Here is a 144,179-nt window from a genome sequence, read left to right as displayed (position 1 = left end):
CAGTAAGCGCTTTATCCTGGTCAGGGCCGTGGTGAATCCGGAGCCCATCCCAGGAACACCGGGTGCGAGGTGGGAATACACATTCTCTCGCTCGTTTACACTTAGGGGCTTTATAGAGTCACCAGTCGCCAGAACCGACATGTTTTTGGGAAGTTGGAGGAAACCGGAGAACCCAGTAGAAACCAATGCCAGGAGAACATGTGAAACCGTGAACAGACAGTAACCCGAGCTCAGGATCGAACCGGCGACCCTGGAGCTGTGAGCTCTATTCAACACGGCTTAACATACAGTATTTGTGATTACATTTGACATGGATTCCTTTGCCATGTGATAAGAAAAGTATAAAAGTCTAAAAGCAGTTGTATAATTCTGACAATAAATAATAATGAATAAATTCCCAGAAAAATAATGGGATTTTAAAAACTCCACAGGTCTTAGCATGAGCCAGACATGAGAGAAAGAGTTATTATGTCTGTTCTTATGGAGTAAGACAGAAAGGAAGTTCTGATATAAGATGATAATTGCCAAAATGTAAACACTACTGATAAATTTATAAGCATTACCCTTACTGTTTCATTTAAAACATATTTAAAACATCTATAAGATATAAGATGGTGATCAGCGATTGGACGTTGGGAAACAATGGTGATTCATGATTGGATGTTGGGAAACAATGGTGATTCATGATTGGATGTTGGGAAACTGGTGATCAGTGATTGGATGTTGGGAAACAATGGTGATTCATGATTGGATGTTGGGAAACAATGGTGATTCATGATTGGATGTTGGGAAACAATTTTGATTCATGATTGGACGTTGGGAAGCAATGGTGATCAGTGATTGGACGTTGGGAAACAATGGTGATTCACGATTGGATGTTGGGAAACAACGGTGATCCGTGATTTGTCATTGGAAACAGTGGTAAGCCATGATTGGATGTTGGGAATCAATAGTTATATGTGATTTGTCATTGGAAACAATGGTAAGCCGTGACTGGACGTTGAGAAACAATGGTGATCACAGATTAGTTGTTGGCACCAGTGGTGATTAGTCATTGGTAGTAGTGGAACAAAGATTAGATTTAAGTCTAGGCATACCATTAATGAACTGCATCAATAATTATATCATTGGACAATTCTTACAAGGATAGTAAGACGAACGTGTGTGTGTGTGTGTGTGTGTGTGTGTGTGTGTGTGTGTGTGCACAATAGGGTAACCCAGATGAATCGGCTGACAGAGGAAGTCCAATCCTCAGACTTTAGCCTTATCGAACAGGCCCCTGCACACACACACACACACACACACACATGCTATCCTTTGCTGATTAGATACCTGTACTTCTTTGTGACAAAGACAGACACACACTGAAATGGCTCAGCTGCAAAGACAACTTTCCCAGAATCCCCTGGAGAAGATCTGGGTACCATGGATGAACAGTAAGCTGAGCCGAAGACGCGGGTGTAAGTGACAGCAGAGTGACGTCTCTCTCCTTCTCCTTAATGCTCTCACCTTCTCTCTCTCTCTCTCTCTCTCTCTCTCTCTCTCTCTCTCTCTCTTTGAACTGGGCAATTTTTCAATTTAGCAGCTGTTTGCTAACTTAAAAGGCAAGTCCCATGTGTGTGTGTGTGTGTGTGTGTGTGTGTGTGTGTGTGTGCGTTTAATCATGGTAGAGTGTATCATTAATAGATCATTAATATATAAAATGGTGCAGCTGTGAGTTTAGAGTTTTTTGCTAATCAGAGAAAACACACAGCTACACGATGTGCTTCTCAGTGACCTCAAGGCCGTTAACCTCAGAAAGATACAAGTTCATGGTCCTTTGTCACACACACACACACACACACACATAAGAACACATTATGTACACAAAGCTACATAAAGAATAAAACACTCCATGTTGTGCTGTTAAAGTAAAATAACGAGTGACGGCGTGGTGTGATGAAGCCGGAGTTGTTCTTATACCGAACTGTTTTATTCCTCTTATACAGAGATTTGCCAGTGATGACCTTTTTTATTATTTAAAGAACATCCCATACTTTTTATCTGTTTATAGTTACATTAAATGTTGTAGAACATCCATGAAACAAGTTAGTTCCAGTTCTTACTTAGTAGTTATAAACAGTTGTTCCTTCATCAGCCTCTCTTTTTCTTTCTGTTGAAGTTAATAAGATGAAAAAATGCAGCTTGACATGTTACCAAGAAACCACAAAACATTAAGTCCTCGTAAAAAATGTCAGAAAACCTAAAGCTGACACTGGAGACTCCTTCCACTGTTATCTAAATGCTTCCTTACAGAAAATTTCGCCATGTCATTGATTAAACACATTTTTTATTTTGTTAAATAAGAACACATTTTTAAAATCCATTTATTATTAGCCTTAGATTATGTGGAGCTTTGTAGGGCTTTAGGGCTTGAGTCCAGACTCGAGACATTTTCTGTATTGGCTTGGACTTGTCTCGGGAATTATTGCCATTTGTACTTGGACTTGTCTCAGTCTTGGGTGTTGGTCTCTCTAAATATGGTCTTGTGTTGTCTTTTCTTTTCACATGCACAACGTTTGACAAGAAGTAGAACCTTTTCCTGGAAAACAGCCTAATTATTGGCGCAATGCTCAAATAAAGCCACTAGCTGAAGCAAAGTCTCAGCCTCGAAAAGGATTTGATGGATAACACTCATTCGCACTTTCATTTGTCAAGTCAAGTGGCTTTATTGTCATTTCAATCATATACAGCTGGTACAGTACACAGTGAAATGAAACAACATTCCTCCAGGACCATGGTGCTACATAAACAACACAGAGCTACATGAGACTACACAGACCTACACAGGACTACATAAAGTGCACATGTGCAAACAGCGCAAGACAATAATTACTGATCCAGGACAACAGGCACAGTAAAGGACAGTGCAGCGCCGAGCAGTACACAGTCCTCGTGTACAATAAAGTGCAAAAAGATATTAGAATATTATAATAATAAAAAATGCTGTAAATGTAAACATTACTTACTAGTTAGCAGCAGAAATGCTGGTGGTCAGTACAGTATTTTGATTACAGTATTTTAGCAGCAATTTCAGAAAGAAATGTGAAAAAATTGCAAAAGGAGTGGAATGGTGTTTAGTTGAGTGTGATTGTGTGTGTGTGTGTGTGTGTGTGTGTATGGACTCGACCTTGACCTGGCCTCGACCGTCTTAAGACTCAGTCTTGATTCGATCTTGGCTAGTCCTGGTCTTGGACTTGTCTTAGACTACAGCCCTCGAGCATCCGCTATACAAGTCCCTGTTACTGTAGAAAGCTGCTGTCCGAGCTGCTGTTATAGAAACTTATTCATCACCTTCTGACCAGTTAGATTAGAGAATTCATCAGAGCTGTGGTATTATAATGTAAATTAAGTCACGAGTGAAATGTGGGGAGAATTTGCCACCAGTGGATAATTCTTAATTTAGGAATCTTTGAGCAGTGGTTAAGGCTCTGGGTTACTGATCAGAAGGTCAGGGGTTCAAGCCCCAGCACTGCCAAGCTGCCACTGTAGGGCCCTTGAGCAAGGCCCTTAACCCTCTCTGCTCCAGGGGCGCAGTATCACGGCTGACCCTGCGCACTGACCCCAGCTTCCTAACAAGCTGGTATATGCGCAGAAAAGAATTTCACTGTGCTGTAATGTATATGTGACAAATAAAGGCTTCTGCTTCTAAATGTCTGAGATTTTCTTTGCTCTAGTGCCGATATTGTTCTGGCTCTCGGCAATCGCACACGCCCCACGCTCTAATGTCATACATGTTGTTGGTTTCATTTTTTTTTTTAAAAAAAATCTTTTTATCGTGTTCCAGCATCTGTGCCGCAGTTCACAAACTCACCCACTATGATCGTGATGGTCGGTCTGCCTGCCAGAGGAAAAACCTACATCTCCAAAAAGCTAACACGCTACCTCAACTGGATCGGCGTTCCCACGAAAGGTAAGTAATAAACAGAATTTGTAGAGCATTTGTTGAATGCGGATTACTATCATTACTATCATCATGCGGATTAATTGCGGATTACTATCATTTCACCAGTAAGACAGATTAAACTATTAAACTATAAATAAAAAAAAGATAAAATAGAAACCAAACAAATTTGGTACTACTATTAATAATCTTTATTTTTATTTCCAAAATCTGCATAATGATTTAACTATAACTATCTACAAGACTAATGACTTTGATCAGCACTGTATCTGTGATAGATTTTTCTTCCCTTTCCTCTAACAGTGTTCAACGTTGGACAGTACCGCAGAGAAGCTGTTCAATCCTACAAGAGCTATGAGTTTTTCCGTCCCGACAACGAAGAGGCCATGAAGATTCGCAAGTAAGAGTTGACCCTGTTGAATTTTGTTAGCCATTTTCTCCCTAATTCAGTTTTGCTTAATCTCCACCCACCAGCCAGCTCTCCCCTATCACACGGAAGGAAAGTGCTATCCGCCGTCTTCCACATACTTGAGCTCACAGGTGCCCACGATTGGCTAGTGTCTCAATGACTGACAGGGGAGAGAGAGAGTACGCCCCTCCCACATAGACAGCACGGCCAATTTTGCTATCTTGGTCTCCCAGCTGTCCTCTTGGATAGCGACCCTGTTAAATTTTATGTGAATTATTCCAGGGTTTGGCTGTAACGCCGTTAATGTTATAATCTTATCTCTTTATTGTAATACTAGATAGACTTGACTATATTCAAGATATTTTCACTTGCTAAAATGTCATTTTCTGCACTGGAATGTAAAACATGAGGTCATGTTGTGTGAAGTGTTGTTGTTATTGTTGTAGCTGTGTGTGTGTGTGTTTTTGTGTTCAGAGCTTGTGCACTTGCTGCATTAAAAGACGTAGCTGCCTACTTCAGTGAGGAGCATGGCCAAGTGGCGGTGAGTGCATCAACAACGACACCAGTTCAACCAAAAAAATGACATTTACTTTTTTTTTTTTTTACCTCAAATCACAGACAGGTTTAGTGTATGAAGTGTGCTTCTTTACTTGTGCACTGGAGCTATGACGCTAATAAAGAAAGCGTACAGCCTCCAGGTTACAATACCTTTATCTTGTGAAGTTGGCTTTAAATATCAGTCTTTTTGCCTGCAGGTGTTTGATGCCACAAACACAACGCGTGAGAGGAGGGAGGTCATTCTGTCGTTCGCCAGAGAGAACGGCTACAAGGTCAGTAAAAAAACTGAACATGATCAGTTCTGCTTCAAAACATTTACACGTGCATTAGATATAGCTCTCTGATGAACTAGACGTTACTTTTAACACTTCAATTTTGATTATTTTCCAATAACAGAATAAAGTGTTTTATTCCTCTTATACAACAGTGAATAATAATAAATAATTAATCAATAATTACAACTGCTTATTTATTAAAGAACAACGCATCATACTTTTTTTTTATCAGTTTATAGTTACATTTAATGTTACTGAGAAAAACATGAACTGGTCTGTCTTGAAGAAAAAGCGCTGACACTGGAGACTCCTTCCGTAAATGTCTCCACAGAAAGCTTATACATTTAATACAATTTTCTTTGTTAAATAGCAAAAAAAAAAAAACATGTTTATTATTAGAAAATTTTGTTCTCTTCCAGGTGAGGCTAGAAATTCTGGGTCGCATAAAAACATGATTTATAAATAAAATAATTAACTCGTCTTATGTCGATTATTAAACTTATATAGATTTGTTTTAACACATCACTGAATGTTTGATTTCTCATTTAAATCTGATTCTGATTCTCTTTACACACTAATGAAACCATTTAAATCTAATATTAATTAATAATTTTAAAAAAGTGTTGTTTCTTTTTTAGGTGTTTTTCGTGGAGTCTGTGTGTGACGATCCTGAGATCATTGCTGAAAATATCAAGGTAAAGATGAAACTCTCTCCAACTCTATTACACTTTTTTTTTTTTTTTTTTATACAATTGTTCCTCAAAAAAACAACAGCTCTGTAGGGTGCAATATAAATTTTCAGAGTGCGCATCAATCGTTCTGCAAAAAAATGACAATTTTTTAAATAAAACCAACCGTATATTGTAAACCTGTAAAACATAAATAATACATGAAAATGTACTGTATCATTTAAAGTGTCATTTTTTCACAATTACATAAATATTAAAACTTGAGCAGAAAACTCATAAAGATATTGTGGAAATTATGGTGTTCAATCATGCCAAAAACAGACGATGCACTAGCTATAACTATTAAGTATCAAAATTCTAATACATGCAAATGCAAATAAGAATTTAACAGAAAAAAAGAAATAGTTGTAAAGGGACAAAGTATTTCTTATGCTCATGTATAGTCTTGGATAGAGGGATGTCAATTAAGCATACTCATTAGCATATTAAGCCCCGCCCACCAGTACATGTTTTCAGCTCAGTGATCAGTGAGTTCAGCTGGTGTTTAAGATCCATTTCTATATTTTATGCCAGATATCCTGTAGAACTAGATAATTATTAGTAGACCTTGTTGTTGTACCTCACGTTTTAGTTATGATCTAATCAAATGCGTAAGAAAATAGTGTAAAATATGATTTATTTTCATTTGTGTATGTCATGTAGTGTTTTTTTGTTTTTTGTTTTTTTTGCTTCCCTGCAGCAAGTGAAGCTCAGCGGCCCTGACTACATCGGCTGTGATAAAGAGGAAGCTGTGGCAGATTTTCTAAAGAGAATCGAGTGCTATAAGATCACCTACGTCCCTCTGGATGATGAAAAAGACAGGTGAGATAACAGAAGAGTTCAATCATTCAATCATATGTGCTTTTTGTGAGATTTGATTGATCTGTCAATAAAAAAAAAATCTGTAAATTGTATGAATTAAGTAGCAGGATCAAAAGATGTTGCATTATATTTTACATTGAGTTGTATAAAAAGTAATTCAGTTTATTTCAGTTCAATTGATTAAATTATTGAACAAGTAAGTTCTTGTATAATTCATCTTTATGGGATCTCATCATTTATATATTCAGTTATTTTTATATTCATCTGATGTGAGAGTCATAATAATTAAGATGACTATTCAGAGATTAGACACTCAGAGCTGTTTATCTTCTCAGCTATCAGTGAGTTAAACCATATTTAAACATCTTACACCATTTTAACTCGCCTGCTTTAAACGTGGAGGAAGTTAGGAATTTGACCTAAAGTTTAAAAACTTTTAATTAGTGTACTTCTGACATGAATGTGAATGCAGTGTGACAGCACTGTCCCTCTTATTGTAAATGCAAATTCAAATTTTATTCACCAGAGACACACTTTATGACCTCAGTGACATCGAAAATTGTTTTGGCATCTTATCAGGTTATCTATTTTATGCACTTTTGTGCAAAAAAAAAAAAAAGTTTGCATGCAATTTTACAGCACCTGCAGCCTGAATATCAACATTCTGGTAAAAGCAACGTATCAAACTTTCACTCGAATTCTCTGTATTCTCTGTATGCCACTTACCAGGCTCATGAAACTTCTCCTTCTCCTCTTCTCTGCAAACACACTCACACTCGCAAGTTACAGCGTAACATGTATTTATGTACAAGTCTCTGTATTCTCATTAGCCTGAAGTATTTACAGCCTAAAAACTATCTGCATTTTGAAAATACCTGTGTTACCGTACCATGTTACCACGTGACTTACAAGCCTGATGTCATGAAAAGCATAAATGTTACGCATGAACTGGGCTATGCTCAATATGTTTAAAAAAGAGATCAAATTATTTATTACTTATCGATCTTATTCAAATAGTGTAGTGGTAAAAATGGATAAATTCACATATTTACAATGTTTTTTTTTTTTGTGAATCCATTTATTTCTGTAAAGCTGCTTTATGACAATGTCCATTGTTAAAAGCGCTATACAAATAAAATTGAATTGAATTGATTTGAATTGAAGTAGGCGTGGTTAAATATCTCAGAGATACTGAGCATTCAAGTGAGAGTTTGATATGTTGCTATGTGAGCTATGCTACGTACATGTATAGAAAGTGCTGCAGATATGTTTTTTCTGAGGCTAAGTTGGTATAAACACACCTGTTGCAAAAAAAAAAAAAAAAAAGCTGAATTCCATATATGCATGTGTGTAACATTCACATCTCTCTCTCTCTCTCTCTCTCTCATACAGAAACCTGTCCTATATAAAGATCTTTAACGTAGGCAGCAGGTATTTGGTGAATCGTGTTCAGGATCACATCCAGAGCCGGATCGTTTATTACCTGATGAATATTCACGTCACACCACGCACCATCTACCTGTGCAGGCACGGAGAGAGCGAGCTCAACCTGCTCGGCCGCATCGGCGGGGATTCGGGTCTCTCACTGCGTGGAAATAAGGTTTTTACCTTTTATATTCATGATACCATTATATACCTACGTAAGGAGTAAAACCCGATGCTGTTATATGAAAGTGGTGAGATGAAGTGGAGTTACTGTTACCACCCTAAAGTTGATTATTTTCCTATAACGGCATGTCCTGAAGTGTTTTATTTCTCTGGTACTACAGAGATTTGACAATTATTGCAATTTTTTTATTTATTATAGAACAAAATGTCATACTTATCATCCATTTATACTTACATTCATTGTCGTGGAACGTCCACAAAACGATTTGCTTCCTGTTCTCACTTAGGTTCTAGCATCTATAAACAGTCGTTTATAACTACAAAGCATAAACTCTTCTGTCCTGAAGATGTTGGAAAATTTAAAGTTACAGCTTTACTTCTGACTGTTACAAAGCTCTGACACTGGAGACTCCTTCCATTAATGTTATATAAACATCTCCTTATAGAAAATGTCTCCAGAACAACAACAAATCTGTTTATTATTAAGCTTAAATTATGCCAGGATCCAAGTGCAAGTCAAGTGAATGAGTTGTTAATTTAGAAACGATAATGTTTATAAAGATGCTATGCTAGGTTTTGCTCTTCACTAATCCTCTAAAGTGCACTGAGTTGCTTTTTAATGCGCTGTATTAAGGGAGTGTATAAATGCAGCAAGTGTTTTCTCTCTCAGTTTGCGGCGGCTCTGGGTAACTACATCAGGAGTCAGTGTATCCTGGACTTGAAGATCTGGACGAGTCACATGAAGAGGACGATCCAGACTGCTGAGGGAATCGGGGTGCCGTACGAACAGTGGAAGGCTCTCAATGAGATCGATGCAGTGAGTACTGACAGAGACAACATTCAAAACCACTGAGAAATAAAACTCTCTGTGAGATGTAGACTAGCAGAACGCCATGACTGCATTGATCGCAGTTTGTGGCTGCATTTCTGAGGCGTCACGTTGAACACGACAATTTTTTCCACTCCAAATGAACACCTGTCATCTCAGCGTGCACTTTAGCCACTTTGGCACCATTTTCCACTCATGTTGCATGTTGCATGAAAATGTTCACATTTTATTCACCTTTAAAAACAGACAAATGCCAAAATTCAGAATAAATCTAATGAAATTCAAGATCTAAAAGCAGGGAAGAAAACATAAAAAGGGCACCTGGAGGGCTTTAAATGGTTTTTCTAACCCTAGAGGGCACATTTTCTCACACATCAGAGCACCTAGAGGGCACTTCGTCATATTTTTGCAGGTTGTATGCAACTAGGTAATTGTAAGTTTTTTATTTTTCTTTTTTTCCCCTAAAAAGTTTCTGATTGTTTTTCATTTTATTTGTGTACTTTGCAATTTCACATTAAAAGTAGGAAAAGTTCTGACATGATTTATCTTGGTTTCTTTTTTTTTACATCACAAAAACCTACCATTCTTACACGAGTGTGTAGACTTTTTATATCCATTGTAGGGCATTGCATCATGTATTATACACTGGAAGGGCATCCTAGAGGGCACTTTGTCATATTTTTCTCGCCTATATTTTTCACAACGTCTCATTTTCTCCACTGGAAGGGCTCCCATTAGGGCATTTTGATCATGTTGCCTCACATGTTAGGGGAAACCTATAGGGCACTGCATCATGCATTCTCCACTGAAACGGTACTTCATCATGTTTTCTTGCACAAAGTGTCACCCCAGTAGGAATTTCATCATTTTTTTTTGTTTGAAGGGCAGCCATTAGGGTTCTTCATCATATTTTCTCCACTGTAGGATGGCACAGTATCACATTTGATCTACTGAAGGGGCATCTAGAGAGCTGTGGCCCTTTCACCCGCTCCCCAAGTCTACCAGTGTCTAACTATCACTGCCAATGTTGTTCTTTAGGCTGCTCCCATTAGGGGTCGCCACAGCGGATCAGTGATCATTGCATGCTTGATTTGGCTCAGGTTTTATCCTGAATGCCCTTCCTGATGCAACCTTCTCATTTTATTCGGGCTTGGGACCGGCACTGAGAGTACGCCGGGGTGGTTTCATGCCTCGGAATCAAACCCGGGCCACAGTGGTGAAAGTGCAGGATCCTTAGCTGCTAGACCACCAGAGACCCTAAATGTCACTGCCAATAATTCACTAAATATCTTTTATAAATTATAGGAAATGCTAATTTCCTGAATAGGGAATGTGTGTGTGTGTGTGTGTGTGTGTGTGTGTGTGTGTGTGTAGGGTGTGTGTGAGGAGATGACATATGAAGAGATTCAGGAGCACTTTCCTGAAGAGTTTGCACTGAGAGACCAAGACAAATATCGCTACCGTTACCCAAAGGGCGAGGTAATTACATACTTCCAATCTTTATATTTAAATATTTATATATAATAAATATATATATATATATAATTAAATTTTTTTTTAAAGAAAGAGTAATTACTTAGAGTTAAGGCTCAGATACACTGTCCGATACAATAATAATAATAATAATAATAATAATAATAATAATAATAATTTAGCTGAGCAGTGACAAAATTTTACTATATTTTACTATTTGCTCCCAATGTATGATATATTACTACGGTAACATGGCTAATATCACTGATAGCATAGTTAGCTACCTGAATTTGATCGACAGTTTCTAGCTAACATTAGCTAGCTAGCAAATTAAAATTGGCATAAAGCATTCACATTATGAGAAACGGTATATTATTGGCATACAATGTACGGTATATTAGCTATATTATATTACTACAGTAATATAACATAGCTAATATCATTAATAGCATATTTAGCTAAATGAATTTCAACGAGGTAAGATTAGATACCTAGCAAAAAAAATTAGCATAAGCATATAACACATAACATCAACGGAATTTGGCTAATAAAGATTTTATACGCTAGATTACTTAGCTGAATATATAGACACTACTGAAAGATTAGCTTACACATCCTTGTGGCTAGATCAGTAACTGTCAGCTAACATTTGCTAGCTAGCAAGCCAAGAAGCATGACCATATATTAGTACTTTAAAAAAAGACAATAAAATTTAGCTAGTAAAAGGTTTTAACGTTATAGCTAAACACTGTTGAAAGATTAGCTTACACATCATTACGGCTTGATCTGTAACATCTAACAATAGTTAATGTTAATTGTTTGCTAGCTAGCTTAAAAATGTTATTTTTGTTATAAATGTGCCAGAAGGCTAATTAGATATTCGACAATACCCAGGATGACTTAAAACCTTCACAGATACAAATGAGCATTTATTTTTTCCGTCTCTCGTCCTCCTCGTTCTAGTCGTATGAGGATTTGGTTCACAGACTGGAGCCCGTGATCATGGAGCTGGAGCGTCAGGAGAACGTTCTGGTCGTCTGTCACCAGGCCGTCATGCGTTGTCTGCTCGCTTATTTCCTGGACAAAAGTGCAGGTGAATATAACGCGCCAAGGCTCCAGGGAGTCTGTATGACATATTTAAAGGACTGCTTTTTTTTATAATTATTTTTCAGGCTTTTTCAAATATCTGGGTCAAAATCCAGGCCATTACAGACAAACAGTGAATCAAAACACTGGCAAACTAGGTCAGAAATGGCTAGACCTAGAAAACTAGGTCAAAGAAAAAAACACTACAAACATAACAGACACCATGAAGGAGTTTAGATGTGCCGCTAACACAGAGTAATATCTAATGTTTGAGAGAAGAGTGCTTATTAGCGTTCATTTTAACATAAAGATTGTCAGTAAAACTTAATAAACGTGTTTGTGGTGATAACTGGCTATTAAAAAAGCTAGCTTGCATTGCAGCAATGGTCTGTCATTGAGTATGTTAGCTGAACGTACTGTCAGTTGCTAGCTAGCTAATACCACCATAAAGAACGATATTGAATATAACTAGCTGGCTAGGGTTACACTGAATGGTTCTGATTTAAGCAACTAAATATAAATGTCTAAATAACTAGCTAACTTGCTTGTTAACTGCCAACATTCTATAAAATAAAGTATTATAACTGCACTTAAAGAGCTTTTTTTTTGGAAATATCCTGTCATGTTAGCTTATGTTATCCATATACCTAGCATTAGCAGGTATGATGATTGTAAAAAAAAAAAAATGAACGTGACTTAACATTTCTCACAGAAATCCCGTCAAGTTAGCTCAGAATAGCACATTTTAGCAGTGATAATTATTAACATTTATACATGACTTTAAAAATTTTTTTTTTTAGAAATTCTGTTGTAGCTAGCTGGTTAGCAGTAAAGTTTACATAAATCCTGTCAGGTTATCTAATGATAGCTAGCTGGCTAAACAAATTCTGTGAAAATAACGACTTCTTTCTTTATACTTGAAGAGTTCCTTATGGAGTCATAAACATTTTGTCTTAAGGCCACACCCACTCCTAGCTGTTCTCATTTCCATATATGGACTAAATGACATGCTGAGAGTAGCTAAACATTACGACTACATTTCAAAGGGCTCATTTCCTGAACAATGACATCTAGGGGACCTCGACTATCGCAGGATGGGGTTAGCATTATTAACTTTCTATTTGATTGGCTAAAAAAATCTAAATATATGGCTATATGTAACGAATAAAACACGTCCTGAAGAAGTAAGAAATCTTAAAGTTAAGTTACCTCTGACTGTTACAATGCGCTGACACTGGAGACTCCTTCCATAAATGTTAAATAAAAAAAAAAAACTTCCCCATATCATCAGTCCCGTTCTAAGCTGTTACTATAGAAACAATAATGTATTCGAACGAGCACATTAACATAAAACTGTAGATTATAGCTGTGCTACTGTCAAAACTGCTGGTATAGACAATTAATCAACACCTTTTGACCAATCAGAATCGAGAATTCAACATTGCTGTGATAACTTTACACCTTATCGCATTACACAATCACGAAAGCTGACATATGCTCACAGTGCATTATGGGTAATACACATATAATTGATTTTACGCATTCTAGCATTACGAACGTTTTCCTAAAATGGTGTCTGTTCCAGTAGAACTTAATGGGTGGGAAATGGGTGGGGCTTGAGAACTTGAGTCGAGGAAAACAAGAAGTAAATAAAGTGATTCTGTAAGATTAATGTTTATGGTTTTCAGTGTTTCTTCTCCTCTTCTTTAGATGAGCTGCCGTATTTAAAATGTCCTCTTCATACAGTACTGAAGCTCACGCCTGTGGCTTACGGTAAGTCTCATTAATTAATATATTTACTTTTACTTAATTGTGTAGAAATAGAGAAGTTTGGCTATATAGGAGGAATCAAGACATGTGTATTGTTTTGAGTGTCTATTTTTGTACGAGTGCTGTGATGCTAATGTAGAGAAAGGCTAAGGGAATCTCTTCTAACGTTGCAAACTGGAGCTACGACACGTGTTTTTAGCTCTGTGGCGTCGTTTGGTCAATATTTATAGATAACAATTTGTCAATGAACATCTCTACAAAACCGTTTAAGAAGGCGTGACTGTCATATTTACACACGCAGATTAAACTGTTTGTTAACAAGAAAACTAAAAAAAAAACCTTTGTGATGTTAGCTTGCTATTAAAAAAAAGCTAGCTAGCTTTGCAACGTGGCTTTGTCATTGGAGTACGTTAGCTAGATAAGCTAGCTGGCTAGTGTTGCACTGAGGGCTTGTTACAGGAATAAAGAGCTAAACACCTAGCTCGCTCTGTAAAATATAGGTGTTGAAGAAGCTCTTAGGGTCTGACAGGTTTACTGAAAATATCCCTTCACGTTACCTTATCATAGCGGCCTACCTTCAGCAGTAAAAATTAGGCTAAGTAATATTTAAGAATATGACTTAAAATTTCTCACAGAAATCCTGTCAGTTTAGCTCAGATTGGCTAACGTTAGAAGTAAAGGTTATTAGCATATATGTATGAATTCCTGGCTCTCAGAGAGTCTGTTGTAGCTAGCAGTAAGAGGCGTGGCTGTATGGTGATTTATGCTCAGATGATGCTAAACTGCTAGCTATAATCTTCTGCTATTTGTTAGCAATGTTAGCTTTGTAGCTCAAGTGCTAAACTACAGAGGCAGACTCTCAAGACATGAAGTAGGTCATGTTTTGTGAATTTTTTTTGCATAGATGATACTGATAAAAATGAAATAACAACAATCAAGGCAAGAATTTTGTTCAAAATGATCTCTTTGTAATCAGAGACAAATGTCTCACACAGTCTTGCTCTATTTCTCTCTCTCTCTCTCTGTCCTCAGGCTGTAAAGTCGAGTCAGTTTTCCTGAACGTCGAGGCAGTGAACACACACCGAGACAGGCCTGCGGTGAGTTCACTACTGTTCATAAACACATATCCAAAAATGGTCAGCAACCCACAGAGCTCGGGAAACACAGACGATTATTAAACTGTTGCTAATCTGTTAAATCCTCATCATACTAGTTATTGGATCAGCAAATAATCATCTGCAAGTATTTATGAAACAAACATTTATGATCTGTTGCTCAGCACTTATGCATGGAAAATGGCCACAAAGTTTAAAAAAACAAAAATAATTATAATATATTAATTTATTAATAATAAACATAAATATATAAACTATAAGAGCTATATATAACTATATGATTATATTAAACATTTTAGCACTTTTTGTTGCTGTGATTGTGACTGTAATGCACAGCTCAGCTAATTAACCAGGTGTAACAAACAGGGGCATGTGGGCGGAGCTTGCATTAATGCAGATCACTGATTGGTCGAATGCAAAGGTCACAGAAAGGTCACAGTTATCTACCAGAAATTACAGCAAAGTGATCTTCAGTAATGTAGTGACTATCAAACTTTCCCTCTCTTTTCTAGGCTCCGTTTTAGGATGTTTTTAGAGAAAATGTCACAATTTTATCATATGATTTAATTTCTCCATTTCGTTTTTAGTGATTTTTCTCACAGTGATGTTTTATTGTTCCTGATACTTAGCTTGATTTTACATTTCTTACCCATGATCCATGTAAACGCTCCCATTTTCAACCCCAGATGATTCCGAGTACTATCTTAACATTATCTTTCTTGTTTTTATGTATATATATATATATATATATATATATATATATATATATATATATATATATATGTATGTTATAACAGCACAATAATGAAGTTACATTTTAGGGCTTTTTAAGTGTCGCAAATTAACCAGGGCATGTGGGCGGAGCTTGAATCAGTGTAGATCACTGATTGGTCACAAAATCATCCCAATTAATGTCTCTGAATATAGCGCCTTTAAGTGATCTTCACTAGCAGTATAGTGATTAATTTTTTTCTAATCTTTCTTTTACAAGGCAAAATCACAATTTTATCCCAAAATGTAATGGTTCTGATTCTTTTTTATTTATTTTCGCACAGTTATGTTTTATTGTTCCTGATACTCTACTAGATTTTACATTTCTTGCCCCTGTACAGTGCTGTGCAAATGTCTTAGGCACCAATTTTTTTTTTAGTACAAACTTTGTTATAGATTTTCTGACTTCTACATTATTGATTCAGTACAAAAACATTTTAGATTCCAAATTTTAGTTTTCCAGCCCAAAATGAAATGTTACAGAAAAATGTTTGTATGTCAGTAAAGAAAGCAGCAGATTCCATAAGAGACACTTTTCAGATAAAAACAGAATGAAGGCTGCTGGGTTTCGCTGCAGAAATAAGAAGCGAGTCGACAGTCAAAGTCTCCAGAAGAACTGTGGCTGCTTCTGCAAGATGCTCAGTAACACTTCCAGCTCATTTCCTTATAAAACTGCACACACTGCACCTCAGATACTGTTTATTTTAAAGTGAAGGATCGTCACACCAAATATTGACTTTGTTTCATTTATTACTGTTTACTGCTCTTTATAGGATTTTTTTTAAATGTAGAAACATTTAATTTCATTATTTTTGAAGGCATCTTTGCTCTACAGCATTTCTTTACATGTGCCTAAGACTTTTGCACAGAACTGTGTATATAATTTATGATGTGAATTTTCGCACACACTAGTAACTAGTAACTAACTTGTCAGTTACGTAAAAATCTTTTTAAAATAGTTTGGCCAACATTTAAACCTAGAGAAATTTCCCTTAACCCCAAATGTATTGCTGATCAGCCAAGACATGTTTTATGTCTAAAATTGCTTCTTTAATTGTAACTGTAGCTATGAGGCTATTATAGCTAAAACGCAGCAAAAGCCTATGTTAGCTATGTTAATTAGCTTTGTGGAGTTGTTACAAAACTAAATGAGCAAATGCTTTATGAAAATTTATCATGTTAAATCATGGTGTACTACGATAGTTCCTGGTTTTACTTTAGTCCTTAAAGGTAACCATGTTTATTACATATTTACCCATGATGCTGCTAGGTTTTTATTATATTATTTTATATTATATTATTTGGAGTTTTACATAATTACATAAGTTTTACGTAATTATTGCCAGAAGGTGTGGGCTGAGATGGATGCAGATGCAGGTAGAGGTATTTACTGAAAGACAAATCCAAACATTAGGCAAAGTGAAAGTCAAAGAACAGGCTATAGTCAGCTGTGATCAGCAAACATTATACACAGGGAAACATCAAGATACAAAAACCAGGAAACAATCAGCGTCAAAAATGAGTAGCAATCACAGAAACAACAGGTTTGTTAAGTTCAGATGCAAAATACAAACTGAGCGTTACTTCGCACTGTGTGTCTCTTTTAAACTGTGGAGTAATGGTGATTGAGAACAGATGAGTGTGATCAGAAGTCCGGTGATTGGGAATGAATTAGCGGTAATGGGAAAGTGTGTCTGGGGCGGCCATGTCTGTAGGCCGCGGTGTGTTCTGGGAAATTGAGTTCGTTAACAGAGTTGACCTGACTATTATATTTTAGACTGACATTTGATATACATTTCCAAATGTATTACTCTTCAAATTTAAACATTTTTCTTTTGTTGTCATACTGTCTCTATGTCAGGCACCGAACAGGTCTTGGTTGATTGAGTACATTTGCAAAATCTTTGTATTACCGTTTTACAATTTGAATTGCATTTATTTAAAACTTCCCTCTTCACCAGAGTGATGAAGCTGAGCGCAGTCACACTCCAGCGTATCGACACACTCGTGTTCAGCCCATGGCCAGTCCCATTCCGACTAAAGCCCCACACCTACCAGAGCTTGACCTCGCCGAGCTTAGTTTACAGGTATCATGATCAGATACAGATGAGACAGAATCGAGCTAATCAGAAATAATTAACACTCTAATTCCAAACCTTTCATTAGTAATGCGTTTGCTCGGTTTGTATTTTACACGTTCAACAGCTAATGCGCAGCAAACACATGACAAAAACCTAACAATGATAACAACGTGGCTAAACTTTATAACTGCTAATCCTGGACTTAATAAAACTCTGAAGACTGATTTGGGTGCTTGGACCCCTTAATTGCTTCTCAAACGTGCATTTATTAATATCAGTTCTAACATTAATCACATAAATAGATATAGCACATAAAAAATAAATAGTTATTGCATGAAACAGGCCTAAATGATAAAATATTTAAATTCTTGATTTTTGTTAATATGTTTTTAAGGTTAAAATGTACTTTATTTACAATAAAATATTTACAAGTTATTGCTACAATCAGCAAAGTATAAAAGTTCTTTTACTAAGAGCTAGAAAGTGAAGATTACCTTGTCAGAATTTTGCTTTTTTTAATGATATGATATGATGTCATGACCTTGATTAAGTTTCGCACACAAGAAACTGTCATGGCACAATATAAAAACAAAATTCAAAATAACAGGATGCGCTGCATCAAGTGCTATTCTATAGGCTGCTGAATAATGAGTGTGTAAGCCATACTGTTGCCCAATAAATTAGATTTCTTTTAGCTATATTTCAGTGCTTGCCATCTTCTCATTCTGATATCATTGTATTAGCCTTTTTTGTATATTTTTATAATTTATATAAATTGTCTAAAAAATGTAGCAAACTCAGATGTATTTACTACACACAGATGATTTTAATATCTTTATAATATAACACTAATCAACAATTAATTCATATGAATACTAATAAATGATGAAATTATAGAGACTATGGATTGTTTTGGCAATTACCTATTACATTAAATAATTTTATTCAACATTGTCAGACATTTTACAAGCCCCGTGCATGTTTCTGCAAAGCTGAATGTGATGTGATGTGATGTTGCAGAACGTCAGCGTGGATCGAGATGATGAAGACGCTCTCCTGACAGTTCCTGATCACATCTAAAGGCCAAGAAGAAAAGACAGAGTCAAGTATTATTAAAGCAGTTGGGATTAATTACAGTGATTCAGGTGTAATCAGTTAATTATGGCAGCTTCTGTGGGCTTCATCACAGTGAAATGCCTTTTCCTCAGTGTTAAAGAGGACTGCAGTACAAGGTCAGGAAACAGAGGTTGGTCTGATCTTGAGTAGTATTTACAGGGTAAGATACTGGAACTGATTTTCTAGGATGTAGTTCCTAGTTGCAGGGATGGAGAAGTGATGTTAAAGCCGCGAGCTAACATTCATGTTAGAGTTTTATTTATATAGTCACAGATGAGCCTGAGTGCAGAGTCAAAACCTCAATAATAATAATAATAATAATAATAATAATAATAATAATACATTTACAAACCCCAAGCTTGCTCCATTTGCTAAAGGTAATTGGTTAATTCACACTGATATTTAATTCTAAATTAATTACACTAATTAATAATTCATTCCCGAATACTAGTTAAAGAAATCGTGCAGGTTTGCTGGTCATGGGAATCCGAGGAAAACAGGATATTTCTGAACATTTCCCATTTCAAAGGTGTTAAGGGTGATATTTATATATATATTTATTTACCCCAAAACACAAAGTTCTTTTCTATCTTCTATTTTTATATACTGGCTCATAGGGGTGGGTGATTTGACAAAAATATCATATCACAATACTCGATATGCTCAGTATGATACACAATATGCATCACGATAGTTTGCTCAGAAACTGCCGGGAAAACAGCAGTGTTGTGTGTATAAAAAAAAAAAAAAAAAAAGAAAGAAAAACTTGCTTTGATGATACTTTTATTTAATGTTTACAAAAATAAATTATAAAAAATTAATAAATTAATTAAATTAATTCAAATAATTCAAACAATATTAAAGCTATTCTTATAATATATGACAGAAAACTATTTATAAAAATGATCATAATAATTATAATAAATTCAATTTTAAAATTAAGCACAACATTTTCACATCAAATCTGCTGGTTCCAAATCAGAATTGATCTTCTGATCATTTTTTAAAAAATAGCAATTATATCAAGACATATGTGTATTGTGTCATAATTTATCACCAACTCTGACTACAGCCATATATTGATATATTATAAAATATAATCTATTGTATTATATTGTCATATTACTCAATCCTAGTGGCTCAAAATTACAGAATTATTTTTATTACATGAATTTGTCAGTCTATTAAATTTGTGACACTCTCTGAAATGACCAGCAGAGGGAGCTAAAGCACCGTGATAAAGAAAACTGAGCTGAACTGAATGGAGTTTAATAAACTATGAATAAATTGACTAAACTTCATGGGTGCACTAGGTCTAGGCACACACACACACACACACAAACACACATGAACACACACACACACACAAACACACACACACACACTACATGTATATGTACTATATATTAGACCTTTGTTAGACGACATGACTGATGTCTCAGCAAATTAATGCCTTTTCTGAGAATGTGAAGTGTGTAGAAAAATATGTCAGGAAAATGTGTTTATTGAAACCAAACACTGAACATGAACTGAACATTACTCACCATTTTATACCTCCTGTTTGTGTGTGTCATCGTCTGTAACTCTGTACAATCCCAGTGCCATATACGGTAAATTACGTTTCTTGGTGAAGTAACGAGCTAAATCACTCAAAAACAGTTCAAGTCCAAAATCTCCACGTCCACCATTATGCACGTTTTCTGGCGAAAACAACCACACGACACTCGCTACTTCATCAGTCCACATGCTACTTCATCTATATGCTGCTAGGTAGATATATGTTCTTTATTTCCCTTGAGTGATTTGCACCATTACTGGTTTACGCTGCTGTTATTATTTTATGTAATTTATTGTTTGCACACTGATCTGTCACATAGTTTGCACAAAATATAGTCAGATCTTCTGTACTGCTTTCTGTGTTGCACCTATGGCCCTGGGGTCCCTATTAGCTAAAACATATTTAGCTAAAAACGCTTTGATTAAACATTCATGGCTAAAACATTTTGATGAAATGGCAAAAAAAAAAAAAAATTACTCAGGCAAAATGTATTTCAGTAAAAATAAACTTATACTGTAGCTAGAACAAACTGAGGTAAAATCCAGGTAGAACATACTTAACTGAAAATTAACTAGCCAAGACCATAAATTATGAAAACTAAAATTATGTAGCTAGAATCATACTTTATTAACACATATACGGGGAAAATATACTCAGGTAAAATACACTTCGGTAAAAGTTTACTTATAGTTAAAATATACTAAGGTAAAAAAAATAGCTGAAAACATACTAGCTAAAAACCTGCTTAGCTTAAACAATAAAACATACGTAGCAAAGTAGCTAAAATACACAACTAAATGTAATTGGTTAAAAAATATATAGCTATAACATAAATTATTAAAACATACTTAGCTAAAACATATTTAGATGAAATGTACTTATGGCTAAAACTTACTCAGGCGATATGTCCTTTAGTTAAAAATGAACTTATAGTTAAATATATTGAGGTAAAATATAAGCATAGCATACTTAAAATGAAAATAAGAATGAAAATGTATTAGCTAAAACACATAGCTAAATGTATTTTGGAAAAACTCTGTAGCTATAACGCTTTATTTAAGCATATTTGGGTAAATCACATTAATTTAGATTAAATGTACATATGGTAAATATTTTAGTAAAAATAAAAAGTAAAAAGTAAATATTTTAGTAAAAATAAACTGAAAAAATATAGATATAACTACTTATCTGAAAGCGTACTAGGTAAAACCATGCTTAGATTAAATAAACTTACTTAGCTATGCATCTAAAACATAGCTAGAAGTTAAACCATACTTTATTTAACATACTTAGCTAAAAATATTTCAGAACAGAAACACTTATATTCACTAAAATATACTGAAACACTTGACGCATTTGTGAGAAATGAAGATTTTTGCTTTTACAGCACCAAAATCTTTACTAGCCTCACAAAAATGCACACGTTTTCAATTTTCCAAACTAAACTAAACAAAAATTGTTTATTGTAAGTTATTATTTTAAGCTGTAAGTTTTAGCAAAGAATATTTTGCATAAGAAACTTTAGCTATCATTGTGCATAACTTATTTATATGTATATTTATGCATTTTTGTGAGGCTAATAACAGTTTTGATGCCGTAAATGCAAAAATGTCAGGCCCTTGTTACTTGTTATCTACTTAGCAAAATGCATATGCTAAAATATACAAAAACATAATATCTATCTATCTATCTATTATGTTTTTGTATATTTTAGCATATGCATTTTAGCTAAGGGATTAACAGCTAAGTATGTTTAAAAATCACTGAAAGTTTTGTCTAATGCCCTGTATGTAAATATACGTATTTTAAAAAATTATTCAAAATTTAATAGGGTAACCAGGCATCTTATTTTTCCTGGACAAGAACTATGTTTTTATATTTTTGTTTCCTAGTCGGACCTAGTTGCTAGGTGTCGCTAACAGTTCTTGTCCAGTTTTAGCTATAAGTACATTTCACCCAAACGTGTTAGCCAAGTATGTTTTAATCAAATTTTAGCTTGATATTTTTCACCAAGCTATGTATATTAGCATGTTTTTAGCTAGTGAATTTCCAGCTAAGCATTTTCTATTTGAATTTTAAAGAGTACTTTAAGAGTACTCGTCCAGTTTTAGCTACAAGTATGTTTTAGCTAAATATGTTTTAGCCAAGTATGTTTTAATAAAGTGTTTTAGCTACATTTTTGTCACCAAAAATATTTACCTATGTATTTTACTACTTAGCTTTGTGTGTTTTTTTTACAGTGATCACATTTTTAGTTTAGTAATTTTCAAATAAATATGTCTTACCTATAGTTTACCTCAGCATGCTTTAATGTTTAAAATTTCTTTTCATTTTCAAGTTGCTAGGTGCTCTGAAAAAAAAAAATTCATGGATCAGTGTATTTAAATTAAGAGCAGAATATCTGCTGTAGTAAAAGATGTAAATTCAACAAACAGTAAATAGGTAAATAATGGCATCTTTACGTTAAACTCATTAAATAGAAATATGTACATTTATGGACTTTATATATTGTAGTAACATGGACATTATCTCAATTATTATCCACATATAAAAGCAACATAAAGCCATAATCAGTTTTTAGAGTGTGTTTAAGAAGAAGAAGCAGCTTTCAGAAACAGTTGAGTTGTCCGTTGAGTTCTTGTCCAGTACATTTCATCTAAGTATGTTTTAGCCGAGTATGTTTAAAAATCTTAAAGGAAGTGAAGTTGACTTTATATTAAAAAAACAACATTAATATGGAGTTTTGTAAATACATTTAACAAGAAATTATTTATATTTTTCTTTTCTGTTATGAAGTGTACTAAAGATTCATTACTTTGGAGGAATGTTTCGTCGTCAACCACCCAGCCATTTTCTTTTTTGTAAACCAAATTCTGTTCATCCTAATATTTTCATAGGCAGGCAATGGAATGTAAATAAAAGGAGTGAAATGTCTCTACGGATCGGAACCCAAGAGACGAGAACAAACAGGAACATGGCGACCTTTTCACAGGAAGTCGACTGTTTTAGGGCGCCATGTTGCACTGATTCAGCAAAGCGAGCCTGTCAGACGTGTATACATTCTCTTACTCTGTCTCATTCAGCAAGTGTCTCCCTCCCACACACACACACACACACACACACACACACACACACACACACACACTTGCTCTCACACTCAGCACTGAGGCCAACTGCCTGCCAGTATTTTTATAATCTTCATCCTCTCTGACCTGTTGCTCCTCTGCTGGCGCCAGCGGTCTCAGACACACACACACACACACACACACACACACAGACACACACACACACATTGACCTGCCCCTGGGGTAGTTAATTGAGACCAGCTGTTGCAAGGTGCCTCCACTCCCCCCACACACACTGCTGCACTTGCCTTTTTGGCAGATTGCTCACTTCAACACCCCTGAAGGTTCCTACCGGCTGTGTGTCAATCCTCATCGATCCCCGTGATTAACTGATTAGCTTAATTATTTACCTCTCTCTCTTCCTTTATCTCTCTACTCCTTTGTTTTACTTCAGAGACAGACTCATCAACAGCAGCTCATCTTTTTTATTCACTCTGTATTTTAATCTGCCTTTTTATCTCAGTTCTTTTCTCTCTTTGTACTTCACTCTATCTTTTATCTCTCAGCTTATCTTGTCTTTGTATTGTAATTTATTAGAGTTGCTCTGTAATGCACTAGCATGCTTAGCTAAAAAACATTTTTTTTAGCATTTTTTAAGCATATTCATAAAACATAATAAAAACTTATCAGTTTTTGATGTAAAAATGTGCTTAAAAAAAGTCAAAAACATGCCTGAAGGATACTTAGATACAGCATACTTGTAAAACGTACTTAGCTAAAAAGTATGTTGGTAAAAAAAAAAAACTTAACTAAAATAGAAAACATACCTAAAACAAGCTTAGTTAAACCATACTTAGCTAAACCATAATTATCTGAAAGGTTCTTAGCTAAGATGTAGCGAAAACATACTTAGCTAAAACAAGCTTGTAAACAGTAACAATGTATGTAGATAAAACATACTGAGACAAAAACATGCCTGAAATATATTTAAAGCATACTTAAGTAAAACGTATTTAGCTAAAATGTACTTTGAGAAAACGATGCGTAACTAAAATAAAAAACGTACGTAAAACAAGTTTTTTGTGTACAAGTCTACTTAGCTAAACTAATTCAGTATTAAAAAAGTACAGTATTAATTAAAACACTGAGGTATATGAGTTCAACATATAAAACATTTGAATAAAACATACATAGAAAAAATACTTACCTAAAACATAAAAGATATGTAAAATAATAAAAAAAAAAAAAAACTTATTTCGCTAAGAATATTCTTAAAAACATACAAAAAATACCAAAAATGAGCCTAGCACTTAATACATATGTATATCGTTAGATTTTACTAAGACAAAAAGATGCTAAGACAAAGCGTACTTGGGTAAAATGTACATAGACATAGCTAAAATGTAATTTGGTACAACATTCTTAGAAAACATCTTATCTAAAATAGAAACAATACCTGAAACAAGCTTAGATTTTAAAATGTACTTAGTTATACCATAATAAATTAATAGGTACTTGGCTAAAACATCTTTAGCTAAAATGTGCTTAGTTAGACCATACTTAGATAAACCATAATTATCTAAAAAAAAAAAAAAAAAAGCTAAAACTTTTTAAACTTTTAGCTAAAGTTTACCTTAAACATACCAAGCTAAACCTACTTAGATAATATAGTGATCTGAAATATACTTTAGCTAAAATATAGTTAAAATGTACTTGACTAAAACATACTTAGCTAAAACATAAACCAATTTTATAATAATATACTTATTTGGAACATACTTGGCTGAAACTTGTGTTACTTACTTACTGAAAACATACTTATCTAACATTCTTAGGTAAAATAAAATGCTTAAATAAAATAGAAAATATATTTAAAACAAGCGTAGGTAAAAAAAATTACGCAGTTAAATCATAGTTAGCTAAACCATAATTATGTAAAAGGATTTTAGGTTAAACTAACTTACACATACTGGCTAAAACATAGCTAGAATGTATTGGCTAAACATACCTAGCTAAAGCATGCTTAGCTAAAAGAAGGCTTTGCTAAAATACACTTACCTAAATCATAGTTAAATGTATTAGCTAAACATAGCTAAAACATAAAAAAGTCTAATCAATATTTAAAATAAATCAAATGTAGGTGTAGCTAAAACATACTTTGTTTAAATGTAAAATGTAATTAGCTAAAAACGTACTATAAATATACCTACATACGTAAATGTACATAACTAATAAACATATTATTATTGTTGTTTTACATATATTATTATTATTATTATTTCTCCTAGTTGTTTTTTTTTCTAATATAGCTTCGCATGTGCACAGGTTAGTGTGCTTCCTTGGTTCAACTTCAGCATTTCTCCTCATATGTGGCATATTAATGCGTTTTTGCCGAGTTCCGTCTCTCTCGAGGTCGTGACTGAATTGGAATGAGGTGCGTTAATGCAGGAAATAAACCCTGAACCGAAGTGCGCTCGGCTCCCTCAGGAGTGGATATCTGCTTCCTTTTTACTTTAGTGTATAAAGCCTTGGGTGATTTGTGAATGTGTTTTATTATTGTCTCTCTCACACACACACTATTTTTTCCACTATTCCTTTGCGCTATTATTTTTTCAGACAGCATGGCTAAACAGTGAGAGATGTGGATGAAGGCAGAAGGAGATACAAATGTGCCTTTGTTTGTCACGCCTGTATATAACACCTTGCACCTCTCCGGTTTCCAGCTGCTGGAAAATTACCCTCATCTTCCTCACCCCATGACATCATTCCAGAGGACATCCAGCTGGGCTCTGTCACAATCCCCCAGGCGCAGGACACACTGCGGGGCTCCTTCTGCCCACCAGGTTTCCATCAGCTGGAATATTAACCTTGTCTTCTTAGTGATTCAGGATGACACCTATAGACAGTCTCCGTCCCAATCCCCCAGGCGTAAGACACACTGCTGAGACCTCAAGACTCGTAATGCCTCCTATTGTGAGCTTCGGAGCTGTGTCACAGCAACACGACTGATGATCACTTCACAAAAAACGATGTTCTGTGTCAGAGGTTTCCAAACTATTTTGCCAGCTGAACCCCTTCAACCTAATTTATTTGCCTTAAGTACCCCTTGAGACTTTAAGTAGGTCTTATATAAAGCATGTTACTTTTTACTATTTTTGCATTTTTATTATTACATTGTCATTGACAATTCTATCACAGCCTTTTTGAACCATCCTGCAATACCACCACAAGCCTCTATGGGTTCAAACATAGCTAAAACATGCTTAGCTAGACATAACTAGAAAAAAAATATTTAGTGAAAAACCTAAAACTTAGGAAAAAAATATATTTTGTTAAGCATATTCTTAAAAACATACTAAAACATACCAAGCTTAGAAGTTTTACTAAGATAAAAACATACATAAAACATATATAGACAATGCACACTTAGCTAAACAATTTTGTAACTAAAACAGGAAAAATACCTAAAACAAGCTTAAGTAAAATGTATGTAGCTCTCCCATGATGAGCTAAAAGGTACTTCGCTGAAACTCATTTAGCTTAACTAAGATTACCTTAAACATACTGAGCTAAGACATTCTTAACTAAAACGTAGCTAAAATGTATTTAACTCAACATACTTGAGTAAAACTGAGATAAAACATACTTATCTATCTAATATGAACATAGTTAAACATACTTAGTTAAAATTTCACTCAAATGTACTCAGCTAAACCATAGATAAAATGTACTTAGGTAAACATACTTAGCAATAGCATACTTAGCCAAAACATGCTTGGATAAAATACTATACTTAGATAAAATAGAGCTAAAACATATTAGGTCTATGTTTTAGCTAGCATTTTATCAGAAGAATCGCAAAAACTTCTGTACTAAATCCCATAGTACATCGCATACTAATATCAGAGCCTACAGTTTTACTAACATTTTAATTTTATAGTTTTTTTGACTGATATTTTTATTTTTGAAAAATATATATCACCAGCTACGCGAGGAATAAAACACAATGGGCCATGCTGTTGTAGAAAAATAATCAACGACCACCCCAAAGGCATTTAATGTTATGGAATGTCTGCAAAACAAGTCTCTTTTTTCTCTCTACGATAAAAAAAATGCAGCTTGTCATGTCACTGAGAAACTTTTACAAAGCACTGACACTGGAGACTCCTTCCATAAATGTTAAATAAACGCATTTCTCCTTATAGAAAACTTCACCCTGTCAACGATTATACGTTTTCTCTGTTACAAAACAACAAATTTTTTGAAATCTGTTTATTATTAGGTTTAGATTATGCGGAGCGTCTGCTGAGTGTCACGTCCCTGTGAATGAGCTGTTATTATAGAAACGATAACGTAGTAGAACGAGCGCATGAATATAAACCAGAGATTTGCACCTGAGCTATTATCAGATCTGCTGTTGAAGAAAATTAATCTACACCTTCTAACCAAACAGATTCGAGAATTACTTATTTTCACGTCAGTGACAGCCCCTTTGTGTAACATTAGCTAGCTAGAGTTAGTAATACTTTATTTTATGACATAGATGTTTATGCTTAACTACGTCACTAAGAGTGAGAAAAGTTGTGACAATGTTAGACACTCAAAAAAAATCCTTGCTACCCAGAATTCCTTGCTAAGTTTCTGGCTAACATGCAACAATGACAGCTCAAAGCTAGCTTATATTTTAACAGTATGGGAATAGAGCAATAAATCGAATTTAAATGAATGATTAAAAGCAGAAGGAGGGCAGAAGGAGGGACGATAAAGAGGGGATTTAGAGCTTTAAATGCTCAGTGTACACTCTCTCTCTCTCACACACACACACACAAACACACACACACACACACACACAGATGGGCTATGCATCTGGCAGGCAGAAGGAATGTTTGTGTTTGTGGGTTGCAGAAATAGAGAGACACTGTGCTCACTGAATATGCCATCTAACAGCTTTCTAAATTTTATTATTTTTATTTTTAATAAAATAATTGGAAAATAATCACCTAAGTGGTAGTATGATGTCACTTGACATGACATTGATTATTTTCCTATAACGACACGTCCCGAAGTGTTTTATTCCTCTTATACCACAGCAGTTTCTCGGAAAGATGAAAACTTAAACGTTGCAGCTTTACCTTTGACTGTTACAAAGTGCTGACACTGGAGACTCCTTCCATAAATGTTAAATAAACATGCTCCTTACAGAAAACTTACATAAACCATATCAATTATACACGTTTTTTTTTTTTTTTATGCATTTGTGTAGCGTGTCTGCCGTATGAGTCCCTGTGAATGAGCTGTTACTATAGAAACAATAAAATATTAGAACAAATGCTTTAATATCAACCTGCGCTACTGTCAGAGCTGCTGTTATAGAAAACTAATCAACACCTTCTGACCAATCATAATCCAGACTTCAACAGCGCTGCGGTATAAAGGATGATACGGCATCATTACAGCATTATTACAGCATTATACACACGTATATCAGTTCTCCACCTGTCAGTATGTGAATGGAATGTGATTATGCAGTAACCTGTGTGTGTGTGTGTGTGTGTGTGTGTTTTTGTTTGCGCGCATCTTTATGTGCTTACACATGCCTGTTTGTGTGTGTGTGTGTATGTGTCTTCCAACCACTCATTAGGGGGTGAGCCTCTCTGGCTCCAGACCCCCATGGTAGGATTGAGGATGAGGTGTGTGTGTGTGTGTGTGTGTGTATGTGAGAGAGAGAGAGAGAGAGAGAGAGAGGGTGTCATCCTGCCACTTTGATGCTCCCACCTGCAGAGGGGTTAATGAGAGACAGAGTGAGGGACGGAGGACTCTCTGACACACACACACACACACACACACACATTCCCAAGTTGCATAACAAAATTTTTTAAAAATTAGACAAACAATAAAAGAATTATGAATTATTAATTCATTATTCTGCAACTTGAGAAAAACTAAAGTATGTAGAAAAAGGAAAGTATGTAGTTATGAGACTGAAGAAACTCCTTGGGTTAAAAGTACTGAAAACACTGTTGCTAGGCAACTGGAAAATATGGAAGCATAAGCTAGCTAATGATTGATGCTAATGATTGATATAGCTAGTATGTAGGCCCTAAATCTTTTATACTTGTGATTTAAAGCTATGCAAAATGGTACAAAACTGTACCATTGTAACATGTAACATTTTCCTCAGTTTTGTTGGTAAATTACTAAGAAAAAACTCTGTGTTAAACTAAATTAACACTGTAATTACACTTAGCATCAAGTGCTAAGCCTATTTTCCGGAAACATTGTGTACAATATGTTAGATAGCATGTGGTGGTTTGTGTGTTTGTGTGTGTGTGGGACGTGTATTTGGACGTGTGTTTACTTAGTGTATTGATTATGTATGACACAATTAGCAGTTGTGTCATGTGCCTAGACTTTGTCTCATCAGCCTTCACACAGGTATACACACACACACACACACACACACACACGTCTTGCTGACTATCCTGAGATACAAGATATGGGTGTAAAGTGCAATTGATTACACTCACACTTCACTCGACACTATCATCTTCTCTCATCTTGTTAACTGTAATTTGTGTGTGTGTGTGTGTGTGTGTATGTTTACTGGCTTGTTTTGTCCACAGACTTTGGAAACACTCAAAGTAAATTAACCTCATGAGACCCTACTGTCTTCACCACACTACTTCCTGTTTGCAATTCAGTTCAATTTTATTTATATAGCGCTTTTAACAATGGACATTGTCACAAAGCAGCTTTACAGAAATCAAGATATAGATTTAAATTTGGCTCGAATGAGCGAGCCATAGGTGAAGCTGTCTAGGTAAAACTCCGTGAGACAACATGAGGAGAAAACCTTGAGAGGAGCCAGATTGCTAGTTACTTGAAAATGAGATGATTTAGCTAGTAAACAATGTAGCTTTAGCTTTTTTACAGAGAATGTACAGACATAGGAACATCAGAAACAAGACAAAACTGACAGGAATATGAACATTTTCCTCAGACGTGTTGTTTAATTACTAAGAAAACACTTCATATGACTACAATTACATTGTAATTACACTTAGCATTGACCGCTAACCGAACTTCTGCATGTTCCTCCATATTGAGAAACACTCAATCACAACCTTTGTTCTCAGAGCTCTCTAGTGCAGTCAAGTGAAAGACAAAGAGGCTGCTAATGACATAAAAATGAGGTGAATTAGCTAGTGAATATATAGCTTAAGTGTTTTTACAGACAACGTACAGACTTAAGAACATTAGAAACAAGACAAAACTGTCAGAAATATGAACATTTTCCTCAGATATGTTGGTTATTTAATAAAAAAAAACACTCCATATGGCTGCAATTACATTGCAATTGCACTTAGCATTGACCTCTAACTGAACTTCCTCATTTTCCACCATACTGAGAATCACAACTTGTCTACTCAGAGCTGTCTAGTGCATTCAAGTAAAAGACTTAGGCTGCTAATTAACTGGGAAAGGAGGCTAGTAGTTTAGCTACGTACGTAGATAAGTCTTTTTACATGCAATGTAAAGACTTAGGAACATCAGAAACAAGACAAAACCAAGAAGAACATAAACATTTTCCTCAGATGTGTTGTTTATTTACTAAGAAAACACTTCATATGGCTGCAATTACATTGTAATTGCATTTAGCATTTATTGCAAACTGAACTTTCAACCATATTGATAAGCATTGAATCACAACCTGTATACTCAGAGGTTATCGACTGCATTTAAATGAAAGACAGAAAGCTCATAATTGCCTGGAAATGAGGTTAGCTTGGTAGCTTTAGCTAGTGAGTATCTAGCCATAGAGTCTTTTCGGACAATGTAAAGATGTAAGAACATTGGAAACAAGATTAAAATGAACATTTTCCTCAGATATAATGGTAAGTTTCTGAAAAAAAAGACTGAAGTTATAAGTAAATTACACTTAGCATTGATTGCTAACCCAATTTCTATGGGTTCCACTATATTAACTATTTTAATTATTGCAAACCATCATGATTTTTAAAAGAATTGAGACTTCTGTGGTTACTACAAGACTGCGTCATTAAAATTAAGTCAATACCGTTATTCACAAACTCAGAGCTCAGAGCTGTGATACAGTGTTGAGATTTCTCAATATGGCGGAAATAACGGACGTTCAATTAGCATCCTTTGCTAAGTGTAGTTACAGTGGTATATTAGTCATATGATAGGTTTTCTTGGTAATTTATCAACACATCTGAGGTAAATGTTGGTATTCCCTACAGGTAGATGTTGTTTCCATCATCATAACACCTTTATATTGTTTAAAAACGAATCTTTAATAGCTACATGCTAACAGGCTAAGTCACTTGTCATAACAAGTGGATTGTGATGTGAGGGATCTTGATCTACAGATATAGAACAGTACAGGTGCAGAAATCCTGCATGTCTTGAGTCTTTTGTGTGTGTGTGTGAGTGTGTGTGTGTGTGTGTGTGTGTGTGTGTACATTCTAATCACAAGAGGGAGGTTTCTACAACAGGTGCTGCCACTGCTTTTAACTCTCGCTCTTTCTCTTTCTTCCGTTTCTGATGTCCTCACACCTGTTGTGGTATGAGGGTCCTTAAAACAGGCAATCCTGTGTGTGTGTGTGTGTGTGTGTGCACGTGTGTGTGTGTGTGTGCGCGCACATGTGTGTGTGTGTGTGTGTATGTGTGAGGGGAAGGATGTTTAATAGCTACTTTAATTCAAGGGTCCCGTCATTGTCTCTCTCTCTCTCTCTCTCTCTCACACACACACACACACACACACACACACACAGACACACACACACACACACACACACACAGACAGACACACACACACCCCTTTGATCCAGGTAGGTGACCATGCATGAGGCGATTAGCCCACACTGTTCATTTAGCACCTGGGTGAAAAGCAGCCTTGTAAGGGAATTAGCTTGTAAGTGCTAAAGTAAAGAACTTTTACATTTCAGTGGAGGAAGGAAGAAAACAACAAAAGGGAAATGCTAATAATTAACACACTCCTGTAGGCTGAGACAAGTGTGTTAGCGTCGGTGAAGCAAGCATAGCATGACGTGAATTATATTTGTGAATATATGATAATCATTTGTGGGTAGAAAACGGCTACATCAACTCCCTTACAGTAACTTTCTTGAATAAAGTGTAGCTGTAGGAGTAGATTAAAGAGTGTTTACTTTTTTTTTAAACCAATCTTTCTATTGAAAATCACAAAATATTCATAATTTTATTTTTGAGTCAATTTGTAAACCTTTAATTTATTACCATTAGCTGCTAGCTAGGTGAGTTCAGAGCAGTTTTATACTGTTTACTTTCTGTTCAAATGAATGAAATTTTAAGCTAATGTTCATAATATCTGACAAATATGAAGTTCGATAAGACTAGTTTATCGTGATTATCATCACGTAGCTTACGATAGCTATAGCTTAGCTTAACTTTGAACCTGTGATGTCAGCTTTAGCTATGATTTTTTGAAATTGACTTTTTTTTTTAATGTGTGATTGTATGTAATTTGTAATTTACAATCTGGTTATTACCAGGATTCCTATTACAAATGTAAAAAAAATGACTAAAAATATGAATAAGTTTCTCTACTATTATTTATTATCACATTATTTTTAATAAGTGGCATAGTAGATTACATATATACTATTTTTCTATTTATATTTACAGTTCCTCCAGCAATATGCAGAAATATTATGTCTGTATATGTAGAAATATATTAAATCTTCGCAACATGGCTTTGATGTTGACTTGTCGATGTGTCTCAGTGATTAGCAACAGCGGCTAATCAGGCGTCTCTTGTTTTCTCGTATCTTTTACGTCACTTAGCTAGCAAACTGAAAATGTTGTTTGGCCAATTTTTACAGATAAGACGTTTACCTTCTGTATGATATAAAACAAGTTGAATTCTGGAATCTGATTGGTCAGAAGGTGTTGATTAATTTTCTTGAACAGCAGCTCTGACAATAGTGATGTTTGTTCTAATAGTTGTCGTTTCTATAGTAACAGCTCATTCACAGGGACTCGTACAGTGGACTGTGTTGTTATTTAACAAAGAAAAATGTATAGTTGTTGATATGATGAGCTTTTCTGAAAAGGAGGCATTCATGGAGACCTTACCATTTATGGAAGGAGTCTCCAGTGTCAGTGCTTTATAACAGTCAGTTCTAGTTTTCCACCACAGGACAGAAGTCGTTTGTACTTTCTGGTTTCTCGGGAACATAACTTTTTTCTTTCTTATTAACGTCAAGAGAGAAGCTAGCATGTAAGTGATAAGAGGAAGTTGTTGTTTTTCCACAACAAGTAATGAAGTAATGCTCAAAATTTCATCCTACTTTCTTACTGTGACTCGAGACGATATTTTTATGACTAGCTAAGACTTTATTTGACATTTGAAGGTATTTAATTTATACACAGATGGTTTGATGCTAAATATAGGCCTATTATTGATAATAGCAAAACATGGAAGCAAAGTGAACACTAAGTCTAATTTGCTCATCTGAATGCTTGATTATTTCTTCCATATGTCTATCCAGAAACACACACACTCACACACACACACACACACACACACACACTCTTTTCCCAAGTCTGTCTCCACCCAAATGTTTTCCTCCTGTTTGTTCCTCCACGGTCCATTACAGCTTTTTTGTCGATGTTGCCACAGAACTGTTAAGTACCCCTGGCTGCAAACACACACACACACACACACACACACACACACACTCACACCCTCTTTCTTTCTCTCTCTCTCACACACACACACACACACACACACCTCCTCTTCCCCAGTGTCTCGTCTCGCAGCAGCCTGTTGCTATCACTGCCCCATTTGGCCCGTGTGACTGTGAACTCACATTTATGACTTCCTGCATATAGTGTGTGTGAAAGTGTGTGTGAAGATGTGTGTGTGTATGTGTGTGTGTGAGTGAAGAGGAGGATGAGAATGTAAGTCAAAGCAGTTTCCTTTCTGCCTCCTTAATAAGAAAGTTTGTTTGAGCTTGCTGATGTTCACTAATTTTACTCTACATGAAGAAAACCTTCTCGCTTCCACAAAACATTCAGAGGGAAATTGGACGAAATAGGAAGTGTTTGTACAAAAGGGAAATTATGGCTACAACACAAATCCCTCACTATGCACTGCGTGTTCAAAGTCAGCGACTTTAGTCGAAAAGTTAAGTCAATATTTACGCAGGGAAAGACAGTCCTATTCAGATTTCATTTGCGCAGGCACTTAAGTTGATTTTTCCGAGTCCCTCATTCAGATTATTCGGATGACCGGCGTGTAGTTCACGCCTCTGACTTTTGAAATTACCTGATTTTTCTTGAGTAGAAGCCTCCGAGACGGGGTTTTTCTATAGCACCTAGACCACTGCCGTCAAATACAAGCACCTGACTTTAAACCTCGGGAAAAAATTTAGTGATAAAAATGAAATGTGGATTAAAGAAGGAAAGATTTTTTTTTGTAATAGGCTACAATGTAATGTAAAATCAGAAAATTGACAAATAAAAGTATAATATGATAATACTGTATACGAATAAGAAGATAGTGAGCGTTAATAAATACGTCTACTATATTGCCAAACACCGAAAAAAAAAAATTTCATGGAAATTAAGGGCAGAATTGTAAGTTCAACAAAAAGTAAACAGGTAAGTTTCAATGGGTTTATGTTAAATAGAAATACGTGCATATACTAACTTAATTTACTGTAGTAACATGGACATTATATCAATATATTAAAAGCTACATATTTTACTTAAGTGGAAATCCTGCCCTTTATTTTAATACATTGATCCATGAATTTTTTTTCCATGAATATATTGCTGCATGCATAGTTGTAGTAATCAAAGCAATATTTGTTTTCATTTAACAAAATGGCTTTAATCAGCAGTGAATAAAATAGCACTTGATCCGGCACATGCTAATATTTTGCATTTTATTTTTTAATATCGCACCGATAGTTATTATTTTAATATTAATATTAAAATAAAATATTAATCAGACTCCATGAGATACTACATCGAGGTCATGAAATCATAATGTGTGTGTGGGATATTAGGAATTTTATCAAATTTGAATTTAATTTAATTTAATCTAACTTGTTAGCAGTGTTGGCTCTGAAGACATAGATTGAAGATTGAAGACGTACAATACATTTACACATAGCATGAATATATTCACAAATATGTGTCTATTTGTACGAATCACTGTATGTTCATTTAAATAATCCACAGGACATGCTTTATTGTTTGACTGATTGGATCATGGTGTGCACATTTGTGAATAATTATGACCCCCTTCCATACAGTCTCATGGTGCACTTTTCCACTTCCGCTATGACAAATAAAAACCTGCAATGTGAATCCTGTTGTATCAAAGAACGAGGAGGTCTGGTTCCCTTTAGAATCTGCTTTTTGGAGGACCATCATTTATAAACGTAATGTGTTTTGTCATCGTGTGGCATTGCAGATCATTCGTTAGGGCTTGTAGCCGCTTTGAAAAGACACACACGGCCGTGCACACACAAACACAGACACACACAGACACACACACACACACACACACACAGACACACACACACACACACACTGGGAGAATAGATGCATTGTTAACATGACACTGTCACTATTGTGACAGATTACCCCTAAAGTGAGTGTGTGTGTGGGGTAGTTCTGTGTGTATTGTGTGTGTTGTGTGTGTATGTGTGTGTGTGTGTGTGTGTGTTTGGTGGCATCTTAGTGCACAGGGACGGATGTAAGCACATCTGGAAAGTCTTATGTGGTGGCGGCAGGGGTCTCTGGAGCGGTGCCGGTTCCGCAGTGTGTATGCATGTGTGCATATGTGTGTGTGTGTGTGTGTGTGTGTGTGTGTGTGTGTGTAGGAGTGTGTGGGAATTCTCTCAGTTCCCTCTGCAGGAGGGCCGTTTTTCCTGGAGGTTTGCAACCCTGAAAAAACAAGCTGGAGTGTAATGACTTCAGTGTGTGTCTTTAACACAGAGAGAAAGAAAAGAGCAGACACACGGAGCCAGTTGGCATTTCAACACGTCTAATTCAGAAAACAAAAACTTATTCTCTTCTTACGTCTTATTCTTTTCTTTCTTTTTTACTGTCTGTTCTTATTTACTTAGGATTGAAAAAAAGGGACTAAAGAGATAATAGAGAACAAATGTCAGTAATTCATACACTCACAGGAAAAAACAGAAGAAAATAGATTGAATTGTCATTGTAGAATGTCATTGGGGTTCTACACTCAAGCCTTTTCCATTCAACAGAGAGGTATTAACAAATCCGCAGTAAAGTTCTGACTTTATTAAGTACCTGTACTGAAGTTGGTTCCCCTTTTTGCAGGTGAGTCGAACAGGCCCGTGTGGGCGGAGCTAGAATTAATGCATCATAAAATCCTTCTCATAATATCTTTGACTGTTTCTGGAAGTTTCATCACAATTTGATCACATAATTTAAGGTTTCAGATTTGATTTATTCACCCACAGTTATGTTTTCATGTCACTGATATTCATGTTTCCAATGTTAAATTAGGTTTCAGATTCATTATATATGCTCACTACATAGTGTATAACGTACTAGCATTGTAGAACGAGTGTAGTATTTTAGACTGAATGTACAGTACATCAGCGTTTAAGATTCAGCCACAGCTTCTTGTGAGGAAATTTCAAAATTTTCACTCAACATCCGATCTATATTTTAAATTAAGATTAAAGTATTGGCACCCCAGGCTTGGTTTAGTTTGCTTGGTGTCTTTAAAACAACCTTTCTGTGTGTGTGTGTGTGTGTGTGTGTGTGTGTGTGTGTGTGTGTGTTTTGGTGTTCAGCAGTTCACCCTGTAAAAGAGACGAACAACAGCATCACACACATTTTAATGTAGAATAATGTACAATATATACTTTTTTTTTTATTTATGTCAAAGAAAATAAGGTTAAAATTTACCAATCATCTCAAGCATGCCCATAACTTACACGTGAGAGGTATCAGATGCTCACATGCAGAAATTTGAGCAGGAATAGCTCCTGATTTAGATTAATAACTGGTCAGTATTGAACCACACTGATGGTTAATTAAATGACAGGAAATGAGCAGCCATCTTATCTTAAATACCCCAAATATGAAATATTAGCTGGTATATAAAATGAGTTGCTAGTCTATTTGTTATTCTTTACTCACTTAATAAAGTTTGTGTAACAGTAAAAAAATAAATACAATAATAATTATACTAACATTTTAAATATTAATTTAATATATTTAGACTATACTTGGGGTTGTTCCCTGTGCAATTATAATGTTTATGTTTTTTTTTTTAATAAAGCAATAAAATTGAGCAAAAATTCCTCAACACATTAAAATGTTACTCGGTATAACAGATAAATGTCAAAAAAGCATGTTTTAAAACTTTATTTTCTATATTACAAACATGCACAAAGATCAGTTTAAGAATTATAAGAACTTAAGAATGTGAACTTTATTTAAAATACTATTTAATTTTTTTTTTGATTCGTCAGTGTTCATTCTTATATCCGAGTCAATAAAAGTATATTGTTTTATTTTATTTATCTTCTGTTATATTATAGCTTTTTTATACTTTATGACAGTGCAATGTTTATCGTCTTTGAAGAAGACGAGAGAAAAAACTTACACAGAGAGACAGAAAGATTTGTAGATTATAGATAGCAATAAAGATCTATAGTTTATATGAGATATTTACTATAATATAAATGCAGGGAAACTTTAAAGAAAGAAACATATCATGCTAGTAACAAAAAAACTGTCACATCTGTCACAGTGAGACAGGTTCAGAGAGAAAAAAAAAAGATGGATAGTGTGTCAGGTGATATACAGGCGCTGTGAAATCAGCACAATAGCAGAAACACTTGCCTACAATGTGCTCACACACACACACACACACACACACAGAGAGAGACACACACCTTTTATGGAAGTCTGTGCACTTGTTCATTGACGCACAAGTGGATACTTATGGCAGCACATGCACTTGCCTGCTGTGAGCTCTCTCTCTCTCTCTCTCTCTTTCTCTCTCTCTCTCACACACACACATGCACACACACACACACACACACACACACACACACATACAAACACACAAACATGCACAGATGCGCATTTGTGGCACATGTTCAGGTTTGTTGCCGTTCCCCGGGGAGGAAAGGCTCCATATGGCTGAGCTGATTTAGACACACATGTGGCTTTTAAATGCTTCCTCAGTCTCCTTATCCTGCTCGAATCCCTGTGTCCATTTCCCATCATATAACTGTACCCATGAAACTTGGAGGAAAGCAGGTGTTAAACCAACATTATCAACATTGCACATAGAGTTTCATGTAAAATTCACACCAGTTCCGTAGCATAACAACTGCACTCATTCATCATAAAACATGTTCAAACACATGTGTTGAAAAAAAAGAAAAGTGTATGGAGCACGGAGACAAAAGAGATAGGAGACTAATCCTGCATTCGAGTTACTGTGGAAGTGGGACGTTGGTGCTCGGAATGACATGATTTTCAACTTCCGTGTGCTCAAGATACAGTGGGGAAAAAGCATTAATTTTTTTGTTAGCAAATGGCTATCCAGCTAACTGTGATGAGTGATGTATATATTCCTCCTCGAAACAGTGAACTGTGTATAGTCTTTTGATTTAAGCGGATGTCTGTATGTTGATTGATCTCAAGAAAATACTTGTATATACAGTATAACACATGCTGAACTCAGAGGAACCCGGAGCTGAGGAGACCATCCCGAGTAGGAATTCCGAATTCCGTTGAGGGGTATTTTCCTGGTCAGAGGTCAGGAATGACAAGTTATGACCTTTAGTCAGATGTTCTTAGCAGAGATAATGCCATGTGAGGCTTCCAGGTTGGGCTACAGAGACTCATTCAGCCTATCATTGGTAGATTGCAGGTTTGAAACCCGAATGATGCCTTCAGCGATCGATGGCCAGGAGGCCAAAACAGAAAAATTGGCCATTGTGCTCTCTCTCGCTCTTTCTCTCTCTCTCTCTTTCTCTCTCTCTCATAGTGACACAGGGTGACACTAGCCAATCATGGGTGTCTGTGAGCTCATGTATGTGGAAGAGGGCAGATAGCGCTTTCCTCCAAGCATGCATGAGCTTCATGTGTTTCAGAAGAAGCACGTGTTAGTCTTTGATTGGTAACTGTCATGTGATTGGGGAGAGCTGGCTGGTTTGCAGTTGACCAAAAATGAGGGAAAACACTGTAATCAGTTTAATAAATGTTATCTCCTAGGCCTAATATAAATAGTTTCTCTTAGCATTTGTTTTTCCATCCTATTCTACTAGATCCTACCAGTTATTGGTGTTAACCTACAGAATAAATAATGTGTTTATTTAAAAAATGAAATTATGGCCCTGGTAGAATTTAAGTTTGGGGTGTAAAATAATATCCAAAATTTACTTGTAGCTTATTTTAAATGAACAAAAGTTTGTGGACTTGAGCATCAATAGAACAGTGAGTTGTTTTGTTGTAATGGTGGTAGGTGACCCAAACATAGCTAAGGGTGCCAATACTTTAATATTAGGGAACATAGAAGGAAGGTTAAGTTAAAATAACCAAATACAACAATCTGTGCCTTTTCTGTAATTCACTACATACTGTCAGTTCTCCAGGACCATTATTTCATACACTACGTGGTGAGCACATATAGTGAATAGGAAGCCATTTTGGATTTGGCTTAACATGAAAGATGGAGGAATTTACATGGATCATGGGTTAGAAATGTAAAATCAAGCTAACTTTGAGTGACAAAAAAACTTTACTGGGTAATTAAATAAATTAAAAGGAATCCGATACATTAATGTGATAAAATCACAGTGTTCCTCCAAAAGCTGCCAGAAAGAGTATTTCTGGTAGAAAAGCCGTTCCAGCCAGAAACATCATCAAACATCATCAGGATGCTTCTGTTCTCGTCTCTTCTTTTTTGAATCAGCAGAAGAAAATAGAAAAGAAGAGAAGAAGAAGAGTGTGTTATTGTTTTGTCTCTACACACTCAGGTGGGCAGCGGCTCAAGTTACACACTGACAGCTGTACACACACTTCAGCAGACACGGACCAAGCTGCTCACACTCTCTGTCACAGCTCATCGACCTGTGTGTGTGTGTGTGTGTGTGTGTGTGTGTGTGTGTGTAGTTATGATCAAAAATATTTGGTAAATATGAAGAATCTTTATGAAGACAGTGTGGTAGGTTCACTGTGATGACGATGATGATGACAATGATGATGAAGTGTGTATGCATGTGACATAATTATGATTATCCTCTATATCTGTAAACTTCACAGTGATGATGATGATGATGATGAAGTGTGTATCCATGTGACATAATTATGATTATCCTCTATATCTGTAAACTTCACAGTAATGATGATGATGATGATGATGATGATGAAGTGTGTATGCATGTGACATAATTATGATTATCCTCTATATCTGAAAACTTCATAGTGATGATGATGGCAGTGTTGCAGTGTATGTGTGTGTGAGAGAGAGAGAGAGAGAGAGAGAGTAACTTTCCTCTTGCATCTCTATCCTATGTAACCAGAATCTGTGCTGTGAGCTGGGGAACAGGTGTGTGTGTCCACCTGAGTGCACCTTCAGGGCGAAGGCACCTTCTGTCCTCACTCACTCCACCTGGCTCTGCCTTCTGTGCTGGGACACACACACACACACACACACACACACACACTTTCTCTCCATTTCCTTCAGCATCAATCACACAACACAATATTTCTAAATCACAGTTTCTCTCTCTGCAGCTCAGGAGATGGAAAATGGCGAGTTATGCATGGAAGCATTGTTCTATGAACCTCAGATAGACCAGTGAAGAGGATCAGGTGCAAACAGTGATCATGGGAAACGTGTGGCGTTATCAGTCTACAGGACGAAGCCGGAGCAGTAGGAAGACATAAAGCAGAAACTGTGAAAACCAGGAAGTAGAACACAAAGCAGGAACCAGGAAGTAGGACAGGAGGTAAACAGGAGGCGTCTGTGACAGTCGGTGATAAGTGTGCAGGGAATTGACCTATTGTATACGTTAAGTAAGAAGGCATATTGTAAGCAAGCGTGAGTTCTCATGACGATAATAACATGCTCTTAGATGCTCTTAGTGTCTCAAATCACATGCGTAATATTCTAGGTTTTTGAGTGACTTTCTAATAAGGATGTAACCGACTATGAGTACACTACATCACACTCAGGTGCGGACCAAACTAACCGGTCTCAGACCATCTGAGCGAGGTGGTCGAGGTACGGCTCTAGTCGATTCTGGAGCAGTGTGATTGCAGTGAAAAAGCAACTCGATACTGATTCGAACCAAATACAGGAAGTGAACCAAACATGCCAGGCGTTTTGGGCTGTGAGCAACATCTTTCTGTAGAGGTGAGCTGCTAAACTGAGCCGTGAGGTGCAAACTGAGCCAAAGGACAGAGCTAAGTGCTGAGGAAAAGCGATGTGTTCTGGAGATTTGGACTGACCAAAAAAAGAGAAAATAAACAGAGAATATAATACACAAAATCTAGTCCTTCCTACAATTATTCAATATCTAAAATATTGAACTTGGCTCCATGTTCTCTGGGTTGTGGTGATTTTTATGGTATCTACACACACTTGGCAAAGTTTTGTTTCCTTTTTCCGTTGTCGTATTTCTGACCAATGAATGAAGGAGTTTTACACATGCGTTTTACTCAGCCAACGTTTTTTTATTTTGCTTTTTGTTTCTTTGAATTATGTGTAGTGAGAAAATAAACCAAACCAAATAGCAAACAAACCAAAATGATCAATTTTGCTGTCTGATATGAAGCTTGCAGGACAAAGAAAGGCCACATTCGATGACATGAATATGAACTCTCCATGCATTTACATTTACAGCGTTAATTCATTCATCCTTAGTAACCGCCTGGTTCGGATCACAGTGATTTAAATTCAGCTACTTGCTTATTTATATTTTGGGAAATTAAAACCAAATAAATTTATTAGAAAATATCTGAGAGTGGTACAAACAAAAATAATAACTATACAAGGAGGATTAAATATATTCCTGCACACTTCTGAATTTAAATAGAAAAACTCTTCTGATTTAGACCACGCCCACTTCTGGCTTAAAGCCGAATAGAAATACAGATATGAATATTTGGAGTGAAGTGACTTGTGGTGACAGTGAAGTACTAAACAGTGACATTATGTTACACCCCTACTATCAGGTGTAATCATACTGGAAAAATATGAAAGCGGTACGTACAATGAACTGCATTTGCTGAAAAAAAAATAGTAGCATGCTGGAGAGTGGAATTGCATCCCATCATGCAACACAATAAAAAAAAGGGGTGGGGCTTGTTGCAAATTACTGAAGACAATGATCTCTGTCCGTTTCATAAACTGGAAATGAGCTCTACCTTAAAGTGAGTGTTAAACTGGGTGGCCAAAGAATTCCCACAATGCACCGCGAGTGTATCAGTTTTAATGATAATAAATGCAGTAAATAAATATTTAATTCGTTGTCTAATAAAATAAAGAAGATCTTGAAAGAAAATTGTTGAAAAAAAAAAATCATGCAAGTAATGATGTAATATTGATTGAATCAGACAGCTATTTGTCGTTAGCTGCATTTTGTATTAGCATGAAAGTGAGTATTAGCATGAAAGTGAGTATTAGCATGTTTGAGAGATGTTGTCCATGATCTTCGTTTCTTTGGTGAATTAATTAATTTAATTTATTTAATTCATCTTTTACTACTGGTTGATGATGCAAGTAGGACAGGAGGTAAACAGGAGGCGTCTGTGACAGTCGGTGATAAGTGTGCAGGGAATTGACCTATTGTATACGTTAAGTAAGAAGGCATATTGTAAGCAAGCGTGAGTTCTCATGACGATAATAACATGCTCTTAGATGCTCTTAGTGTCTCAAATCACATGCGTAATATTCTAGGTTTTTGAGTGACTTTCTAATAAGGATGTAACCGACTATGAGTACACTACATCACACTCAGGTGCGGACCAAACTAACCGGTCTCAGACCATCTGAGCGAGGTGGTCGAGGTACGGCTCTAGTCGATTCTGGAGCAGTGTGATTGCAGTGAAAAAGCAACTCGATACTGATTCGAACCAAATACAGGAAGTGAACCAAACATGCCAGGCGTTTTGGGCTGTGAGCAACATCTTTCTGTAGAGGTGAGCTGCTAAACTGAGCCGTGAGGTGCAAACTGAGCCAAAGGACAGAGCTAAGTGCTGAGGAAAAGCGATGTGTTCTGGAGATTTGGACTGACCAAAAAAAGAGAAAATAAACAGAGAATATAATACACAAAATCTAGTCCTTCCTACAATTATTCAATATCTAAAATATTGAACTTGGCTCCATGTTCTCTGGGTTGTGGTGATTTTTATGGTATCTACACACACTTGGCAAAGTTTTGTTTCCTTTTTCCGTTGTCGTATTTCTGACCAATGAATGAAGGAGTTTTACACATGCGTTTTACTCAGCCAACGTTTTTTTATTTTGCTTTTTGTTTCTTTGAATTATTAAATTCCAGCTCACAAAATTCAGTTAGATAAATAATTTGAATCTATGAAATACATTTTACTGACAAAAAAAAAGCTATCGTGACTCGGTCTTAACACATTATCAGTGCACGTTGTTCCATGCCTGCAGGATTTATTCATTAGCATGAACTGTTTATTAGCATAAACTTCTGTCATGCGCTAGCATCTGGAACAAATTTAATCCGTTTTCCCAGATTTGGTGCTGCTGGCGAAATAATCAGCCTGAAATCAGGGATGTTTTCATCCATCCATCCACTCGCCACACCAAGCCAAGAATAACACACCGCTAATCCACCGGATCGCGCTGTGGCGGCGGCGGCGTTAGCGATATGGAGCGTGTGTATTAGCGGTGAGCCGTTCATGTGTGTGGTGTGTGTTGTATCAGTTATCTCAAAGGTTCCTGGAGGTTTTGAGAAAAGGAATGTGATATATTGACATAAGTCATGGTAAGGGGACACGTCATAGTCATACACACACACACACACACACACACACACACACGCTTGCCCCCTGCCTTGTTCCATCTTGTCCCTAAAAGAAGACGCGGGTGTGTGATTGCACCTGCTTGAAACCCACACCCTCAGGCCGGCAGTTCTTATCTCCTCATCAAATGCCCTGTGTGTGTGTGTGTGTGTGTGTGTGTGTGTGTGTGTGTGTGTGTGTGTGCGTGTGTGTGCGCGCGTGTGTGTGTGTGTGTGCGCACAATCTGTGCTCCTTATGTGCTCTACTAGTCCTTTTCTCTCTCTCTGTCTTTCTCTCTGTCTCTGCCTCTCTCTTGTCTTGCTCTCACTGTCCGTCTCTCTCTTCTACTTCTCTTCCTCTAACTCTTCTGCCCTCTCTCTTTCTTTCTTACTTCATCCTTTCTTTCTACCTCCTTCTTTCCCTCTCTCTTTCTATCACTCTCCCACCCTTTCTTAGTTTGTTTCTATCTCTCTCTATCTCTGTCTTCTTCCAGTTAATTCCAGTTAATCCCTTTCTCTTTCCTTCCCTTCATTTTTTATTCTTCCTTCTCACGTCTGTTCTTTTAGTCTATCTATCTATCTATCTATCTATCCTCCTCTCACTCAGTCTGCCTCTCTTTCTCTCTTTTTTCTCCATCCTCTCTTTGCTTCTTTTTCTTTTCTTACTTTCTCTCTTTGTCTCTTGCCCTCTCTATCCCTCTCATAGTATCTATATATCTATCTATCTGCCTGTCTACCTCACTGTCTTTTTCTCTAGTTTTTAGTTTCTCTTTTTTCTCTCTCCCTCCCCTTTTCATCTCTTTTCTTATCTTTCTCTTATCTCTCACAGTCTCTCTCTCTCTCTCTCTCTCTCTGTCTCTCTGTCACTCCGTCTCTAAAGGTATGTGGAAGAACAATCTGTGTTAGCAGCAGCTTTAAACCTCAGCAAGTCCAGACAAGAGAACAAAAGTGCACCTTGCGCTTCTCGGCACGTCCTCTGGCTACTGAGGGTCCACATACCTGAGAGAGAGAGAGAGAGAGAGAGAGAGAGAGAGAGAGAGAGAGAGAGCGCAGGTGATCCCTCTCTCCCTTTCAGCAGGTGCACCACACACAGAGGGGATACGCCCTGAACTTCAGAGTTCCTGAGAAAAAAAAACAACAATCAGTGCCCTGCCTCCACCTGCCCGTCTCCTCCTCCTCCTCCTCCTGTGTGAAATCTCTCTGATTAACTCAGCTAATTACAGCCCTGCTATTCACTTCTCCCTGCTATTCTCTCCTCCTCGGGCTTCGTCATGACACGCTGTCGCTCTCCAGGCAGATTTGGGAGCCTTTGAGTTGTGCGACTCTTAAAGAAAGTTGTCTTACATTACAGATGGAGCTTCTGATGTCGTAATTAGAAAGCAGAAGGTTTGTAATTACGGCAGATGCACACTGATGGAGTTTGAATGTGGTTTCTTGTGTGATGGAGAACATTTGGAGAAAATGTTGCTGTTTTAGCTATGGATATTACAGCTATTTAGCTTTCGACCATATGGATAAAACACATGTTTGTGCCTATTTTACTTTCTCTACTAACAAAAAATCCTATCCTAAAGCTATATCTTAAGAGGAAGGACATCTCACAAGCTGGTAAGGAGGATAAACTAACCTTAATGTTAGCTAGATAGAGAGCAACATTAACCAGGCATTTAAAAAATTTAGCTAACACAATTTAACCCAAATATTCGATGAACTATTTAGCTAGACTGATGCTAATATGATTTAACCAATGAATAGCTAAGTCTACATTTAGCTAGATAGATAAAAACATTAATCAGGTGGGGAAAAATAGCTAACGTAATTAAATTTAATAGTATGATGAGCAGGTTATCTAGACTTATGCTAATCTAATTTAGCCAACTAATGGCTAACAATATACTTAGCTGGATAAAAAGCAACATTATCCCAAATTTTAAAAAAGGTCATTTAACCCAAATGTATGACCAGCAAGTTAGCTAGATTTATGCTAATATTGTTTAACCAACTAATAGCTAACCCTATACTTAGCTAGATAACTAGCAATATTAGCTTAGCTAGATAGCTACCATTAGGGGAGAAATGGTAATTTAACCCAAAAGTATGATGAGCAAGTTAGCTAAACAGATGTTAATCTAATTTAATCAAATAATAGCTAACACTAAGGCTAGCTAGATAGCTAGCAACATTAAACAGGAGGAAAAATGGTAGCTAATGTAATTTAACTCAAATGTGTGATGAGCAAGTTAGCTAGACTGATGCTAATGCAATTTGACAAACTGATTGTGAACGCTACGTTTAGCTAGATAGAGAGCAACATTAACCAGGTGGAAAAATATATATTTATATATAAAATATAATTTAACCCAAAAGTATGATGAGCAAGTTAGCTATTTAACCAACTATTAGCTAACCCTTAAGGTATATAGCAACATTAACCAGACAAAAAAATGATAATTTAATCCAATTGAATGAGTAACTTAGCTAGTGAAGAGCATTAATACAATATGATATTAATATAAACTAGCCAACTAATAGCTAAACCTAATGCTAGCAAAACAGTTAGCAACATTAACCAGGAGAATAAATGGTAGCTAACAGCAGTGAATAGTAATACTGTAGATAGCAACACTGACCAGGAAAAAATTTAGGTTAAAAAAGTAATTTAACCTAATTCTATGATGTGCAGCATAGCTAGTTAGCTAGTAGTGCAGTAATGCAGACTGATGCTAATACAATTTAGCCAGATAATAAAAATAGTTCTTAAGAACAGCTATATTGTGTCCCTGATTATGTTACAGGCTAGCAAGATAAGGTAACTAGCTAGATAGCAACATTAACCAGGTGAAAAAATGATAGCTAATATGATGTTACCTAAATTTATGAGTATTTTAGCTAGACTGATACTAATATAATTTAGCCAACAGTTTGGCAAGCTAATGTAAGTTATAGCAGTCATTTAATTTATGTAATTTATAGCAATGTATAGTAAAAGATAGCAACATTAATTAGAAAAAAATGTTAATTTAACATATTATTGCAATAATACAGATAAATGCTAATATAACTTCGCCAGCTAATAAAAATTGCTCATTCCAACAGCTAGTTTGTGTCCTTAGTTAAGATTTGTGAACAAGTTAAAAAAAAAAAAAAAGGGGGGGGGAGCTACATTTACAGCATCGAGGCCTAGCATGGCAAAATGGTTGATGGACAAGATAAAGAAACGTGTAGCTTTAGTGCTAATAAACATGTTAGCTAATCGCCCACATTTAGATTCAGGAGAAAATGTTGTATATTAGACAAACTGGTAACTAAGTATACATACAGAAACACGTACATCTCTCGTTTTTCCCCTCTGTGTCGTGAGTCAAAGCCCCCACACGGTGAAACACAAACCCATCATCAACACACACAGAACAAAAGCCACAAGTATGACGCTCGTTCTTCCACCATTCCCCCTTTTTCCTCCTCTCACATGTGTCTTCCTCCGCTGATGTGTTTCATCATCCCTCTCTCCTGTTCCAAATAGCTCGAGGACATCATGCACAATCTATTAGCTCATCCTGGAGCTGACACATACACATACACACACACACACACACACACTGCTACATTGTGTGTTGCAGATTGAGGACTTGGGTATAGAAGAGTCTTCATGCACATTAGGATATAAAAACTGGTAAGAATGAAGAGTGAGATATTGGATGTGGTGTATGAGGGAAGATTCACACATTTCGTTGCATTGTTGTGTTTAAAATAATCGCTGATAATCACTTATTAATCACTTATTAATCACTTATTTGTTGGATGCACAACATAATCAATCACAGACGAGGCTCACGAACATTCAGCATCGTGTCTGAGCCCCAAATCCTGCTTTCTCACAAAAATATCACCAGACATCAGAGCTGTCTATCATGTGACTGTGTGACTTTGTAACTATTTTGTATGGAAACAAAAAAACAGAGAAATAAGAGTAAAATGTAGAGAACTTATTGGTTAGGGAGAGGTGGGCAGCAAGGAGTGTCTGTTCTGCAAAGAGAACAGGAGGTACAGTATAAAAATTGGCTATTTTTAGGAATCATGCCAGGAATCACGTCGTGTTTGTTTATATTTTTGTCCACCTGAACAATCATTTGTGTATGACATGCCTAATAATTTCTTACAGAAGCATTATTATTGTGCTTACATTTTGCCTTTGCCCTCCCACACAAATAGACAGATGATAAACCGGATTCAGGGATCTGCTGCGCATGACAGCAGATGAATTTAATTTCCTCTCAGACTCTTATTGGCTGTTTCTCATCGTTGTTCTTTCCGCTAGTCAACATGCTTGAACTCGGCAATTGACTGCTCACACTACACAAGGGATGCTTTCATTTGACGTCTGGAATCGTAATGATGACTTTGTTGACCTTTTATGAACATGATTATAGTGCATTTACCGCACAAAACGTGTTATTTGACACATATATAATCAGCTGTGCTGTACGTGTGTTATGTTAACCACTGATGAATAAGCATTTTGAATTGTCCTAAAATTGTTTAGGGGGTTCAATCCTGTAGTACAACGATACACCTCTGGTTACTATGGATACACCCTCCTTGTTTGTAAATAGCAATGAACATCCTACTGTTCTGGGGGGAAAAAAATGTTCCAGTTTGTTTCAGGTGCTAATCAGAAGCATGGGCCAAACTCACAGCATCTGGTCCCAACTTGCCCCTCCATCCGCCCCCACACACCCCCAGCAGAGATGGTCTTTAACCACAATTTCACTCTTGGGCCATTTACCAAGATCATTAACTCTCATCTGCTCTATGCTTAGCCTGGATTCTGACTGGCTTTCTCAGTCACTTTGCATAAATAAATAAAACTCATGATTAATAAACGTCTAGACAAAGTTACCATACCTCCTCGGAGCCTCATATGACCAAAGCATCGCTCAGATCTCTGACAGAGTAGTTCAGCATAGCTGAAAGCCTCCTGCCTCAGTTTAGATCTCTTACTGACTCAGCTGTCCAAACCACAGCTTCAGACAAAAGCTGGAAAAACGTCAGAGCTTAAACATGCCCTTGACTGCCTCCTAAGTGTCTATCTATGGTTACATACTGCCTTTAACCATAGTAACAAGATCATACCATTCCCTAAATGCCCCAAACTGTAACTTTAGACATCTAGGGTGTAGAAAACGAGTGCAAAAATGTTGCCAAATACCACTGTTACACAATTCCTCATATAAAACGTGTATCTTTAATCATGTCTTAATCATGTATACTTTAACAAATTGGATTTCAATTATAGTGTGTCACAAAGCATCTTTACAGAAATCAGTGTTCACATCTAGATCACTGATTTCTGACCGTGGTGAGAATGCAGTGGAATGTGGCTACTTTCAAAAAAAAAAAAAACTTTTTTTTTTTTTTGGTCATAGCGGAGTTTCCACAAGCTGAAAAACCTTTCAGAAAATCACAGAGTGACATCAAGCACTTTTTTTAAACCTCCTGACCAAGCATGTTGCAAGTTGGGTTCCAAGCGAGAAAAATAGCAACGTGTGTATTTCCGGGACATTCGATGGTATGTGATTTGAAGTTCCACTATAACTGTGGTCGCCCAAGCAACTCAAATCCTCTTGAGTCTAAATCTGCAGTGAAGATAAACAACCTCCTCATCACCAGAGTTACACCAATCTTTATGACCGAGAATAATAACTCTAATTTAAAGTGCAAGCTATGCTAGTTAGTTAGCTAGCTAGGACTGAAGAGTATTGTTATACTTACATTGTGCTCTGTCTAGTTCTTTTTCTAAAACAAAAGGCAAGTGTGAAAGCACCCTAACTAAATCAACTATTTACTCCTTTACAATAACTTTTTAAATCTGGGCTCACTGATGAAAGCCCTGTACCCTCAAGGTAAAAACAAATGCAAATAGTGGTATTTAAAGCTTCAATTATGTACTTTAAATGAGTTTTAAATGAGCGTCCCTTTTCCACAGACCAGATGCCTGGGCTTGTTCTAGAGCCGACACCTAATCTGGAAATGTTCTGAGCTTCTCCACCGCAAGAGAGACAAAAATCTGTTACAGTGCTACTAGTCTGAAAAAGAAACGTCCAATTTTTAAAGTTTTAAAGTTCCACTACACCGTCTAGGTCCTTAAAAGACTTAAAAGACTGGAGCACTGAAGTGAAAAGTGCTAGTAAACATGCTAAACGTTAGCACCTATTTTTTTCTGGATTAGCATGATAATTCCTGGTTGATTGATTAGCATAGCATGTCTTTTTTTGCAAGAAGACAGACATTTCTTTCACCTCAGCTGTGTTATTTAAATTAGAAGCATAAACGAGTTCAAATATCAGCTAGGAGGCTCTTCCTGTGTAAATGAAAAGCTAGGCTAATCCACACGTAGGTTACGAGGTTTACCCCAGTGCCTCAGTCCTAGTGACAGATGAGACTTGGATCAGATGAACCGGCCTACGCGCTCTCTCTCTCTCTCTCTCTCTCTCTCTCTCTCTGTCTCTCTCTCTGTCTGTGTGTGTGTGTGTGTGTGTGTGTGTCGGTCGGCTGTGCTACTCCACCCAGATGCTTTTTATCAGAGCTGCAAAATGGCCGCTGTTTATATGCAGCTGACAAGCCGTTTCCTGTGTCCCAAGGTCTAGGAGCTAGGGCTCGTGCGGAGCTAGAGGAGGAAAAGAGAGCGGGAGACAGAGATAATGGGGGGGCTGAGAGGAAAAAAAAGCATCCCCCCTTATTTTAAACTAGGTCAGCATAAACTCCCTGAGCTTCCTTTTTGGCTCACGAGACCAAAAATGGTGTGGTGCAAGTGCAGCGCTGTGTAAAGTGCACAATCCTGTAGCAATAAAAAAAGAAGGAGAGAGAGAGAAATAGAGAGAGGGAGAGAAACTAAAAAGTAAATCTGCTCGACACCAGGTACCAGAGGGCAGCTATAGCATTGTAGAGGGATGGATTGATGTGTCGCCGCTGTCACGTAATGTAAAATACTGGCCCTCTTCGAGTTAAATATCAAATTCATAATGCATGGTTTTTAGACACAGGATCGATGTTCCCGAAGAGATTTTTCTGCGCCTGCTCTTTCTCCCGATCCCACAGTCAGCGGAAAAACCTTTCTAAATATAGCCTGAAACATTTTTTTGTTTTTTTTTTTCTTTCCCTCCCGAATCCCTGAGCTGAAACACAAGGGCCATATTTCAGCTGCAAGGGGTGCGTGCTTTAGGTTTAGTCAGCGTAGGAGGCACCTCATGGCTGTGGGATCAATCTAAACATCTTAGCTCTGTGTGTGTGTGTGTGTTTTGTAAGCGTGACACATGTGCTCCTTGACTAATGTGACATTCCAGCTCCATTAGTGACAGACACACAATACGCACCGCTGGCAGCTTCTCAGAAATGATGGGCGTTGAAGCCGTTCTCGCTCGCAGCTCAAATAAGACACGATCCCACTGCTACAGGTAAAAGGTGCTGTTTTAACTCCAGCAGGGGAAAAAAAAGTGTCCCTTCTTTACCAAAGAACCATCCTTACGTCATCCTTTAGCCCACCCACACACATTCTTTCAGAACATGAACCCCAGACTGAAGGGAACTGAGCTCCCCTTGAGCTTCTCTTCCCTTCCCCCTGACTGCAAAGTGTGTTTAATACGTCTGACTCAGTGCAAGGCAACCACATCAAACTCTGAAATCGGCACAGTACGTTTTCTCTGTCTGTTTGCCTTATACAAACACACACATGCGTTTAACACCCATGTTCTGCTCAGCATATAGCCATAGATGCCATGTTGCACCATTCCAACTTTCAATTTACATTTAAATAATTACATTTAAAGATTCAGTACTTAACTGTCGACCCTGAGTATATGTATAACTCGTATCAAATACCTTAATAAACCCTTATACCTTTTAATAAATAAGACAAATGACAGTATATGGATCAAAAGTTTGTTGTTTTTACATAATCAAAAATTACAGTATTAACATGCAAAAATATCAAAAGTAGAAATAATTTAATCAACTGTCCCATAAAGATTTTTACAGGGAACCATTATACAGATTTCCTATAACAGCGAGTGTTTTATTCTTCTTATACCACAGCACTTTTGTGTGTTTTAATTTATTAATGAATGATACATGCTTTTTATGCATTTACAGTTACATTTATTATTATGTACCATCAACTAAACAAGTTAGTTCCTGTCATCACAGCAGCTATCAACACTCGTTCCCTTACCATCCTCTTTTTTTTCTCTTGCTTGAAGTTGATAAGACAAAAAAATGCAAGTTGTCGTGTTACCTAAAAACTGCAAAGCATAAAACAAAGCTCTGACTCCTTCCATAAATTGCCAAATCAATGAATAAACATCTTCATTAAATAACTACACGTGTAGTATGTTTATTATTAGGTGGAGCGTTTGCCATACAAGTCCATGTGAATGAGTTGTTACTACAGAAACGATAACGTATTAAAACGAGCACATTAATATAAACCTGCGCTACTCTCAGAGCTGCTGTTCTACAAAATGAATCCACAGTTTCTGACCTGAATCCAGAATTCAACAGCATACTTTTGACTTTCACCAGTAGATGAGTAATTGCGCTTTTACTTGAGTAAAGAGTACTCTTATATACACCAAGTAGCCATAACATTAAAACCACTGACAGGTGCCGTGGATAATATTGATTATCTTGTTACAGTGGCACCTGTCAAGGGGTGGGATATATTAGGCAGCAGATGGACAGTCAGTTCTCAAAGTTGATGTGTTGGAAGAAGGAAAAATGGGCAAGAGTGAGGATCTGAGTGACTATGACAACGGCCAAATTGTGATGGCTAGACGACTGGGTCAGAGCATCTCCAAAGCAGCAGATATTGTGGAGTGTTCCCGGTATGCAGTGGTTAGTACCTACCAAAAGTGGTCCAAGGAAAGACAACCGGTGAACCGGCGACAGGGTCATGGGCGCCCAAGGCTCACTGATGCACATGGGGAGCGAAGGCTAGTCCGTCTGGTCTGATGCTACAGAAGAGCTACTGTAGCACAAATTGCTGATAAAGTTAATGCTGGATCTGATAGAAAGGTTCAGAACACACAGTGCATCGCAGCTTGCTGCATATGGGGCTGCATAGCTACAGACTGGTCAGAGTGCCCATGCTGACCCTGTCCACCACCGAAAGCTCCTACAATGAGAATGTGAGCATCAGAACTGGACCATGGAGCAATGGAAGAAGGTGGCCTGGTCTGATGAATCACGTTTTCTTTTACATCATGGGGACAGTCGGGTGCGTTTACGTCACTTACCTGGGGAAGAGATGGCACCAGGATGCACTATGGAAAGAAGGCAAGCTGGCGGAGGCAGTGTGATGCTCTGGGCAATGTTCTGCTGGGAAACTTTGTGTCCTGGACTTTATTATGGAAGTTACTTTGACACGTACCACCTACCTAAACACTGTTGCAGACCAAGTACACCCCTTCATGACAGCGGTATTCCCTAATGGCAGTGGCCTCTTTCAGGAGGATAATGAGCCCTGCCACACAGCAGAAATTGTTCAGGAATGGTTTGAGGAACATGACAAGAGTTCAAGGTGTTGAATTGGCCTCCAAATTCCCCAGATCTCAATCCGATCGAGCATCTGTGGGATGTGCTGGACAAACAAATCTGTGCACTTACAGGACTTAAAGTATATGCTGCTAACGGCTTGGTGCCAGATACCACAGCACACCTTCAGAGATCTTGTGGAGTCCATGCCTCGACAGCACAAGAGGCACCTACACGATATTAGGCAGGTGGTTTTAATGTTATGGCTGATCAGTATATATTTTCGTTTATTTATTTATTGAGTTGAAGGCACACATCCAGAACACCATTGCACTTTCCTGGTGAAGTAACAAGAGCCTTTTGTATCAAAGTTGATACACACCACTTTATTTTTACTTAAGTCAATACAGGCATAAATATATAAATACAATTTCCAAAAAAAAAGTCACGCTGGAAAAATAAAATACAGTATTGTTCCCCTTTTAGTAACAATCTAAAACAGGTCGTTTTGCCCTGAACAGGACGCACAGGTTTGACGTATATACAGTATGTGTGTGTTTGTGTGTGTGTGTGTTTTGGAGGGGGAGGAATAAGTGATTACACACAAAATCTGCGAGCTACTTGCCTCAGAAGCGGTGAAGGAAGTGCATCGTTACTCCGGCAAGACTGGCTGGCGTCAGTGTTCAGGTCACAAGGGCATTGTAGATCCAACATGTGGTTCTGGGGAAAGGAGGGGTAAAAAAGAGGGGGGAGATATGGAGCGATGGATGAAGAGAGGGAGGGATGGAGGCCGTCCTACAACAGGAAAGCCCCTGGACTTCAGGCCAGGATTGAGCCTCGGCCTGTTGGGGCTTCCCATATTTAACCGATTCAAGCGTTGAGGAAGAGCTCAAGGCTGGATGCACTGGTTAGCGTGGTGCTGGCGAGCTTTGCCTTTCCTCTCTCTCTCTCTCTCTCTCGCACTCTCTCTCTCTCTTTTTTCTCTCTCTATACTTTATCATCCCTCCTCTTCTCTTCCTTTTTTTCTACAGTTTCTCTGCCTCTTTTCATCCGTGGCATTAGGTGTACTGTGTCATTAGTGCTACTTTATAGCATCCCGGAGCCGACAGCACGACAGGTGTGCGCAGGTGCTCCATTCATCCATCGACACGTCTTTCGTTCTTGCGCACACACACACACACACACACACACGCGCACGCACACACGCGCTTTAAAACAAGTGCTGTCATACTTCCTTTCATCAGTATTTACTCACATCACACAGTGAACAAACGTTTCTTTTTTATCCAAACATAAATTAGTTTATTGAAAACCCACTTCAAATGGAGATACAAAAAAGTCAAATGGAGATACAATGGACCTGAATAAAAAAAGAGTGATTGCAGAGCGTCTCTGTTACAGGATCACTGTATATATATATATATATATATAAATACACAACGTTTAAGAAAAAAACAAAAGGCACATGTACAGGCATATCTCATTATGGCTTGAAGAGTCTCCATGGACCAATGCAGCATTTTATTTATTTTTGCAAAAGACAAAAGGTCATGGAACTGATCTTTGGTTTCTTTCTTTTTTCCAGATAAAAAAAAAAACAAAAAACATTTTTTTCTTTTAACTATTGCCACTGATTAACTGAACAATCAACAATTTTCCATCATCATTGCATACCTTACATGGAGGCTTTTTATTTATTTTTTATTTTAAATGATGGCAGCAACAAAAATTTTTTTAAAGAACTGTCCATCTTTATAGCGTTACTTTCTCCAACAATCATTGTGCTTTGCAACACTTTAGTGCACACTTTACATTTTATTTGAGTAAAAAAAAAAGAATACACATTCAGAGACGTGATACAAATGTTTGGAAATAAAACGCATTAGGGATGAGTGTTGGTACAATCTGACAGCGTTTATTGCTTTTTTTTTTTTTTTTTCAGAGAAGTGTGGAAAGCTCTACGGGGCTGAAATGTCTGTCAACACGCCGCCTCCGCTCACACAGCTGTCCCAATACATCGCTGCAAAGTGTGTGGAGCATGGTGAGAGATCCCCCCCTTACACCACACACACACACACACACACACTTCCCCCTCTCCAGCAGCTGCACGCAAAAGGAAAGGGCCGGACCAGCCGGCACCGATGGGCATCTTGAGAATGAGGCGCATGGCCCAACTGCAGAACACAACCCCCCCTGTTAACCTTGATCAAACTGGGTTAGGAAAACATTTCGCAGCATTTGTGCGATGTTGCCTAAATATGTCTTTGTCTGGTATGAAACCCAGTGAAGAAAAAGAAACACAATATAAGGCACTTCGGAAGCATTTTTGGGGTTCATTCCAGCGGATATTTTTCGCTTCGCCCCTTAACCTGAGTTCGTCCACCAGGTCAGGATCAGACTCAGTCAACAGGATGGTTTAACATTGCTAACACTCCCACCTCCATCGTGGGTGGGTGAGTAGCTGTGTGTGAGCGTCTAGGCGTTTGGGCAGCAGCTGGAGACGGTGTGTTTGTGCAGGAGTGACATGCGGCTGAAGGTTCGAGAGCAGGTGCCACACTGGTACTTTTTCACCTCTGAATGGGTCTGAAGATGAGCTCTCAGGTTGGAACGGTCAGCAAAAGCCCGATTACAATGAGGGCATGAGAACGGACGCTCACCTGGAGAGAGAAAAGAGATATATGTTAAAAATAAGACCAAATATATTCTTAGCACTAGCAAGGCAAGACTAGGCAGGAACGAGTTAGTACATTTGCTTCAAATCTAACCATGAGTCGCTAATTACCTTGGATCAGATATGCTAAATACTGCTAAGCCAACAAGTGTGAAACATTTCCATAATGCTGTTTACTTCTATGTTCTGTTAGCATCAAGCCACTCACCGGTGTGTGTACGAATGTGGCCCCTGAGTAACCATGGTCTGGAAAACGCCTTGCCGCAGGTGGTGCAGACGCATGGAAGCGTGTGTGAGCGGATGTGCATCTTCAAAGCTCCCAGGCTGTTGTACTCTTTGGGGCAGTGTTTGCACCGGAAGGCAGCTCTTGTTGTAGTGCTGTCAGCCATGTTGGAATTCTCAACCAGGTTAGTGTTGGTGCCTGCACTGCAATGCGAGAGCTGGTGGCGAGAAAGTGCGGCACGACTGCTGCAGGAAATCCCACAGTGGGCACACTGGAAACGGTCCGAAGGATCCGGACTCGGGGGGTCAGAAGTTCTGCCTTCATCTTCCTCGCCCGAGCTGGATGGAGAACTGAGGTCCAGTGGTGCGATGGAGGATGGTGTGGTAGGCGATGAAGGAGGGAAGGAAAGTGGAAGGGCGCTGGTGGTCCATACAAGAGCTGAAGTGTAGGTGGTCACCAGGGAGCCATCTTCTTTGGTTGGTAGTTCTGCAAGCGGATAGCGCTCTGGTACCATGGCAGAGATTGGACCTGGAGAAAAAAACAGAGGAGGGGGAAAAAGAGAGTCAGGTGGCTGTTCACTCTGGCCTAATGCAGTTAAACGGTTAAGTTGTTTTGATGCTCTGGTATCGTGTTACAGTCAAATGGTTGATTTGTCGCAAAGAAAGGCAGTCAGATTTGATTATTTAGAGTGTACAGTTTGCCCACAATGCCATGGGGACTTTTGGATCGTCGCCACACTTTCCTCTGGGTAAATTTGCAATAAGATTGACAAATTTGACTTTAGCTTAGTGTGGAAGGGTTTCAGTGGAAATATCTGGACATGACTTCATATGAATTAGATTAGCCTGGCTTGTGTGGTTATGTGTGTGTGTGTGTGTTTATTTGGATTTTCTGGATGCACACCAACTATGGGGTAATGGGTCTTATTTCCACCACTTATTGACACAAGAGTGCCAGAGGACTGCAGCTCTAAGTGCTAAACTAGATTCAGGAGGATGTAATTTGCAGCTTAGGACAGCAGCACCAGTGGAAAAGAGCCTCTGCTGAGGGGGAAAAAAAAATTCCTCGTTTGAGATGTTTGTTGCTCCCTTCAGGAATCCACATATGTTATGTATTAATTAGACCTCAAAATTAAAATTTAAATACCTGACAAAAAAAACAGTTACTTGCTGATCAGGTTGTGCAATGCAAATATTAATTTCAGCATGCAAATGCAGCTGGGTTGGTGTATTGTAACCGTTTCTTTGTATTACTCAAAATGTGGTTCTTATCGGATAAGAATTTACAACAAGAATATGGATATGACACTAAGCATTTATCTACCAAAAAATCAGCAACAAAGTCAAAACACTTACACACACTCCCACACACTCTGCATAAAAGGCAAGACCTCCATGAATGAACTTGTAGAGGCTTGGAAAAGTTTGACACTTACCATTTTGGCTCTCCAGTTCACTGTAGTTTGGCTTCTTGCTTGTAAAATACTTCTTCACCAAAAATGAACGTGGCATCTTGAGAGCTTGATGACCGTTATTCTCCTCCTCAGTGTGAATCCACTGCAGCAGTCTTAAAGCAGCTGCACAAAGTTTTAAACCAACTTCAGGAATCAGCCTCCAGGAAATGTGGAAGTTCAGAAAAGTTGGAAGGAATAAACTTTCGAAATTAGTTTTAAAGAAAATAAGACAAGGTCCTCTTGGAATATCCTCTGTATCCAAAGTGAATAGAGTTCTGTGGTATGTGTGATTAAAGTACACCCATTCAGCTCAGAGCTGCCTCTTCATATAGCAGGGCAGGGGTGGAAGGGGTTGGGTTTGGAAGGGGCTGGGCTCAAAACAGGCTGGGCTAGGATGAGATTTGGGTGGGTTAGAGAGAAAAGGGGTTTGGCTAGTGATAGGGCTGGAGAAATTACTGAAGTAGAAAAGTGATTGGGCTCAAAATGGGGTGGAAAGGGATTTGGGGTGGAAAGTGGGTTGGACTAGAAAGTGGTTGAGGAGGAAAGATGTTAAGGTAAGGGGTGGAAATGGGTTTTAGGATGGTAGAAATGAATTTAGGGTAAAAAAAATGGTTTGAGTTGGGATACAGGTTGCGGTAAAGTGGTATTTTTTTAATAGAAATTAGTGTAAAAAAAAAAAAAGGTAGAAAATTGTTTCCAGAGAAAGTGGCTGGAGATGAAAGATGTTCAGGTAAGGAATATTGGGATGGGAATGGGGTCTGGGGTTGGACAGAACTTGGGTTAGAAATGGTTTAGGGTAGAATATGGTTTGAGGTAGAATGAAAGTTGGGGTAAAGAAGTGCTGGAAAGAAAGGAGTGGAAAAGTGGTGCTTTTAGAGGAAAGAAGGTTAAATTGACCACCACAGAATGTGGTTGAGGAGGAAGGATGTTGAGGGGGGAATGGTTTGGAGTTATAAAAGAGTTTTAGGTTTTAAATGGTGGTAGAAATGGGATTTAGAATGGAAGGAGTTTGGGTTAGAAAAGGTTTAGGGTAAAAATAGGGTTTGAGGTAAAATGGAGGTTGGGGGTAAAGGAGTACTGGATCGAAGGGGTTGGATAATTTGGTGATTTTAGATGGAAGTGGGTTAAAGTGACCAGTTTTATCCCTGAGTCCATATTGAAGTAAGGGATGGAAATGATTTTGGGATGGACAGAGCTTGGGATAGAAAGGGTTTAGGGTAGAAAAATGATTTGAAGTGGAGTGGAGTTTGGGGAAAAGGGTTATTGAGATACAGGAAGTCCTTCATACCTATGACTATAAGTATAAGACTGTATAGTAACACAGTTTTCAGGAAAATGTACAATAAAGCAAAATGTCTGCATTCCTTTGTGACACTGTATTTACTATTTATTTACCTCACTGACACATTTCTCTTGCTACCTTTTAACTATTTCACTATTTCATTGGTGCTTTTAGACAGAAACGTCCACAGAACATTGTTTTGTTGAGGTAAGGGATGTTGGGGTGGAAATGGTTTTAGTCTGGTGGAAACTGGTATTGGGATGGACTAAGCTTGTCATATTTAGCTATTGAAGTTTAAATACTGAAAATATTTAGCATAGAAAGATGGTTTGAGGTGGAATGGACATTGCTGTAAAGAGGTATTGGATAGAAACGGTGGAAAAAGTGGTGCTTTTAGGCAAAAATGGGTTAAAGTGACCATCCTTTTCCCTGAGCCCACAGAATCTTTGGCTTGTTAAAGATCTAGGGGGTGAAATCATGTCCTGCAGGTGCCCTGAGGGAATGCCTCCACTCGCAACACTTATTCACCACCGATTAACACGAATCCCATTAATGACAGATCATTAGCCTGCTTAAGGTGCATTCCAAGCCAGATTAAGCTAATCAATTTGATTATAGCTTCATATCCTAAAGCTAAACCTTTTACAAGCTGTTCAAAGACCAACCTTCACCACGAGCATGAAATAAACAGCAGGTTTTGTTTATTTGATCAAATAGTTCAATTCACTATATTCAATTACATCTTAATTTAGAAGTAAAACCTCGTGTTTTGTGAAACTATTCAGGTTGCCTACAAATGAGAGTCAAAGGAGACAAATTACACTGATCGAATTTGTGAAGCAGTTTAGTCTCTGGATCCATAGCACCCTCTGTTGGAGTATATAACGTCTATAATTTCAGTACCAGAAATGATTTATTTAGAAAAATAAACGTGTTCATGTTTTTGCTATACTCAAAAGTTCAAAAGTGTTTTCTTTTAATAATTTATGTTTTGTCTTTTTAATGTTGACTTTAAAAAGTAGTAGCCGTATATTATTTGTGATTTATTTACTTATTTGTAACTGATATTTATGACATTTGCATTTATGCACAGCCTACACCCTACACACACACACACACACACACACACACACACACACACACACACACACACAGGCCTAGGCTATATATTATATCTGTTCTCTGTAGATAGTTAACGTTCTGTCTCTATATAATGTTCTGTCTCTATATAACGTTCTGTTCTGTATATAATGAGTAAAGGAGTGCTTTTTCTTTAGTATATCGGTTACCATGGCCAGTAAATTAAGCATGTCATGTACTAGGTCTACGGCTAATAACTCCGTACAATGCTCAATTCATTTCCCTCCTAAAAAGCAAGTTTTACGAGTGCAGGGAAGATAACCTCCTGCGGTTTTTCCCCCGTTCTCTAACAAAGAAGCAATGCTTTCCATTCTAGTCTTCTACACTACAGAACTCGGCTGGAGCTGCATGAAAAGCTGTGCTGTTCACACCAGATAAAGGGATCAAAATGAACCGAACAATATTGCCTTGTGACCCGCAGTCAGGCCTGCGTAGCTGAGGGTCAGCTCAGTTGCTCGTATGCACCGTGATTATTCTCACACTTATAGAATAAAGTGAATAAAACTGATGAAGTTTGACACAATTGATTCTTGGGTTTACAAACAAAACACACCAATGTTTGTGTGATCTGCATTCCAGTGCATTGTGCCAGTCAACGTGGCCATCAGGCTGGAATGTGGTGTGTTAATTAGGCTCATTGAACACTCGTACAGGTTCATAGTAATTCAATGGGTAACGACATTAACACCTTCTGTCATTCTTTTTATCAGTCTGCTGTTTAGACGATGAACAATGAGCCTGAATGTGGGGCGTGCTGATGTTATTACTGAATGACAAATGTAACGTCTCGAGGTCCAGACTTGTTGCTTATTGAATAAATTCACTATAAATAATTAGAAAAATGATATAAATAAGTTTCTTTTAGGCTCAAATGCCTGAGTGCCATAAAAAATTCAGAAGGTAACTTCAAACCAAATATAGGCCTATACCTACAAATCAATAGACTAATGACCTAATACAGAAAAATCACACACATTTTATGGTTTTATCATTTTCCATGTATGATTATATGAGTAATATGCAGTCACACGTGAAAAACATGTGAAGGTGAATTTCAGCATGTTATACCCTGAAATTGCACATTTTAATTCAGTTAAACATCTGTGATGTCACGTGAACAACAAAAATAAAACCTACATGCCCTACATGTGAGAATACATTAATCATGTGTTAAAAAAAAAAAATAATAATAATTTATCTAATATTTCTTATTATGAGATTATCATGAACCAAATGTAATATTTTTCAGCCTCAATTCAAGCTTTAAATTCTCTTATTATATTGACAGATGCTTACAATTAGAAAATTTTAACAATCTGCCAATAGAAATAGATTATTTCAAGCATAAACCTAATAAACAAAAGTCTAGACATAGATATATACATGTATAATATATAATAATCATGTATTTTGTTTTGTTGTAATCTCGTAATAGGAAACACAAGATAAACTTGACTATATTCAAGATATTTTCACTTGGTAAGATGCTGGAAGACAATTCACCTAACAGGTGAAGTGTAAAAAAAAGTTTTTGGTAAGGGTATAAATATTTCTATAAGAAAATATAGTATATTCTTTAATATTTTAGATTAAATGGGACTATAAGATTAGGCTGTTTGTGCGATATTTGATGATTTCATGCCTTCTTCACATGAATGAAAATGACGGTTTATGTTTTATAAACATGGTTACAATAAAAAACGAATTAAAAAATGCACTCAAACCGTAGACTATACTTGTAAATAGGCAAAGTTGTTTTTATATATAACTATAGGAATAATTAATAGGGAAAGTGTTCAAACCACAGACAACACTTATGAAATCTACAGGATTATAAATAAAATAACAGTATACTGATTCTTTATTGTGTGTTTTGGTTCACATGTACAGTATGTTCTGTAACACTTTTGGGAAACACAGGCTCTGTACAATTTCCGTTCCGCTTGAGCCGTTCACACCCGGACGGGTTTTAGTGTGACACACGCTAACAGCATCTCTCACGCACACACACACTCACACACACACAGACACACACACAGCGCTCATTCAGACGCCACACAGTCGCAGGAGGTCAGAAGGAGCCAAACTGCTGTAAAAGTCATTACAAATAACAGAGTCGTGTTCAGTGCGGAAAAGCACAGCCTAAACATTCCTGAGATTTCACCCTGGGCCTCGTTGTTACACGAGCTGAATCCTTTATTTTATTATTAGGCTACAGCAAACTCTCTAATGTTGGGTTTAAGGTCACATGACCTTAAATAATAATATAAAATAAGATGAACTTTTATTAATCTCTCATGGGGGAATTAAAGTGTTACTGCGACATAATAAACATGAATATACAATCAATATAAATCTGATACAGTATGACGAGTATACAAATTAAATCACTGTAAAAATGAATTCAAATGCTAATTTTTAGGCATCATATTTATTTGGAGCCATTAAAGCTTATTATTTCTGAACCTTGAATATTAAACAACACTTTATATAGTTTTATTACAGTTCACAATGTGGTGAGATTCAAGCTGACAGAAGCTTCAGATTAGAAAATGTTCCTAATTAAATGTTCCTTCATTTCAAGTCAGGCTTATAACTGTAAAAATAACCATAAGCAGTTTGATAGTAGCTGATTGGGATCACTATGATCATCACTCACTTAAAATAAATACTGAATGAATAGAATTGTGGATTCCCTGGCTAAACGTCACAGATTTTAGGAGCTGTTGATTTAGAAATAAGGAAGCAAGCAAGACACGGTAACTTTTTTTCTGCAAACACACAGGGAAGGAAATGGTCCTTCATGCTTCTAGGTACCTCGTGAAAAAAACAGCGTCTGGTTCGTTAAAAGGTTAGAGAATAATAATAATTTCCTTTATTTATACAGGTGGTGTGACTGAGATCAAAATCTCATTTCCCAGAGAAACCTGTTGCCATAAAACAAATATAAAACTGACAAACAGACAACACAAGCACTAGTTACAGCATACACAAAACGTTTAAAATCATCATAGAGAAGTAAAAGTTTTAGGGATGTGGATTTAAATGTTCAAGTAAAACATGTATAAACATCGTTAAAAAGATAAAAGTTAGAAATGCTGGATTTGAGATGAAAGTACTGAATTTTTAGGGATTGTTGCATGCTCTTCCATTTGAAAGGAGCATGACACAGACGTCTTAAAGTTCTGTGTTAACACGGTGAGTATTTCAAAGTATGTAATCCTGAGATCAAGTATTAACAGAACTGTGTTTAAAAGTGATTATAGAAGATACATACAAAGGTAAAATATTTATAAATAACTAAAAGAAGCGATGGTGCTCTAAAGACAACACAGAATTTCATCAGAACATCATAAAGGCCCAATAATGTTAAAGAGTTTCTCAGAACCACATATTTAAAGACAGCCAAATTTATTAGGTAAAAAAAAAAAAAAAGGTTCCTAAAGTGCATGAGCTTTAGTGTATAGATCAGTTGTTGAAACAATTAGCATTTTTAACAGAACCACATGCTACCAAGTTGAATCACTGTCCAAAAATGTGATTTTAAAAGAAAGTCTCAGGCCTGGTGCATGAAAAACAAACAAACAAAAACCTATTTGTCGAAGTTCAACCTGGTTTTACAGCAATTCATTCCACATCACGTCATTCCACACTCGGCATGAAGCTGGCTCTCCGCCGCCGGCCGTTTCTGTCTTCCAGCAGGGGGACACGCCCACACGCTGACAGCTTCCCACACGGCTCTTCCTGTGAGGACCGACAGAAAACAGAGCTACAGAGCGCACAGAGGCGATGCCTTCCATCCACTGAGGAGAAACAGAATAACTCAATAACTCAATAAACAAGTCATGTGTAAATAACATAAATAATGTCAATCTGGAACTAAAGCTTTCTGCTGTTGGAAATTTCAGGAATAAAAGCTCTATGGATCTATTTCATAGCCAGAATATTACTGTACACATTTAAACAATGAGCCTAATATTTGAAAAGTTGGATTGTGTTCATAAAATAACAGGTAAATTTACAAGTAAAAGGGTCTCTAGCTCCAAAAATATTCAGACCCCCTGACTTAAAGTATTAATCTGGAGTATGTAGACTTGCTCTAAAACCTACACGCCCTAACTGTGAAAATAAATTAATCATCTGAAAGAAATCTAATCTAATATTTCTAAGAATGAGATTATAATAATCCGAATCTAATATTATTCAGCCTGCTTTTAAGCGTTTAATTTTCTTTATTCTCTTTTAAGCGTTTAATATTTCTTTATACTCTATTGACAGATTTTTTTTGTTCTTACTAGAAATAAATGCTTAAAATTAAAATAACTAGCTGCCAATAGAAGAAGATTATTTCAAGCTTAAAATGAATAAAAATGTCTAGAAATAGGTTTAATAATCATATAATTGGGTTGCTGTTATCTTATAATGTTAATGTTATCTTATATATTATAGCTATTGAAATTTATGATTTATGGTTTATATTCATGGTTACAGTAAAAATAACATTTAAAAAAGCATTCAAACCATAGACTATACTTATAAACCGGCTTGTAGAAACTATGAGTTTACATTTCTGTCTGTTTCACATGCTTTATTTTGTAAATAATTTTGTAAATTATAAATTCGATATGTGTGTGTCCTATTTTGCTGATTGTGGCTCAGATTTAATGCAATTTGGCAACAAAACATTGCACCAAAAATTACAAAGTGGTTACAAGATCAGTCTGTATTGCAATATGAACAACAGAAAAAGGTAAAGATGTATTAACAGTAAAGCCATGAAAACAAGTTGTAATATAAGCTCCATGTATGAAATTTTGAGGTAGCTACGAACGACAGTTTTACTTTGCTAGCTACTATAAGGCTAGCTAATTTTCCTCACTAGCTCGATCCCTCTGGTTTATATGCACGTTATTTATTACTGCTGCATTCAATTTTATTATAATTCACTCAGATCCATTCAGGAGTCATTTACTGTCTGGACGCTTAGCTGCTCAGATTGCATCCTTTCTCAAGGAAGTCACGTTCAATAAAAACGTCTTCTACGTGATTGGATGTAAAAGCTGCCTATTTGAGAATATAGTCAAGTCTTGTTATGTTGTTATAGACTGACAATAATTTTATTTTGTCATATTTAATACAGACATATTTCTATTATCATGTAGCTTGTACCTATAGATAGCTCTACCGTAAAGCTCATCTCACTGACAATGCTGAATCTGTCCGCTATGTAAATGTGACTCGGTGTTACGCCCGTCGCTCTGTGTTAGGAAACAGCCACAGGTCGTGTTTTCTGTCCGGGCCCGGTGTGACCTCCTGACCCTGACACCAAGACGACTGAGAAGCGTAAAAATGTTCTGCGTTAAGAACAGATGTTGTCTTGTGTTCCTCAAAGAGGAGACGAGCCGCTCATCCACGACCGAAAGTCTGCCATGTTCCCTCACTCGCTTTCTTACAGCAAGTTAATGAAGACATTAAGGGGCGTGAGATTTGTGTGTGTGTGTGTGTGTGTGTGTGTGTGTTCATGTAAATGTGTGTCACCCCGGTTATTCATGTATACTGTATATAATAACAGATAATATATATTTTCTCAGGGAAACCTTCCATTTTGTTGTAACACCTGCTCGTCCTTTATCCTGTGCTACTGTCTCTATTCAAAAAAATCACATAAGAATTGTTTTTCCACATCAACTAACGTTTGATGCTTTATTTGAAATGTACTCTATTATCTAACATTATTTTCTAAAATGACCTTTTCTTTTCAGCAGTCTTTTCGTTTACTCTTTTCTAAATAAACACCAATGCGGAAGACATACAATAAACAAAAGACAATATCTATGTAATAAGCATAGGGCGCTAAAACTTTTGCACAATAGTCTGTACTATGAAGTGAGTGATCTCATCATAAATATGGCTTTATGTAGGTATATTTAATTCATTTATTTAGCAATATTTAATAGTTGGTCTAAAACAGTGTTATTAAATGATAATTAATTATTTACAGCAATAATAAATGTAATGCTGAGTTACATTATAGTTACATTCAGTGTTTGGAACATCCATGAAACAAGTTACTTCCTGTTCTCACTTATGTTATAGCAGCTATAATCAGTCGTTCCCTCACCAGTCTCTCTTTTTTCTCTCTCCTCTGTCCTGAAGATGTCGGAAAAGTTACACCATTACCTCTGACACTGGAGACTCCTTCCATAAATGTTAAATAAACACATTTCTCCTTATAGAACCTTCACCGTATCACAGTTATTTTTAAATCTGTTTATGTGAATGAGCTGTTACTATAGAAACGATAACGTATTAGTATAAGCTCATTATTATAAACCTGCACTACTATCAGATCTGGTGTTATAGAAAATTAATCAACACCTTCTGACCAATCAGAATCCAGAATTCAGCAGTGCTTATAGTAGAATAGTAGTATAGCGCTTTTCTATTTTGGTTCTCCGAATTTAAAAAAATGACAAATGTGTACATGTAAAATCGTTTTGTCGTTTGTTAAAATCGTTTCGTTTGTATCCACGATAAACAAGTTTAAACTAGACTTTGAATATTTGCATTCAGTGTGTGTGTGTGTGTGTGTGTGTCTTTTATAAACCACATTCCTGCATATCGTGCCAGTCAATGTGCCATCAGTGCTGGAGTGCTGGTGTGTTCATTGGTGTGAATGAGTGCTGATGGTGGATTAAACGCAGTCAGTCATTAACACTGTGAATGATCCAGTCGAAGCAAACAGGCCAAACTTGTTCTGAGAATAGAAATACACAAAAATAGCATTTGTATTATTCATGTTGTACATCCTGACTCGCTAAGAGCAGGCATGCTGATGTAGTCTGTGGCGTCTCTGTGATAAACGCCAGTGCTCTGGAGACGGTACACTGTCTCTCATCAGGGTAAATTATGGGCCCGTAAACACCTCGGCTCGAGTCTGTTCTGAGTCTCATCTGCGAGAGCTAACAGTGCGTGTGCGTGTGTGTGTGTGTGTGTGTGTGTGTGAGGTCCGAGTAATAGTAACTCAGGAACCAAAATAAAACCTTTAGAATTTTTTTTTGAATTTTTTTTTTAAAATACAAAAGCTACAGCTTTTGCATTTTAAAAAATTGATATAAAAGATATAAAAATATCTGACAGTTTTGACCTTGTGAGGACATGTGCCTGGTCCCCACAAGGAAAACTTTTTTTTTTTTTTAACAAAAATTGATATTTGAGCCAAAGTTTTTATACTGGTTATTGAGGTTAAGGTTGAGGGTTAGATCTAAGTGTTCAGGATGATAGCTAAGTAAGTTAGTTTAATCTAAGCACGTTTTTAGCTAGTTTTAACTGGAGTACACTTCACCTGAGTAAGTTTAGTCATGAGTACATTTCATCTAAATATGTTCTAGCCAAATATTTCAATATTACAAGATATTTCTAATAAAATATGAATAAAATTACTAACATATTTTATACAAAGTATATTTAGTTGTGTAGTTTAGTGACTTTAGTATGCATTTTAGTAGGTTTATTGTTTAAGCTAATTGTGTTTTCATCTAAGTATATTTTACTTACATTTTATTTCAGTGTATTTGAACTTTAAGGTTCAAGGATTCGAGGTTCTTTATTTGTCACGTACGTATTACATACATGTGATGTAATGTAGTGAAATGTTTTTCTTAAGTTCCACGTCCCACAGTGCAACAATGAACAGAACAACAACGAACTAGATATACACATACATAATAAAAACAGAATATAATAAAAATCTAGTAGACTATAAGATAAAAAAAAATTTAGAAGCATATAGAGGAATGTAACATATAGAATATGAATATATATAAATAGATAAATAGATAAATAAATAGATACATATAGAAATATACAGTGCTGTACAGTGTTATAAGTTACTACATAGTGTGCAAAAATAGTTTTTTCATAGTGCAAACTGTTTGTGGATGTGTGTTTGTGTGTGAGGGTGAAATATGCAGACTTCTCAGGTGTCCTTAAGTATTTTAGGTCAATTCAATTCAATTTTATTTGTATAGCACTTTTAATAATGGACATTGTCACAAAGCAGCTTTACAGAAATAAATACATTCAAATTAAATTAAACCAGAATAAATAAATTGTACATTTGTGAATTTATCCCTAATGAGCGAGCCAGAGGCGACGGTGGTGAGGAAACACTCCCTGAGACGACATGAGGAAGAAACCTTAAGAAGAACCAGACTAAAAAGGGAACCCAGTCTCATCTGGGTGAAAACGGATAGTGCGATTATAAATCATTCCCTTCTGTAACTGTGTACTACATGGACAAATAGTGTAATTGTGCAACCAGGACATTCATCACAGTTTTCACATGAAGTCCGGTTTGTTAAACCTATCCACTGTCCACTGATGGAGTCCTGAGTGCAAAGATGCTCGTGGCAACCGCAGCCCCAAAGCCACCACAGCAATCACAAGCCCAAAGTAAAAGTAAACAAGTAAACGTTTAATGTAGTTTTTAAAAGTATGTATATAATTGACAAAGTTATTCACAACTGATGGAATAAACACTATTCTTGGCAGTGCACCTCGACCTTCGGACCCTTGGCTAGAGTGCTTCTTTAGGCATTGTATGTAGTGTGTGTGTGTGTGTGTGTGTGTGTGTGTGCGCATGCATGGGGGAGGTGTTTGGCTCTCCTGGCCTCCTCAGCAGGTGGAGATAAGATACTGTAGACGTGCCGCTTGCATGCTGACCCCCTCTGGAATTTAAGCTCTACCATATGGCCAAACACTCCCACTTTTCTCTGAGGGAGCCCAGGAATTTTCCTTTAATGACCTCTGGGACCTTAAAGACCCTTAAAGACCCCCCTCAACCTGCATCAAAACATTACGGCTCAAACACAAATACACAAATGAAGTCAGGTCCTCAGGTGCCCTACAGTGATAAGAGGTTTTAATGATTCCATGTGTGGCTAAGCACTCGGGGAAATGTTTATAAGATGTGTTGATGAATGAAGTCTGTGTAAGGCAGGTGGGATTACAGTTTGGCTAAAGAGTACAGTGAAGTACAACAAATACATGTGTTTCGTATGAAGCTTAGGAAGTAGTCTGAGCCCATTATGTGTAATGCACTTAAGACTTAAAAGGTTTTTTTCTCAACCACCAGCCCACGTTGTACATGCAGCAGTGCGCATCCAAAGATAAAAAAAAATTTGAGAAAAACTCTGAGTGACATCACATGTTTGTTTTTTTTAAATCCTCCTGACCAATCAAGTCACAGGTTGGGAGCAAGTGAGAAAACAAAACACAGAGGACAAAGGTGTGGTGGAAAAAGTCTTGCGAGCAAATATGAGGAGATTTACGACATGTTGAACGGAAAATATTTCACTGCTGCTGTTCCAACGTTGCAATGTAAATAAAAATAACAACGTGTCTCTTCTTGGCGATATTTAAAGTAATAAAAGTGAGTTATTCCATCGAGTTCTATTTCCTGATTCTTCACATATCTGCTGCTTCATTTTGTCTTTTTTTTTTTTGTAAATATGTAAATACTCTGTTTGTGATGTTGTGACTAAAGACGACTTCTTTCTATAAAAATAAGTTCATAAGTTTTATAATTTTTATTTTCTATCCTGATAAAACTGTTCTATTCTAGAAAAGCTTCCTCCTACAAGTAACAGGTTTTGATATGCAATATTTGTGAAGAATCAGTGATTCAATGAATTATTTTATGACATCATTTGACGAGTGACTTTTTGTGCACTGAGAATAATAAATCTAATCTAGAAAGCAAGTTAGGCTAGTTAGCTGATACTAGCTAGGGCGGGTAAGAGCGTTGTTATGGTTACAGGGTGCGCATCATGTGAGCTGTGTTTTCATATGAGCAAAAAAAAAACAGTGCAAACGTGACCTTACACACACCCAAACACACACACACTCAAACTGAGGAACATTTATGCACACAACTACATTCAGCCCTGTGCAATGAATAAATAAACACTGGGTTTCAAATCAAAAAAGAAAATCTGATCAATGGTTTAACTTTACTCGAGTGCCAAGGATGAAGAAAAAGTAATTGCCGGTCCATAATTAAGTGTGTGCATGTGTGTGTGTGTGTGTGTGTGTGTGTGTGTGTGTGTGTGGGTGGGTGGGTGGGTGGGTGGGTGTGTGTGTTTGCATCTACGAGTGCACTGTGGTGTCGTTTGCATCTCGTGGGTGTTTCAAAAGGCCACGTGTTTGAGTTGCAGCCGCTTTGAACCTCACAGGTGCACCGACGGATTGGAGAGAAAATTGTAGATCGTGTCCGAGTGAAAAAGAGACGAGATCCACTTTACATGCGGCACATTGAGCTTCGGGTTCTAACATTACAATGACCGGAGAAGATCAAATAAGATTAAGCTCTTCATAATTGTAATTAGTGAACAACTCAAAAAAAAAAGGCAGATAAACTCACATGGACGTGAGCATGATGATGAAACATGAGGTGATTCGTGATTCCAGCATTTTATAAAAGTCTCTGTCAAAAATTTCTGTCTTAGATGGTTAGTTTATGTATTTTTGCCTTAGTGTATCAGTAGGAAAGAGCTCATTTTAATTTTCCAATATTACAGAAACTTTTTGTAAGTTTTTAAAGATAAAACCATTGTGGAGACAGTAAGCTAATAAGACTGTAAGATAGTAAGATAATAAAATTGAAAGATAGTAAGATAGTAAGACAGTAAGATAATAAAATAGTAAGATAGTAAGCTAGTAAGAAATCAACAAATGCTCTGTAGAAGAACTGCAGAAGATCTCCAAGATGCTTAAAAACAAACTACCAGCCAATTTCTTTATCCTCTTAGTAAATAAAAAAGTACTGAACTGTACCTTGTCTTATCGCTGAGGTGGTACACTTATCTGTTGTACCTTTAATATTTATCTTTCGCCTGGAAAAGTGAATATAGTGCAACTTTAAAAATGATTTAAGGTACATTTAGAGTAAAGCTTTAAAGGTACATACAACATTCCAGCTAAAAGATACATACTGAAGCTAATGTACAGATGCACAGTTTATTACCCTTTTTTTCTGAAACTGCACGAGTGAACCTGTGAGAAGCAAAGCGTCACAGCAAATATTGCTTTGATTTATTTTATTTTTACTGCTTTTCATTTTACATCACAATAATATATGCACTACTGTATATATCTGTATCTGTATGTATTATCTGTTATTTTTTTCTTATCTGTTTTAGGGTTTTACTCATTACTGATGCACATGCACATCACTTGTATTACAACATTTAATATGTATTTGTTATTTTTGTAATCTTCCTGACTGCACTTTACTGCACTTTATTATTAATATGGAGATTATGTCCATACAAATGCTGCATCAAAAACAAACACTAACGAAGTAATTGAGTAGAAATGAAGAAGCTTCTGTATTGGTGGCTTTAAAACTGTGATCTGTCGCCCCCCAGTGGATGATGGTGGTACTGCAGGGTGCAAGCTGACGTCACTGCTCTTGAAACTACTGTATATCCAGCCTTCTGAGCTGCTTTAAGAAGTCTTTAAAATGCTCATTTAAAAATCTGGAAAACAGTTTTACTCAAGACACTGCCAAAACCAGAGTCTTATGCTGATACAGGTTGTGTGTTAGTGTTTGTTTGATGCGCTTATTAAAGAGAAATGAGTCTATGCTCCAAATATTTCTCATAATTGCTATTAAACAATTGATAATACAGATTTTTTTTAAAAATATTCTCGTAATTCCAGTTGATTTTTTTTTTTATGCTGAATTGCTTCCCAAATTCATGCACAAAACCTCAGCAGCTGTACAGTATCGTATGAAAAGGGCCTGCGTGTGCTATTTGCAGTGCTGTAGCGCCATCTGGTGGTGAGGAATAATAACGTTCACATGTGGGCCACCAGGAGGCGCCAGAGCGCTGAATGTGTTCATGAGCAGCCTTTTAATTTACACAGAGAGAGAGAGAGAGAGAGAGAGAGAGAGAGAGAGAGAGAGAGAGAGCAAGCACCAATATGGCGACCGAGTGCCCATGTACTGTATAGTATGACATCAGCAGCAGTGTGTGTAATAGTGTTTTATAACTTTACTTTCAGTGATGATTTAATTCTGCATTCTGATTGGTCAGATGGTGTTGATTGATTTTCTAGAACAGCAGCTCTGACAGCAGTGCAGCTGTGAACCACAGGACAGAGGAGTTTATGCTTCTTTGCGTTTTTTCAGAAACCTGACAAGCTGCGTTTTTTGTATATTAACTTCAAGAGAGAGAAAAAAGAGAGACTGTGAGGGAACGACCGTTTATAGCTGCTATATCATAAGTGAGTAATGTAACTATAAATGGATAAAAAAAATGATGTGTCATTTTGATAAATAAAAAATTGGACACACTCCATACACACCTCACACACACCTCACACACTTCGTACACACTCCATACACACCTCACACACACCTCACACACACCTCACACACTTCGTACACACTCCATACACACCTCACACACACCTCACACACTTCGTACACACTCCATACACACCTCACACACACCTCACACACACCTCACACACTTCGTACACACTCCATACACACCTCACACACACCTCACACACTCCATACACACCTCACACACTCCATACACACCTCACACACACCTCACACACTTCGTACACACTCCATACACACCTCACACACACCTCACACACACCTCACACACTTCGTACACACTCCATACACACCTCACACACACCTCACACACTCCATACACACCTCACACACTCCATACACACCTCACACACTCTGTACACACTCCATACACACCTCACACACCTCACACACTCCGTACACACTCCATACACACTTCACACACAAACCTCACACACACCTCGCACACTCCATACACACTCCATACACACGCCGTACACACTCCATACACATTTCACACACCTCTCACACTCCGTACACACTCCATACACACCTCACACACACCTCACACACTCCAAACACAGCTCACACACACACACCTCACACACCTCATACACACCTCACACACTCCATACATACACTCCATACACACACCTCACACACACCACACACTCCATACACGCACCTCACACACACTTAATTACAGCTTTAGGAAGTATGCAGGGACAGTACGAGGGCGGAGCTGGACTCCTGAGCTGGTCCAGACATGGAGTGAAGCGTGTAAATGCCAGAGATGGGGATCAGGTTTCAGGCTTTGGCTGTGTGTGCTTGAAGGTCAGCAAGAGGTGTGTGTGTGTTTGTGTGTGTGTGTGTGTGTGTGTGTGTTGCTCTTTATTCAATTTAGCACAGTGCTGAGTGGATAGCTCTCTTCTTTCAGCAGCTCCTCTGTCATGTCTCATGCTTTTCTCGTCCTCATGGATGTAGATACGGTTCATTTCATGACATTTACTGAGCAGGCGAAGAACATGTTGCTAAAAATAAACACTGGACATTTACCTAAACTGTCTTTTTTCTGTCTGTCATTAGACTAGTGTGCTGTGTGTAGTGTAACATTAGTTAGGTGTAATTATTTTATCTTAGCTATGTGAACACACTTATAATAACTGAGGAAATCCTGAGGAAACTGTGTGCGCTAGTGACGAGTCGTTTGCCAATGAGTCGACTCTTTGAGTCAGCTCTTTTGCCTTTAGGGTCTCAGAATTAATCTTTTTTTTTCCTCCAAAGAGCGTATGTAGGAGTAAAAACAACATAATGTTGGTGGGAAAAGGGGAAAGATGTTGTTTCCAAACATTACTTCCCATTTTAAAGTTGCACCACGGACAGACACACTACAAGTTAAAAGTTTGTACACCCCTGCTCATCAAGAGTCTTCATTTTTATTCATTCCTACTATTTTAGAATAATAATGATGACATGAACACTACGAAATATCACATAAGAAAGGTTAAAGGTTAAACAAATCAAACTATTTTATGTTTTAAATTATTAACAGCGTTCCTGATGAAGCTTTGCACACCCTCAGTATCTTCTCAGCCAGCTTCATGAGGAGCTTCACCCAGGAACCTTTTCTTAACTTTTCCAAATAAACCAAGCTTCTCACTGCTTCTCCTAAAGTTCTACTTGTTTGTGGAATCTATTTAATTTAAAGTGTAAAAAACACATTAAAACAAAAATACACTTTGATACAGAAATAAAGTGTATACATCAGCATTAGCGTCGCTATTTACATTTGTCTTAGAAGCAAATTTCTACCTAAGGCTTTATGAAAACGTTTTCCAATCCAGTGTGACCAAACCTGTGACTGCTAGTGCAGATAAAACAAGTGTGAACAGGCAAATATGCATGCAAATACATTAGCTATGATTGACATTCAAAGCTTTATTTTATACAGTTTACCTACCAGTGGAGACCTATAGCTATAGGTGTGTGTGTGTGTGTGTGCGTGTGAGAGAGAGAGAGTTTGACTGTATGTATACAGTATAGTACACCTTTATATTACACCTATCTATTTTCCTCATGCCAAAGATTAGTGACACTGATTCAGGATCAGATCTAGGTTTATATTATATATTATTCAATAACAAAAAGGAAATCAACATACTGACTCCAGATCAGCAGATCAGTGTGTTAATTCCCAACCCTGGAAATGTCCTGACCCTTTAATATAAATTGTTTAAGAAATACTCAAATGAAAAATAATCCCGATATCTTGTGTACATACAGGATAATTTGATTCATCTCTCCTTTAATACTCAAAAGTACACGTATAATTAAGAGCATTCATTTATGAGCTTTTATGTAGTATGTTTTTATAGAGCTTGTGTTAATAAGGCAGATATAGACACAGTTAGACAACCAAAACAGATCAGGCTAGCTAATAAGAGAATGTATTTTTAACTTCACTTCCACAAAAAACTCTAATATAGGTTATTTCAAAACAAATCCTTATATCACAAAGCTACAAAGAATAAAGAGGCAGAATATTGTGGGTAAAGAGCGGTGTGACTCGGTGATGTCAGCAGGAAGAGGAGACGCTGATCAGGAGATTTCAGCCTGGCCGAGAGACAGAGTTGTGTAATATCAGGATCAGGTTTGTGCGGTATGACACACTGCCCTCAAGAGTGTTTGATAATGTGTTGTGTGTGTGTATGTGTGTGTGTGTGTGTGTGTGAGAGAGAGAGAGAGCGTGACATGGCTTAGTACCACATTATCTGTCATTAAAGCCTTCGGAAAGAATTCATGAGAGAGCAAGAACTAACTTAAAAGTACAATGTGTCATTCTTTTGCTAAAAAAATGTAATCACTGGCACATTGCTGTGGTTTAAGAGGAATAAATCAGTTCAGGACGTTCTGTTATAGATAAACAATCGACTTTGGGATGGTAACAGTAACTCTGCTTCATCACACCCCCTCTGTCATTGATTATTTTCCTCCAACAGCATGACGCTGAGTGTTTTAAATCCTAACATAACCATTTGTTATATCATTTCTTATGCCACTGTATTTTTGTGCTATTTCTGCCCTTCTTGTTGTGTTTATACTTTCTTTTTTGTTGTTGTTTTGTGTTTTTGACATCCGATGTGAAGCTGTCTAGCTGCTTGAAGATGATTACTTGGCATTTTTATTTACTTGAGATTAATAAGATTGTGTAGTTCCAGGTCTAAGAATATAGTATATAGTTATTAAAAAAAAAAAACCTCTGACATAATAAATATAGTAAAACAAATGTGAGTGTGTGTTAGATTAAATACATACTTCTTTAATAACGCAGAAGAAACAACAATTTCCTATTGTTCTTAGTCTTTTTTCTTTTGTTTATTCGTAAATATTTTTATCTTTTACTGTTTTATTATTGTTGATGCATTTATCTTTGTCATTTGTCTTCTTTCTTCTACAATTCTGTTATTAGAATGAGTGAATAATACTTATGTTACATCTTATGTTACTTCGTGTTAGTGCTATTAGTGCTATTTCTTGTTTTATGTATACTTTTTGTTATTTTTACGTTTGTTTTGAAGACGATTACTTGACATTTTACTTTAATTGTGTTCTAAGCTTATAGTATTTAGCGATACTAAAAAAGAACAGAAACCTGCAGCATAAAATTAGTAAAACTTGTGCGTGTGTGTGTGTGTGTGTGTCTAAATTGCCAAATGTAAATTGCTCAGCTGTTTTGCATGGAGGAAGCCTTGAACTTCACAAAAAGTACTGCACAACATGAGACAGTTTCCAGATATACTGTATCATTTGATGAAAAGACGTTTATCGTGTATTCAAGCAAAACTTTTTGAAAAAGCTGAAACCAGTTAATAAAGCAGTTAGTAAATTATTAAAATATAACATTCACTCCTTATTGTTGTAAAGTTCAGAGATGGGTAGGTAAGCGTTTTAGGACTGGAATAAATGTTTTAAAGTTGCAGTGTGTAATTTTTAGAATTGTTTCTAAACCTGTAATAATCATAATATCGAAATAAGCTCCGCCCCCTGTCAAACACTCTCTGCTCAGGCACGCCCATTTTCCCTTAAAAGCTGATTTACAAGCCAGACATATGAAGGTGCAGGATCAGTGGAGAAGATAAAATGTTCTGTCAGTGTTTTTCAATGCAATTATAATTCACCTTGCAGCCAACATGGGGCTATACAGGGGTTTAAATTCCTTTAAACATCTACCAGTTTGATTTATCAACTTTCCTCTTACCTTTCCTCTGACAGCTCTTACCTTCTCCAAAATGTCCAGGAGCCTGTGGCACCAGCTGCACGAAAGTGCAATTGTAAGTCAGGGTGTAAAGTTATTCCTAAACTATAGACTTAAAAAAAATACAGAGCACACTGGTTATGTGATCACTTTCTTCTGTGGAGAGCCTCTGGATTGCAACGACCAACAGGTGCCACATTAAAAAGAGCTCTCCAGTAGCTATAAAACAACACCATCTACAGTGCCCGAGAAAGACGCTGTGGAATCTGGCCATTTTAACCGACTTTGGAGCTCTATTTCAGTCAATCAGTCGATCATTTTCAAAGTCCCAGGGTCATAGACTTTGATTATTCAATCAATCAAATTTTTAGAGAACCAGCCTCCATGCCCAACCTCAGTGCACTTACCTGGGCTTGCCCTCTTGCTTCACCCTCTTTGTAAACAAATGCTTATGGACCAACACTCAGCAATAACTACCACTTTTTAGTTCTAGTTTGAAGCTATTATAATGTGTATAGTCACATAGAGACAAAAAATATGCATATACAATTTTTACATAGTGTGTATGCTGCTCGCTGTCTGTTCTACACATACTGGATGCAATATTGGTAACACCATGACAGAACATAAGGTGTACTCTCTTTATATTTCAACTCTGTATCCTAAACCCACATTGAGAAGAGTTACTGTAGAACTTAGTGTAAAACTTGTGCTCGTTTGCACCACAGACACTTTATGTACTTCATAACTAGTAGTGCGTAAAGTGATAGCAGATCAAACTTTGTGACACAGAGTAAGTACTCTACATGGCCAAAAGTATGTGCACCCCTGACCATCACACGCCTATGTGCTTGTTGAACATCCCATTCCAGATTTATTCCCTCTTTGCTGTTATAATGAGCTCCACTCTTCTGGGAAGGATTTCCACTAGATGTTGGAGCGTGGCTGTGGGGATTTGTGTTCATTCAGCTACAAGAGCATTAGTGAGATCAGTCGCTGATGTTGGGATGTCGAGGAGGTCTGGGGTGCAGTCGGTGTTCCAGTTCATCCCAAAGGTGTTCAGTGGGGTTGAGGTCAGGGCTCTGTGCAGGACACTCGAGTTCTTCCACTCCAAACTTCACACACCATGTCTTCATGGAGCTCGCTTTGTGCACAGGGGCATTGTCATGCTGGAACTGGTTTGAGCCTCTTAGTTCCAGTGAAGGGAAACTGTAATGCTAAAGCATACAAAGACATTCTATACAATTGTGTGCTTCCAACTTTGTGGTAACAGTTTGGAGAAGAAGCACATATGGATGTGATGGTCAGGTGTCCACATACTTTTGGCCATATAGTGTATTTCTCCATCACCAGCCAATCAGAAACAAGATCACAGATAAACAAGAAGTACTACATTCATGTCTGAGATGTGTGGAGGAAAGAGGTTAATGTCTGTCTTGTTTTAGTGTTACGTATTTACTTCAGGTTGTTTATGTTTTACCCGTAGATAAATGAGCATAATCGTATTTACACATAATTATACTGATATGTGTTTGTTTGTGCAGCAAATTTACCAGCAGTTTAGTAACAAAACAAAATGATAGCTAGATAGCTAGATAGATAGAGAGATAGATAGTGAAGTCTACATTCACCGTTAAATGTGCTATATTTACCCCGACGCTGTGTCCTTTGTAAAGTTCATGTTCCCACAGTGCACTTGGTGAACTAAAAGAAAGGTTACTCAAGTTCACACAAAAAACAAGAGAAACAGGCTTGCAGTGTGTGTGTGTGTGTGTGTGTGTGTGTGTGTGTGTTTGTTTTGTAATATTCCCTGAAGGAAGCCTATTTACGTGTATACGCTAAAGATCAGCCTTTATTACCATCTTTAGTTTAGCAATGGGCCTAAAATTCACATATCAGGCACTATATTTGTAGCACAAAACATACATTTCCTGATTATGCTTGGTTACTGTTGCTATGTAGGTCATACTTTTGAAAAAACAGTGGCCAGAGACGTTACTAGACATTAGAGATTAGTTTTGAGAATGAGGAATAGTTTAATGTGGATGTTAACTGTGAGGCCTTTATGTAATTTAGAAGGAAAATTTATCAAATAATTTTATCAAAAAATAATGGGGAAACAAAAAAATGAGGATGAGGAACAACCACAACACAAATTAGTTCCAGTTCTCACTTATGTTATAGCAGCTATAAACAGTTGTTCCCTCAACAGCCTCTCTTTTTTTCAAGTTAATAAGACAAAAAAAAACACAGCTTGTCATGTTATTGAGAAACTGCAAAGCATAAGCTCCTCTGTCCTGAAAACGTCAGAAAACTTAAAGTTACGGCTTCACCTCTGATTCTTACAAAGCACTGACACTGGAGCCTCCTTCCATAAATGTTAAATAAGTCCCTGTGAATGAGCTGTTACCATAGAAATGATAACGTATTAGAACGACAACGAGAATCGTAAACCAGAATTGTCATCAGGACAAGCAGAGATCAAAAACACCTGCAAACAGGAGAATAAAAGCAGGACTGATAGCGAAGTGAAATAAAGAATGCAGAAATAGATATCATGAAAACCAACAAACTAAACAGACTCAGAGATATACATATAAAGGGAAACACAATGGCAAGACTTCGCAAATTGTTTTGTTGGAATGGTGATACACACAGTATATATGGAGACTCTTTTTAGAGAAATGAGGAACAGCTGATTGTGATTATTAGCTCGATGACTGAGATCCTCAAGAGGCCTTTAATAGGTCTTGTAAAGATGATAGTAGGGGATCTATGTTCACCACACAGGCTAAAGTGCTGGTAATTTCACTGAGGTAATAATGGATAATAATGGTAACTAAGAAGAAATGATATTGGAGGGCCAAGAAAAGAAGACGAGGCTTGGGATCGGTCTGTCTGAGAGTCTTCTTGGAAGGTAAATGTTTAGTAAAACATTATATGTATGTGGCTAGGTTTATTGTTTTTATCTCCTTACACTTATCCCTCTGCCACTAGGTGATATCTCAAGAATGAGCAGTTGAAGAATGTTTGTAGGATTTATTTGGGATTATCATCGTAACCAGCAGATGAACTGATTAGATTTTGGAATTGATCTAAACAGGGTCAAAGTCACAGCAAGTTCAAATGTCTGAAGTAGTTTGTCTTCAATAGCTTCCTTCATTTTTGAAGAAGATTTTAAAGATATTTCACACGTACAAATTAGTAACAAGAAGGACTAGACTTGTTGGCTGTGGAGGCGTCCCTGTCCAGGCCACTGGAGTCTACTAGTTTTTGTACTTATATTTATATTTATATTTATATATACTATGAGCTACAGTGTGTATGAAAGTACTTCTGGTTGTTAATGTGTCTGGTTTTAATATCATTAATTTTTTTCTTATGTAATTGCCATTCTGTACACTTTATTTTGAATGTGGCTTTAACTGTAACAGTAAGCAACTCAGAGTATTTAAAAACTTTAGAATGGTGTGTGCGTGTGTGTGTGTGTGTGTGTGTGTGTGTGTGTGTGTGTGCACGTGCTTTCCCTTCAGCTGTGATATGTGATAGTTGAATCCACTGGGGCATTAAAATAGCTCACTTGTTACGTTCAAAATGTTCCCTGATGCAAGTAAGTGAAGTAAGTGTGTGTGTGTGTGTGTGTGTGTGTGTGTGTGTGTGTTTATGTCCAGGGTTCCAAACTTGAGGAGCTGTGATCCCTTGTGAGTACAGTGTGTCCCTCAGGGAACACTGCACCCAGTGCACTTATTTTACCTCAAACCAACTCAGCACCTGGTTTATAAAACACACATGAGAAACCTTTAACCTGAGAGAGAGAGAGAGAGAGAGAGAGAGAGAGAGCTGTGTGTGAGCAACTGGTAAACGAGGACGATGTTGAAACATGTTCCCTACATGATACAACACTGTGAAACATGGAGATAAACGGAAACGGGTTTAAATATGACAACAAGCTCCGGCCTTCGGGCCTTATCACTGACTAACACTCAGAGAGAGAGAGAGAGAGAGAGAGAGAGAGAGAGAGAGAGAGAGCAAGACACAGAGACCTTGGGAGAGACAGAGAAGGAGAAGGAGAGAAAGAGAAACAGAGAGGGGGAGAAAAGGAGACATAAGAGGGAAAGAGAAACAGACAGACAGACAGACAGACAGACAGACAGAGAGACAGACAGACAGAGAGACAGACAGAGAGACAGATGGTGACCAAGGACAAGGGAGAGAGACTGAAAGACAGAAATAGAGAGAGGAGTATATAAACAGAGAGCAAGAGAGAGACAGAGAGAAGTTTAGTGTTTATTTTAGTCGTTATTTTTTTTTTATTCCTTTATTTGTTGTTATTGTTTGTCTATATAACTTTTATATTAATTTGTTTTAGCAACATTGTTAAAACAGTCATGCCAATAAAGCGTACTGTGAACTTGTGACACAGAGAGAGGGAAGGGCAGAGAGAGACAGAAAGACAAAAGGGACAGACAGAGAAGGAGAGAGAGAGAGAGAAACAGAGAGGGTAGGGGGAAGAGAGAGACAGAGAGCAAGAGACAGAGGGCAAGGAAGAGAGAGAAAGACAAAGAGATACACAGACAGAGAGAGAGAGAGAGGCAGATACACACAGAGCAGCCACGGCCCGGCTATAGAGAGGCAGATACACACAGAGCAGCCACGGCCCGGTTATAGAGAGAGGCAGATACACACAGAGCAGCCACGGCCCGGCTGTAGAGAGGCAGATACACACAGAGCAGCCACGGCCCGGCTGTAGAGAGGCAGATACACACAGAGCAGCCACGGCCCGGCTGTAGAGAGGCAGATACACACAGAGCAGCCACGGCCCGGCTATAGAGAGGCAGATACACACAGAGCAGCCACGGCCCGGCTGTAGAGAGAGGCAGATACACACAGAGCAGCCACGGCCCGGCTGTAGAGAGGCAGATACACACAGAGCAGCCACGGCCTGACCCACAACATCATAATAACCGCAGAAACTTAAAGAGCCCACAAGATTAGAGCGCCTGCACCGCAACTGTTTTTTCTTCTTTAAACCTTCAACAAGTTAACAATTTACTCAGGTGTTGTAAATTGTTGCCTTATGGGATAGCACACTGTCCATTGCTTCCATACTGCAGAATCTCAACAGAAGCAGTAGGTCATACAGGTATTTCTCACCTACTGTTTTATGAATACTGAGAATTCGGACATACTACTCCTTTGGCATTCTGCTTTTCCCCTACTGTACATTAGGGTAGAAGGGATATTCGGACACAGCTTCAGGATAATACGCTGATCTTGTTGCTGTTCCTCTTTCAGCTGCTCCCGTTAGGGATCACCACCGCAGATCATCAGTCTGCGTATTTGATTTTGATTTTACGCCGAATGTCCTTCTTAATTCTACCCTTCCCAATTTTATCTGGGCTTGGGACCGGCACTGAGAGCACACAGCGGTAAGAGAGCTGTGGCCTAACCACTAGTCCTCCAGGGACCTGGGATGGTACATCGATGCCTGCCACAAAAAGAGGGAAGAGTCGACCAAGCATTGATGTGCTCATGAACTCACATACACACACACACACACAGACACATGAACTCAGACACACAGGCTCTCGCACACACACACCACTCATAGCCCATAGACTGTACTTTTTTGTTTTTAGTTTTTTCTTCACTTGTTCATCTCATCATTTGTTCTCTGCTTTGGCAATACATTGTACATTTTGTCACGCCAATAAATTTTACTTGAATTGAATTGAGAGAGTTTGTGTGAGCTGGACGCATAGCAGGAGAGCACACGCTTAAATAGACCCAGCCTGACGCGTTCCTCACAGGCGGATAATCGGAAGAATGTTCAGACAGATTAGTGTGAAATGGGTCAAAGAGTATAATGCCTGGCTCCTCAGGTAGGACTGTACAGGATCTGTGTCTGTTCTGGAAGAACAGGGGCATCTGAAGCTCCTCCCTCAGGCCAGACCGATTTCCTGCTCGGATCATTATCTGGAAATCCCACCGAGGCTTTTTTTAGCTGCAGGGTTCAGAGGTCTCCTGAGGTAGCGTGAGCAGAGACCAGGGGACAAGGAGAAATAACAAGTGCTGGTATTTGTTCTCTAAACAGAGCTTTGTTTGCTGTTTCTATGCTCTCCAACATGCACTTTTTAGGAGAGCATGAAGATCTTTTGGTATGAGGGAGAATAGACTTGCCTGATAAACCTCATTCCAGAATAATGATGGATCATTTACTGAAGACCAAATGCATACATATTTGTCTTAAAATGTAAATATTAATGTTACCACCTAGGAGAGTAGCTCTATAGATGTTTTAAACTCTAGATTTATTTATTATCTATTCATTATCATTAATTTATATTTAATTTTCACAGCTTAAGAGATTAAGGATTTCAGTAATTAATATCCTTTATGATGAATAAGTGAAGCACTTTAAAATTTTGCACCATGGTTTCTGCTCAAAATGATAATCACTGCACTAACCAGTCCCCGCCCACAAGGTCACTGTAGCCAATCAGATTGTGTTCCCACTCACATCACTTAACAATTACACAAACAATTACAATTGTGGGGTCTCCTCCCACAATGTCACTGTAACCAATCAGACCACAGTCTCCTCCCACAATGTCACTGTAACCAATCAGACCACAGTCTCCTCCCACAATGTCACTGTAACCAGTCAGACAACTGTCTCCTCCCACAATCTCACTGTAACCAATCAGACTACAGTCTCCTCCCACAATCTCACTGTAACCAATCAGACAACTGTCTCCTCCCACAATGTCACTGTAACCAATCAGACCACAGTCTCCTCCCACAATGTCACTGTAACCAATCAGACCACAGTCTCCTCCCACAATGTCACTGTAACCTGTCAGACTACAGTCTCCTCCCACAGTGTCACTGTAACCAATCAGACTACAGTCTCCTCCTACAATGTCACTGTAACCAATCAGACCACAGTCTCCTCCCACAATGTCACTGTAACCAATCAGACTACAGTCTCCTCCCACAATGTCACTGTAACCAATCGGACCGCAGTCTCCTCCCACAATCTCACTGTAACCAATCAGACTCCTCTGTCCTGAAGATGCTGGAAAACGTAAAGATACAGCTTCACCTCTGATACCAACGCTGACGCTGGAGACTCCTTCTTACTGAAAACATACACAATTTTTAAAACCCTTTTATGTGAAGCTTCCGCCATACAACTCCCTGTGATGAGCTGTTCCATTAGAAACAATAAAGTATTAGAACGAGCACATTAACATAAACCTGCACTACTGTCAGAGCTGCTGTTATAGAAAATTAATCAACACCTTCTGACCAATCAGATACAAGGATCTAACAGTGCTGTTGATTGATGTGCATTTAATATCACGTTATTTGAAAATGACTGGAGGGGTATCATACTGATATATTTTATAATTGTTTCATACAAGCCCTATAAACAACACATCAAAGACAATATAATAAAAATATTTACATAAAAACAGAATTAGTACTTATAGCTATAAGCAGACGCGATGACAATCAACAATTCCACAATCCCACGCCACTCTCTGACCTTTCACCCTCTTTCCCATCCTCCACCTTCAGCTGGAGAACGGCAGGAATTTCTCCTCGTTATTCAGGGCTTATTATAAAAACGTCCAGAGCCCGAGCTGGAACAAAAGCCCATGGAGAACAAAAAAGGCACCAAACACAGTCATTTTCTGTCTTGGAATAAGACGTCCTCCATGTTTAGTGTTCATGGGAACTGTTTCAGATTGCGCTGAGATCAGCAATTCAGTTCTGTTCGCTAATCAGAAATGTGTTGTTCAACTGCATAATCCTGGAATTATAGCACAGCGCTGTTGAATTCTTGATTAGGATTTGTCAGAAGGTGTTGATTAATTTTCTATAACAGCAGCTCTGACAGTCACAGGATGTAATCTAAGCAGAATAATAAACAAATTTAAAAAGCATGTTCTTATTTAACAAAGAAAAATGTGTATAATCGCTGATATGGTGACATTTTCTTTAAGAGATGTTTTTATGGAAGGAGTATCTAGCATCAGGGCTTCATAACAGCCAGAGGTAAAGCTGTATCTTTAAGTTTTAACTTTAAATGTCTTCTGATGAGGGGCATGGTGGCTTGGTGGTTAGCATGTTTGCCTCACTCCTCCAGGGTTGGGGGTTCAAATCCCGCCTCCTCCCTGTGTGCATGGAGCTTGCATTGTTCTCCCTGTGTCTCAGGGCCTTTCTCAAGGTACTCTGGTTTCCTCCCCCAGTCCAAAAACATGTGTCGTAGGCTAATTGGCATTTCCAAATTGTCCATAGTGTGTGAATGTGTGTGCAATGGACTGGAACCCTGTCCAGTGTGTCCCTCACCCTCTGCCCTGAGCTCCCTGGGGTAGGCTCCAGGCTCCAGGCTCTCCCGTGACCCTGTGTTGGATAAGCAGCACAGAAAATGAATGAATTAATGGATGTCTTCTGATGTTTGATTACAGTGACACTGGAGAAAAACATGAAATAATATTGTCATGTTTTGCAGTCCAATCATCTTTTTTAAATTACTGAATTTTTTTAAATTGAATGAACAAAAAATAAGTAACATTGGGCAGAAATATACTCTCCCTTTCTTTGTTTACTTTTTTAAATGAAATATTGAATTAAAGTAAATATCATTCAAAATAATGAAACCTTTTAAATTTAAAGAAAATTATCATTAAGTCCAGCCTGGCTTTCCTGATTCTGATTCACCCCGAACATCCTATTATTCTTGATCACATTACAGGAATTATTATATTTATTAATTAATTATTATTATTATACTGGATTATGATTTCCACATGATGTTTTTCAGGTTTTATATCCGATATGATGCGCTTTATAATTTCCAGATGAACATTATAACACGCCGTAGGTCCAGAAGTCCTCACTGCTGTCCTAGTATTCGAGGTAAAGAATTACCCTTTAGCACCGAATACAATCCGTTTCCAGAAAAAAAACCTGTGCCCTTCATCATTATTAGAAAGGACAGAACTGCTCTCACCTCAGACACTAATGGCTTTACGCTGTGTCCTGTAGAGAGGGGGGAAATGCTAGCTGGTGGTTTCGTGTTGCACCTGGTAACCGAGTCCTGACTCAGCTGGTTGATCAGCTCAGGGCTGAATATCGTCTTCCACAGTGAGCAGATTGTTACCAGGTGAGCACTGACTGAACACAGACCTCCTCAGAGCGCTGTTATTTGACCAAATTGTAGTGGAACTTGGAATTAAAAATTATTATCTATCTCACTAACAATACCTACAGTAGCTTTATAGCACAGCGCTGTTGAATTCTGGATTGTGATTGGTCAGGAGGTGTTGATTCGTTTTCTATAACAGCAGCTCTGACAGTAGTGCAGGTTAATACTAATGCACTCCTTCTAATATTTTATTGTTTCTATAGTAACAGTACGATATAGTAACAGTACGGCGGATGCTTCACATAAAAAGGTGTTAAAAATTGTGTATATTTTCAGTAAGAAGGAGTCTCCAGTGTCAGCACTTTGTAACAGAGGTAAAGCTGTAAGTTTTCCGACGTCTTCGGAACAGAGGATGTTACAGTGCCATTGGCAGGAACTTGATTTCTGATTGATAACAGTGACATTTTGGGAGGAGACTGTTATCGTTTCTATAGTAACTACTCATTCATAGGGAATAGTACAGCAGAGGTGGGCACAGTGGCTTAGTGGTTAGCATGTTTGCCTCACACCTCCGGGGTTGGAGGAGTTCGAATCCCACCTCCACCCCGTGTACACGGCGTCTGCATGTTCTCTCGGTGCTTCAGGGAGTGTGTTCTCACTGCAGCCTGTAGCTCAATGATATATTGGATTAGATCCACTACTGGATGTTGTAACACTGACCGTAGGTGAATTACTTACCGACATACCATCTGCCATCGGCGCATGCGTTACAACATCCAGAAGGTAGTGGATCTAATTCAATATGTCATCATGCTACAGGCTGCAGTGAGGACCTCTTGGCTTCGGGGGTTTCCTCCAGGTACTCGGGTTTCCTCCCCCAGTCCAAAGACATGCATTGTAGGCTGATTGACATTTCCAAATTGTCCGTAGTGTGTGAATAGGTGTGTGATTGTGCCCTGCGTTGGGTTGGCACCCCGTCCAGGGTGTCCTCTGCCTTGTGTCCTGAGTTCCCTGATAGGCTCCAGGCTCCCCATGACCCTGTGTAGGATAAGAAGTACGGAAATTGGATGGATGGATGGATAGATGGATATAGTACGGCAAATGCTCCACCTAAACAGATTTTAAAAATGTGTGTAAATTGTTGATATGGTGAAGTTTTCTGTAAGGAGAAATGTGTTGATTTGACATTTATGGAAGGAGTCTCCAGTCTCAGCAGTAAAGCTGTAACAAGTTTGCTGACATCTTCAGGACAGAGGAGTTCACGCTTTGCGATTTTGTGGCAACATGACAGACTGGTGAGGGAACGGCTGTTTATAGCTGCTATAACGTAAGTGAGAACAGGAATGAACTTGTTTCACAGACATAAGTGGATAAAAAGCATGATCATTCCTTAATAAATAAAATATTTTAATTGTTGGCAAATTACTGTGGTATAAGAGGAATAAAACACTTCAGTACAGTGCTGCTGTAGGAAAATAACCTACTTCAGGGTGGTAACAGTAACTCCACGTTTCGCATCAAACCACCGAGTAACTGAAATTGTTAGCTAGCTTCATAATTTACTGTTAGCAACATACTAACATATTGTTTTAAAACGGTTAGCTAGCTTAATAACTTGCTGATAGACAATTACTCACTAATATAAATTTAGGAATGATTAACTAGCTTCATAATTTAATATTAGCATCAGTTAGTATAGTATGTTACTGTATAAAAGAATATTAACTGTATTAAATTTAACCTAATTTTTGCACAGGGTTTTTAGTTTCATTGTTAGTTTTCTAGGTTTTTCTTTTACACTCCTTATTAAAAGTCACTTAAGCGTGTATGTTGTAGTTGTAGTTGTTATAGGGGGGCCTTAGAGATATAAATTTATTTGCATCAGTATAAAGACTGAATGTTTATGATGTAATTTTGATCCACACAGAAACCCGGCTCTTCCTCCTACAGAGTCAGCTGCAGTTTTCTCCAATAAAGTGACACTGAAGGACTGTGTAAATAAGTCCTCCCATTCCTCTGCCATTGTTCACTTGGCGCAGCTCTACAGTTTTTTCGGGCTTTTCTGAAACAGCTTTGTGCTCAGCAGGTACGAGACTCAGGTTTCCTGTTCTGCTGTTCACTTTTCCTCAGTGAGCTCAGGTGTGGTGAGACGGGGTCACGCCGAGGTGCAGCACGTCTCGTTACCTGCTCAGGCACGAACTGTGTATGTCAGGGATGTGGTATATTCATTATTCACACACTCTGATCCACCCCAGGAGTATTCCTGACATATTTGTCATTAGGAGTGTCCTGCTAATTTAGTTTTGCACTTGACCTTTAAGGTTTCTCTGTGAAGAGAAACCTAAAAACGGATTAAAGAAAGATATTAGAGTGTTACAAACTGTTTTAGCTCCACCTTGAAGCTGAGTCATTTTCTTCCTCAGCATCAGACTCATGAGGCATGACCTAAATTTTTTCATAGTTTGAAGGAATTATATAATTACATTATAATTATTATATAATAACCCATTTTGGAGCACTTTTCTCACTTGTGGTTGCTCAAAGTGCTGCACGATCAAGTAGTAAAAATTAAATGATTAAAAAGTAATACAGTAGAATGCACGTGGATACAATAAAAGAAAATAAAAACAAAAATAAGCATAAGGAGATTAAAAAATGCACAAATGTACAAAACAAAATGAAATATAAATATAAAAAATGTAATATAAAACTTAATATAAATCAAAAAAGCAAAGTGTTTTATTGCTCGTATACCACAGCAACTTGCTAACAATTGATAATAATTTTTTATTTATGAAAGATTGATACATCATACTTTTTTTATCTGTTTATAGTTACATTTAGTGCTGAGGAACATCTGTGAGACGAGTTAGTTCCTGTTCTTACTGACGTTCTGGCGGCTATAAACAGTCGTTCCTTCGCACCTTTTCTCTCTCATGAAGTTAATAAGACACAAAACACAGTTTGTCATGTTACCAAGAAACTGCAAAGTGTAAACTCCTTAAAGGTACAGCTTTATCTCTGATTGTTATAAAGCACTGACACTGGAGACTCCTTCCCCAAAAGTTAAATAGACACATTTCTCCACACAGAAAAGGTCACCATATCAATAATTACACACGTTTTTAATCTGTTTATGTGGAGCGTCCGTCATAGTAGTCCCTGTGAACGTGTGCTGTTACTATAGAAACAATAACGTATTAGAATAAGCGCATTAATTTAAACCTGTGATACTGTCAGAGCTGCTGTTATAGAAAACTAATCAACGCCTTCTGACCAATCAGAATCCAGAATTCAACAGCATTGTAGAATAATGTCATGTAAATCATGTAGATATAATAAACTTATCTCTGTTATTTCAGGTCATAAAGTATGAGTCACTAACCATCCCTTTTTCTCTGTCCCTCATTTCTGTGCACGCGTCACACATTAAGCCCCGCCTCCACAAACACACACACACACACACACACACACACTTTTGACCAACCCCTAAACTTGCATTTTTCAAATCTGCAGATAGGGCAGGGACGAGAGCAGGAACTACGGGTGGAAGATCTCGCTTTTAAACATGACCGTGCTGCAGTCTGATGAAACAGAGGCACCGTTTTGAGTCATAAGGAAGTGTTTTCTTTCAGCATGTGGACGAGGCCTGACTAGAGACTTTGTTCAGTGTTTTAATGTGGGGTTAATAGTCAACATAAATAAACTAGTCACTACAATAGAACAGTGTTTAAAAAAAAAATTAAATTAAATTAAATTAAAAATAAAAAAACACTGAAACTACTTTGGACCAGTTCAACCCAACTGTAGAATTAATGGCACCCTTACAAAAAATAAAATAAAAATAAAAAACTTTGTATAAAAAAAATATTGTATAAAATAAACATACAGCATCTGGCACACAGTAACTCAAACGTTCCACTCAGACAATTGAAAGAAAATACTTTTTTAAAAATATTCTGTTTTTTATATACTGAAATAAATCGTTATTGAGAAGGCCGAGTGGGTTACCATTAAAAACCTGTTTTTAATAAACAACGTGTAATTCATTTTTTTAAAAAAAGTTTTATGAAAAAGTGGAGCAAAGGCACAGCATCTTTAATAATTAAACTTTCAGGTCACGCGCACACACACGCAGACACACACACAGCACAAGCATGCTCCAGTGGTAAAGATGTGTGTGAAAGGTGAGTATAGATCAGGTTGTGTGTTCAGACATGTATGTATGTCAGACGTATCGTAAACATATCCAGCTGCCTGAAATCAGCACAGTCAGTGTTTCAGTCACTCTAATGTGTCTTCACTTTAATGTTCTGAGTCTAAAAACTGATGAAATCAGGAGTAGAAATTAATAACAGCGTTTAGTTAAATTTATTCACTGGTAGAAGTGTGTATTTATTGACTAAAAGCAGAAAGGATGATAATATATAACACACAGGAGTGTATTAACCCAGGGAATATTAATTAATAAAGTGTTAATCGTGTTGGACAACAATTTAGCCGTGTCCAAAAAAAACTTTAAAAAAATATGTATGAAAAGATATTTAGATAGATTTTGGCTTTGTATATACAATATTTGACTCTTGTGGGTAAAGTGAGGAATGTTGATTACATAAATATATATATAAATTAGTGAACAATCTAATATTGTATTTATGATGTAATGCTAAAATTCACTGAATTAACTAGCTACAAAAATATATCGTTATAGTAGTATCATAAATATAGTTATATATATATATATATATATATATATATATATATATATATATATATATATATATATGTGTGTGTGTGTGTGTGTGTGTGTGTGTGTGTGTGTGAAATTTATTTAATTTTCTTTTTAGCATCATTTTAATTAACCTGTATATTTAAAATTCCATTTTTATATGTATAAAATTATATATATAATAAGTTTTATATGACCTCGTGTTAAATTAAGTGCTAGTGCTGAATTGTCTGTAATCAAATTTTTTACTTTTTATTTTAATTAATCTGTGTAATATTGTATTTAATGTTCTATTTTTATATATTATATATTTATGTGTACTTATTTATTATCTCTTAGTAAAGAGACAACAAAACGTATATATTTATAGTAGTATAATAAATATAGTATTTTTATATACATTATTTTGTGAAATTAATCTATAATATTATATTTAAGATTCAATTTTTATTTGACTTTTTGATTATTGAATGCTAATCCTTTTATACCAGGATTTCTTCTGAACCATTGCTCTAACATAATAAATATTACTTTAGTGAAATGTTATTAGTCTTTCCTAACAAAAAAAAAAAAAAAGAAAGAAAGAAAAGAGAAAAAAAGTTCAGTTAGACATTTGTATGTAATAATTTCTCTGTAGGTGTCAGAGTAACACACTAAACACTTTAGTTCTCAGGATAGACAGCTGTTTTCAAAAAAAAAAAAAAAAAAAAAGCCTAGGAAACAAAGTCAGCAGTCAAGGGCTTTCAAATGTCTGTAATCCTATTGGCTGGTGAAGTGCTGCATTCATACCAGGGTCTGTGATTGGCTGAAACACTGCTGTGGAACTTGAAGCCCCTCCTACATTAAGGGAAAAGGGGGCGGGAACAAACAATATTTACAAACACTGTTTAAAGAGACAGGACTCACACAGAGCTACTGCAACAGACCAGGACCAGGAAAGCTGAAGAAGAAATATATGGTCATTTGTTTTGTTGGAAATTTTCCTTTTTTCATTATTATTATATATTTCTATCCCTCTTCCGTGCTGTTCTGTGACAGTGTCTATTGTTAAAAAACACTAGATGAACAAAATTGAATTGAATTATTTGTACTAACACTGCAGAAACAGTATCATAATGCTAATAACTAAACAATATTGTATAAAAACACCTTACACTATTGCCTTACGTATGATGTTAATAAGGAAGAATATGACCTCGAAGTTTTGGTGCCATGATTTTTTTTTTAAATATATTGCCATCCGAAATCTATCATATTTCATTTCTTTATTTCAGTTCAGTGCAGATCAATATACATATACGATGCAAAATAATGTTATATACTGTATATTCTGACTATCATTAAATACAGAAACTATGATAAGAACATGCTGATAAATGTAAAGCTTATAAAGGTTAGGAAGAAACACATGTAGTGTAGTGTAGTGCTGTGCAAAGTATTCAAAGTTCAATACTCAGTCAATAATACAATGTGACAAACAATTCAATATGCTAACTTTTGGGGGAAAAAATATCTTTAGTGAAATGGGCTACAACTGTGCTGACGTTGGATTACACCAGTGTATTGTCCGTAGAGTCATTTTTATGCCAAATGAACTTACAGTGTAAAATAAAAGAGTGAATTTATGAATGACTTCCTGCTGTTTAAGAAAAACCAGAGGGGGAAAATGTCGATCATTGCTAATAAATTACTCTCTTGTGGCCATTAGCATACTTTAATTCAGTAATGTACGTGTGTATCTGTGGAATTATTAGTGTAAATTATATGAATATTTAATTAACACATTATTAGTGTGTCGTATGCTTAGTATGTAGTATGACCTTATAACACAGAGACTTGCTAGAATGACACGTCATACTTTTTTTATCTGTTTATAGTTACATTTAGTGTTGTGGAACACCCGTGAGACGAGTTAGTTCCTGTTCTTACCAACGTTCTTGCAGTTATAAACAGTTGTTTCCTCACCAGCCTCTCTTTTTTCTCTCTCATGAAGTTAATAAGTATGCTTATGCTTATGCAACAACCGCTGAAGACGGGAAAATCATCGCCTGGTCTTTTTCCAAATCTTCTGTGTCCACAGATTCCTGTTCTTGGCTGACAGGAGAGGAACTCGATGTGGTCTTCGACTGTTGAAGCTCATCCGCCTCGAGGATTGCCACGTCATGTGTTCTGAGATGCTTTTCTGCTCACCACGGTTGTAAAGAGTGCTTATTACATTTAGCCTTCCTGTCAACTCAAATCAGTCTGCCTGTTCTCCTCTGACCTCTCTCATCAGCAAGGTGTTTCCACCCGCAGATTAGATGTTTTTTGTTTTTCGCACCATTCTGTGTAATCTCTAGAGACCGCTGTGGGTGAAAATCCCAGGAGATCAGCAGTTTCTGAAATAAATAAATAAATAAATAAATACAACCAGCTCATCCGGCACCAACAAACATGCTCCATTTAAGATCACTGAGATTTTTATTTTCCCCATTTTGATGTTTCATTCACTGAAGCTATTGGCCTGTCATTATAATTTTATGCATTGTGATGCTGACACATGATTGGCTAATTGGATATTCGCATGAATGAGCAGCTGTTCCTATTAAAGTGGCTGCTGAGTGTATACAATTATACTTCTATAAAACTACTACTACTAATAGTAATAATAACAATAATACTGATAAAACTTTATATCAGTTTAAATTCCTTCTTTAAATATAACACATCACTATAAACAGAGGCAGGTTGCTGAGATCCCCCTCCCCCTCCCCCTCCGTCTCCTCTGTTATTGTGCACGAGCCTCGTTGGAACCTTGTGTAACATCGTGATTGGCTCAGGGACACGTTGTGGGCGGAGTCGGGGGCGTGGCCTCGCGCTTCGTTACGTCACGATCAGCTGTTCTGAGCTTCTACGCTGTGATCCGCGGATCAGCTGGGCGAAGCAATAACAGCCAGGACAAAACAAGACGAATATATCAATGCAACAAAAACAGGATAAAAAAAACAACCACAGAAGAACACACGGATAAAGACTGCACAGCTAGCCGTCGTGTAGTTTTAACGTTTCTTCCAAGAAGAAAGCCTTTTTATTATTATTGTTGTTGTTATTATAATTATTTTCATGTTAATATAATCCTGGTGCATTAACACTACCTCACAGAGACGCTCCTGAAGCTGGGCTTTAAGGCTTTTCTCGAGTTTTTTACTGCTTCCTTCACACGTTTACACGTTTTTTCGGTGCTCCAGCAAAGGCAGGTGAGATGTTTTTCTCCTTTTTTTTTGTTGTTGTTGTGAATCTTGTCTCGTCGTCTGTATTTTTTTCCTCATTACATCCTGACCTCATATATAATATGCACAGATCAGAATGAAGCATTGTGGCTTGAAAATGTGTGTGTTGATCCCGAAAGTGTTAAAATATTTTGCCATACATGGATACATCATCTGCTGGTGATCATTAGGCGTCGATATGCCTTTTATAGCGCTGCTGTATTGCCTTCTAATGACCTGATCTCCTATCAGCTGTCCTCTCTAACACCTCCTGCACCTTCTCTACAGGAAACCAGCTCAGATTCTGGATTTAATCAACCTCATATGCAGGGATCATTCTTTTCTTTTCAGTGTGATGAGCAACATTTATGCTCAGGCACCTCGACACACACACACATATACACACATCACACACACACACACACACATATATCTATATACATATCACACACACATATCTATTTATATACCTATATATCTGTATGTAGAGCTGTGTGACCTGTCTGCTAGTGTAATTTGAACGTGTGTGTGTGTGTGTGTGTGTGTGTGGATTACAGGTCAGCTGTAATAGGGTTTATCCCAGCTATTATTGAGCCTTTTAGCTCCAAAGAAAGTCCAGCCATGTCACATTGCACATACTGAAACATTAAATACGCATTCATCTTTTCGAGGCTGTATCCCTCTATCCCTCTATCCATCTATATCCTGTTTGTTTCCTCCAGAAATGTAAACACTGGTGCTGCCGCTGGAAGTGTTTTCCGCTTTCAGTATTTTCTCTCTCTCTTTCTCTCTCTGTCCATAAAAAATCGTCTACTGCAACCTAAAAAGTGACTTTTCTTCCTATCATGCCAAGTGATGAATGTTTCGCACCGCTTTTGTCCCAAAAAGCGTCCCTTTTTTTCTCTCTCTCTCTCTCTCTCTCTCTCTCTGTCTCTCTTTTTGTCCTGGGTATTTTTCCGTCCTCTAGCCTCCGGAAGGCGGAGCTAACTGCGCCAATGACGTCAACACTTTGCGCCGCCCCGCAAAGCCCCGCCCACATGGATGCTTTTGGCTGCATCCCAAATGGCTGCTTGGGCCAAGCTTTTGGATTGATGTAATACAGTATTGCTTATGAAAAGTTCCTTTATTTTCAGGATTTTAAGGACAAAATATACACAGAACAGAATATTAACAAAAAGTACAAGATTACAGAACTACAAAACTGCCATCATTGACCAAAAAAAAGACAATTTAGACATTTGATTTAAATGTTTACATTTTAACAGCATAATAATGCGATTATATTTGCACATTATAGGTGCAAATCTATTATAGGTTTATCTATTCTTTGTTATTTGTATCGTCTATAGCAAGTTGGCACAAAAATTTCCTTTCAGATCAATAACACTTATGTTATCTTGTCTTAAAAATACCAAATGTAACTGTTTTATTACTATTTTAAAAAATAAATTGAGTAGCTTATTTAAACTTTCTCTCACATATCCACTAACATTTTACACTTAGATTTTAAATTCTTAATTTTCTTTTCCGTACAGTTAAACCTCAGACATAGTGATGCCATAGCAGCATAAAACAAGTACATGCTATATAAGGTGTGAATTTATTGATTCCAACCACATGTAGTGCACTATATGTTTAATTTGAAGGGATTTGGGATCTTGTTCCCTATTTCCTAGGGTTGAAAATATTGTGGACAAGATGTGTAGTGCACTGTATGTCCAATAGGATGTCATTTATAAAGTGAACAAAGTATAAGGGAATGGGGTTTTCAAACTTTTTTTTTTTTTTTTTTTTTTTTTACAGTCAGGGCCCTTTTAACTTTAAGAAATAAAAAGTAAATAAATAAAAGAAGAAGAAGGAAACAACCAACCAAAAAAAAAAAAAGAAAGAAAAAACAACCACGCATGGACCGTCTCAGTACAGATTGATTTTACAAAAAACTATTACAAAATAATTAGGTCCTCTGGCATTAATAAAATGGGTTGTGGTTTCCACCACTGTAATGAAATTGGTGATGCTCTTCACAGACCCCGGGGATCCCCGGACCCCATTTTAAGAACCACGGGCGTAGGGTAATTCAAACCATATGTAGTGCTCTATATGTTTAAAGGGTTGAAATTTGGAATTCAGCTCGTTACTCCATATATATATATATATATATATATATATATATATATGTATACAGTGTACTGTACACTGAGTTTCCAGCACAGCAGGTGTACTGAGATAGTAACTAATAAACTAGAAACTCAGTGTATGTCCAACAGAGAGCCATTTTGGATTTAGCTCCCTCCTGCCTATATAAATGCACTATGTAGGGTACAAAATAATAGTGTACTGTATGTCCATTAGCGAGCTTTCTATGTAAGTGCACTGTGTAGGCTATAACATAATAAGTGTCTACACGTGTAGTAATCTAGTAACTAATAAACTAGAATCTAGTGTATGTTCGTTCAGGAGCCATTTTGGATTTAGCTCCATGTAATGCATTATATGGGAATAATAGGGTTAATAAACTAGTGTAACTCAGAAATAAGGAGCCATGTCAGCTCCCTACTCCCTACATAAGTGCACTACTTAGGGTTTAAGTAAAATTATATAGTGTAGAGTATAAATTCTGGATAAGAGATTAAAACAAAGGACAGCAAACAAAACCAATTCCAGCCGCACCTGGACATTTTTTTTTACTAAATGAACCATGTGGAATTTTATGGGCGGGGCTTTGGGAATGGTGTGGTCAGTGAATTAGATCTATGACGTGCTCTTTTACGACTGTAGCGTTGATTGTAGTTGATAACTACAAGAGAAAGAAAAAGGAGAGGCTGGTGAGGGAACGACTGTTTATAGCTGCTATAACGTCAGTGAGATAGCATTCCACAACATTAAAATGTAACTATAAAAGGATAGAAACTATTCTTTAATAAATAGCAATATGTAATTGTTGACATATTGCTGCGGTATGAGGAAAAAAAAACACTTCAGGACATGCGGTTATAGGAAAATAATTAACTCTGGGGTGGTAACAGTAACTCCGCTTCATCACACCACTCCATTGTTGATTATTTTCCTATTACAGCACAACATGACATGCTTTATTCCTCTTCCACCACAGCAATTTGCCAACTATTACATTTTTCCTTTAAGGGTTCTTCAGAAGGTTCAAGGCTTTTCAGCTTCCTGAAACTGTATCTAATAGAGAAACACTCTGTTGTAGAGATTTATAAAGAACTTTTAAGGGTTCTGTCAGACCAAAGAACCATTAATGGTTCTAGATTTGTGTGTACAGCTGCATTAGTGTAAATGCAGCATGAGTCATGGCTGTCATGCAGAAGACATTTTTCTGTCCTCATGTATCCTGTTAGCCTTTTAATCAGGAAGTAGCACTCTCCACCCTCTGTTATCTCTCATTTTATCTTGCAAATGTGCCTCATTTAGGTCCCTGCTTCCTTTGCATATTTAATTCACTAAACATTCACATATTAAATATATCCTGATAACATCAACTTCATAGATGAAATGAAATTAGATCTGAAGCCCCATCAGACGTCAGACTGTAAGAGATAAGGCACATACATTGTGCACGGTCATGCTGATGCAAATTTGTCAGGGTGTGTCTGGAATTTGTGTGTGGGTTGAAAAATATTTACATCTATTGATCTGGTAGATGCTTTTGTGAGTGAACATCTGACGGCCCCAGTGCAGAACCTGACATGTATATGTGCTTTTCTGCTAAATTATTTATAAAGTTCAGTCATTTTGCTTGATCTAGCTCCACCATCTGGACTCTCTGAGTCACTTCCTCTCAGGAAACATCTCCTGACTGTCTGGTTTCTTTTTCCACAGGTAACCTGTGGGGAACGTTAGTGAACATTATAAGAAAAATGCCTGCTCTATTCACCCAGCATCTGGACTATTTTTTAGTCACAACAGCCCAAAGGAGGTCAAATAAGTTGCATATTATTTGCAATGGATTGTTTCGGATTATTATTCTCCTCTAAGAATATTTGAGGAGAAGTACATTAATGTACTTTTCATATGGTAGCATTTGTATATATGATACTTGACGAGTACGCTAGGTGACAAACATACATGGTCTAACTTGTAAATTAAATGAATGGCTATGAATGGATTAAAAGCATGATTTTCTTTAATGAATAAAATTTGTATAAATAAATTGTTGTGGTATAAGAGGAAAAGAACACTCATGGATGTGTTGTTAAAGGAAAATAATCAACTTTGGGGTGGTAACAGTAACTCCACTTCATCACATCAAACAACGAATGCTAGAATTACTTTTTACAATTGTACACTCTTAGAAAAAGGGTTCTTAAGGGATCCTTAAGAAGGTTCGTTATTTGTATCAATAAGGGTTTTTACCTTCCCAGAAAGGTTGTAGTTTCCTCCAAATAAGAATCACTATCAAATCTTCCGAGAATTTAAATAGAAACATTTAAACAAAAAAAAACTTTCCTCTGGATTCTTCTCTATGATGGGTTTTCAGAAACAGTGATGCATTGCTAATTTGAGATGAACTAATTTGACACTGAAATTCATATTTTGTCATTTTTGTTAGACAATTTCCTTCCTATGTTAACATATTTCTCCTGTTTTCTCCTCTTTGTCTCCTGCAGGCCTTTGCAATAATAGAAAGACCATAAATTTGCACTTCGAGAGTTAATCAACTCTTCCAAGCTTTCTTCCACCAACAAGGGCTTGACAAGCTTGACCCTGTGCTGGTCCTTCACAACCTGCCACAGAAGACCATCAGCATTACCAACTGTAGATCCAGTGTCTTTTCCAAGACAAATTCCAAGGCAGCTCTCCCTCAGGATACCTACACAATCTGCCCTTTGACCTCCAAGGCGACCATGTTCCAGCGACTTAGCAACCTGCTGTTCGGCGCAGTGGAGGACGTCTCTGCCGAGCTCAATGGACCCAAGCCCTGCGTGACCGAGGTGGACGATGACGGATGGCTTCTGGTCAGCGTACCCGGTGAGTAGGAGGATCATGGGTAGTTGCATTAAATATTAAAGTAATAATGTGTCCAAAACCTCAGCATATTCACTATTTAGTGCATTGTTTCATTCCATCAATGATATGGTGAATAGAGTGTTTGGTTTGGGACACGTCCACAGTGGGATGTTGATCGAGATCATGACTGAGCCGCCATATTGTTTGGTCTTCAGTCAGTCCACTGTCTGCAAGGCAGGATATATGTATGAATGGGTGGGTGAGTGAAAGTAAAGACAGACAGAGAGAGATAAAAGAAAGAAAAAAGAGAAGAAAGTCACAGCTAAATAAAGGGCGTATGGAAAGAAAGAAAGAATGAAAGAATGAAAGAAAGAAAGAAAAAGATTGAAGGCAGGATGGGAGGATTGGTGTGTGAAAGTAAAGAAAGACAGAAAGAAAGAGATAAAAGAAAGATAAAGAGAGAAGAAAGTCAAAGCTAAATAAAGGGTGTATGAATAGAAAGAAGGCTGCTAGGCAGGATGGGAGAGAGAGAGAGAGAGAAAGAAAGAAAGAAAGAACATTTGGCCTGATATTATTGTGAAACAATCACAGACACTGTTCATGAAACTAATGACAATATTTTTATGTCTTATGTTGTTTTTTTTTTCTTTTCTTTTTTCTTTTCTTTTTTAAACCTTCTCCCGTCTCCCCATTTTGACTCGGTTCTTCCCACTGCTGTGTGTTTGTTTGTGTGTTGACATTTTACGGCAACCCCTACCTGCATGGCTTTATCTGCTGTTGTTACCCTGCTGCTCTCCCATCTTTCCACCCTTTCCTTTATATCCCGCCCCCCTTGCAAACCCACCATCAGGTGACACCAACTGTACCACGTTGGCTGAGGACGGGGCGGAGGTCCCATCGATAGCACAGTCTCTTCCACATAGTGAGTGTCAGAGGGTGGAGTCTGGATGTGATATAGCCACTCCTCCCTCTCATACAGGTGACTCCGCCCCTTTCTCATGCAAACGGCGCAGGACTAGAGCAGGCCGCTCTCAGGCGGCATGTCCTCCCTCGTCTCGTTCCCTTCGCTCCCCGCTTTCCCTTGACTCTGCCTCCCCGCTTGGGTCAGGTGGAGCGAATGCGCCGTCTGTCCCCACCCCCTGTGGGTTGGATGAGAGCTGGTTCATCACTCCTCCACCCTGTTTCACTGCAGAGGGAGCGCCGGCTGAGGCCAGCCCCATGGAGGACCTGCTCATCGAGCATCCTAGCATGTCCGTGTATGTCTCCTCATCCAACCTGGAGCAGAGTACAGCCAACATGGCCGACAGCGTGAGGTAAGCTTCAGCGTCATTCCAAAAACAATCTGGTTCAGTATTGTACCATATACAGTCTGCTTCAATGTCCTCCCATATACAATCCGCCTCACCGTCATCCCATATACAATCCTCTTAAACATCGTCCCATATACAATCCGCCTCACCATCATCCCATATACAATCCTCTTAAACATCGTCCCATATACAATCCGCCTCACCATCATCCCAAATACAATCCTCTTAAACATCGTCCCATATACAATCCGCCTCACCGTCATCCCAAATACAATCCTCTTAAACATCATCCCATATACAATCCTCTTAAACATTGTCCCATATACAATCCGCCTCACCGTCATCCCATATACAATCCGCTTCACCGTCATCCCATATACAATCTGCTTAAACATCGTCCCATATACAATCCACTTCAGCATCATCCCATATACAATCCACTTCAACGTCATCCCATATACAATCCTCTTAAACATCGTCCCATATACAATCTGCTTAAACATCATCCCATATACAATCCACCTCACCGTCGTCCCATATACAATCTGCTTAAACATCATCCCATATACACTCCTCTTCACCGTCGTCCCATATACAATCCACTTCAGCATCATCCCATATACAGTCCTCTTAAACATCGTCCCATATACAATCCGCCTCACCATCATCCCAAATACAATCCTCTTAAACATTGTCCCATATACAATCCGCTTCACCGTCATCCCATATACAATCCACTTCAACGTCATCCCATATACACTCCTCTTAAACATCGTCCCATATACAATCTGCTTAAACATCATCCCATATACAATCCACCTCACCGTCGTCCCATATACACTCCTCTTCACCGTCGTCCCATATACAATCCACTTCAGCATCATCCCATATACAATCCTCTTAAACATCATCCCATATACAGTCCGCTTCACCGTTGTCCCATATACAGTCCACTTCAGCATCATTGCATATACAATCTGCTTAAACATCGTCCCATATACAATCTGCTTCAATGTCGTCTCATATACAATCTGCTTAAACATCGTCCCATATACAATCCGCTTCAACGTCATCCCATATACAATCTGCTTAAACATCGTCCCATATACAATCCGCTTCAACGTCATCCCATATACAATCTGCTTAAACATCGTCCCATATACAATCCGCTTCAACGTCATCCCATATACAATCCGCTTAAACATCGTCCCATATACAATTCGCTTCACCGTCATTCCATATACAATCTGCTTCACCATCATTCCATATACAATCTGCTTCAGTGTCATTCCATATAAAATCCGCTTCAACTTGATCCCATATACAGTCCGCTTCAATGTCATCTCATATACAATCCGCTTCAATGTCGTCTCATATACAATCCGCTTCAATGTCGTCTCATCCCCACAATCTGGTTCAAAATAGTACCAAGAACTGTTCTTGTAAAAAGAAAGAAATTTTCATTGAAGGCAAGAAAAAGTACAAAACAGAAAAAGAGAGAAGATAAATAGTGAGATGTTTTGTCGTAACAACGAGTTTTTCTCATAATAACAAGGCATTTTTCTCATAATAACGAGATGATATGTTGTAGTAACAAGTAGCTTTTCATGTAATAATGAGATCTTTTTTGTGTTAGCGAGATGTTTTTCTGAAAATAACAAGGAGATGACTTCTGGTAGTAATGAGATGCTATTCTTGTAATAACAAGATATTTTCATGTAGTAATGAGATGTTTTTCTCATAATGACAGGTTGCTTTTTTCATGTAATAATGAGATGTTTTCTTGTAATAACGAGATGCTGATGGGGGATTTGTCTTTACACGCAGCAAAGCGCACAGTGCAATGCATGAGTTCAGTGTTAATACACAAACACGGACAAAAACAGCAGCAAAATCCAATCACTCAAACAAGAAATACCAGACGGGGTCAAAACCAGAGACACACAATCCTCGAGGGTGAAGACGAAAAAAACAACGACTCCGAACTGTATCAGCTACACATACTTTACTTTAAAACCACAGAGAGAGAGAGAGAGAGAGAGAGAGAAACAGGAAGTTGTAAATAATAAGTGGTAATGAGCAACAGGTGTGACTGCAAGTCAACAGGAAACGAGAGATAGACGTGAGGGACAGAAAGAGACAGACAGAGACAGTGCAGAAGAAGGTGAAGAGTGACAGAATCAGGGCAGACGTGCCAATAATATTCACAGAGAGAAAGAAAGATAAACGGACAAAAGTGTTGACGAAAAGAAAACAGATAGATAGATAGATAGATAGATAGATAGATAGATGCAAGAAAGAAAGAAAGAAAGGAGGTGAAGGTCAGGAAATAAATAAAAACAAGACAAACAAATAAATAAATTCAGGAAAGAAAGAAACAAACAAACAAAGGAAAACAAGCAATTCAACAAGCAAACAAATAAATAAATGCTGAAAAGATCAAAGAAAGAAAGAAATGAACAAATAAATAAATGCAGACAAGATGAAAGGAAAAAACAAAAGAAAGGAGGAAAATAAAGAAAGAGAAAATAAATTAAACTAATAAATTGACAAGTTTGTTGTAAACATTATCAGTTTAGAATTCCTGTAATCCAGAACGTAGCTCTAGATTTTGATGAGTGATGAAATAAAGCCAGTTCTTGGTCGTGGAATCAGACTTTTGGCTCTTTATGCTGAGTGTGGAGGTTAATATTTGCTGGCAGTCATGTGTTCTTTAATTTCTGATAATTTTCTCTTCTTTTTTTTCCTGTATTGCTCCTCCTCCCTCTCTTTTACTGTCTTGGGATTCAAACACAACCTCATGGTCATGAACACAGAACTGATCTCTCTCTCTCTCTCTCTCTCTCTCTCTCTCTCTCTGTCTCTCTCTCGGTTTCTCAGCAGGATGTCTGAATCCACCCCGGCCCCTGTTCCCACTCGGCTGGTGCGAGGATCAGCGTGTCAGGCGGTTCCTCTTGCCAAAGTGACTCAGGCGAGCCGTGTTCAGAGGGCCAAAGCTCGCGTGGAGCGTCGTCACCTGAGCCGCGGTCGCATGCAGCGCCAAAACCGCGTCCGCCAGCAGATCCCACGCCACGTGGCTCACACAAACAACTCCTTCCTGCACCAACCGTGCCAGCGCAGCTTCTGCCACTGATCCACCCGGATCCCATCATCATCATCATCATCATCACATTCACCAACCTCCATCATCCCACATCATCCACCGTACCATGTCTTCAGCATCCTTCACCAAAGCCCTCATTTTATGTTAGCGTTTTCAGGTTACTCCATTCACGAGCAGGAGTATTTTTAATGAATTTTTAATTAACTTAAATGCTTAAAACCCATCCGTTATAGTCGAACCGTTTGTTTTTCCAATTAGCATTTGATTAGCATGGCTCTGTTTTAAATAGTTGCATCATTTGTCTCAAAGATGCCATTTACATTCAGCGATCTCACACGCAGACGAAAGTGAGAATGGCTAATATCAAAAACTAGCAAAGATTTGGTGTGTCAGAACAAGGAAAGAAGCAGCATTGAGACAGTACACTCACGAGGAAGAAACCAAACAAGGGTCTGAGGCCAACTTCTCATCCTTTATTTGCTTTTATTTGTGTTGGAAAAGTCCAGTTTTCTCCATTCTTAATTTTTGTGATTGCTTTAAAAAAAAAAAAAGGAACGAATATACCGTAGAGGCTAAAACATGTGTTGCGAAACTAAAACATCACATCAGAGTGAGAAAATACGCTGTGCTAACTTCTAGTTTCTGATACGGAGAAAAGGGCTTTAACAACACACAGAATGGCAAAGTAGGTAGATGAAGGTGAAAGTGAGGATAAAACAGATTAAAGAGTGTTGGATGTTGATGGAGAATTGAAAAGGGTGTAAATAAGTAAGTGTCGTAACCCACAGCATTACCATAGCACCTTAAAGGGAAAATCCAACCTACTCTGGATTGAGAATTTACATTTGAGTTGATATTTTCTTGCATTTCTATGTTAATTTAAGTAAATCCTGGGTTGGGGTTTTCCCTTAAAATGCTTTGGTGCTTTTGTCTTTGGTGCCTCCTCAAACATTTTGGGTCAAGTTAAGGTTAAGAAACAGAAGCCACTGTGGCTGATTACACCAACAGGTTGTAACTATTGCAGTCTCAATTTTCCAAAATACTTCTAGACTAAAGTGGGTTTTGACCCGATTTTACTGGCACAGACAAAAATTGCACATTGTAAAGGAATTATTTGGTTGTTAGTTGAGGTCCTGTGACATGTTCACATTATTGGCAGCTGATTTCATGCCATTGTGACCAAAGACGTCCGATGACAAAGTTGTGGCAGCGTGAGAAATCTTTAATTAAAATCTCTACTGAAATCCAGTCTAAAAATTGTAGAAATTGCAGTCTAAAACTAGCTTGAGACCAATTTGTTTTAGCCCGTTGCACCAAATAAGTTACATCTAGGTACAAATAAGGTCAGTCCATATTATGAGCATCCATTTGACAACGTATATTTCAAAAAAAAAAAAAAAATTGAGTTTGTAGTTGCTAATTTGCTAACTCAAGCTGCCGAAATTTAAGCTAATTGAATCATAGATTGTGCGTGAAGTCACAATGGCAAAAAAAAAAAAAAAACATAATAACAAATAATTTTTTAAGTCAAGATAGAAAAAAAAACGATTCCATAAACAATTGAAAGTTGAAAGCTACATCTGAGATTTTGAACAAGCTAAGGAAAGATATAGTAGAACCTTATGAATGTAGGTTCTTTTCCTATAAATGATATAATTTAAAGTATCAATTTCATTGGTAATATTCATAATACGGATTATGTGTACTTATTAAAGCGTACACAGGTTTACTTTTTTACTTTGCAGTTAGGGCTAGTTAGTTGGGGTTTTTTTCGTCACACAATGCGAATATCGAATTATCAAATCTCACCCAGTTTCAGGCATTTTGTCCATTTATTTGCACACTTACTGGTCAAGTGTTCATAATAAACCTTAAATGGATGTCCAGCCCAGAAAGAGGAGTGTAAAGCTGTCATCATCAGCAGCATTTTCAGAGCCAGTGTGAGGCTGCTGTGGGTTACAGGGTGTGGTGGTTTATAGAAGGTGTAGGATAAAGGAATTGCATCGCTGCCTAGAGGTGATACAGAACAAATAAATGATAAATGACACAGCAACTTGATCATGCAAGTCCTCAGCTCAAATCTGGTGTCACGACGGTGATTTGAGGAAACATTCAACTGTTGCAAGCCTGTTACACCTCTAAGTGGCGAAGCAATCCCCTTTAAGATACGGTATACTGTAGAAAGCGACTCTTTATTGTGTTTTGTTGCGTTAAGTTTAGATCATGTTCTTTTTAAGGTTCACTTTTTAAGATCATGTTCTTTTTAAGATGTCTCAGACCCTTGACCTTCCTCTCCATGCTCAGTGTCACACCTGCATCTAAAACCCAAAGCTTAGCTAAAAGAAAATCACTGTGATCATAGTTGTAGACACTCAAAAGTCATCTGTCCTCATATTACACCATGACATTAGACTGAATTATTCATGTTACTCTCAGAAATCTGTCAGTGAGCAAAGAGAGACCAGTGATGAACATTAATGAGACGACCTGGCCTGAATAAACAGGATACTTTTACAGGATACTTTAATATAGCTGATTAGGTAAGACATGTTCTTTAATATAGCTAACAGGTTTTTGGAAATCACCCTATTGTTGGGAGATCACACGCTCGACCCTATTATCATCCATGGCCAGGAGCAAAGAGAGCAAATTTGGCCATGCTCTCCGGATGAGAAGGATGAGGAAGAGGGCAGATAGCGCTTTCCTCCGAAGGTGTTCATCTGCCCTGTGATGTAGCATGAATAGCAACTTGAAAAGATGTGGTGGATTCATGTATCTCGGAGGAAGCAGGTGCTAGCCTTTACCCTCTCTGGTTAGGCGAGAGCTAGCTCGGGGTCGAGAATCAGCAAAATGGCCAAAGTGGAAGAAAATGGGGTTTTAAAAAAAGGAATATAAGTTCCACATTTCCGCCACAAGTCCAAGTTCAAACTGAGGTGGAATGATAACAAGCGATTCCAGATATCCAAGATGGCCGCCCAATAACGTCACAGCTTTCAGCTACGCTACAATGGATACTTGAGATAGACCTTCATTACTTGTTAGCTACTTACATTAGCCGTGTAAAAGCAAACATCTGACACCACTGATGTTGCAAGCTATTCCTTTATTCCATCAAGAATATCATGAATGTTCTACTGGTCAGAGCTGGTTCGATGTTGTGTTTTTACATCCTCAGAAGACTGAAATTTAGACATCACATCACTCACGTGTGTCCGTGTGTAGAATCCATCCTCGTCCATTTGTCAGTGTTACTTTCCTCCGTGGAATCCTCTGCGTTGCGCTCTGGCTTACGTGCGTATCATCGATGCTGATTAGATTAACAATGGTGCTGAACATGTTTGACTGTTTGTAAAATTCGACTTGGATGTACGTTTGCACTGTCTTACATTTTATGGTGAATCGAGGTTTTTTAGCTGTGTGCGATTTTATTTGTTTTATTTCAAGCATCAATATGAATGAGAGGGTGATGCTGATGTGCATGAGTTAGAAAACAAACTATTTTAAATTATTCATGTTCACATATATGTACATATAATGCACAGCTCTTTACAGTACAGTGTTTGAGTGATGTGTGTTTTATCTGAATGATGTCACCGTTTATTGAAAACATCTTTACAAAGCAAAGTTGAACACAGAAGCGAACCTACTTTTTTCTTTCTTTTTTCCCTCCAATGTTTTAGGCCCCATAAGGTGTTTGTTTGTTGATCAGCATTTTTGGAAATGAGGGTTTACTTTTTTCTTTTTTCTTCTTTTTTTTTTTTGGAAATGAGGGTGTACTTGAAAATCCACTTCTGATTCTTTTACTGTGTTATACCTGCATGTAATGGGCTAGTTAGTCAGAACCTGACCACTCAGATCGTCTGCAGTGTCAGAGTGATGGAACACAAAGAAAATCTCTTAACAAAAACTAATATATTAATATATTCATATTCAGATTTCACTATTTTTTCCCTTATATTTTATTTATCTCTATTTCCAAATGGATTATATGCACATCATTTTTATTCTTGATGGATGAATGTCAGAGGTGGATCTCTTAGGACATCTCATCAAACTAGGGCACTTCCTGTCCAGGTAGCAACCTGACATTGGGTCATTGTTGGGTGCCACGCTTGGCTCAAAGTCATTTTGTCCATTGGGCAAACATTGGTTGACAGGGTTGACAGACTTTCAGTCAACTTTAAATCCATTTGGCAATGTTGGGTCAATGACGGCCATTTTGTTGGCCCAGTGTTGAGTGGCAGAGTTGGACGATGTTGGCCCAACATGGTTGACAGACTTTCAGTCACCTTTAACTCAATTTTCCAAAGTTGGGCCAAAGTTGAGCAAATGTCAGCCATTCCTCTGGGTCAACACTGGGTGCCAACTTTGGCCTAATGAGACTTTCTCCATTGAGCCAGTGCTGGGCCACCAGGGTCAACTTTTAGCCACCTTTTAATTCACCTTGCCAGTGTTGGCCCAATGATGGCAGGGTTGTTATAAAAGTGTGCCTTGGCCAACATTGGACCAACATTGGGGCAACACTAGACCAGTATTGGCAGGGTTGTTAGGAAAATTTTCCCTTTGCCAACATTTAGTGCAACATTGTAGGGAGGCCCAACGTAGCCACCCCAAAATAGACATTGGGTAAAAGTCAGTTTGCTACCTGGGTGTGTTCCCATGAGTGACTCCTTTATCAATGTGGTGCTTCTCGCCTACTGTGCCAGTCCATACAGAGGTGATGCTACATCATACACAGCAATTAAACTTAATGGGAGCTAACAGCTCATCCACCCTCTACAAACATCCATCACTGTTTATTTTCCTTCTATTTTCATCCCTCGACCACATTCTGTCTCTCTTTCCTGATGACTCTCATTATTGTAGTTTTTTTTCTCCTGTGTGTGTGTATGACTAATGAAATGTGTGTGGCTATAGGGAGCAGTGTGTTACACCTCAGGGCAGCTTGGGGTTTATTTGATTGTGTAGCTGGTGTGATGTGAGAACCTAGACAGGATGGGTAAATGAAAAAAAAAACAAACAAAACAAACAAACTGATTAATGAACTAAAAAAATATATATATAAATGTGCTTGTATTTTTCCTTATGATTAGATGCAATCGTTTTATTCACTGTTCATGTTCACGATTTATTATATTGTGAAAAATTAAGGGGGTGGACCATCAAACAGCGAGACTGCAATCTTCTGTTTGGTTCTTGCGCCCTGAAACTATGGCAGCTTTTTCAAATGTAGGGGTTTACCTTCACGGGGGGTATCCTCTCCGAAACATACACCCCCTTTCAAAAAAAAGTACAAATAGAATATATTAAAAAGGAATAATGTATCTGATATCTATGGTGATCGTGCCTTTCACTATTCTGCATGTTTTTTTGGTTTTTTTTTTGTGATTAGCTGACTTTTCTATCCTGTCCATGTGGGCACTGGTCCGTACACAGTAGTAGAGACCTATGCAAAATACAAGGATGGGGTTCCAGCATCCATTCAGAAATGCAGGTACCGGAAAAAAAATACAAAATAAAAAAACTCTCAGGATGAAACCTGAATCTTGTTTCATTTTTTTCAGGAAGTATACTAGAATGTACATTTTTAGTCACAAATCTATGATATTGTAATAATGTAATAAACTATAAAATAATGGTGTTTTCATAATACCAAAGAAGTTAAGCTGATGATTTATCTACTTATAACTACAGTGCTAATAAATAAATAAATAAATAAATACCCAATCTTTAAAATGTAATTAAAATACAAAAAGAAAACAAAACATTGTTTGGAACAAAAAAAAAAAAAGAGAGAGAAGATGCCCTCTATTACATAACAAATGGACAAACCTGTGCGTTTTTTTTTTAAACAAACAAACAGATAGATAGATAGATAGGTAGGTAGATGCAAGAAAGAAAGAAAAATAAATATAATAAATTAAAATAATGCTGAAAAAGGTTAAATAAAGAAGAAAAACAAGCAATTATGTAACAATAATAATTATGTTTTACAAGCTGCTATGAAACAGTAAAAGAAAATTTACACTTAATACAACAAAAAAATGCAAAAAAGAAGAAATGCCATATTATACAGACTGAAATGATTGTAAATAAATAAATAAATATGCAATCTTTAAAATGTAATTAAAATACAAAAGAAAATGAAACATTGTTTGGAACAAAAGAAAAATAAAAAACTTATATTGATGGTGTCCTCTATTACATAACACATGGACAAACCTGTGCTTTTTTTTAAACAGATAGATAGATAGATAGATAGATAGATAGATAGATAGATAAATGCAAGAAAGAAAGAAAAATAAACAAATAAATAAATATAATAAATTAAAATAATGTTTAAAAAAGATTAAATAAAGAAGGAAAACAAGCAATTATGTAACATAATAATAAAATAATAATTATGTTTTACAAGCTGCTATGAAATACTAAAAGGAAGTTCACGTTTAATAAAAAAAAAGATTATAAAAAATAAGAAATGCCGTATTATACAGATGTGAAATGATGTAGAAAGCAAATAATCAGAGAAAAAAAGACTGTAATTTGTTTTAAAAATATTTGTAAAAAATTAAATGCGATGTATTAAAATGCTGTCTGAGATTATTAATCCGAAAATGAATTTATGCAACTTGACTCAGTCCATCAGACCATGTCTAGTGTCCATAGACATGTGACTTTAAATTTTCCAATTAAACTAAAGGCTGAAGTTGCCAACAATTAATGAAAGCCTCCAGTTTAGCATTGTGCAAAATGCATGCCTAAATCACTAAATTAACAGAATAGATGCATATCACATTGGAACTATATTATCCTGCTTAGCATCATATATTCTTGTGGTTAAACTGTGGAAAACTTTAGGCCACATCTTCTAATTGAGTCTGAATGAAATGAAGTTGTGCTGAGGAAAAAAGAAAGTGATTCAGGTTCAGTATAAAGCTATGACAGTAGAAAGATAACAGTCAGAAACCACATCAGCAAGTCTGACGCATCCCTTTGTGGAACTCGCAGGGGTTAACAGCGGGTTTGTTGGGTTCCAGATAGGCCTGGGTTCTGAATAAATTGGCACATGGGCTAATACTGGGGCTTACTTGGACAACCCAAGAAAACAAGCATGTTAAAAGAGGATAGTCAGGGAATCTACATCTACAGAATGTTCAGCTACAAAGGTTAAGCATTACAATGATTAATAATTACCATTGATGATATTAAACCAGTGTCTGGTAAATGATTAAATTAAAATGTTTCCCCACCAAAAGGATACTAAAAATATTCACAAGACAGACTTGTTAAATCTTAAATAACACCACAAAAAATGAACTAGAGTTAACTTTTATACCTTAACAGCTTTGATATCCTATATATGCCTGCCCTGATGTTAAATTCAGCTTGGTCTGGAACAACTTGTCTGTGATGTATTAGTAATGATTATTCAGAAATGGTTTCCAATCCACCTGCACGTATCAGCTTGTATTGATGGTCTACGAGTGTGACCAGCTTTACGGCTTGTGTTTAGCAAGCTGGTCAGACACTAGGTTTGATGGAGGACATTGTCCCTACCCTGGACCCTGGAGAACCTGAAATAGGACTCAACTGCAAGAAAACAACCTGCTCTGCAGCTCTTTATAGACAGCATGTTAAAGTCACAGCTAAAGAGACGCCAGGGCGTACTTAGCCCTAGGCAAGGGTAGGCAAATTGCTGAAAATTTAAATATTTATTTTAAAACACTGAAATGATTCTTATCGCTGTTATTTAAGCAGCGTCAATGCAAGCCCCAACCCGGCCTCATGCTGTAATGGAATATCGAGGGAAATGTGTGCAACTGAATAGGGCCTCATTCCTATATATTGCCTAGGGCCTCCAAATCACCAAATCCACCCCTGAGAGACGCACCATGATGTTTGTTCGTCTCAGGGTTTCTTCCTCGTGTCCTCACGTCGTCTCAGGGAGTTTTTCCTCGCTGCCATCGCCTCTGGCTTGCTCGACAGTGACAAACTTAAATCTGTATCCGGATTTCTGTAAAGTTGCTTTGGAACAATGTCTATCGTTTACAGCGCTATATTAATAAAATTGAACTGTATTGAATGTGTGAGGTTAAAACAGGGTGTTTACTGGGCATGAGATGTTGGTTTCTCGATTTAAAATGTCAAGTGCTTACACACATTATAACTGATGTTTTATTTTTATATTTACATTTATATTTATATCTCTCAAATGACAGGCAGGTAGGGATTTTCAGGACATTATTCTTTTTTTTCACTAAAACACACATAGTTTGTGTTATGGGGTTTAAAAACTTTTAAAAAAAGGAAAGATATATTGTGAAATGAACCCCTAAAGGTTTACAGTAAAGTTAAACTACTGTGATTTTTTAATTTTTTTATTTTTTGGTAGCCTCGACTTCCTGGTTCGCACTGCGCATGCGCGGTACATTCACGCCCGCACCTGAGGATGAGGATTGTGCGCATGCGCGGACGCAAATCAGGAATTGTTAGTGATCCAGAAGCTGCCGGCTTGTTGTTGTTGTTGATGAGTGGAGATGTCCGCGTCCTCAGCCGAGGCTCTGGCCGGTTACTCAAGCGGGAAAATGGCCGATAAGGACGCGGGGCAGGACACGGCGCTGGGCAGCGCTTATTCCCCGGTGGACTACATGAGCATCACCAGCTTCCCCCGCTTACCGGAGGACGACGTGATGGCCGCCGGGGAGAGCGGCCTCAAGTCCCGCAGAGACGAGGACAATTTCCTGGGCGAGCAGGACACAGGTGTGTTATCCACCTGCGCACTTCTTCCTTCACGTGCGCTTATTGCACGCGCTGTCTATGCTTTCACTTCCTCATCAACCTGAGGATAGACTGTCTCCCACATCATACCTGAGACCTGTTAAACCGGACCAGGCTTCAGAAAAGAAACCCTGTAATCCCTGATGTTAAAGAATGTCATGAGGAGAGAAAACCAAACGCAGGCTCTAATCAGGATGAATTCACAGATTTTTCAGTTTGCGCCTTGACTGAGATTTCTTTCCGTTAATGAAACAAAATCACTGCACATCACCCATTTCTGAAATCCCCAAGACGCTGATTATTTACATGCGAAGGAAAAGGTTTATATCATGTTCTAAGGAAAGGCTTAGTCTTTTGAGAAAACTGACTGAAAGCCATTTTAATGACATGTTTGGGAATTCTGGGACAGTGTGTTTGGGAATTTGGGACTGCGAATTTGGGGAAAATTGGGGACAGTATGTTTGAGAATTTGGGACAGAATGGTTAGAACTTTTGAGACAGTGTGTTTTGGGTATTTTGGAACAGTATCTTTGGTCATTAGGGATGGCATGTTTGGTCATTTGGGAAGGCGTGATTGGGGATTTGGGACAGTGGGTTTGGGGAATCTGGGAAACCGCGTTTGGGGATTTGGGACAGCGGGTTTGGGGAATCTGGGAAACCGTGTTTGGGGATTAGGGACGGCACGATTGGAGATTAGGGACGGCGTGATTGGAGATTTGGGGCAGCGGGTTTGGGGAATCTGGGAAACCTGTTTGGTCATTTGGGAGAGCGGGTTTGGGAATCTGGGAAACCGCGTTTGGAGATTTGGGACAGTGCGTTTGGCCATTTGGGACGGCGCGTTTGGTCATTTGGGACGGCGCGTTTGGAAATTTTGAACACGGTTTTCACTGGTTTTGGTCTTTACTTTCAACTTCAATGACACATTACTAATTTGTAGAATGCAATCAAATTTCAATAACAGGACATGAAAACATTTCCAAATTCATCATCAGCTCTTAGTGAGCTCAGTAGACTGAGTAACACTGATTGCATATTAAGATGCTGGCTTACGTAACCCTTTCTGATTTATTCATTATAACAAGAGTAACAGGGTTTAGAAAATCTCTGACATTTTCCAAATGGGTCAGGGTTGGGTGAAAAGAGAGCAAGCGTAGATTATATTAATGTCTGTGTGTTTTACATCATTAGAAATCTCTTTCAAGGCCGTCTCAGTTTACCTGAACCATGCTGAACCCGTGCTTGGTCATTTCAGACCAGTTCTGACGTAACTTAGTAGAGTGTTGTATTTATATGAACACATAAATGTGTGTAATACATCAGTTTATAACCTGTTTCCTACCTCAAGCTTTTTGGGGTCAGCTTCCTGTTTGATGCTAACCACAACCTCTCACATGAATTAGCTAAGTCATGTGCTTTCTATCGTATCAGGCCAGAAAATAAATGCTGCTGAATGAAACTGTGCCTGAATTCACTAGAACAGGAATTCAATTAGTGTAAATGTTTATCCATGACACTGACACAGCACTCTTGGATGTTCTTCATCTGTTTATTTAATTCACAAGGATCAGTTGTCCTTCACGTGGTAGGAAGTCCTTTATTATTTTAATCAGTGTTAAAGTATTGGTCCATCTTACTTTGTTACGACAATTTTTCCTATTTGGAAGTGTGCAGAATGTGTAAAGCTTTTGATAATGTGCATTTCCACACCATGAACCCAGGCTTCACGGGAAATGTTGTCGTTTTTTTTCCTAAAAATATTTTCTGCGTTTTTTTCCCCTCAGCATTTTAAAACAAATTCAGAACTGAGATGTAGTTAAACGTAGGTGTTAACCTTCATTTACGTGTTAAAGTGAGAAATAACAAACTTATAAAAGTCCTGAAACCTGATAATCATATTATACATGCTTTTTAAATGTTATTCATATATTTTATAATTGCTTTATAATTCTCAATTAATAAGAAAGTGTTGATTAATTTTCCATAACAGCAGCTGAGAAACGATATCATCCTAAACCTCGCACAGAAAACCAGCGCACATGTTTTGTCAGCTGGATGTGAGATCGTAGCAGAAACGTGATGCCAACTGTTTTGCTTAAATGAGCGCGCTACGATAAAGTGTATTTACTTTAGTCCTAATCCTATAGCAGTATTTGCATTGGGTGGGGTGACTAATCTTTAAACACTTATACTGATGCGTAAGTAAGTGCTCCCTACAGTCAGCCTCTTCTCTTATTGTATAAGCATCACGGATTCAGCTTCATGAGATCTGCATATGATCAATGGACGAAAAAAATAGGCGGCACGTGTGTGAAAATCAGGATGGGAGCTCGCTCCTGTCACACACTGACAACTAAACAGAGCCGGAAATAATTTATATTATAATTAACACTGTTGTAGAGCAAAAACTTCTTCTGTGTTGCGCTATTAGAAGTGTTGCGCTATTAGTCAGTGTGTGTTTGCATCCCAAAAGAAGATCATTTACTATTATTATATGATTAATAATATTATTATGATAATAAATGAGGAAGTTTTCTGTTAGGAGATGTTTAATTAACATTTATGGAAGGAGTCTCCAGTGTCAGAGGTTGTTGTTGACATTGTATCTTATTAACTTTGAAAGAGAAAAAAGCAAGGTTGGTGAGGGAACAACTTTTTATAGCTGCTATAATGTAAGTGAGAACAGGAACTAACTTGTTTCATTAACATTAAATGCCACTAAATTAAAACATTGTAATTGTTTGAAAATTGCTGTGGTTTAAGAGGAATAAAACAGTTGGGGAAACGCTGTTGTAGGAAAATAATCAACTCCGGGGTGCTAACAGTAACTCCGCTTCATCACACCAACCCGTGGTTGATTGTTTTCCTATAACAGCATGGCATGTAGTGGTTTATTCCTTGCTTATATATTCAAGTTATTGTTTGGGTCATGACTTATTTATTTACATGATCAGAGTAAATTTTTAATATCTGCTCTTCATAACGTAATGCACAATTAAGTGTCAGCTGAAAGTTCGTAATTGTGACAGGGATAAACTTCCTGTTGTTTACATGCGGTCATGCAATATAATACATGTGTTTATCACAGATGGATAAACCTGAAACCTGAAGCTAGGATATGCAGATTTCCTCCTGGGGATTACTAGAGAAAGAGTCAAGATTGCAAATACAGATTGTGTGTGTTTGATATGTCCTAAGACCCGGACCTGTTCCTGAAGTCAGCGCGTCTGCAGCGCGTGGCCTCTTCAGCGTCAGACCTGGCCAGCCGCGATTCATCTCCTCTGAGAGAGACGAGGCAAGACCCGCTGGCTCAAGACTGCGCTTGTACACGAGACGGCCTCACCGTCCTCATCACGGCCTGTCTGACCTTCGCCACCGGGGTCACCATCGCCCTCATCCTGCAGGTCTATTTAGGAGAACCACAGGTACTTAAAAAAGCTTCTTGGAGCCTGAGTGAACGAGAGAGTACAGATACTCTTAACATTTTAGTTCAGATTAGAAACCGTAGTAGCTATGTGTGTGTGTGTATAGCTTCTAAAGCTAACTAATTAAACACAAATGAAATAATGCACTAATCAGTGTGAAAATTGTTTGTTTGATTTACATATTCTGTGCTCGAATTTGTACTAGCATTGTGGACCGATTAGCAAAGCCATCTAACTAGCCATCTACTGACGTACACTCACCAGAAACAACTCTTCTTCCATTCTTGCGCTTCAAACAGTACCAAGGAAATGCGGGGAACTGAAGAAACGTCAGACCACATGCGCCATATGATTGGTCAGAGGAATCATTCCAGCCAGTTGTTTGGATTTCGCTTTGTGTCTAATTAGTGTACAACTGAGAAAATCTTTATTCCAATGTCGCTTTGTTTCTTGCTGTCACTGAAATCGTGGCACTTTGTAACACATGAACGTAGAAAATGAACGATCACCTGTCACTCTGTCGCCGCTTGCTCGCTGTATCGGGGCTTAATCTATGCTCTGACATTCAGCTTCATTACAAGATGGGTTGTATGAAGAGAAGAATTTCACCTTAGTGTACAAAGTTTAAATGTGTGACAATGAAGTGCTGTCTGAAAGGCTTTTCTTTGTATCTCATGTAGTTTTTCAATGCATTTTAGGGAGTATTTCTTCAAAAGAGTTTACAAATCTCTCTCTCTCTCTCAAACTAGCACTGGGAGATCATACAAGTAACCAATGCTGATCGTGTTTGTGTGTGTGTGTTTTATATTTTATTTTATGACTTTTACATTATTGATTCAGTACAAAAACATTTTAGATTCCAAACATTAGTTTTCCAGCACAGAATTAAATGTTCCAGAAAAATGTTTGTATGTCAGTAAAGAAAGCAGCAGATTCCATAAGAGACACTCTTCAGATAAAAACAGAATGAAGGCTGCTGGGTTTCGCTGCAGAAATAAGAAGCGAGTCGACAGTCAAAGTCTCCAGAAGAACTGTGGCTGCTTCTGCAAGATGCTCAGTAACACTTCCAGCTCATTTCCTTATAAAACTGCACACACTGCACCTCAGATACTATTTTTTAATTTAAAGCGAAGGATCGTCACACCAAATATTGACTTTGTTTCATTTATTACTGTTTACTGCTCTTTATAGTATTTTTTAAATGTAGAAACATTTAATTTCATTATTTTTGAAGGCATCTTTGCTCTACAGCAATTCTTTGCATCTGCCTAAGACTTTTGCACAGAACTGTGTGTAAATATATATAGGAGTGCAGAAAGATGTATCTCAGAAATTATACACAGTGGGACCTTCTACACTGTGTAATCCTATATCAGTGGATGATGCTGTGATGATTAGTGATGATCTTGTTTGAGTAAGATAATATTACAAGATCATATCACATTACTAAAAACAGCTTGTGGTGTTGTCTCAGATCTTTAATCAGGGTGCCGTGGTGACGGATGTGGCTCGCTGCACCTCTCTGGGTTTCGATGTTCTCGGTCAGCAGGGTTCCAGCGTGGACGCTGCCATCGCCGCCGCTCTCTGCCTGGGCATCATCCACCCTCACACCTCGGGCATCGGCGGGTATGGGACTTGATCCTACAGCACTGTTTCTGTAACAGCAGCTCTAACAGTACTCCTCTTATGAGTGTAATCAGAACATTAGATATTAAGTGCAGAACTGCAGAGTGTCTTTAGTTCAGAGTTACAAGCTGTCCCGTTTCCTCCTGTACAGTGGTGGAGTGATGCTGGTCCACGACATTCGAAAAAACGAGAGCCGCATCATTGATTTCCGTGAAACAGCGCCCTCTGGCCTGCGGGAGGACATGCTGCAGGACCTGCAGCAGAAGGTAAACAAACTGTCTAAATCCAAGGGCATTGTCACACCTGTTATTCCATTTACAGAGTCTGAGTCAAAGTGCAATTGATATTTTTGATTAAGCTGATACTTTTGATTTGGTTTGGTGTGTTTTCACACTGCACATTATTAAATGAGCTAAAAAACTTTGTCTGAAGGGGCGTGTAGAGCTGAAAACATCCTTAATGATCAGAAATACGGTGATGGAGAAAGGTAATCATAAAAATCACCCAGGCATAGCGATCACAGCAAAATAAATAATGAGATATTTATATAAATAGCTAGTTTAAGTTAGTTTAGTTTCTCTTCTCGTTTGTCGGTCCAAGTATCCACAACACCTCACATTTCTGCAGCTCTACAGCTCTGTCCTTTGGTTCAGTTTAGTAGCTCACATCTAGCAAAAAAATACTACAGACCACAAAAAAACCGCATGTTCGATTCAATTCCTGGAGGTGAGTCGATTCAGAATCGAATCGCTTTCTCACTAGAGTCGACCAAGACCACCTTGCTGTCAGATCCGAGAGCGATTGCTGTGTTCTCACCTGCCTAAAGAACCATGCCGAGCAGGAGAACACACACGGACTAAACGCTGTATATCTAAATTTTGAAACCAAATGAACAGTTAATGATAACAGCTCAGTAGTTAAGGTTGTGAGTTCAAACCCCATGACTATGCCTATAATCTCCAGAGTTCTACAACTGGCCCTTGAGCAAGAGTCTTAAGAATCTCAACCATCAACCTCTGAGCTGTTGAATTCATCCATACCAAAAGTCATTTTGAAGATGGCTGTGACTGAGGAACATTGTTTTCCTAGTGTAATTCAATACGAGCATCTTTATAATTATTACTTGCTCAGGAATAAATTGACTCTCGACCAAACCAGGTTTATCTGACTGTAAATGGAGCGTGTTTATTTACGACGTGTTTGCTAAACATCTTTGGTTTTCCTTTGTTTTCTCTTTCAGCCAGGGCTCTTGGTGGCTGTACCGGGCATGCTCAGTGGACTGCATCAAGCTCACCAGCTCTACGGAAAGTAAGTTCAAAGTCACCAGTTGAGGATCTTAGGCTGGATCCCAAATGGCTTCGTGTTCACTGTTTCTGCTCACTACATGTCCCTAGAGGTTCTCACCCCAATTTACACCTTTAACATAAGGTAACCTGTAACACCTGAGACAAACTCGAATGCATAGCGAATGCTTCCTATGAACCTAGCTTTACTGCAGTGGCTTTAATATGGATTGTCATTCGTTCCCTTTAAGTGTAATTCAGAAAGAGCAATGGCATTGAGTTACACTGAGTGATTCAGCTTGAAGCACAAAATTTCCAGCATGTTTACAAATTTGATAAATATTTTGCTGCTTGTTTTTTAATTTCGCAGCTCGTTGGGATTTATCAGTCATCATAAAAGAGAATCTTTTTAGTGTGTCCATAATAATCAAATATTTACAACTTTGTTTGTGCAGACAGTCTTGGAAGGAGGTGATCACGATGGCCGCAAATATCGCCAGGAATGGCTTCAACGTAACCCATGACCTGGGTGAGCAGCCTGCAGTTCACACTGATTATAGATCTGATTATAGATCTGATTATAGATCTGATTAGAAACATGTTGCTATTATCTGTTTATTCCTTGTAGCGGACGCTCTGTCCCAAATAAAGGTAGAGAATGTCTCCGAGGCTTTCCGAGAGCTCTTCCTTCCGGACGGCCATCCTCCTCTCGCCGGCCTCTTCATGACACGGCAGGATTTGGCGGCCATTTTGGACAGAGTGGCAGCCAATGGGATCTCTGAGTTCTATGAAGGAAATCTGACACAGGAAATGGCGTCTACGGTACAGACTCTTAAAACATTACAGTAATCTAACGGCACTGAACAGAAAGTGTTTGTAGCATGTATAAGTCATTGTTATTGAAATGTCTTAAAGAGGAGAAAGTGCAGCTACAGATAGAATTTATCAGTGGAGTTGTGTTTGTCTTGATATGATGTGCACATCAACAATGGCAGAAAATTTGAAAATAACAAATAAGCTTTGATACGATATGTGTAATTCAGTATTGTTATTTGAAATGTTTAAAATATAGTTTAGACACGCCTCCCTTACTTGGACTGACAGACACAGAGGCCACACCTTTACTGTAATTGACAGCCACCAAAGCCACGCCTCCTTCACTGGTGCTTACAAGCACAGATATCATGCCTCTTTCACTGAGACTGACATGTACGGTGGCCACACCTTCTTTGCTGTGATTGACATGCATAGAGGCCACAACTCTTTCATAAGGACTTATAGGTAAAGTGTAACTGAGAAACACGAAGGCCACGTTTCCTTCTCTGAGACTGACAAGAACAGTGGCCACACCTCCTTTACAGAGACTTAACAGGCCCAGAGGCCACACCTCCTTTACAGAGACTTAACAGGCCCAGAGGCCACGCCTCCTTCTCTGAGACTGCAAAGAACAGTGGCCACGCCTCCTTTACAGAGACTTAAGAGGCCCAGAGGCCACGCCTTCTTTTTTGAGACTGACAAGAACAGTGGCCACGCCTCCTTTACAGAGACTTAAGAGGCCCAGAGGCCACGCCTTCTTTTTTGAGACTAACAGGCCCAAAGGCCATGCCTCCTTCACTGGGACTGGCAAGCACAGAGGCCACACCTTCTTTGCTGTGATTGACAGGCATAGAGACCACACTTATCTCATTAGGACTTACAGGTAAAGAGGCCACTTCTTTTTCAGTGCAACTGACAGGTGCAAAGCCCACTCCTCCTTGATTGGATCTGACATGTACTGACAAGCACAGAGGCCACACCTCTTTCATTTGGACTGACAAGTAAAGAGGTGATGCCTATTTAACCGGGGCTGACTGGTAAAGAATGCCACTCCTCTTTCACTGACAAGCACAGAGACCACGCCTTCCTCATTGTAATTGACAAGCACACAGGCCACGCCTCTTTTACTGAGACTGACAAAGCACGGAGACCACACCCATTTCAGCGACACTGGCAAAGCACGGGGCCACGCCTCTTTCTGTGGGACTGAAAGGTAAAGAGGCCACAGCTCGCTCTATGAGTTTGACAGGCACATAGATCAGGTCTCCCTTATTGTGACTGACAAGCACACAGGCCACGCCTCCTTTACTGAGACTGACAGCCACAGAGAATGTGAGATAAACACTGTGCAAAAAGAAATTCCTTTAATAATATTTCTAAGGAATGTAACCTAATAATAATAGTATTAAAAAATCAGGGAAAGTGGAAACAGATTTTACTGAAATCCATTCCATAACCAAATTTCAGGAAAATTTGCCATCCATCTACAGTCCATCTTTACACCCCTGTATATCATACATATGTGGAGAAAGAGCCATTCATTTTATGGAAAAGATTTCTGGTGTCTTTAGTAAAAATATTTAGATGTTTGCGGTGTTGATGTTGGATATATTTTGTTGCTCAGGTTCAGGCCAGTGGAGGTGTTCTGACGGAGGTGGATTTCAGTAACTACACTACAGTCCTCCAGCAGCCAGTACAGAGCCGTTACCAAGGTAAACATCTCCCTGTTTTTATACTGAACAATAAATCTTTTTTTATATGAATTGTAATAATATGGTATTGTTTACATGGTGCTTTGGGTGGGAGCCTAAGATTGATTGTAAGGTTGTGTAAAAGTAATGCTGGGAAAAGAAACAAAAACAAGGACACGGGAGACTCCTTCCATAAATGGTAAATAAACGTCTCCTCACAGAAGACCTCACCATGTCAATGACGTTTTTTAATCTGTAAATGTGGACCATTCGCTATAAAAATTATATTCTGTAGAAGATGGTCATTTAATCGAGTTATAAATCTGATTACTGAACTACTACACTCGTTTAACCTTAATTTGCCTTAAGTGTATCATAACAGCTAATAAGGATATTAAAATAAATAAGCTTTTCGTTTACTTTCTTGGGTCTTGGGATTTAAACACAACCTCCTGGTCAAGAACACAGGAATGATCTCTCTCTCTCTCTCTCTCCCTCTCCCTCTCTCTCCCTCTGTGTGTGTGTGTGTGTGTGTGTGTGTGTGTGTGTGTGTGTGTGTGTGTGTGTGTGTGTGTGTGTGTGTGTGTGTGTGTGTGTGTGTGTGTGTGTGTGTAGGTTATCAGATAATGGCTGCACCACCTCCTCACGCTGGAGCCGCCCTCCTTTCAGCCCTCAACATCTTAGAAGGTTATAACATCACCAACCAGACACAGAGGAGCAGCACCCTCCACTGGATCACTGAGGTACTGCAAGGAAAATAATAAATAAACAAAGAAACAAACAAATCAATAGATAAATAGATAAATAAATACAGTACATGTATGTATACAGCACCTTTTTATACATATAAAGCAAGGCTCATAGTGCTTCATCAATTATAATAAAACAAAAATGTGTAAATGGTGTGTAAGTATAAAATAAAATTAAGTAAGTACAGCAAGAGGTTTCTTTTGTTTTCTATGGCTAGGTATTTTCATTTCACCATGTGATATAAAAGAAAGCTGGTAGCATGTTATTTCTTCTTGCAGATATACAGTAATCGCTGTTCTGATGTTTTATTCTCATTATAGATATGCAGTAACGTTGGTCTTCATTTCTCATTTAGTAAAGTTGTGTGTAGAGATGTTCTTCGGTTAAACTGAACGAAACATTCCTCATCAGATTTGCAAAAGTTTCTGCATCGCTGATTTTCTTTGTATTTGCGCACCTATGTTAATAAATACCAGTGAGCCGTAAATTACCGCTACAGCTGATTTAGATTTAGTCTCACACACAAAACTCTCACAGCTGAAATGACAAAATGATGACTAAATGGTGAAAGAGCGGCGGCGTGCGCTGAATCTTCCAGTAATGCAGCTCAGCCATTGCAGAGAATCAGCTAACATAGACACACACCAACTTTCTCCTTTTATAGGGTGCCATTACTTTTTTCTTAATTGAATGGCGAAGCCGTTTTAATTTATGGGTTTGTTTTGTATCCCTAGACTCAGCAGCGATTTCTAAACTAACTGGATTTTCATGTGTAAATGTTCCTGTGAACAATTTACAAATAAAACACGCATTCTTTTGTTTGTATCCAGTTAGATCAATTTTGATCATTGTTTTTCGCATGACTGTGTTGTTTATTTATTTATTTATTTGTCTTTGTCTTTTTAGACTCTGAAAATCGCCTTGTCTCTGGCCAGCGCTCTCGGAGACCCCGTGTTTGACTCGACTGTCTCTGAAGTCGTGGCTCGAATGTTAAGGTAAAACGGCTCACCAGCACACATGGCACTGTTAGCTGTCAATGCATAAGACACAATCCAGACAAATTACTACTCAAATAATTATAATAATGTATACAAATGTAAACTATTCATCCAAGGCTGATTAAAATTTTATCTTTTATACATATGATTGCTGAATACATATCCAAAGGAGAGATTTGAGGAGAGATTTGCTCATTCAGGTCTTACATCCTGTCCCTTTATACTTAAGTATTTTATTAAATGGATTTCTATAGTGAGTCCTGGGATGAGCACAGGACAGTGTTTCTGATTACAGCAGCAGTTCTTAGGTAGAAATCTACAGCATCCAGGTGAGACGTGGGAATAAACTGTTGTCCATGATAGTGAGTGTGAATTAAACACTCGTTTGTGTTTGTGTGTTTCAGTAAAAGTCAGGCTGCTCAGTTCCGGCAGATGATCAACGACTCGCACTCCTCTCCTCCGGGACACTACTCGCCCAGTTACGCTCTGGAGGAGGGCACAGGGGTCAGCCAGGTCATGGTCATGGGGCCTGATGACTTCATCGTCTCTGTCATGAGGTAGACAGAATGATGAAAAGACTAATTGAAGACTAGTAACAAACGGATTAAGAAAATGTGTTGTTATTTAACAAAGAAAAATGTATGCTCATTGATATGGTGAAGTTTTCTGTAAGGAGATTATTTAACATGTATGGAAGGAGTCTCCAGTGTCAGCGTAAATCTGTAACTTTACGTTTTCTGACATCTTCAGGATCTTTAGTTGTTTATAGCTGCTGTAACATAAGTGTTAACAGGAACTGACTTGTTTCATGAGTGTTTCACAAAGTTAAACGTAACTATAAGTGGATCAAAAGCGTGCTGTGTTCTTTATTGATAAATAAAACATTGCAATAATATGCTGATGTTTTACTTTACTATTCTTGAGAAAGTTAGAATGATGTAGACTGTTTTTGTTTGTCTTAGCTCTATGAATCAGCCTTTTGGCAGCCGCATCGTGACGCCCTCTGGAATTCTCCTGAACAGCCAAATTCTGGACTTTTCTTGGCCCAACAAGAGCCAGAGCTCTGTCCCACCCAATCCGGTACTCACAATTCACTTCCTGTTTGGCTGATTGTTTATTTATTTACAATTGCACATATATATGTAATGACCCATTAGCCAGGTGAATGCTTGTTAAGCTAAAATTCATCAGTGAAATCTACAGAATGGCTTTTCTTAGTTTTAATCTATACAAATAGTGATTAATATATAAGTATTTCCTATTTGTGATATAAATTTGATTGGACTTGATCACTAACTGTAAAGTCTGTTTTCTCCTCAATATTCTACACATTATTATTATTATTATTATTATTATTATTGTCACCTGTATTATTTTTCTTCATTAACACGGTTGTGTGTGATGTTTATGCTCGTCTTCAGCACAACAGTGTTCAGCCCGGGAAGAGGCCGCTCTCCTTCCTCATGCCCACCGCCGTCAGACCCTCGCTGGGTGTCTGTGGTACTTACGTGGCACTCGGATCCTCCAACGGCGACCGCGCGCTCAGCGGCATCACGCAGGTTCAGCAGCTTCACTACGCTACAAACTTTATTTCACTGTTTCCAACATTTCACTGTTGGTACATGTAGCTTATGAAAAGCAGAACGGAAATGTGCTATGTGATGTTTCTAAGAGTATTATTTATATCTACTGAGCATCTCTCATGCCTCTTAGCTTAGATTAAGTTAAAATTAAAAATAAAAAAACGGATAATGCCTAGTTCAAATTAAAAAATTTAGAAAAACAACTTATTATTATTACTATCCAATTTCCAATAGTTGGTTTAGATAAACATACAGTATATTTGATATTAACTATGTTAATAAATAAATAATAAATTAAATATTAAAATAATAATTGCCTCTTAACAAAGCTGTTGTAATATTTTTTTTTTTTATTCAGAGCATGGAAAAAATTTACTTATCTCTTCTTGGTTCTTTTCAATATATTTTTTTGTTAATCCAAAACATAAGAAAATATTATCTTGTTGCAGTATGAGCTCACCTTTCATTTTTAAATTAATAAATTGAAAAAAAGTATTTTTTTAACCACCTAGAAATTTGGTGATGCCAACTTTTGCGCCTGTGTGTATTATTATTATTATTATTATTATTATTATTATTAATACTGTAAGGAGATTGCTAACTGTTACGAGAGCCAAATTCGCTGTGCACAAACAAAGATCGAATGCATTAGCTCGATATTTCTTTGTCGTTTCTGCAGGTTCTGATGAACGTCTTGTCGCTGCATAAGAATCTGAGCGACAGTCTGACCGTTGGCAGGCTTCACCCTCAGCTCCAGCCCAACACACTCCTGGTGGATGGTGAGATCTGTCTTTCCTGACCCTTGTTTTTGAGCAGTATGGGCGTGGCTAGCGCGAAACACCGCCTAGGTCTTTGATCTGAAATTTCTCTATATTCTGTATATCATGGTCTGATAAACTGTGTCATTTTTCCTTCACTAGCGGAGTTTCAGAGTGTGGACGTGGAGACGCTGGAGCAGAAAGGCCACGATGTTCAGAGGGTGGAGGTCATATCGCTGGTGGAAGGAACCAGGAGAACCAACGACGTCATCATCGGAGTGAAGGACCCTCGCAGTGTCGACGCCTCCGCGCTCACCATGTTCAAGTCCATGCCCTAATGACCCCGCCCCCACCGCTCTACTCTACTGTGTGTGCAATAACGCAAACGTAGACTGAATGTACACTACTAACACTTGGAAAATGGCTCTAAGCCTCCTGAGGGTACTGAATAAACATCATCACACACACACACACACACACACACACGGCATGCTCACACCTAGAGGTCACTAACCTACACATTGTCCAGGCTGCCTAACGTTCAGTTCAGACCTGGTGTTAACCTTCGTCTCAGGTGATCTGATCACAAGCGGGCAGGTCGTCACGGAGATGTGATCTAATCACTTCAATGTGCAATAGTCTTTTTTTTTTTTTTTTATTCCCTCTTGTACAAATAACCTAGAAGATATATCAACCATGATAAAAATAAACAATGGATTAAGCCGTGGCCTTAGCAAAAAAGTCCATTTGGAAAATTGACTTCTGGTCCGGAATGCTTGTTTGTGTTTGGATGAGCCTCCTGTCAGTCATTTTATAGACACTATACTCTACAGGCTACTGTAGATCCTGGGGGCGGAGCTTCGTGAACATGGGCGGGAATTATTCAAATCTCGAATGCACCTAACCGTTAGAGACCTAATCTTGGGAGAAAAAAAATCTAATCTTACCTGCTGCACCTTTAAACCATGTACCTTTAACCAGATGGTCAAAGATTTAAAAAAATTAGATAAAAGTATGTTAACCTTAAAAAAAAAAAAAAAAAAAAATAACAATTCAAGTGAAAGTTGGTATCCAAATAATGACTTGAGTAAGAGAAGGAAAGAAAGCAATGTAACTAGTGCATGATTCATGAAGTGTTTAATTCCTTTTATACCACAACAATTTACCAACAATTACAATTTTTTATTCATCAAAGAGCAGCGTCATACTTTTTTTTATCCATTTGTAGTTACATTTAATGACAGGGACATTTAATGTCTTAGTTCCTGCGTAAAAACGTAAACTTCTCTGTCCTGACACTGGAGACTCCTTCCCTAAATGTTAAATAAATGTCTCGTTACGGAAAACTTCACCACATCAACGATTACACACATTTTTACTCTTTATGCGGATTTATGCGGAGCGTCTGCTGTACACGTCCCTGTGAGTGAGCTGTTACTATAGAAACGATAACGTATCAGAGCGAGCGCATTAATATGAACCTGCACTACTGTCAGAGCTGTTGTTACAGAAAACTAATCAACACCTTCTGACCAATCACAATCCAGAATTCCAACTTCTATTCCACTTCTAATCAAATCCGATAAAATTAGATAAACGTTAATGCCAGGTCTGAACACGCTCTCGGAGAACTCCACTCTCGTCCTAATTTCCCCATTAAGGAAATGAAGAATTGTTAAGGGGAGGAGCTTAAGTTCAATACGATCAGCCAATCACAGACTTTACCATGTGACATCACTACTGAAATTTTTTTTTTTTTTTTAAATTGCAGTTCTAACGCATTTCTTTTCTGTAACGTGATGAGAGAAAGAGCGAATGATAACACGTGCGTGTGTCGTGAAATTAAAATCAGAGGAGGCGCAGTGTCTTTGTGTTTTGATAGATGATTATGGAAAAAACAAGAATTTTGTCGTCTTATTGCTAAAAAAACAAAAAAACAAAAACGTTTTCTGGTTGTCTTTAATTACGTGATCCATTTTTTTCCCCTCTAATGTTAACTAGCTTCTTGAAGAGACACCATCATGCCAGTCATGTAGATCTCCTCTGACTCTAAAGCACATTTTATTGATCTGTTCTGCTTTTAATGTCGGCACACACAGGTCTTACTCAGTAAGGTCTTATCTCAAATTAATCTGAAACGATCCATATAGGTAAAATCTTTTATTCAGTTGTGTCAAGTTATTTGTTTGCTTGTTTATTTTTGTGTGCTTGTTAATATAGCGCCTGATGCCGAACATGGCGTTAAAAATTAAACACCTAACCTAGCTAGCTTCTTGGGTCAGTTGTTCGGTTTTAATTTTACAGCGTATTTTTATATACACTAGACACCTTACATCAGAAAACACCTGCTGAACACACAGCATTAACATCAGCTAAGCTACCTGTTTCTGTAGCTAACATGAGCGCCATGCTGGCTAGCTTTGCTAACGTCGCTAAACAACCACACTGTCATTAAAACCAGTATGTCATGCGAAGAAAAGCTAGTGATGTCACATGATCACAAGTGCAAATCCACAAACAGTGTAACTTAAGCTCCACCCCTTTTGCCTAGAGCCACTAACCGCACACTATAGATATGAATATTAATATTAGTTTGTGGTTTGTTTGGGGTTTATTTCTTTTTTTTTTTATTGATTTGAGGACAAATGAATTGCCTTATATTCGTAAATGAAACACGTGCTGTGATTTAGAACTAAGCAGATTATTTGGAAGTTATTTAATTATATATAAATATAATGGAAATGATTTAACTGAACAGTTATTTTGTGTGATTTTAATAAGATTTTGCTGAAATGTTTCTGGATGCTGGCTTTCTTCTCACTTTTGCTGAATATTATTTATTGATCATTTTAGCGGTTTGTTTTGGTATTATTTTATGGCAGTGTGTGTTTATGTGGACTGAAGTTGACTTCAGGAATAAAAGAAGTTTTAATTTAATGTACTTTATTGAAAGAAGGATCTCTTTCTCTTTTTCATTCGTTAATGGAATTAGTGTTTTATTTATTCATTCTTTGTAGAGTGATGTTTTGTTTTTTGTACATATTTGCACTATTTCTTTTTTTTAAATATTGGAATATTGTGTTGCTTTGAAGGACATGTTACGTTTTTGTATGCTGATTTATTAAAAGCGTCGTGTTTAGCTAGTTTAGGAGTAAATGAAGCATTTTTCATCATTAACGTGATCGTTTAACTGATAACGTAATGTGATCCCAATGCCTTGAATCCTTACTTACGGCACAAGATAGCTCTAGTTATGTTTAAATATGTTGAATACTAATTTAGTCGGATTTGCTGCTTATTTTCTTTTTCAGATTTAATAAAGCCCACATTAATGTTCACTTGCAGTGTGTTCAAGTTTCAGTGACTGCTGTAGAGGCTGCTAAATCCGTGGATCTATACACTAAGGCATTATCTGCTATTCAGTGACTGTTTTTTTAATTTATTTCCAGTTGTTTAATGTCTGTGAAGCTCAAATTCCTTTTTTTTAGGATGCAAATAAACACACACTGAAGTAACTTGTTTTCAGTGGAATATTTCTTTTTCAGTGTAGAGACATTTATGTCATATTGGATCATTAAAAAAACTAGATACACAGAATATAAGGTATAAATATGTTTACAGATGATATTTTTTTTAAAGAATATGTTCCTGTTCTCCAGAATGTTCACACGTTCTGATTTTGCAAAGATACAAAAGACAGATTATGAGCATCAGATCTTGTATGATATCAGACATTTCTGTAAAGGGTTGAACATGTGATTGTTAGCTTTAGATTATTTTTAAATCTTGATTATTTGATTAAACTTTTAGACAACTGTTACAGTGGATATAAAAAGTCTAGACACCCCGTTCAAATTCGTTTTTTGTGATGTAAAGAATAAAACCATAAATAAATCATGCCAGATCTTTTTCACCTTTAATATGATAGAGCAGTCAACACAATTCAGAACAAATAGAAACATTTTAAGGAAAAAAATAAACAAAAAATGTACAGAAACCTAGTTGCATAAGTAAACACACCCCTTCACGAATACTTTGTTAAAGCACTTTTTGCTTGTAATTCAGCACTCGGTGTTTTTGGGAAAGAGTCTACTGACTTCACACATCTTCATTTGGGAATTTTATTCCACTCTTCCTTGCAAAAAATGCTGCAGATCTATAAACAGTGAGCAGATCTCCTGTTCTCTCTTCAAGTCATTCCACAGGTTTTCCATAGGATTTAGATCTGGGCTCTGATTGGACCGTTCCAAAACATTGATCTTCTTCTTCTTCTTCTGAAGCCGCTCCTTTGTTGACTTGGATTTGCTCTTTGAGTCATTATCGTGCTGGAAGGTGAAAATTTCCTTCATCTTCAGCTCTCTGCAGGTTTTGTGTCAAAATACTAGCTTGGTATTTGGAGCTATCCATGATTTCCTCCATCAGCCCCAGTCCCAGCTGATGAGAAGCAGCTCCATAGCGTGATGCTGCCACCACCGTGCTTCACCGTGGGTATGGTGTTCTTTAGATGATAAGCTGTCTTGTTTTTGCCTGAAACATATCTTTTCGAATTATGCCCATTGTGTATTTTTTTTTTTTAAATATATCCTCTACTCCATATCCCAGACATGTGAAGAATACGAGAGCTTGCTGTCACATGCAGGGAGAGACACGCATCACATTGCCAGATGTTCCTGCAGCTCCTTTTATGTTGCTGTAGGTCTCTTGGCAGCTTCTCAGAAGTTTTCTTCTTGTCCTTTGGTCTAATTTGGAGGGAAGTCCTGTTCTTGGTAACGTTACTGTGGTTTCTCCATTTACTGATGATGGCGTTCACATTATTCCAGTACATCTAATGTTTCTGAAATTCTTTTGTACCTCTCTCCTGATTTATTTTTCCTGCAGAAACAGCTGATCTTTATTTGGGGTTCATCAGAATCACTTCATTGATGACAGCCGTATGATAATTACTTTTATACATGAGTTTGAATGTCACATGACACGATATGACATGATTTATCTTGATTTCATTTTTTACCTCAAAAAAACCTGCAGTTTTAACAGAGATGTGGAAACTTTCATATCCACTGTACATACACAAACTAAGATTTAGCAACAACAAATCATGCACATCATGGATATATAAGATTGAATGATTTTTTTTTTTTTTTTTACATAAATAGTAAAAGTAATACCAATACTAGAAATACTAAATAGTAAAGTTGTAATTTATTTTTAAAATTATGTTGTTGTTTTTTTAAGATCTGGTTTACTGGTATGCTGATTACATACTAATTTTGTTAGAATACAAATTTAAAAATTCCTCTTCTTATCATTATTATTATTATTATTCTTGTTGTTGTCGTCTATTTTTTATTTATTTATTTTACTTTTTTTTTTTTTTTTTGGCCTCGCCAAATGTGGCCGGACCAATCACGTACGGCCATCTCATCCGGGCATTCGACTTTCTGCACAAACCTAAATTAGCAAACAACGACTTCTACCTATTTACTTTTAACAAATATTTAACTTCTTAGTCGTAAAAAAATAAACACACAAAACACAAATAACATCCAGAAACCCCACACGAGCTAGCTTGTAGCTAATATCAGACACACGCTAACGCTAACAGATCGCGCAGAGATTTCTGGGATATGTAGTTTTTAGACAATGTTTGCACTAGAATCAACGTCGAAATTGTTTGTTTGAATCGTTTGTAACTGTTCGTCTACCACGAATATTAGCTGTAGTATATCATCAATGTCATCTGGAGTTTATATGTGAAAACTCAGAGCAAAAGAAATACGTTAAAGTTTAATGGATGCAAAAAAGTAAAGCCTACAACAGAAATGAACAGAAGAACTCATTTCCGACACCTCCATGACGTCACACCGCCGTTGTCGTAAAGTTGCCAACGCCAAGCGCGACGCCATTAGCGTAATGTCCGTTAACGCTTAATGGCGAACGCTTCCGAAGATGGCGTACATACGGTTTGTGAATACTGGTAGTTGCAGAGGCCAAAGTGAAAAAAAAAAAAAACAGTTCGCTGAAGATTATGAGATTTGTGTGAGCTGCTCTGCTGTTAGCGTTCGGCTAGTTAGCATACACGTTAGCTAGCTAACTAAACTCTTCTTTGGGTTCATTTTTCCTCCCCAAATGGACTGATAAGGTAAAAGCGTTATTTTCTATCCCTTTAGCCTTGTTTGAAGTCTGTAGCAAATAATTAGAAAGGCTAAAAATTCTAGATAAACATTTTAACCGGCTAGCTTAACCGAGCTTAGCTCAATTAGCTAGCCGTGGGTGCTACTTGTTGTTTAGATAGCGAGCTAGCATATTTAAACTTTAATTATTTCCTTGTTAAAAAGTAGCTCTATTTTAATGTTTAGTTTGCATGAAATAGCTAAATACGTTTGTCTGAATTTGGTCAGGAATTAATCGATATAAACATGCACAAGTCTGATTAAAAAAAAAAAAAAAAAAGAAAAGAAAAAAAAAAACAAGCGCACATCATTTCGATAATTTGCTACAAATATATTTATAGTATTCATTTAAAAGAAATAAATGTTTTAAGAAATAAATCTTTACATGCACAAATTAGATATGGTTTATTTTATATATATATATATATATATATATATATATATATATATAGAATTTCAAACAAACTATAAAGTTAATTTATGATATTTTTCTGCTATTTTGTCTATTTATTTAAAGTCTACAGTGATGCACAGATCTAACAAACACTTACAAGGTTATTTTATTGATTTGTAGTCTAAAGTGCATCACAAAAATCTGACCATTATAGTGCAAATATAAAACAATACATTACACTGGATTATACTACAGAGAGTCGGATTCTGGATTGTGATTGGTCAGAAGGTGTTGATTAGTTTTCTTTAACAGCAGCTCTGACAGTAGTGCAGGTTTATACGAATGCGTACGCTCCGATACGTTATCGTCTCTATAGTAACAGCTCACTCACAGGGACGCGTACGGCGGACGCTCCGCGTGATTGTGTTTTATTGTCGATAGTTTCTGTAAAGAGAAATGTGTTTGTGTGATATTTATGGAAGGAGTCTCCAGTGTCAGAGGTGAAGCTGTAACTTTAAGTTTTCCGACATCTTCAGGACAGAAGAGTTTACGCTTTGCGGTTTCTCGGTAACATGACAAGCTGAGTTTTTTTTTTTTGTTGTTGTTGTTTTTGCTTATTAACTTTTAACGTTTATAGCTGCGATAAAATTCCACAACATTAAATGTAACTAGAAACACTATGACACGCAGTTCATTAATAAATGAATCATCGGAATCATCGACAATTTGCTGTGGTGTAAGAGGAATAAAACACTTTGGAACATGACGTTATAGGAAAATAATCATCTTCAGGGTGGTAACAGTGACTCCGCTTCATCACACCATCCTGTCGTTGTTTAGTTTACTGTAACAGCACAACACTGAGGGTTTTATTTAGACAGGCAGGTGTTTCTTGTGCTGAAAATCGTCATGCGTCGTATGTTGAAAATAAATCGCAAGAAGAAAAAAAATCTGTATATAATTTTTTTTGCTGTACGTCTGAAAAGCCTTTTTTTTTTTTTTTTTCCTTTTCTCATTCCAACAACAGCAAATACCCAAGAGACCTCACAACTTCCCTTTTTTTTGAAAAGGGCCATGGCGCAGCAGCCCGGCCCACCTGAGATCACCTGGTGCACAGGATCTCCCGGGGTCGCTCCGAGCACAGAGGACGACTCCGGATTGGAGGACGGAGATGACGTGTGCGGTAATCATGGAAACAGCGGCCCGGCTCGGTCCCCGCATCCACACGGAAAAAAGGAATGTGCCACTATCTTCGTCGCTTTCAAGGGAAACCTCGATGACGACGACTTTCAGCAGAAGCTCGACACCATCTTGAACGGGATGCCGCAGATGCTCTCACTGGGTGAGCGCGCTTTGGGTGTTTAAGAGAAGTTTACGATTTCTAGGATTTCTGATTAATTACGATATATATTATTATCTGTTATGATATGATCTGATGTATATAAACATATATTAATATATATTATAATACTTCAATTTTGTGTATTTACAGTTGAGGTCAAAAGTTTACATCTCCCTTTCAGAATCTGCGAAATGTTTATTATTTTACCAAAATAAGAGGATCATACAAAATGCATGTTATTGTTTATTTAGTGCTGACCTGAATAAGATATTTCACATAAAAGATGTTTACATATAGTCCACAAGAGAAAATAATACCTAATAATAATAATAATAAAAAAATAATAATAAAAAAATTGTTACCTGAATGATCCACAGCTGTGTTTTTTTGTTTACTGATAGTTGTTCCTGAGTCGCTTGTTTGTCCTGAACAGTTAAACTGCCTGCTGTTCTTCAGAAAAATCCTTCAGCTCCCACAAATTCTTTGGTTTTCCAGCATTTTTTGTGTATTTGAACCCTTTCCAACAATAACTGTATGATTTTGAGATCCATCTTTTCACACTGAGGACGACTGAGGGACTCATATGCAACTATTACAGAAGGTTCAAACGCTCACTGATGCTCCAGAAGGAAAAAACATGCATTAAGAGCCGGGGGGGTGAAAACTTTTGAACAGAATGGAGATGTGTACATTTTTCTTATTTTGCCTAAATATCATATTTTTTCATTTAGTACTGTCCTTCAGAGGCTACAGAAGATAGTTACATGTTTCCCAGAAGACAAAATAAGTTAAATTTACCCTGATCTTCAAATTCAAAAAGTTTTCACAAAGTTTTGTTGTTTTTTTTTTAAGCAAAAAAACACAGCTGTGGATCATTCAGGTAACAACACAGTATTAAGAATCAAGGGGATGTAAACTTTTGAACGGGGTCATTTTTATAAATTCAACTATTATTTTCTCTTGTGGACGATATGTAAACATCTTTTAGGTGAAATATCTTATTCAGGTCAGCACTAAATAAACAATAACATGCATTTTATATGATCCTCTTATTTTGATAAAATAATGAACATCTTGCAGATTCTGAAAGGGAAATGTAAACTTTTGACCTCAACTGTACTTATATATCTTCCCCGCACCTTTTCACACTACATGCTCCATTCATACTGATTTGTATATTTACCGAAGGACCCGAGAGGATGGCGCCCCAGCGAGTGGAGCCCTGGAACAGCGTGCGAGTCACGTTTCATATCCCGAGAGAAGCCGCTGAACGCCTCCGCCTCCTCGCTCAAAACAACCAGCAGCAGCTCCGGGACTTGGGGATCCTATCAGTGCAAATCGAAGGTGGGATTTTTCTGGACTGTTCGATATTTTGTTGCTAAATCTATTATATATTGTGACACTCCTTCACATCATATACTTGTTAGTGTACAGTTATTCCTTAGCCTGTTTTTTCTTGTTAAAAATATGTTTTTTTTTTTTTGCGTGTGCTTACAGGTGAAGGACCCATCAATGTTGCAGGTGGTCAAAACCGAGGTCAGGAAGTCAGAGTGAACGGACCTATCGGGGCACCGGCGCAGATGAGGATGGATGTTGGGTTTCCTATGCAACAAGGCCCTGGTAATTACATAAAACATCCAAGTGGAAAGGGTTTTTTTATTAGTATTGTTGTCTAAGGCATGCCTTTATCAGAATGTTTTAAGGCGGCTCGGATTGTTATGGCTTTAAAAATATCTATAAAGTACGCTCTGACTTTAAAATGAAAGGTTTTAAAGGTTTTAAAGGTTTTATGGCTGAACATCTTACAGTCAGAGATTTCTTTTCTCCAACCGCCAGCGTGTGTTTAAATGTAAATTTACATAAAACAGCCTTATGATGGGATATAGACGGGATATAGATCTTTTTTATTTTATTCTATTTTTAAATTTTTTTTTTAGTTTTGAGTCACATCAAGCAGTTTTTACCGCCAAACAAAGGGGAAAAAAAACAGAGGAAGACATTTACGACACATTGAATCGAAAATATTTCATTGCCGATATTCCATCATTGCAGTGTGACCGAAAATAGCAGCGTCTATTTTTCGGGACGTTCACCGGTACTTGATGTGATTTCCCGCTTTAACTGTGGCTGCATGACGCACAGGCAGTTCAGATTCTGTTGATTTTCTGCGTCCAAAGCGACAGCGAAGGCAAACACCGTCTTCGCCACCAGAGTTACACCAGCCTTCCATGTATCTTCCATTTCATATGGGTTAGGGTTAGTGTTAAATAAATTTAATCTAGAGTGCAAGCTTAGCTAGTTAGTTTGCTTATATTAGCCAGGACTGGTAAGAGTGTTATTGTGGTGACAGTGTGTGTTACGTGAGCAGCCTGTTTTTTTTTTTTTTTTTTTTTTTCCCTCTCTCTCTCCATTGTGGTCTATCCAAGGTGCAGCTGATGCAGGTCTGCCAACAACAAACAAATCTTCCCCAAATCCAACATGAGAGTGATTGTTATAACAGTTATATGTAAAGTTTATAAAGTCGTAAAGATGTATACCCTGCCTGGGTTAAGGTTACTGGGATCTACTCCTGAAGCCAGGCCTGTTGTTGGTGTCTGCAAGCGAATGTCTAGTGACCCGGTGACCCACGTAACCTGGTCAGGCTCGGCCAGAAATGGCAACGTGGAGCTATCTTGTGGGGGCAGTTACAGAAGTTATAAAGTTTATAAAGAATAAACACTAAGAAAAGATTTAGTTTGTTAGAAATCAGCTAACTGAGTGAGACAGACAGTTTTAGTTTGTTTTTAAATGTGTGCTGTTCAACGTATGCTCTTGGCATACAGTAATAACATGTATTAATAAGCTATTAACTGTTGTAAGTGTGCTGAGTGAGGAATGTTTTTGCTGTTTGAATCAATAGATCAGTGCTTAAATAGCTGTAATAATATTTAATTATTTTTTCTTTAGCTGGAATGCGGATGAACAATCCCTCAATGGTGCCCTCTGGTCCTGGCATGGCTCCACAGGGTATGGTGCCTGGCAGTAGTGGACAGATGCACCCAAGGGTACCAAGGCCAGCAACTCAGTCAGGTGAGAAATTGAAAATTGAATTTTTCCACCTGACTACAAATACCTTGTTGAGAAGTCTTTATTACAGTGTTTTGTTTTGTTCTCCTTCAGATTCAATGGATCCCATGATGTCTGGACTCGCTTTGCAGCAGCAGCAACAGCTCCAACACCCGCAGGCACCGCACGGTCCACCCACACCTATGGGCCCACAGGGACATCACATACAGGGCATGCAACCAAACCGGCAGCTCAATCCGGCAGCCCTACAGCAACTACAGCAACAACAGCAGCAGCATCAACAACAGCAGGCTCAGTTAGCACAGTTAGGTGGTGCTCGGGGCCCGTTCAACCCTTCAAACCAGATGCCTGTCCCTCCTGGTTGGAACCAGTTACCTTCTGGTGTTCTCCAGCCACCACCTGCTCAGGGGTCTATGCCTCCAAATTGGAGAAAAGCTCCTCCACAAGGTCAGATAGGACAGCGTCCTCCTTCTTTGGCATCTGTGCAAACACCAAACCATCCTCCGCCACCATATCCGTTCGGCAGCCAGCAGGCTGGGCAGGTTTTTAATGCTATGGCTCAGCAGCAGCAGACAGCAGGGGCAAACCAGTTTGCAGCCCCTCAGCCTAAAGGTCCCCAAGGAGTTGTGGGCGTTGTTGGCCCAAGGCCACCTCCTCCCTTGCCTCCTGTGTCTGCTTCACAGGGCAACCTCGCTGCCAAGTCCCCTGGATCCTCATCTTCACCATTTCAGCAGGGTTCACCTGGAACCCCACCTATGATTGGACAAGGTCAAGGTCAGCTAGGTCCACGTCCAACAACTCCCCAGGGGTTCCCGCAGGCAGTTGGATCCCCAGGCAGGGCTGTGTTAGGGCAGCAGGGTAATGTTCAGCCAGGCTTTATGGGAATGCCTCAGCATGGCCAGGTTCCCCAAGGAGGGATGGGAGGTATGCTTTCTGTTGTTGTGTATGAACATGAATACCAAGGCTTATTCAGTTTTTGCTTTCAGCTCTGTAGTACAAACTAAAATTAAACATGTATCTTGATCACAGGTATGCCAAAACGAATGCCAATGGGGTTCTCAAATGTAAACCAGAACTTTGCACAAGGACAAGTTACTGCAAGTGGGGCAGGAACCCCCACAGGTGGTACCCTTCAGCTTCAAAGTGGCCAAAACATGGCTCATGCAGGTACAGTCTTTGTGAGAACCGTTTATTGCTAAATCAGATTGGTTGTTTAATTTTTTTATTTATTTTTTTTACATACTTAAAGCAAAATTTTGTTGTAGGTCCACAACCTTCAGTCTCAACACCAAACCACATGCAGCCCAATTCCCTACAACCTGGTGGAATTGGCCATCACGGCGGAATGGCTCCTCAGCCTCCATCCACCTCTGGTGGTGGTATGGGACAACCTCAGTCAGGTCTACAGACCCAGATGATGGGCATGCAGTCCCAGCTTCAAAATCCGCCTGTAGCCTCTTCTCAGAGTCAAATGGTGCAAGGCCAGGCAGGAGGTCAGACAGTCCTGTCTCGGCCCATGAATCAAGGACAGAGAGGAATGACCCCTCCTAAACAATTAATGCCTCCACAGGGACAAGGGATGATGCAGAACCAGGCCCAGCTTGGTGGGGGGCAGGGGCACCAAGCATTACTGATGCAGCAACAGCAGCAGCAGCAACAACAACAACAGCAGCAGCCACAGCAACAGCATCAACATCAGCAACAAGCATCACAGCAGCAAAATGCTATGATGGAACAGATGGTAGCCAACCAAATGCAAGGTAATAAGCAGGCTTTTGGGCCCAAAGGTCAACCAGCTGTTATGCCAGGTCAGATGATGCGAGGCCCATCACCTAATTTGCAGGGCAACATGGTGCCGTTTCAGTCGCAGCAACAAATGACTCCGCAGCAACAACAGCAAATGGCTCAGTTGCAACAACAGCAGCAATTACAGCAACAGCAGTTGCAGCAGCTTCAACTGCAACACCAACAGCCACAACAACAGCCACAACAACAGCAATTACAACAGCTACAGCAGCATCAGCAGCAAATGGCACAGCAGTCTCAGCAGATCCCAGTGAATGGTAATCCCAACCAACCATTAGGGATGCATGGCGCTCAGATGCGACTTGCAGGACATTTGGTCCAGCAACAGCTCCAACAGCAGCAGCTTCAGCAAAAACAACAGCAGCAGCAGCAACATCAACAACAGCAGCAGCAACACATGATGCAACAGCTACAACAACAGCAGCTACAGCAGCAACAACTACAGCAGCAGCAGCAGCTTCAGCAGCAGCAGCAGCAACAACAGCAGCAGCAGCAACAGCAGCAGCAGGCTGGTCAACAGCACCCACATCAGCTCGGAGACGGCACTGGAAGCACAGGTGATATGAACCAACAACAGATGCTTCCTGACATGCAAATGCAGCAGCAGCAGCAGCAGGGTATGATGGGAGGTCCTCAACACATGCAGGTGGGCAATGGACATTTTCCTGGTCATGGCATGCCTTTCAATCCTCAGTTTGCTGGCCAGATGCCCATTGGTGGACAAACAGCTGGGTTTCCAGTGAATAAGGATGTGACACTGACTAGTCCCTTATTAGTTAATCTACTTCAAAGTGACATTTCTGCCAGCCAGTTTGGGCCAGGTGGTAAACAGGGAGCTGGTGCGGTTGGGGTTAACCCACCCAAACAAAAAAAGAAGAAAACACCTCGTAAGAAGAAACCTAAAGCAGGCGAGGGGCAGCAGTCTGCTGAAAGCCTTGGGTAAGGAAAAAATATATGTATTATAGTAACGTTTATCTTTCTAATTAATTATCTAGGGATATTTAATATAAGCATGTAAAACATGTTTTTCCTTCATACAGAAGTTTGGATTCAGTTCCACAAGGGCTGGATGATGCAGAGTTGCAAGGTCTAGGTAGTGATCAAGGAGCTGGCACGGATTCTTCCAACTCAAAGCTCCCTGAATTTCCTAACCGGCAAGGTAAGAGATTTCAGAACATTTCAGAACACTCCCTTTGACAAGAATATCATGCAAGAAGTGGATTGTGAGCAAGATTTAATTTATTTGTTTGGCTTTTTAAATACAAAGTAAGGCTCTCAGGTTGTACGAACCTTAGGGGGCAGTGGTACCTAACTGGTTAAGGCATTGGGCTACTGATCAGAAGTTTTTATGTTCAAATCCCTGCATTGTCAAGCTGCCACTGCTGCACCCTTGAATAAGGCCCTTAACTTTCAACTGCACAGTTGTATACCCTTTCTCAGTTGTAAGTCGTTTTGGATAAAAGCGTCAGCCAAATGAGGTAAATGTAAGCATAGGTTCTCTTCTCAGGTGTGCCAGTGGTTAATCTCATATGAAATGATTTGTGAATTCTTTTTTAAACCATGGCTGCATACAGGCTTGAAATATGTCCATAGTCTGTGATGATCTTGCCAAGAGTTAGCATGAAGGCCACTAGTTGGGTATTTAAACAGTTGCAATACCTTGTTTCCATTTTAGGCTTTTCTGGACAATCAGGAGATCAGGGGGTTTTGCAGCAAATGCCGCTCATGGCCCTGCAGCAGCAGCAACAGCAGATGCAGCAAATGCAGCAGCAGCAATTACAACAACAAATGCATCAGCAGCAGCAGCAGCAAGAGCAACAACAACAGCAGCAGCAGCAGCAAATACAGCAACAGCAACAAATGCAAAAGCAACAGATGCATATGCAGATTTCAGGTCAACCTGGAACACCACAAGGGTCACAACAAGGACAACATCAGATCCATCCACATCACTTACAGCTTCAACAGCAGCCACCACAGCACATGCAGCAACAGCAACCACTGACACAACAGCAACAACAGATGATGATGATGCTTAAAATGCAGGAACAAGCAAAGAATCGGCTCCCACTTCAACAAAGTGGCCATCCCCAAAGAACTCTTGTTAATCCCGGTGATCCTGCACAGAGAATGCCTGTATCCCAACAAGGAAACATGCCTGTAATGATCAATTTACAAGGGCATGGAGGTGTCCCACCCTCTCCAGAAAAAGCCAGAGGCATACAGCCAGTAATAAACTCACAGTTGACTGCTGCAGCTAGAAGAATGCCCCATCCAGACATTGGGCAGGGAACCCCAGGAATGACACCAGAGGAAGGGTCAGGCACCCCTAACTTGCAGGACAGGGCATCAGTTGAAATGGCGCCTCAGGCAGGGAGTGCCAGTCAACAAAATGTTGTCAACCAAGGTCCTAATTCTCATCTGTTGAAGTCTGTGCCTTCATCAGTCACTCAGCAACCAGGAGCAAGTCCCCAGCAACAGCCCCAGCAAGCACCAATGGCCGGCCCTCTTCATTTTCCCAGTGCTCCTTCAACTTCCCAAAGTTCTCGCCCAAAGACTCCAAACCGTGCCAGTCCTCGACCATATCACCATCCCTTGACCCCCACCAACCGTCCACCGAGCACTGAGCCTTCAGAGATAAATCTCTCTCCTGAGAGACTGAATGCATCAATTGCTGGTCTTTTCCCCCCAAAGATTAACATCCCTCTACCACCCCGACAGCCTAACTTAGCTCGAGGTTTTGATCAACAAGGTCTAAACCCTACCACTTTGAAAGCTATTGGACAGGCTCCACCAAGCCTTGCATCTCTTACCAACAGTAACACGAGTGGCAATAATAGTGTTCAGGGTTTTACACAAGCTAGTAATGCAACTAGTACAGGTGCAAAGCAAGAGAAACAGACAGTTGGGGGGCAAACAAAGCGAGCTAGTCCCAGTAACAGTCGACGATCTAGTCCTGCCTCAAATAGAAAAGCGGCCACTCCCAGCCCAGGAAGACAGAAATGGACTAAGAATCCCCTAACCTCCATACCAAATCAACAACAAATGACAGGTTCCCAAACTGTAATGGCCAGTGCTTCTTCAGTCCTCCCAAGTCCCACTGCATCTATATCATCAGTAGGAACTCTAGATTCCCAGCAAAGCCTAAACCCTCTGCAAGCACTCCCTAGTAATTCAGATGCAATGAGAGATAGCCAGGGACAGGCACCACAGCTAGACCCACGTCAGACTGCACAAGTGGAAAGAGATCAGTCTGCTCTTAAAGTGGCAAATCAACGCATGCCATCCCAGGAGCCAAAAATTCAAGAGCCTAATATGCCACCTGAGCAACCATCAGAGGAGATGCATCAACCTCAGAAGCCACCACTGCAAGAGCATGGTTCTGCTGTTACAGCATCTTTTAGAGATGCCCCAACATCCCTCAATCAGTTGCTAGATAATTCAGGCCCCTCATCCACAAAGCCACCAAAGGGTACGCCTCCAGTAGGTGGAGATCGAGCGTTGGTGGAACAAGAGAGCCAACGTAACCCCAGTACCCCACAGATCAGTGATAGTGGGCTGCCTTTGCCCACTAGTGAACTTGAACAAAAATCCAAGGTTGGTTCAATGGCTAGCCCAAATGTGATCCAGACTAGCAGTCCAAGCCTTCAGTCATCCTCTGGTGTATCCACTGTTAGCCCAAGTTCAGCTTTGTTTACTAGCTCTGCTTCAAATGCTAACCTACATCCCAACCCTTCTGTTAGTTCAAATCCCAGTACTAAACCTATTACAAGTATGTCCCAAACAGTCTTGCATAGACCCACATCATCAGGGTCCACTCAACCAAATCAAATAACAGTTTTTGTGACATCCAATCCCATTAGTTCTGCTGCTAGCACAGCATCTGCAGGGCCTCCAGCCATCGTCTCAACTGTGCTTGCAGTACCTAAGAACATAAGACCTCCAGAAGTGCATCAGTCTGCTCCTACTCAGAATCGTCCTCCACAGTTTATCACGGGACCTGTCATTTTCCAAGTTCCTGTCTCTGTACCATCAAGTACCAATGTCGTTTCTCAGCCTGTCACTATGGTTGGGCCCATACAAGTATCTGCCAATATTCATGTCACTCCTGCTACAGTTTCAGGCGCATCTTCTACTCTGTCTGTCCCTACGGCAACACATTCTCCTGTTGTAAGCATAGCCACAAGTCAGTCAGGTCGTGCCATGATTGGACAAATCCAAGTGCAAGTGCCTGCAAGTCAGGCTTCCTCTCTAAACACAGTCCATTCTTCTCAGCAAGAGAGCACTTCTGACACCCCAGTCTCAAAAATAAGTCCTTTAGGACAATCATCATCTTTACAGCCTAGCTCATCTCCTGGTGTTCCCCCATCTGTTCAACAATCTCTGGCATCTTCGCCTGCCTGCTCCAGCCCAGGGACTACTTCTGTTGCCCGCAGGAGTCCCCTCTCACAGCCACCAATAACTATTGCCAAGAGCAGTCCAGTCCAAAATGTTCCGAGCAAGACTTCCACCCCCCAGACTACAACCCAGTCAGGAAAACCTATAGATAGCGCACCATCTCAAGCCCCACCACAAGTGGTTACAAATGCAACACTTTCAAGTTCACTGCCTCCTCTCACAGCAGTCTCATCTGCACCACCTGCACCTCAGCCATCAGCACTAGTACCTACAGTTTCTTCTTCTGTACCCGTGCAGATTCCTCCACCAGTTTCCTCTTCCACCCTTACGCCCAGTCCTTCGGTGATCGCTCTCAGCTCTGCCGTGGTACCTCCTGCCAGTTCTGCTTCCAGTTCCCCACCAGTCTCGAGTATGTCTGCACCATCTGTTCCACCTCCTGCTTCTGTCCCACCAGTGACTCCTACACCATCTACTGGTCCTACAGCAGGGTCATCTCCACTACTTCCAGCTGTGGAACCACAGCCTTCCACAGTAATGAGCTTGCCTGAGTCAGCAAACACCACAGCACCTGCTGCAGATACTCCAAGTCTTCAAGGTATTCGCTTTTTTAAATGATTGTGCAAAGTCTAATATAAATTTTTACCAGAAATGAGTTTGGTTGGAAAGGATTGCAGGTTGTTGTCGAATTGTTAATAAGTTGGCATTATTGCCCAAAGCCATTAGAAGTGTTTTTCAACCCTGTTACAATGCTCAAGACTAATTAAATGTTGTTAATATGTCAATACAGCTCAGCCTGCACAGGAACAACAGCAAACTGGTAAACACCATTTCTTTTGTTATTTCTCACAGCAGTATTTGTATATTAATTTCACAATAGCGAAATTTCTCATTTTCACACGTATCTAAGACAAATCAAGCAACAAAAAGTCCTCTGTTATATTTATAGATTTGCCTATCTTTAGCAAATATGTGTATTAGCCCTGTATTTTGACAAACAATCCCCCCCCCCCCCCCCCCCCCCCATCATGACATCATGACATGTGACTGATGGTCCATAGGTAGTTTTAACTCTAAAAAGTTTAAGTGATGCCCACTGGAAGCCCCGCCCCCTTCATCGTATTTCGCACGAGTAATGTTGTGGCCGGCACTCTTGGCTCGACTTGATTTTCCCGCTTGAATGATGAACTGATTTGTTTTAGTAAAGATGTAGACACCAAAAAAAAATTGCATGCACAATGTCTGCTATGTACATAACATCTTTTTCCTAGAATAGAAAAGATGTGCTTGTAAACATTTCTAGTGCTTTCATCTTAACGCAAACAGATAAGTGGCAGCTTTTCCCCAAGCCTCTAGTGGTTACTGTAAAACCCTGTATATATGCGCACTCCCTTTTCTATCCAAGACAAGATCCCTCTTCAGCAGGACTATGCAGTAATCTAGTTTGGGATTGGCAGGTCTGTGTTTATCTGAAGCTGTCTCGTGACACAAGGTGGTAATCCATGTTTCTTTTTTTTTTTTTTTCTTTCAAGGAGAGGCAGCGCCCTCTGTGGCAGAACAGGGGTAAGACAAAC

The 144,179-nt window shown here is 38.2% G+C and overlaps 5 protein-coding genes and 1 long non-coding RNA gene across 14 annotated transcripts in view; 4 read left to right on the top strand and 2 right to left on the bottom strand.

The window, feature by feature from the left end:
- The window catches only part of LOC113545685 (6-phosphofructo-2-kinase/fructose-2,6-bisphosphatase), a 23,322-nt gene extending 2,394 nt beyond the window's left edge, over positions 1-20,928 (top strand). For 2 of the 5 annotated variants that reach the window (XM_026945138.3, XM_034312123.2), the window contains exons 2-15: positions 3,827-3,952; positions 4,247-4,343; positions 4,827-4,893; positions 5,108-5,182; positions 5,824-5,880; positions 6,614-6,735; positions 8,128-8,335; positions 9,014-9,160; positions 10,547-10,651; positions 11,609-11,738; positions 13,442-13,504; positions 14,534-14,598; positions 17,349-17,474; positions 18,489-20,928. In XM_026945138.3, coding sequence (XP_026800939.2) covers positions 3,827-3,952; positions 4,247-4,343; positions 4,827-4,893; positions 5,108-5,182; positions 5,824-5,880; positions 6,614-6,735; positions 8,128-8,335; positions 9,014-9,160; positions 10,547-10,651; positions 11,609-11,738; positions 13,442-13,504; positions 14,534-14,598; positions 17,349-17,474; positions 18,489-18,548 — 1,448 coding nt within the window. In that variant the 3' untranslated portion in view covers positions 18,549-20,928. Of the gene's footprint in view, positions 1-1,211; positions 1,461-3,826; positions 3,953-4,246; positions 4,344-4,826; positions 4,894-5,107; positions 5,183-5,823; positions 5,881-6,613; positions 6,736-8,127; positions 8,336-9,013; positions 9,161-10,546; positions 10,652-11,608; positions 11,739-13,441; positions 13,505-14,533; positions 14,599-17,348; positions 17,475-18,488 lie in introns of all 5 variants that reach the window. The other 3 variants (XM_026945136.3, XM_053240578.1, XM_026945140.3) reach the window with 3 other exon arrangements.
- Positions 20,929-55,583: 34,655 nt separating this feature from the next.
- snai1b (snail family zinc finger 1b) lies at positions 55,584-58,450 on the bottom strand. The gene is made up of 3 exons (XM_026944904.3): positions 58,118-58,450; positions 56,668-57,210; positions 55,584-56,445 (listed from the first exon to the last, which is right to left on the bottom strand). Exons 1-3 carry the CDS (start codon positions 58,191-58,193, stop codon positions 56,264-56,266), a joined length of 801 nt encoding a protein of 266 aa, XP_026800705.1. The 5' UTR covers positions 58,194-58,450; the 3' UTR covers positions 55,584-56,263.
- A 33,892-nt stretch (positions 58,451-92,342) lies between these two features.
- LOC128320589 (uncharacterized) lies at positions 92,343-94,022 on the bottom strand. The gene is made up of 2 exons (XR_008304145.1): positions 93,886-94,022; positions 92,343-93,470 (listed from the first exon to the last, which is right to left on the bottom strand). It is a non-coding gene; the product is annotated as an uncharacterized LOC128320589 (long non-coding RNA).
- Positions 93,987-109,262, top strand: LOC113545543 (tumor protein p53-inducible nuclear protein 2). 3 transcript variants are annotated; one of them, XM_026944935.3, is made up of 4 exons: positions 93,987-94,328; positions 98,972-99,332; positions 100,162-100,624; positions 103,505-109,262. In XM_026944935.3, exons 2-4 carry the CDS (start codon positions 99,209-99,211, stop codon positions 103,752-103,754), a joined length of 837 nt encoding a protein of 278 aa, XP_026800736.1. In that variant the 5' UTR covers positions 93,987-94,328; positions 98,972-99,208; the 3' UTR covers positions 103,755-109,262. The 3 variants fall into 3 exon arrangements, with proteins under 3 accessions (XP_026800736.1, XP_026800735.1, XP_026800737.1); XM_026944934.3 differs by having other exon boundaries at positions 93,990-94,328; positions 103,502-109,262; XM_026944936.3 differs by having other exon boundaries at positions 93,995-94,328; positions 100,504-100,624; positions 103,502-109,262.
- A 1,666-nt stretch (positions 109,263-110,928) lies between these two features.
- Positions 110,929-128,944, top strand: LOC113545544 (glutathione hydrolase 7). The gene is made up of 15 exons (XM_026944937.3): positions 110,929-112,484; positions 115,698-115,924; positions 117,399-117,550; positions 117,702-117,816; positions 118,791-118,858; positions 119,289-119,362; positions 119,462-119,655; positions 121,274-121,361; positions 121,956-122,083; positions 122,997-123,085; positions 123,493-123,645; positions 124,051-124,168; positions 124,510-124,647; positions 125,351-125,450; positions 125,592-128,944. The coding sequence occupies exons 1-15, from the start codon at positions 112,262-112,264 to the stop codon at positions 125,765-125,767; spliced, it is 2,043 nt and encodes a 680-aa protein (XP_026800738.2). The 5' UTR covers positions 110,929-112,261; the 3' UTR covers positions 125,768-128,944.
- A 2,475-nt stretch (positions 128,945-131,419) lies between these two features.
- Positions 131,420-144,179, top strand: part of ncoa6 (nuclear receptor coactivator 6) — a 15,060-nt gene continuing 2,300 nt past the window's right edge. Inside the window, exons 1-12 of one of the 3 annotated variants that reach the window (XM_034311774.2) lie at positions 131,420-131,571; positions 133,067-133,338; positions 134,527-134,682; positions 134,836-134,958; positions 136,285-136,407; positions 136,498-137,328; positions 137,434-137,571; positions 137,670-139,149; positions 139,251-139,369; positions 139,886-143,203; positions 143,396-143,425; positions 144,138-144,168. In XM_034311774.2, the coding sequence (XP_034167665.2) occupies positions 133,071-133,338; positions 134,527-134,682; positions 134,836-134,958; positions 136,285-136,407; positions 136,498-137,328; positions 137,434-137,571; positions 137,670-139,149; positions 139,251-139,369; positions 139,886-143,203; positions 143,396-143,425; positions 144,138-144,168 (6,617 nt within the window). In that variant the 5' untranslated portion in view covers positions 131,420-131,571; positions 133,067-133,070. Of the gene's footprint in view, positions 131,572-133,023; positions 133,339-134,526; positions 134,683-134,835; positions 134,959-136,284; positions 136,408-136,497; positions 137,329-137,433; positions 137,572-137,669; positions 139,150-139,250; positions 139,370-139,885; positions 143,204-143,395; positions 143,426-144,137; positions 144,169-144,179 lie in introns of all 3 variants that reach the window. The other 2 variants (XM_034311775.2, XM_034311773.2) reach the window with 2 other exon arrangements.

This window comes from Pangasianodon hypophthalmus, chromosome 16 (assembly GCF_027358585.1).
Source record: "Pangasianodon hypophthalmus isolate fPanHyp1 chromosome 16, fPanHyp1.pri, whole genome shotgun sequence".
NCBI classification, from domain to species: Eukaryota; Metazoa; Chordata; class Actinopteri; order Siluriformes; family Pangasiidae; genus Pangasianodon; species Pangasianodon hypophthalmus.
Note: the sequence above shows the minus strand (reverse complement) of the source record. Positions and strands in the feature narration are given on the sequence as shown.

Coding starts and splice junctions, on each gene's coding strand:
- snai1b (XM_026944904.3), bottom strand. CDS start 58,193: ATGCCACGTTCATTTTTGGTGAAGAAGTATTTTACAAGCAAGAAGCCA. Junction 57,211..58,117: donor TGAACTGGAGAGCCAAAATG/GTAAGTGTCAAA, acceptor TTTTTTCTCCAG/GTCCAATCTCTGCCATGGTA. Junction 56,446..56,667: donor CCACATTCGTACACACACCG/GTGAGTGGCTTG, acceptor TTCTCTCTCCAG/GTGAGCGTCCGTTCTCATGC.
- LOC113545543 (XM_026944934.3), top strand. CDS start 99,209: ATGTTCCAGCGACTTAGCAACCTGCTGTTCGGCGCAGTGGAGGACGTC. Junction 99,333..100,161: donor GCTTCTGGTCAGCGTACCCG/GTGAGTAGGAGG, acceptor ACCCACCATCAG/GTGACACCAACTGTACCACG. Junction 100,625..103,501: donor AACATGGCCGACAGCGTGAG/GTAAGCTTCAGC, acceptor TCGGTTTCTCAG/CAGGATGTCTGAATCCACCC.
- LOC113545544 (XM_026944937.3), top strand. CDS start 112,262: ATGTCCGCGTCCTCAGCCGAGGCTCTGGCCGGTTACTCAAGCGGGAAA. Junction 115,925..117,398: donor TCTATTTAGGAGAACCACAG/GTACTTAAAAAA, acceptor GTGTTGTCTCAG/ATCTTTAATCAGGGTGCCGT. Junction 123,646..124,050: donor TTCATCGTCTCTGTCATGAG/GTAGACAGAATG, acceptor TGTTTGTCTTAG/CTCTATGAATCAGCCTTTTG.